Source organism: Mustela erminea, chromosome 3 (genome assembly GCF_009829155.1).
Source record: "Mustela erminea isolate mMusErm1 chromosome 3, mMusErm1.Pri, whole genome shotgun sequence".
In the NCBI taxonomy this organism is placed as follows: Eukaryota; Metazoa; Chordata; class Mammalia; order Carnivora; family Mustelidae; genus Mustela; species Mustela erminea.
In genome coordinates, this window is record NC_045616.1 from 120,982,331 (window position 1) to 121,126,509 (window position 144,179).

The 144,179-nt window shown below is 41.5% G+C and overlaps 1 long non-coding RNA gene across 1 annotated transcript; it reads left to right on the plus strand.

Annotated features, from left to right (window-relative positions):
• The first annotated feature begins 78,005 nt into the window (after nt 1-78,005).
• LOC116586814 lies at nt 78,006-81,932 on the plus strand. The gene is made up of 3 exons (XR_004284158.1): nt 78,006-78,047; nt 80,751-80,923; nt 81,845-81,932. It is a non-coding gene; the product is annotated as an uncharacterized LOC116586814 (long non-coding RNA).
• The last annotated feature ends 62,247 nt before the right edge of the window (nt 81,933-144,179 follow it).

Genomic DNA, 144,179 nt, shown 5'->3' on the forward strand with positions numbered 1-144,179 from the left:
GAAGTCAACAGTCGGAGCTACCCAGCAGCCCCCTGCCCCGGCTGCAAGAATATTTTTAAATTAGACACTTTCTTGAGGAACTATTAGACACATTCCTGCCTGAAACTGAAAGTGAAGTGGAGACCTTCTCAAGGTCAAGAAATAATGAGTGACAGCTAAACTCAGGGAATTCCTAGGGACCGGGCTACGTGCCTCAGTCAGTCCAGGCTGATCTTCTAAAATACCACAGACTGGGACTCTTCAGTGATAAATGTTCATTTTTCATAGTTCTGGAAGCTGGAAAGTTCAACATAAAGGCACCAAAGATTCAAGATCTTGTGAGAATCCATCTCTTAGTTCACAGATAAGAGTCTCCTTACTGTAAGCTCAAGTGGCTAAATGAGTGAAGAAGTGTTCAAGATCACTCTTTTAAGGGCACTAAGTCCATTTGGGCCCCACCTTTGTCACCCAATCAGCTCACAAAGGTCCTATCCCTCCAAATACCATCATATCAAGGGTTAAGAGCACAATAAATTAATTTGGGGCGGGAGGGGGATACAAAACTTCAGTCCATTGCAATGTATCATAGTCAAGGACCACTGCCCACGTCTAAACATCGGAGAGGTCCAATCCTCCCTTAAGAAAAGAAAATGAGGGGCGCCTGGGTGGCTAGTGGGTTAAGCCTCTGCCTTCAGCTCAGGTCATGATCTCAGGATCCTGGGATCAAGCCCCATATCAGGTTCTCTGCTCAGTGGGGAGCCTGCTTCCTCCTCTCTCTCTCTCTCTGCCTGCCTCTCTGCTTACTTGTGATCTCTCTCTGTCAAATAGATAAATAAAATCTTAAAAAAAAAAAAAAAGAAAAGAAAATGATCTCAAGTGTACAAGTCAAAAGAAATCAACTGACAAACCAGCAGATTTCTCATAGTTCTGCAAATGCTTTGAGAGACACAGGCTATGACAAATCAAGTCAAGCAAATAAGAATTAGAGCCTATGTAACTGATTCAAACTGTGCTTCTGCCACACATAAGCTAGGTGACACTGAGGAAGTTAGCTACCCCCTGTCAGACTTAATTTCCTCATTATGGGATAATCATAATAACTTTCTCAAAAAGTCATCATGAGATTTAAGCAAGATAATACAAGCTAGTACAATGGAAATCATAGTAATAATCACAATATAAATTACACTATTACACGCTTTTTGTGTGGTGTCAGGTATTGTTCTAAGCAATTTAGAACATCCCAACCAATAAAAACAAATCGAGAATATTCTTGAAAAACAATTTCTCACCGTCTTCTTGGACCTTCAGTCATAGGTAACTCATTAACTTCCAGGCTCTCTCTCTGGAATGTAATATTGGCAGAGGTAGAAATCATCCCACGGCAACCCAGTGAGATATGTACTATTTTATTATCACTCCTGTTTTACAGGAATATACACTGTGGCACAAAAAAGCTAAGAAACCTGCCCAAATCTCCAAACATCGTACCCAGTGGAGCAGGAATTTCAACCAGACAGTCTGACTCTGGCATTCATGCTCTCACAATACCTTGTTATCTCTGTGGGGTGTGACACCAGAGGGACCCCCACAGTCAGCATCCCTCACTTTGCAATAATCTGCTTTTCATCAAATCTTTTCACTTGATCCAGAATGAAGTAGGCACAGCCTGAACTTCAAGGACCTTGAAATTCTGGTGCTCCGTCATATATTTCCACCGAGCTCTCCGGATTCCAGCTTAAACAATGGATGATGCCCCCGCGGTTTAGTTTCTGCAGAAAGTTGCAGATGATGGGTTGCTGGTTAGCATGTCAGCTGAAGGACAATATATTTTAATGCAAATGCAATGAGCCAGAACGACAGTATTTTCTCCAAGAGCCTTAACTAGGTTAGCATGACCTCTGAGAGGGGCCAGAATTCTAACAGCAGAATTAGAATAGAAAGGCTTATGGAGATTTCTATGCTAATCAGCCATGTTTTACTGGAACGATTATGTTCAACACAATGGCCATTTGCCAGCTTCAGCCAGGGCATCGTTTGGTCAGGTGACCAGCAGAAAAGGATGACTCAGAAAGTGCTGGGAGGCCCCATGCCGGCAACAGCACCCTAAAAAGGGGATCCAAGTGCTAGGACCCCAAAGAAAGAAGATTTTCTTATAGGAATGCTCGCACACACCTTGCCTGCTTTGCAGTTTGTGCTGCAGTAAAAATGCTCTGTTTGAGAGTTGATAGGAGCAATATACCTGTGGGACCTGAAAACAGGAATAAGAAGGAGAGAAAAATAAGGAAATGGCTCTGCTGAGATGAGGGATTTTCACTCCCACCTCATCTTTGCTTTTGGCTTAGAGATGCAGTGTCCTGCTCAAGTAAAGAGAAGATGCCATTTTCTTTGATCTGACCCCGACTCTCCATCAAAAAAACCAACCAACCAACCAAACAAACAAACAAACAAATGAAAACACTCATCATCTCTCTCATCTGCTTTGTTTTGAAATTTGGGGAATTTACATAACTGGATAGGCACAGAACTTTATTTTAGACAGAAACTTAAAAAACAAACAAACTAAAAAAAAAACAATCAAACCTGACTTTCTCTAGTCTACCCACACATGTGTAAGAGTCAACAGCAAAGAAAGAAGAAATAACCAAAGATGTACCGTAGCACCTCTTGGCATTAACATTGCCATCTGAACAGATTTTAAATGGTTTACCAAAGATGACTTGGCACCTCCCCAGGAATACTGAATCATAATCACAAGGAGAAACAGAGGAGAAATAATCTATATTTTTAAATAGGCTGTCCAGATGATTCTGATGCAGGACCATGTTTAGGAACCGCTGTTCTGGACCATACTTCCTTACATCATCACACAGAGGAAAAGCACCAATGCTCTGCTGGGTCCCTTTTGCTCCACATCCAGGCTCTAAATGCAGAACCAAGAGCTGTGATCCAAAGAACATGCTTGTTATGTTTCCTGATATTGACCCCAAGCAACACTAAAATAATTAATATTCACGAGCACTTAATATGTGCCAGGCACTTTTACATATATTATCTTGTTCCAGGCAAAGGTTAAGGCCACTTAAATATTTAAAAACACAATATGCAGACATGCTACTCTCGTCAGAAATGTTTAACAACAATAACATTGAACGTAATTGGATCACAAAATTTGGCTCACACTTCAGCCTAGATAAAGACAGAAAATGAATTTATTTTGCCTGTAACTGAGCTTTCAATGGTCTATAACTCCCATCTGACAGTTGGTAGAAAAATGAACTAAATGATCAATCTAGTTTAAATTCTGTCTTTTCTTATTATCTAAACAGTCATTTCAGGTAATGTCTGTCTCCCTAGAATAAAAATTTTTTCATCTCTCAAATAACCTCTCCCTGCTTCTCCATCAAGATAAATCCTGGGTGTAAGGCGGGTGTGGAGACAGAGAGGGATATGTGACTTAGAAGTATTTGTGGTGATTTGCTGGGTAGGGAGATGGCCTCCTGCTCCTTCTTGTCCAGGGATCCCATGCCATGTCCACATGGTTTCCGCCTGCCCCCCTGGCTTGCACAGCAGAAATGGAAGCTGCCATGACATTTACTCTCATTGGCTCTCTTGCCTCCACCAGGACTCAGATTGGGGGACCCTGCCTACCCGGGCCTCCTCTTGCCTATGGCTAGCAGCAGATTTTTCTACGGTTTGGCTGGAACTCCACTCTCCCCACCTGGTAGGTCTGACCTGAGGTCTTCATGGCTGGGCCAGCTGGCCCCAACCACCATAACCCACTGGAGCAAGACCCTGACACTGCCAGGCACTTTGGGAAACAGACCATACCGTGAAGGATGAGCAGGTCCATCTTGTGTCCCAGGCTGGTGACAAAGCAAACTTATACTCAGTGTTGCCCCAGTTTATCTACTGAGCCTCCTGTCTCCTGTGCCAAAGCCAGCACCGAGATGAGAGGCTTAGGACCCTGTCTCCTCACTCTCCTGTATCCCCCTCACTTTTGAAGCCAGAAAGGAGCAGTCTCCTCCACAGTGGCCCTCCTGACATAGAGCTTGCCCCTGATATGCTAAACAGGAGCTGAAGGAATTTCAGCAATCTGCTTTAAAGACTGACAACCTGATTTGGTGGGGATGCTCCTTTTGGTCAGTATCCCTCCTCTGGCAGCCCTCCCCTCCCCCCTTTCCTTCTCTGGGCAACTAGGGCAAAGCTCATATCGTTGGGAAGGCAAAAGATAAAACTATGAATAATTTGTTTAAAATATTATCCCACTGTATATGTATGTATACATGCTGATTTCCAACATGCGTTTACTTTGTAAGGAAGGCCAAACAGGAATTCCTAGCCGTATCTCACAAAGGAAGACACTGAGGCACAAATTTGCCACATGATTAAGGAAGTGGTCTGGCATAGTGTCCTTTGTTTATTCCTAGAGCTGTCTTCTTTAATACATATCTCTCTTCTGTTTTAGTGATGTTTTCTAACCAATGCTTTCTCGAGTAAAAAGTCCTATTAGAGCCGAGGACCCCGGGGATGGTCCCTGCCATTTCACCTACCTATTCAGATCTGACTGCCCTAAAAGGCCCAGGTCACACATCCCCTCTCCCATAACATTTCCACTACCTTGCTCTATTTTGTATCTTTTTTTTTTATTAACCTGTAGTCCAGACAGCATCCTTTGACACATAATTTAGTACAGCAACATCTTGTATTTTGCTTTCTAATTTCTCCATGCCTCTCCGCTAGTCTGTGAGCCATTCTGCAAGCTGTGTGAAAGCAGGGACTATGTTTCTAAAGTCCTGTTGTGGTGAAGAACACAGATTGTGATCTAGACCACTGGGGTTCAGATTTTGTGGTTCTTCTGCTCATGAGAGCCTGAGAATGTCACTTAACCTCCCCAAGCTTCTGTTCCCCTGCCTCTGCCTCTAAAATGTAGAGAGAAACATTCCTACTCACAGTTTGCTGTGAACATTAAATATACTAATATATTAATATATTTAAAGCATTTAAAATAGTACTAGATACATGGTAAGCGCCGCATGGGTTTGGCATTTTAACTTTATGCCCCTTAGCACGTAAGACTGAGTACAAAGCTGGTATTTGTTATTGCTTCCAAGTGGAATTATTTGAACTAGCTGAAGATTTTTTTTTTTGAGTATTTTATTTTCAAGGCTAAATTTCTGAGCTGCAAAGCTAAATGTATCCATATTTAAATTCTTTAGACAAATGGGTCTATGAGAAACTAGGAAACAATTTTATCACAAAAATAAAACTGCCCACAACACCACATCACACAAAGTAACAGCCCTCACCATTCTTCTGCATTTCTACATTACACAAAGAAAGCACTTTCTTTGCACTACCCTCCTTTAAGCACCACAACACCTGAGAGGTTAGTAAGTGGAGGACTAGGGCTCTCATTTTACAGATGACAAAACTGAGGAACCCGAAGTCAAGTGGTTGGACCACATCCCTGAGGACACTCTTATGGAAGGCAGGAATGAACTCAGCTATCCTGCACCCTGATGACATTTGTGCTCTGGGCTGGCCGGTCACAACATCCTTTAATGCCCATGATCTCACCCGACCCTCATAGGGACTTGCTTTGCTCCTCAGAAGAGGCCCCACTATTCCTATTTTGCAGGTGAAAACACCACAGCTGTGGAGGCTAAAAAGTGGCAGAGCCTGGGCCAGAACCCAAATCTCCTGATCAAAAATGCTGGGCTCCTCCATCTCCTCACAGCAGTAATGGGAAGGAAACACTGTGGCATGATGCTGGCAAGGTAGGCTCCAGCCTCATCCCAACCTCCGTCTGGATTCCATCTCACCACATACTGGCTGCGTCACCTGAGGAGAGCCCCTGACCTTTTTCTCATCTGTAAGATGAAGATAGTCCTAGGTACTTTCCCCATAAGGTTGAAAGACAGTTAAACTAAATAGGCTCTGCAGACCCTTGGCACAGTACCTAGCAAATATTAAGGATTCAGCCAATATGGATGGGAGAAACACTGCCATCACAATTCCATGGACAAGGACGTCAACTAGACCAATGCTCTTGGCCCCTCTTCCCACTCTCACACTTCCCAAGGGAGAGATTGATCAGACTGCACTTGGAATAGTCCTTTGGGGTCTGTTTTCAGCCACGCATGAGGCTCTACAAAGAAGATTCCCACTCTCTTTAGAGGAGGCCCGTGGTCGTCCAACCACACCAGTCTCAGAATGTTCTTTTCTAGGGTGTAGTATTAAGATATCCATTGTTGTCTCATTCCTAAGCCAAATCCCCCAAACTAAACTTTCTTCAATAATAGCTACGACATTTTCAGATCCGTTTTTTCTGATTCTTACACCTATATCTTAGTTGGTTCAGCCTTAGGGAAGAACGTAGGTACTATCTACTGACCTCCAGAAATCCCAACAAATACTAGCTCCTGCCACAATTATCAGTATTACGTAAAAACTATTTCTAACCAGAAGTGCCAGAGGTCTACAGCTCCTTTGCATTCCATCAAATGGCTGGCCTGATTCTACAGGGTTTGGCTGCTCCATTCAGCAGTGACAACCAACAGCCCACGGCACCAAGAAGCCAGAGATGAAACTGACCATAGTCTCCAACTTCCCAACATCAGATCTCAGGAATGCATGGAGGACAAAGCTGACTCAAGACATTTTCTCAGGGTTTTCGTAGGGGAATGGGCCACTATGACTAGGAACAAAAGCCCAGCTAAATGTCTGTCATATTCTCAACATTCTGCTGGACAAGTTTCACCTTGGGTGTCTCCAGAACTTCGTCAAAGCAGATGGGGAATTCTAGGAGGGTGACTGGACATCCAGTCTATTTTGGTTCTCCCATTCTCCAGCAGCCTGGTATCTGAGCTAAAAGAAATGTGACTGTGTCAGAGTACAAGAGAGCGCCAGTGGCAAGGGCTTCTACATGTCTATTTCTGGCTGTCCCCTGATGCTGTGTCATTGGAGGAGCTGTGACATCACAGCCTCTGCCTTTTTACAAGGGTCTGGCACTCCAAGTGACTCATAGAGAATGTCAAGCATGGCTGCTAGCCCGGCTCAACGCGTACAGACTTGGGGCGTCACGCAGAGTGACTTGTGCCAGGGTTGGGTAGGGTCATGAAGACAATCACAGACTATTTGCCGTGAAAGGGACCTTAATTGTCCTCTGGTAAAAACCTCATCTAAAGCCTGAGGCCCTGCTACAATATCCGTGATAAGTGGGCCTCCAGATTCTGCTTGCAGATCTCTAAGGACATGTTGCTCATTATCTTCCAAGCTAGCTATATCAGGGTGATGTGAGCCACAAGTAACAGCATACTTAAGCACCACGAATTTTAACATCTCACTTAACGAGAAACCTGAGTGAGGTGGCACCAGGGTTGGTTAATGGCTCAGAAGAGTCACCAAGGGCCAAGGCTTTTTCCATCTTGCAGGAAATTGGTGATGGTTTTTTTCATGGCTCAATTACCTTTTTTTCATCTGATACTATCAAAGTAAACAGAAAAGTGGTATATACCAGAGGTTTTCTCCTCAAGTGTCTCTCCCTTTTAATCAAGGTGGAAAACTTTCTCCAGGCCCCAGAAGACTTCTCTAAGTATCTCATAGGTCAGAAAAGGATCGCATGCCCATCCTTAAACCAATCACTGATGGAGGGGTATAGGATTGTCAAACTGGCCTTGACCAATTGTGAGCCACGCCTTAGAGTTGGACCACTGTCTCTGAACAAAGGATAGTTTTATTATTTTTTTTAATTTTTTAATTTTAATGTTTTTTTTTTTAAAGATTTATTTATTTATTTATTTATTTATTTGTTTATTTAGCAGAGAGCTATCACGAGCAGCTGAGCGGCAGGCAGGGGCAGGGGGAAGCAGGCTCCTGACTGAGCAGAGGGCCCCATGCGGGGCTCGATCCCAGGACCCTGGAATCATGACCTGAGCCAAAGGCAGAGGCTTAGCCCACTGAGCCACCCAGGTGCCCCCAAACGATAGTTTTATAAGCAAAGAAAAAGGGAACATGGCTATTAGGTATAGGCAATCAACTCTGGCTGCTATGGTAGCCTGATCTTTGTTGAATTATTTCAAAGTATCTCATAATACTAGGTTTGTAACGGCTTAACACCACATCTACTCAGCCATTCTGTCTAGATCTACTTGGATGCATCATGCAGAAGGAGCACATATCCAAATGGCAACTTAAGGCATAGCTGAAAATTGATGTTTCTAGAAAAGTCTCTAGTTTCCTGAACACTTCCCTTAGTGCAGAGCTCTAAAGTCAGACTGCCTGGCGTCAATTCCCAGCTGTACTACTGAATTAGCTGGATGATCTCAGTGAAGTGACTTCAACCTCTTTGTACCAACTTCCTCTTTGGACGATGAGTATAACAACAGTGTGTACCACACAGGTTGCTGTACCACGTGAAGCACTTAGAACAGTGCCTGGTACATAGTTGGTACATTTAAGTGTCTATTACTGTTTTATCAGTTTTAATTTTTTGGTCGCTCTCCTCTGTCGGCATTCGGTGTATCCACATCACAGTAAAAAAGCAGAAGCAAGGACTTCAGTCTAGATTTCTTGGTGTACACCACTATTCTGTTCATGGCTGCCTCAGAGAAAGTTAAACAACAATGATCTTCCATTATGTCTTCAATATGTATCTGTTCAGTTGATTTTTTTTGACCTTGCATGAAAGGCTTCCATTCAATACTATCTCATTTCAGGGAAACACAGGAGGACTCAAAGTGTGCCCATCATCCAAGAAGGGGAAAGAAGAGTACAGAATCCTTAAATTCTGCAAGCGAGATTGCTTTCCCATTCCTAGGACCACCCTCCTCATCCTATCTACTTCTACCACTCAGATTTACCCATTACAGGGCCTGATCTCTCTCTTCTCAACCCCACAGGCCTAGAACAGTGCTTTGGGGTGAATTATGTCCCCTCAAAACTCACATGTTCTAATCCCCAATACTTCAGAATGTAAGTCTTTGGAGATAAGATCTTTCAGAAGGTGATTAAGTCAAAATGAGGCCTTTAGGGTGAGCACTAACCCAACATGATTTTATGAAGTATAGAAAAAAATCTTTGGGAGCAGCCAGCTTTCCTGAGTCAGTCAGCTGTGCTGTCAGACCCTGTCACCAGCTTTGGACCAATCCTTGGTCTTGTTCCAGTCCTGAATATACTATATAATCTTAAATCATTTTGTATTTGTCATCCTAAAAGCAAGGGGACCTTTTGCTTTTGCACACAAAATGAATGAAAAATGCATTTGTGCCATCATTAAATATAAAATATCTTACAAGATATAAAATATGGAGGGACAGCTTGCTCTAAGGGGAGGCTACTACTCTGAAATCTCCAAACTCAGGCTCCATTCCTAGCTGGTTTATTAATTTATCATTAATATAGTCATCGATTTGTTAACCCAGTCAACGAGTATTTAGTAAGAGGTCCCTGTATGTTAGGTATCTTATGTTAAACACTAAGTATGCTACAGTAAACAAGACCAATGCAGTTCATCCCCTCAAGGAGCTCCTCATCCAGTAGAAGAGAAAAACAATAAACCAAATGGGAATGAATATGCAGTTTCAGTTTTTGTAAGTGCTCTCAAGGAGACACACAAGCTGCTTGGAAGATGTCTGGTAGGTGTACATTTTCTATGCAGAATCAACCAAGGTTTCCCTGAGGTCTGACCTGGCTCTGCCCCTGGGTTAAAGGTATGACTATTCTACTGGGCAAGTCCCTTCAGACTTATGAGGCCTCAGTTTGCCTATGTGTGAAATGGTAAGAATGCACTCATGCATGTGACTGTTTTTTCATTTCATTATGATCCTTATACGCTACTACACTGACTTTTGTACCTGTGAGTATATATAAATACTGTGTGTGTATAAAATCCATTATCAAATGGATTTAAGGAAACCGTCATAGAAAAGAAGGTGACCTTTCTCAGTACAGAGACAATGAAGGCAATGGTTCTCCCCAGAGAACAATTTCTCCCCCTCTGAAATCTGGTCCAATGCCTGCTCCAGCCCCCAAATGGACCATCTCTGGGTTGGCGGCTTGCAAATTTTCTTCCCCCAGCCAAAAGCATATTTCACCAGCATGCAGGCAGGAGTGACAGAATGGGGTTAGGACATGGAGAAGAGTGACATGGTTTTTTTTCATCTGAGGCACTGCAGAGGAAGAGGTGGCAAGGAGCCAGTGTTGGTAGCTCTCTGGCATGAGGTAAACAAGGATGCCTTGTGACGGGGGATGCTGGGGTTCATCAGCAGTAGAGGGGTTCAGAGTCCGGAGGGGGACAGCATCAGGAGACTCAGACATGAGTTCCAGCCTTGCAGTGAAATTTCTATGTAATTTTAGTCAAGTCATGGATTTTCTGTGGGCCTTGGGTACCTCCTAAGTAATTTACCACTTCCTCTAAATACCTAGATGATATTAACATGAGGATACAAGTTAGATGATAAATGTGTTAGAGAGAGATAAATAATTACTTAAGACAGCCATTTCTGCTTCTCATTAGCAAAGATACAGCTCAAACGTTGGCTATGGGGGCCACCTTCAGTAAACAGCCGTATCATAGGGAAAAACAGCTGTCTCTCGAGACTGCTTTGATAATGCAGACTACAGTGCTTTGTAAACTGTAAAGCACCATGTCCATGTAAATCATTATTACAATTATAATAATTATTTAAAATTCCATTGTGATTATTTTGACGATAATAACTATGGTAAGTTAAATATCCTTAACTGGGTGGTTGGATGCATAGATAAATAATTGGAGATGAACGATAGGGCATTGCAAAAGTCACACACAGCACACCCCCTACTGTCTAATAGAGAATGTGAAAATATCTTCTCTGTAACTCTTGTTATGGCAAACTTAAGATAAACTAGCTTTCTATCAATTCTACTACATGAGTGGAAATGTGATAAGGGTAAATAAAATGCCAATAATTTAAGTGAATGGTGCAGAGTATTTTAGTAAATATTAAGTCATGTGGCACTCACAAGATAACAAAACAGCTCAGAATGGTGTTATTATTCCTTTTGGCAGATATGAAGACTGAGGCAACAAAGGTTAAGGGTTTGACTATTAACCATAAGGTTTTAGAGAAAGAAGGAAGACAAGATTAAGTATTCTTGTTTCAAAACCAGGACTCCCTCAAAGGCAACCTATAGGACAGGAGGAAATATTTGCAAATCACATCTCTAGTAAGGGGTTAATACTCAAAATGTATAAGGAACCCCTACAACAAAATAGTGAAAAAACAGTGACCTCGTGGCGCAATGGTAGCGCGTCTGACTCCAAAAATAGTGAAAAAACAACCCAATTTAAAAATAAGCAAAGGACTTAAATAAACATTTGTCCAATGGCCAGTAGGTCTATGAAAAATTTCAACACTGATCATCAAGGAAATGCAAGGCAAAACCACAATAATGTATCACTCCAGATGTGTTATAATGGCCATTAAAAAAAAACCAAACAAACAAAAACAAAAATAACCCGTGTTGGTGGGGATGTAGAGAAAAGGACAATCCTTGTGCATCGTCAGTAGGAATGTAAAATGGTGCAGCTACTATGAAAAACAGTACAGAGATTCCTCAGAAAATTAAAAATACATCTACCATAAGATCCAGCAATCCGACCTCTGGGTGTTTATCCCATAGAACTGCACACAAGTTCCTGAGATCTATGTACTCTCATGTTTGGAACAGGATGATTCACGATTGCCAAGAGCTAGAAATAACCCAAATGTCCGTCCACAGATGAATGGATGAAAAAAATGTGGCAAACACATACAATGAAACACTATTCAGCCATAAAAGGAAAGAAATCTCATCACGTGCTACAAAATGGATAAACCTTGAGGACATTATGCTAAGTAAAACCAGCCAGTCTCCAGAAGGACAAATACCGTATGATTTCACTTCTACGAGATATGTGAAGTAGTCAGACTCATTGAGGCAGAAAGTAGAATAATGGTTGTCAGGGTCTGGGAGGAAGGAGAAAAGTGGCGATGATGTTCAATAGATACAAAGTTTCAATCAATAGATACAAAGTTTCAATCATAGAAGACAGAAAGTTACAGAGATCTGTATAACATTATATTTGTAGTTAACAACACTGTTCCCTCTAAAATTCAAGAGAGTAGATGTCATGTGCTTTTTACCACAGTTAAAAAAGAACAGCAATAAAAACCCACAAAATAAAACAAAGCAAGGCCCTCTCCACTGCTCTTCCCATTGTTGGGATCAATTATCCACAGTTTGTTATGTCCTATGTTAAAGTACAATGCCTATCTTGGCAAATAATAACAAAAGTAATCTTTCAAAGAAGTCTAGAGTCATATATTATAATTGCTATGTTTCCAGGAATAAAATCATAAACCACCAACACTAGAATAAACTTAAGAGACAGGCTAACTAATCTCCCACTTGACAAATGAGAAACTTAAGAACTAAAGCTGGCAAGACCTGAATAAGGCCCAATAACAAATTAATAACTTAAATACTAACTCTGGTTGTCCCTGCTAATACCAGGAGAGTATAAGAGAAGGCAATCCCAAAGCCGGTTAGGTTCACTCAACCATCAAAAATTCATTAAGAAGAAAAATTTCCATTTGTTTAATTTTTGCTCTGTCTACATTTTAAATCCATCATTCCCTCAGCTCCTACAGTGCTGTCTTCACCGTGTTTTATGGTCGGGGACATGGCCCCAGACACAAAGTGGACAGTAAGTGGTAAGGCCGCCATTGAACCACAGGTTCCTGTGACCACGAAGCCTGGTTTTCCCTAACCACTGTGCCATGGTGGGTCCCAGAAGGAAATGTCTGCATCTCCATTACTGCCTTGCTCCCCAAAGAGCGAAGAATTCAGGTGGGAGACAGACAAGACATGAACACAGAAAGAGTACCCCTTTGAGAGCTTGCTGAAATATGAAAAATAATTTTATCACCTGTATATTAGTCCATTCACTGCTCTTCCTTGACTTTTGGTTTTCTTATATTTTACAGGGAAGGGTTAAAAAGATAATGTCCCTGTTATGAATCCAGACTCTAGTATCTAGTAGATTTGAAATGGCTCTTTTACCACTAACTAGAGATCTAAATTCTTTCTGCAAAATCCTTCAGGGGCAAAAAGCAACATTAGCTGAACAATAGCCAGAACTCCAGGATCCCTTAAGTCTTTTTAACATACGAAAATCCTTTTTAGAAACTTCCTTTATCTCTACCCACCCACCCCCCAACTTAAAACTATGTAATCAATCCTTCCTCATAATCCCTGTGCAGCTCTTTCTGCCCACAGGTCCTGTTCCCATGCTTTAATAAAAACACCATTGTGCACAGAAAAAAAAAAAAAAAAAGGCTTTAGGGGCAGATGTGTTTCCAAATATCAGATAAGCATGGCTGTGAGGGAAGAGTTAGGAAAGTAATATACAAATATAACACACACGTCCCCCAACCCTAGCAAAGTCTGGAGCAGTATTCAAAAATGAAACACAAATATTGCTGCAGCAAAATATATGAATATTAACCTTAAGTAAAATATAATAATTATAGCCTGATCTCAGGTCAGACCAAGCTTTGCCACAAAATCGGTACATGTTAGATGAGGTTTTGCTGACAAATTTAAGAAAAAAGTAACTTTTTATTTCAAGACTGTTTCAACTGAACTGAATCCATAGCTGTTAATCATGAGAAATTTAACTAATATCTTTGTATTTCTCTTTCCATTTGTTAGATGAAAATAATATATGTGCATACATCACAAGGCTTTGTTTGGATTAAATGAATTAATGCAAGTAAGTTACTTAGAGTAATCTTGCATAGTAATTATTCACGAATACCAACTATTGTCGTTTTTATTATCCCTTATGTCTCTTCTGCTTCTGGTGTTCCATGAGTCTAAATAATCAAACAATATTTAAATAAAGTTTAAGTTCGTTGTAGAAGAGATTCCATGATGCAGGATCTTATGAATAACTGCCGTAAGAATTTTATAGAACTAAATTGCTGAGGTGTCTCATAATAGAAAATTGACCACAAGATGGGGTAGTCAAAAGAAGGTTTCATAGAAAAATCAAGATTTAAGGTAAACTTAAAAGTAAGTGGGGTTATGATAGCTAAAGAGGAAGGGAATGCTATCAGTTAGAGTGACAAGTGGTGTATTGTTGGTAAGGATGCACACTGGTGCACCCATTCTGGAAAAAGTATGGAGGTTCCTCAAAATGTTAAAAATAGAACCACCTACCATCCACCAATGACACTGCTAGGTATTTACCCAAAGGACACAAAAAAACATATTTGAAGTGGTACATGCACCCTGATGTTTATAGCAGCAATATCTAGAATAGTCAAACAATGGAGAGAGCCCAAATGTCCACTGACCGATGAATAGATAAGAAGATGTGATACATATATAATGGAACATGACCAGCCATCAAAAGGAATGAAATCTTGCCATTCGTGACACTGTGGAATGAACTAGAGCTCACTATGCTAAGCAAAACAAGTCAGAGAAAGACAAATACCATGTGATTTCATTCATATGTAAGATTTAAAGAACAAAACAGGTTAAGAAAAAGGAAACAAAACAGATGAACATATGGGGGTGGGGAGAAAGGAGGGAAATAAACCATAAGAGACCCAAAGATAGAGAACAAACTGAGGGTTGATGGAGGGAAGGGGGTGGGGAATAGGCAAGATGGGTGATGGGCATCAAGGAGGGCCCCGGCTATGATGAGCTCTGGGTATTCATGTAAGTGATGAATCACTAAATTCTACTCCTGAAACTAATATTGCACTGTATGTTAACTAACTAGAATTTGAATAAAAATCTGAAGAGGAAAAAAGTGGCAAGATAATACAGAATTATAGACTTGTCTTTGACTATAGCTCTAATACTTACAAACTGTGAGATTAGACAAGCCATTTAGCCTCCTTGAACCTTCTTTTCTTCTGTGTAAAGAAAGGGTAAAGAGATCTATCTTTCAAAACTAGTCGGGGGCTTGGAAATCAGGTATGAAAACACACAGAACAGGGCGAGGAAGTGTTCCCTAACACTAGCCGTTACAAGAAAACAAACAGATTTGAAGTACAAAATAAGGAAGATCTTCCTTACAGCCAGAGCCTCTTAACCGGGATTAAGAGCCACAGGTGTTTAAGAACCAACTGGCACACTTATCAGAGAAGCCATTGTTGTTTGGGGCGGTGACAAGACTGTTGCCACCCACTCTCATCCTTTCCAGGGCCCATACTTTATAATTAAGATTATGATGACTTATTCAGGAGTTCATTTTAATTCAAGTTTTCCTTGCAAGACGAGGAATTCTATGTCCTGGAGTTGGTCTAATTCAAACAAGGTTGAAGACAAAAGAGAGAACGTTATATAGGTTGGATGAAACTTAAATGCCAGGATGAGGATTTGGATCCCAGAGGAAATAAGGGTGACATATTTTGGAGGTATCTCTAACTTTGCAGGTTCCCTGTAACATCAGTCAAAGATAGATGCTGCCTTCCTGCAGCAGTGAAAATAGAATTCTTTCCCTGTTTGTCTGTTCCCTGCTCCTCTGGTCTACTCTCTTCTTCCTTTCTCTTCTTCCATTCTTCATCTGCATTCCCACTGTCCTTTTCTCCAATGTACATCTCCACATTATCAGCACCCTGAAGTGGTCTGTAGGAAGCCAAGGGCTATAAGTTAGGAGAAAATATGGCAGTTTCTCTGTGCATCTGAACGTCCTCTCAACTCCTTGGAGAGAAGTTACCAAATAAAACCAAGCTATTATTATCACCAAGTGCGTATAGTGCAGAGCATATAATTGGTGCCAAGTAAATAATTCCCCTTGGCAAGTCAATAGGGCGAGAGTGTGACCGGCCTGCAGGCTGGCGGGGACACAGGTTACACTGAGACAGAGCTTTGGAAAGAGCCGTATATCAAAATAATGGCCTAAGATGTCAACGAAGGACTCATGCCCTTTCAGGTAGGTGGTTTTAAATAATTCAAATTTCATAGAAGCTTTGTTGGGAATGAAAACCCAGTCTCTCATTTAAAGAGTTGGATTTGTATCTGCTAAGATATATTTGTGTTTAATTAGTGAGTACTGCTCCAGACCTGGCTAGGGATAGGGGGTGGTATATAACATCTGTATGTCACTTTCCTAACAAGACTCGCCATTATCAGTATCTACTGTGGTGGTATCCTTTACCTACTTTGCTCTTGTCACCTTCTGCTACTAGGAAATTTGTGATAGTGTGAGAGAGGGCAGTCAATATTTGAAATGTCTGATATTAGTGTTAATAAGTATAATAATAATATTGGTTTTCATTGAGCACTATTTCACACCTATGTGAGAGGCAGTGCACTAAGCACTTACTATGTATCGCCTAATTAAAATCTTATAAAAATCCTACAAAGTTGGCAAAATATCTAAAATACTAAAGTTGGTATTATTATGCCAATTTTACTATGGAAAAAACAGAGACTCCACAATATTGATGAAATTTCCTAGGGGTAAATAGCTGGTAAGTGTTGGAACAGGATCATTCTGATTTCAATTTAACTTAAGTCATAAGCTAAAATGCCTCCTGTATAAAAGCCAAGTTTTTAAAACAAAATAGCATTTTAAGGTTTTCAGAGGAAATGCTTAAGAAACCATAAAGAAAATTATTTTTCACACATTTTCATACAAATTAGGTGCACATGCACTTATATTTTTAATTATGTGTTCATTCCATAACATTCTCATCTGTTACTTCAATGAAATCAACCAGGGATATCCACTTATTTAGACTGGTTTTAGTAGGTAATAGAAAACTGCAAGTCTCTGTGTTTCCTAATTTGGGTTAGTCTTCTCATTTAGTGTGTAACTGCTCTAAAAAATCTTTAGAGGAGGGAAAGTCCTGGAATTAAAGTATGATGTTCCCTACCTTAGCAAACTCTTTCTTCACACGTCCATGGAAGGTACGAATTTGAATTAGCTAGCTCCAGATTCCTGAGTCTCCACTGCTTCTTACTCTGATGTTCCTAAACCCACCAGATGTAAACAAAAGTGATTTACTGTTAATTCTCCAAGCTTCTACAAAGCCAATGATGGGGGACCGACTATAAAATGGCTTTTCCTCATTAAAGTAGTGCTGGTACATCCTTGTTCTGTGATTAGGAAGATGGTTACATCATGATGAAAATGTGCATTTAAAAAAAGGGGGCAATTTTTGCTAGTGTAAGAATTGGTAAAAGAAAACAGAATTAAAATATCTAGTTTCTAGCTCATCTTAGATCTGCGGCAAATGGCTAACTTTAGGCAAGTCTCCTTCCCTTCTCTAGGCCTGGATTTTTGCATACAAACAGCTGAGATGTTTGATAGGCACTTTGTGAATGAATGCTGAAATGAATGCACACACAGAGAATGTTTTATAGCTACCCTAAGGCACTATCAGCTCCACATCTCAGGAAGCCCAGGTTTCTTCCTTTGGCTGAACAGTTGTTTTAGGACCATGACTGTGGAAGAACCATGGCTGGTGTTGGAAGAACTTGGAATGGATTTATTGACCTGTGCCTCTCTTTAACTGGGAGAAGGATCTACACAATTCCAAGGACTTCTATTCAGAGATTAAAAATTGTAATATTCTGAAATATCAGCATTGACACTAATCGAATCTGATCATAATATTAGCATCTCCAGGGGAATCTCTGGTGCTTTAAGTCAAGGAAGAAATGGGCATTTCAAGGTTCCTGGCAGGGCCACAGGCAGTCAGTAGGATCTCTGTACTCTCAATGAGATGATACAACCTGCAAACCAGTTTATTTCTATGTGATAGGCCAAATTCTCATTCCTCTTCTAGGCCAAATGCCTGAGAAAGTTGCTTCAGCTTTGCTTTTGATCTGGCCCAGTTTAGAAGATGAATCAGCAGCTTTCCAAAGGCTATGGAAAAGCAGCTCCATTTAAATCTTCCTCTACACCAGGCCCTGTTGGATGAGTGCGCTCCCTAGGCTAAGTCGTCTTTGCAGAAGGTCTGACTTGATGGAACTTGCAGCTCGAATTTCCAGTCTTGATTACTTAGCTGTCATTTTTCAATGAGCAATCAATTTTAGCCAATTACAACTGGTCTGTGCCCAGAAGCTAGGCTTCTAGGAGGAACAGGCCTCAACAGGATAAAAGACAAATGGAAAATGAAGTTCACGGAATCTACCTTGGTGAAGTGACGTTGTCACTGGTTGAGACTTTTAAATCCCTACTGAACAGTCATGGGTTCATTGACTTTAATATAAATATCATCCTGCTGCTTTGGTATTATTAAAATTCAGTTACAAAGAGGAAAAACAAAACAAAAGACATAACAAATACAAATATAGGACTTTTAAAATTTAAGTAGGAAATGGATAACTTTTAAGATAGTTCCTACTTACATTCTTGTATCCATGCATGGGTGCTTTTACTCCTTTGTTCAACATATATTCATTATAGCCAACATTGTGCTAAGAACAAGGGATATCAAAAGAGCCAGTTTCTAGCCTCAAGAAGCTTACAGTCTACAGAGATGGATGAGCAAACAAATTGAAATACAATGACAGAAATTCCCCCTTTTCCCTTTAACTCCAACATCCAATTTTCCATTAAATATGACATACATACTGTTACTTCTTCCTCTTCTCTCTATCGTCACTACTCATTCCCCAAAGCAAAACTCTATCACCTTTTATCTGGGTTACTGAAATACCTCCTACCCTAGCTCCCTAAGTTTGCTATCACTTCTATCCTATAATCTATTGTCTATAAACAACCCCTCTTTTTAAAACATCTATGAAAGCATATCACTTTAACTGCTTAAAATGAGTAGATTTCTGTTGATACACTTAGAATCAAGAGCCTCCAATAGTCTAGACAATTTTAACCTTATGAGTTTCATCCTCCTACCCTTTTATTTGCCCATTGGGCACCAGCTACACTGAACTTCTGTTTTTTCATTGTCCTAAATCTTTGCATGACTTGCTCCTTCTTGTAATGCAAGCTTGGACTTAAATGGCGCATGCTCAGAGGTGGCCTTTCTTGACCAAACTATCTATAGTTGCCTTCTAGGTACTCTATGCTTCATCACCAGATTTGATTCTCTTTATGAAACTCACCTGATATATTTTTATTTATGGATTATCTATCTCCATGAGAACAGGAACCTTGTCTATCTGGTTTACCACTCCATTCACAGTGATTAGAACCACACCTAGTCAGTAGTCAGAATGGCAAAGTTAAGTATCATGAGGGTAGAGGTGAGTCTGTCTTGCTCTAGTTGATCCCCAGTGGCAATATTGTTGGTGCTCCAAGAGTATCAGCTGAATGAAATTTCTGAAAAAGATTCCTCATCCAAGTTGATGGGTCATAAGCATGAAAGACTTTCTGTGTGGCATGGGCCCTTCATCCAAGATAGTGGATCGATAAGCATGGGTAAAACATCTTGCTTATAATAGATTCAAAGAGAGGGCACCTGGGTGGCTCAATGGGTTAAAGCCTCTGCTTTCGGCTCAGGTCATGATCCCAGGGTCCTGGGATCAAGCCCCACATCAGGCTCTCTGCTCCTCAGAGAACCTACTTCCTCCTCCTCTCTCCCCGCCTGCCTCTCTTGCCTACTTGTGGTCTCTTTCTGTCAAATAAATAAAGAAAATCTTTAAAAAAAAATAGATTAAAAGAGAATAATGACAGAGCAGAATCAAATAGGTCTTTATTTTCTTCTATCAATTTCTAGCAAAAAAAATTGTCTCATTAAGAATCATGGTACTCTCAAGGAAAGATCAAAGATTCTATCCACAAATTTCTCCTTCCAACATGTGTAAGGCTGCATTGTGTTTGTGTATATATAGACCCATATGAATGAATGTGTTTGTGTCCAACCAAAAGAAAGGGAATATCTACACATGTAGGCAAAAATCAGTTTCTGATAAAAATATATGAAAAGTGCCCATTATCCCAGCCAAATATATATATAGATTATAGATATACATATCTATCTATCTATCTATCTATCTATCTCCTGGACCCTTCTTGCTGCCTGTAATATCCCATTTTCTTCATGACTCCAAGTTAACATTAAAATCTCTCTTCTAAGATAAAAAAAAAAAATCATACAGGAGGATAATCTATAAGACTGATTCTTATATTTGCACAGAAGTTTTAAATTTCTGAAGCACTGACAAATGTATCCCTCCTTTTTATCCTTACACAGACTATCATTTTCATTTCACAAATAAGGAAACTGAGGTCTAGAGAGATGAAATGGTTTTTGTAAAGTATAACAGCTGATTTATGGAAAACCCAAGATCAAAACATGGGTATTTTGGCTCAAAGGAAAGATCAAAGCATAGGACCCTAAACTGGAAAGTTTTGATCATGAAATAGTGATAGGACCTGGCAGCGGAGGTGCTATAGGAAGATACAGGAGTGAGAGAGAAGTTTCTGTATATCCAAGCAATAGCCTCTGTTGGGGAGAAGATCTGCCCAGATCTGGGTAAAAAGTTTCCAGTGGTCATTTCCTTTCCAGGGCATCTGGCCTCCCAGCTATTCCTTCTCCACTGGGATTAATCCATCACCAGACTCAGAGCCATTTTCCAAGTTATTAATCATTTGGGAGCAGTGCTGCTTCAGCAAGAACCTAGCAAGGTGACTGCTAAAAACCAAGAGAGGACAAAAGAAAACTGGAGATGGGCAGTGAGACAGCCAGCCAGAAGAACTCCAGACAGACACAGCAGCAGAGTCAGAGAGACACCTCAATAGGGGTGCCAGGGACTGACATTTAAATAGAACAGTAAGCAAGTGAGCACGTAGGACCACTAAACAATTTAAAATTATAATTCATCAACTCTTTCCCTACCCAACCATCCCTGTAGGATAATCCCTATTCTACATCTTGAAATCAGGCCATCATTCTAAACTGTGAAGAAAAACTTTCAGTAGATGATGACGCCAGAAATCTCATGTAAAACTGAGTTGAAAAGTCTCTGAAGTCCAGGCAGAAGGTGGTATAAATGTTGTTGAGTCCATCTCCTGCCCTAGGTTGTGATCACATAGTGTGTTCTGGCAGATTTGTCTGGTGTTAAAACTTCCCATTCCCAATGGACAGCTAATGCTGGGGTTCAGCTCTCAGTGACAATGAGCCTGACATCAAGAATTTGATCCCATTTGAGCCAATATGCTTACCATTTCCCTTGATGGGACATTGCCTCCCAACACTAGCCTCCCACTCAGCCTCTGAGTGTGACCACAAGCTATGTCCTACTCCCACTAACAGAATGAAACCAGATCTCAGGTACAAATGACCCAGACTTACTCCTGAAAGTAGCCACAGATTGCCATCCAAACCCTGGGCACAGAATCAGCCTTAACCCCTACCAATACTGGACCCACATTGGCCACAGAGTGAGGCTATTCATTAATTCCTAGCCAACAATTATTGAAGTGCCTACAATGCGCCAGGTTCTCTGCTGAGCCTTAGAGATATAGAAAGTAATAAAATATTCATGCAAGACTGACAAAAAGTTGATTAATTACAATTTTTTTTTTACGTATTTATTGTGATGATTTAACTCCAACATAAATAGACTCAAGACCTAGTCACAGATTGACTCATAACCGCCAGGCACAAACTGAGTCTTAATTCTAGCCACAAACTGAGCCAGAGCCAAGACTGAGTATCCATGCCAACTAAAAATTTGGAGGAATTATAGAAAGAGCTTCTTAGAACCACTTCAGGCAATACTCGGATTAGGTGCCCAGTAAAGACCTGACAAGCTACAAAAGCAATCATTCACTGTGTGGTGATGTGCAGAAAAGCCAACAAAATTTCCCAATGATATTGAAACAGCCAGAGACAGACACACGTGGAAACATACTCTAGTTTAGTAGCATTGGCCAGGACTGGATAATAAAATATGCTATGTGCACACTAATTATTAACAGGACACAGAGAACGACAGGGAAGAAGAGGACAGAGAGAACTAGAGGAGGCAGAGTTACGTTTGAAAAACTGTCTAGGAATGTGATGGGATTTGAAACATCAAAGTAGGGATCAAGAAGAGGAATTCCACACAGAGAGATCAGCAATCAGTCAAGCTGATGTGGAATGGTATAGAATGGTCACACTGCGTTTAAAAGGTGAGATTGATATGTTTGGATTAGAAGACATTATGGGAGCAGGTACCTATGGAAGAGTGAGTAGGGTTATTTTACAGCCAGACTTAAATGCCAGGCAGTGGTTCCAAATAGCAAGAGAATATGCTTATACATTCAGTTCAATTTGGAAAACATTTATTAAGGATCAGCTATGAACTTTTAATTTATTTTTATATACCCAGAACTTAATCTTTCAGCAATACTCAATTAATATGGAAGGAACATCAACAAGGGGAGTCGAGGAAGAGAAAAAGGCAAAAGAAGAAAACAATTTTCTGATGACAATTCTCCATCAATGAAGCCATGACAGTACCAACCAAAATTAGGAAAACTCTGGGGTGCCTGGGTGGCTCAGTGGGTTAAAGCCTCTGCCTTTGGCTCAGGTCATGATCCCAGGATCCTGGGATCAAGCCCCACATCAGGCTCTCTGACCAGCAGGGAGCCTGCTTCCTTTCCTCTCTCTTTGCCTACCTCTTTGCCTACTTGTGATCTCTGTCAAATAAACAAATAAAATCTTTAAAAAAAAAAAAAACTAGGAAAACTCTAAAAATAGATTTCATTGATTAAATAATCTTGAACTGTTTCATAAAAATCAATTTTACAGCAACCACATTGAACCATCTGGAGTTGTTGTTTTTACCTCCATCCCTACCCCAAATATTTAGGGTTACTAAAGCAGTAGTTAAGCCTACGAGGTTGGGGGGTAGAGAAACTCATGATGAAATTTTGAGAGGTACATCTGCCTCACCACTGAACTGAACCCAGCAGGGTGTAAAACCAGGGAAATGTCACTTCCTAAGCTCCTTTCCCAGATTCCTTTAACTTCAGAAACTCACCTTGAGTATTGTATCCACTGTCCCACTTGGCTTTGCCAAAAGAGGCAAGTTAGAGAGAAAAGCAGGAAAAGGATAAAAAAAGAGAAACTAATTCACTGCAATTGGGATTAATCCCACTCAAAGCTTCAATCCGTGTTAGCAGCTAATCCAGTTAGTACAGCTTTCATGGGGAGCTTTGATAAATCCTTTAGCCTCTTGCTGGGACCACAGTTCCCTGAACAGCTCAACATTCATGAGGATATCCATCAATAATGCAGGAGATCTGACACTTCTCAGGCTTGTCAACACATTAGTCAAATCGAAGACCCCACTCAGGGTCCAGACATCACTAGCCCTTGTTGAATCTCATCCTCACAGTTTTACATTACCCAACCCCGCTCTTATATTTTTAACCTTGCATTTCTCAAAAGTCATTTCACAAGTAATTAAACTATGATTCCCAACCAGATTGCAAACCCCTTGAAATTAGGAATTATGCTTTAGATTTCTATAAACAATCCCCAGAAATAACCAGAACAGAGCTTAGCACAGAGTAGGAGCTCAAAAAAATATCTGCTAAAATGGGTTGTTAATAACACTACCTAGTAGATTGTAAAACTCCATGCATATACTAGTGACATGGAGTTTGAGTACTGACCTCATCCTTCTCTCTAGATTACCCCAATATGCTGTGTTGCTTTCCTGGGCCTCTTTATCATTTCACTTTATAAATGGGAATTCAAATTTCTGAATAATCTATAGCACTTCCAGGCCAAATTATGCAGATAAAATTTAACTCTAAGATTTCCAATTTATGTTTAAAGAATATTTTACTTTGGTAAATATAAATAACATAAAATTTAGCATTTTAACTATCTTTTAAGTGTACAATCTAGTACATCACCATTAACCATTTTCAGAATTTTTCATGATCTCAAACAGAAACTCTATAACCATTAAGCAAGAATCCCTCATTTTTCTCTCCCTGCAAGCCCTGGTACTTTCTCACTGATTTTCTGTCCCTATGAATTTGCCTATTCTACGTACTCATATAAGTGGAATCTTATAATATCTGTTCTTTGTATCTGGCCTCTTTCAATTACCATAATGTTTCAAAGTTCATGAGGTTGGGAGAAATAAACCCCATGTTGTAGCATATATCTGAATTTCATTCTTATTTATGGCTATATTACAGTCTGTTGTATGTACACATGTACACACATGTACACTTTGTTTATCTGTTGATAGAAATTTGGGTAGTTTCTACATTTTGGCTACTGTGAATCATGCTACTATGAACATGGGTATCTAAGTGTTCAAGTCCCTGATTTTAATTATTTTGCGTATATAACTAGGAGTGAAACTATTGGACCATATGATAAAATCTATGTTTGACTTTTTGAGGAACCACTAAATTGCCTTCTGCAGCAGCTGAACCATTTTACGCTCTTACCAGCAATGCACAAGGGTTCCAATTACTCCATATCCCTCCAACACTTGCTAATTTCTGGGTCTTTCATTGCTTTTGTTTTGTTTATATTAAGAGCTATCCTAATTGGTGTGGTATGCTATCTCATTACAGTTTTCATTTTTATTTCCCTAATGATTAGTGATGTTGAACATCTTTTTCTTCCCTTATTGATCATTCATATATCTTCTTTGGAGATGTTTATTTAAATCTGTTGCCCATTTTTAAATTGAGTTATTTTGGTTTTGTTGTCAAGTTGTAGAAGTCCTTTGTATATTCTGGATGTTAAGCTTTAATAGATATATGATTAGCAAATATTTTCTTCCATTCTGATTGTCTTTCTGAACTATTTTTAATGCCCCATCTTCTTCTTTTCCTCTCACACATCACATATTCTCGATGCATTTACAGTGGTTCCTGAATACCCAACCAGCCTACAAAATAAAAAAATTAAAATTAAAATTTTTTTAAAATTTTTTTAAAAATTATCATCTTTAGTCATATTCCATCCCTTCATCGTGTTTACCCTTATTTGTGTGTGTGTGTGTATATATATATATATTTTTTTTTCTTTCTTTCTTTAAAATTTTCAGAGACCAAAATATACCCAAAATAAACTGTCTTTGTAATAACATCAGTGTCCCCTAGTTCAGCTACTTTCTCTTTCATCCTCTTCTTCCTCATCTTCAGCATGATTATTAGCAGCTATCTCTTATTGTAAACTTACAATGGGTCTGATATTCTAGAATGAAGTTTAGGTACATTCTCTCAATTTTTTATAGCAACTAAGAAATTCATGCTATCATTATTCCCACTGACAAATGAGGAAACAGATTCAGTTAATGGCATGATGAAGAAAACACACATGATGGAAGGTTTCTAATTAATATTTATCCATAGAGGGAGAGGGGAGTCAAGATGGCAGAGGAGTAGCAGACTGAGATGACATCAGGTCGCAGGAATTCAGTCAGATAGTTATCAAACCATTCCAAACACCTACAAATCCAACAGGAGATTGAAGAGAAGAAGAGCAGCAATTCTAGGAACAGAAAATCGACCACTTTCTGAAAGGTAGGGCATGTGGAGAAGTGAATCCGAAGCAACGGGAAGATAGACCGCGGGGGGAGGGGCTAGCTCCTGGCAAGTGGTGGAGCAATGGAGCACAAAATCAGAACTTTTAGAAGTCTGCTCCACTGAGGGACATTGCTCCAGAGGCTAAGCAGGAGTGGAGCCCTCGTGGAGACAGTGTGGTCTCAGGTCCCACGGGGTCACAGAAGGATCGGGGGTGTCTGAGTGTAGTAGAGCTCGCAGGTATCAGAGACAGCCGAGGAGTGAGCTCTCACCTTGGGGTTACCTTAAACTGTGATCTGTGGCACAGTAAGGCCTCTGCTCTTTGAGTGGGGACCCCACAAGTGGCAGATCTGGGGACACCAAACTTCATCCTCCAGAAGAGCACAGCAAAAGGATCTGCTGGGTTTGGAGACTCCAAACGGGGCTGTGAACCAGAGACAGAAATGCTTGGTCACAGGCCGGGTGAGCTCGGAGTGCGGCCAGAAACTAGGGAGACTAGAGTGATTGACTGCTGTTCTCAGAGGGTGCACTGAGGAGTAGGGCCCTGAGCTCTGGGCTCCTCCCGGCCAGAGATTGGGAGGCCGCCATTTTCATTACCATCCTCCAGAGCTCTACGGAAAGCATTCAGGGAATAAAAGCTCCCAAGAGCAAACCCAAGCAGATTACTTAGCCTGGCCCCTGGCAAGGGCGGCACAATTCCACCTCGGGCAAAGACACTTGAGGATCACGGCAAAAGGCCCCTCTGGCAGAAGATCAGTGAGAACGTCTGGTCAAGACCAAGCTCTCTGATCAAGGAAAACAGCGGAATTCCAGAGGAGATGAAAGCAAAGCCTGGAATTCATGGCTTTCTCCCCATGATTCATCAGTCTGGCAAAGTTAATTAAATTTTTTTAACTTTTTTTTCTTATTCTAATTTTTTTTAACTTTTACTCTTTCCTCTTTTAACATTTTTTAACTAGTTTATCCTAACAATACCTTTCTAAAAAAAATTTTTTTAAACCTTCATTATTATAGTCATATTTTATCCTTCATTGTATCTAACTTTATTTTTTATATACACACAGGGTTTTTTCTTCTAAGAATTTTTGGTATACAACTTCTTCTTTTTTTTAAGATTTTATTTATTTATTTGACAGACAGATATCACAAGTAGGCAGAGAGGCAGGCAGAGAGAGAGGAGGAAGCAGGCTCCCCACGGAGCAGAGAGCCCAATGCGGGGCTTGATCCCAGGACCCTGGAATCATGACCTGAGCTGAAAGCAGAGGCTTTAACCCACTGAGCCACCCACGCGTCCCTACAACTTCTTCTAATAGATTAAAATATACCCTAAATCTAGCACAGTGTTTTTGTTTGTTTGTTTGTTTTTTGTTTTTAAGATTTTATTTATTTATTTGACAGAGAGAGACCAAGCAGGCAGAGAGGCAGGCAGAGAGAGAGAGAGGAGGAAGCAGGCTCCCTGCTGAGCAGAGAGCCCGATGCAGGACTCGATTCCAGGATCATGGAATCGAGTTGACACTGAGGTCAGGATCACTTGACCCTGAGATCATGACCTGAGCTGAAGGCAGAGGCTTAACTCACTGAGCCACCCAGGCGCCCCTAGCACAGGGTTTTGTTCTAGTCTCCAGCCTGAGAAAATTCTCTCCACTTTGTTTTTCTTTCTTTTCCCAACCAATTTATCAACTACTTTTTAAGAATTTTTTTAAAATTATCATCTTTAGTCATATTCCATCCCTTCATCGTGTTTACCCTTATTTGTGTGTGTGTATATATATATACATATATATATACATATATATATATATGTTTTTCTTTCTTTAAAATTTTTGGAGACCAAAATATACCCAAAATCAAGTAGGTTGCTCTGTTCTATTCACTATTCTAATATATATATATATATATTTTAAAATTTTTTTGGAACTTCTTTTTACCCCTTATCTTCTCCCCCTGATTTGGGGTCTCTTCTGATTTAGTTAACGCACATTTTTCTGGGGTCTTTGCCACCCTCTCTGTATTTTATTCTTTCATTCACATATTCATATCTGGATAAAATGACAAGGTAGAAAAACTCACCACAAAAAAAAAAAAGAACTAGAGTCAGTATCAAAGACTAGGGGTCTAATCAATACAGACATTGGCAATATGTCAGAGCTAGAGTTCAGAATGATGATTCTCAAGATGCTAGCTGGGCTCGAAAAAGGCATGGAAGATATTAGAGAAACCTGTCTGGAGAAATAAAAGCCCTTTCTGGAGAAATAAAAGAACTAAAATCTAACCAACCTGAAATCAAAAAAGCTATTGATGAGGTGCAATAAAAAATGGAAGCTCCTACTGCTAGGATAAATGAGGCAGAAGAGAGAATTAGTGATATAGAAGACCAAATGACAGAGAATAAAGAAGCTGAGCAAAAGAGAGACAAACAACTACTGGACCACGAGGGGAGAACTCAAGAGATAAGTGATATCATAAGATGAAACAATATTAGAATAATTGGGATTCCAGAAGAAGAAGAAAGAGAGAGGAGGGCAGAAGGTATATTGGAATGAATTATTGTAGAGAATTTCCCTAATATGGCAAAGGCAACAATCATCAAAATCGCAGGAGGCACAGAGAACCCCCCTCAAAATCAATAATAATAGGTCCACACTCCGTCATCTAATAGTAAAACTTACAAATCTTAGTGACAAAGAGAAAATCCGGAAAGCAGCCCGGGACAAGAAGTCTGTAACATACAATGGAAAAAATATTAGATTGCCAGCATACTTATCCACGTCATCAAGGCAGTATGGTACTGGCACAAAAACAGACACATAGATCAATGAAACAGAATAGAGAGCCCAGAAATAGACCCTCAACTCTATGGTCAACTAATCTTTGACAAAGCAGGAAAGAATATCCAATGGAATAAAGACAGTCTCTTCAACAAATGCCGTTGGGAAAATTGGACAGCCACATTCAGGAGAATGAAACTGGACCATTTCCTTACAGCACACACAAAAATACACTCAAAATGAATGAAAGACCTCCATGTGAGACAGGAATCCATCAAAATCCTTGACAAGAACACAGGCAGTAACCTCTTTGACCTCAGCCACAGCAATTTCTTCCTAGAAACATCGCCAAAGGCAAGGGAAACAAGGGCAAAAATGAAATATTGGGACTTCATCAAGATCAAAAGCTTTTGCACAGCAAAGGAAACAGTCAACAAAACCAAAAGACTACTGATGGACTCGGAAAAGATATTTGCAAACGACATAGCAGATAAAGGGCTAGTATCCAAAATCTGTAAAGAACTTAGCAAACTCAACACCCAAAGAACAAATAATCCAATCAAGAAATGGGCAGAGAACATGAACAGACATTTCTGCAAGGAAGACATCCAGATGGCCAACAGACACATTAAAAAATTCTCCATATCACTTGGCATCAGGGAAATACAAATCAAAACCACAATGAAATACTATTAATGGCTAACATTAACAAGTCAGGAAATGACAGATATTGGAGAGGATATGGAGAAAGGGGAACACTCCTACACTGTTAATGAAAATGCAAGCTGGTGCAGTCACTCTGGAAAATAGCATGGAGGTTCCTCAAAAAGTTGAAAATAGAGCTACCCTGTAACCCAGCAATGTCACTACTGGGTATTTACCCTAAAGATATAAATGTAGTGATCCGAAGGGGCACTAAACCTGAATGTTTATAGCAGGAATGTCCACAATAGCAAAACTATGGAAAGAGCCTAGATGCCCATCAACAGATGAATGGATAAAGAAGATGTGGTATATATCTACAATGGAATACTATATAGCCATCAAAAGAAATGAAATCTTGCCATATGCTATGATGTAGAAGGAACTAGAGGGTATAATACTGAGCAAAATAAGTCAATCAGAGAAAGACAATTATCATATGATCTTGAGAGGCAATATGGGGGTTTTGGAGGGTAGGAAAGGAAAAAATGAAACAAGATGGGATCAGGAGGGAGACAAACCATAAGAGACCCTTAATTGCACAAAACAAACTGAGGGTTGCTGGGGGTAGAGGGGTAGGGAGACAGGTGGTGGGGTTATGGACATTGGGGAGAGTATGTACTATGGTGGGTGCTGTGAAGTGCATAAGCCTGATGATTTACAGCCTGTACCCCTGGGGCTAATAATACATTATATGTTAATAAAAAATAAAAATAAAAAATTTAAAAATAAAATAAAAATTAAAAGAATATTTATCCATAGAATCTCTCATATCAGAAAAGATTATAGCAACTAATTTATACTAAAACGTTAAATGACTTACCTCTAACAGTCTATCTATGCTATTAAAGGACATGCATTTATCCAGTGAAATTTCTTTCATTATGGAAGTTTCAGGGACAAAGTTAGGGATATTTTTGAGTAGTTGGGGCATGCCAAAATATTCTGGAAAGGGAATATCTTGTTCTACTCATAGGCAAGGACAATTCTTATACAAGTCACCTCACTAGTTAAAGCTAAGGAAAAGTCTTCCTCATTGACAAACTCAGTCAGTGAACTACCCCCTGGTGGAAAAGCACTGAGCAAGGTTGAGAAGCTCTCCCAGATCTGCTTCTTGTGGCTTCAGTCATTACAGGTATTACATGGAGACCAGTGTTTAGGTGAACTGTCTCCCCCAACATTCGTATGTTGAAGTCCTAACCCCCAGTGTGATGGCTTTTGGAGATAGGGTCTTTGAAAGTAAATTAGGGTTAGATGAGGTCATGAGGGTAGGACCCTGGTTTGATGGCATTGGTGTCTCTCTTTTAAGAGGGAGAGATGCCAGAACTCTTTCTCTCCACAGGCACTATCAGTGAAAGGTCAAATGAGGACATAGCAAGAAGTCCATCATCTGCAAGCCAGAAAGAGGTCTTACCAGAAACCAAATTGACCAGAACCTTGATCTTGGACTTCTGGTCTCCAGAACTATGAGAAAATAAATTTCTCTTGTATAAGACAATTAGTCTATGGTATTTTGTTATGGCAGCCCATGCTGATGAATACATTAACAACAAAATCTTCAAGGTCTTTTTCCTTCCTTCCAGGACTTTGTTTTTCTGTTCGATGACTATAAAATGCCGTTCTACCTCTGGGTCACCTATTGCTAGCTCATCTGCCTAGTAAGCAGTCCTATTTCTGAGAGAGGAATCAGTAGTTTTACACTTTCAGGTAAGTGAAGTCAGGAAGACACCAGGTCTTCAAGCTGTGCATATGTTTTATTAATACTGACATGAGTAAAACACGTGGGTCATTAAAATAACTTCCTTCTTTGGATACTGTATGGACTAAATAAGCACAGAATGTGCCTACCACTAACATACTGAGTTTTCCCCTGAGGTCATATGATTTTTGTTTTCCTTCTCTACCCTAAATTCCTATAAATTTGCATTACCATAGATTTGTAACTAAAACCAAAGGGCTTAAAGTCAGACTCTACCACTTGTAAGCTGTGTAACTTTGAGAAAGTCATTTAATCTCTTAGCCTTATTTTGCTCAACAGGAAAATGGTGGCAACAATAATAGCTAATTATTATTCTATTATGAGGAAAAATATAACAATTCATAGAGTAAAGAGAAGTTCTAATCCCAGTAATAATTGAGTGATTGTATTGGACTATCCCAGCTACAGATAATAATAATAAAGGGAGTGAAGTATTTCTTTAAAAACATAACTATCTTAAGATACTAAGTGATCAAAAGCAGGCAGTAACTGGAGTGTATTCAATCCATGAAAGAAGGAAACTACAGGGGTAAGATCCATGTTTATTTAGCTTTTTTCCTGAGGGCATCTCTGGTTCACACAGTGCAGATTCTAGTAGTCTAGCAGAAAGCTGGAGTCTTATTGGCTAAATGTGCTAGAGGATTTCAGTGGAAACTGATGGAAAAGATTCAGGAGAGAAGAAACCTATAGAGTGGGAAGCACTGAAACCTTAGTACAAACCCTCTCCAATCTTTGGCCAACTCCAGAATAAAACATGTGAGGCTGTTCACAATGTTCACTGAACATAAGCGGCTCAGTGAACCCAGCTGAAATCAACAGTGAAAGGCAACAGGCCAAAAGTGATATTTCAGCTAGTGCTCACGTCATATGGAGAGAGTGCTTGAGGGTTTAACCATGTCAGAAATGCTTAATAAGTACCTTGGGGAGATGCCTGGGTGGCTTGACAGTTAAGCATCTGTCTTCGGCTCAGATCATGATCCCAGGGTTCTGGGATCAAGTTCCACATTGGGGTCCTTGCTGAGCGAGGAGCCTGCTTTTCCCTCTGTCTGCTGCTCCCCTGCTTGTGTGTGCGCTCGCTCTCTCTCTCTCTAAGTAAATAAAATATTTAACCAAAAATAAATACATAAAATTAAAAAAATGCCTTGGTCTTTCCATTAATGCTCCAAAAGAGCTCTAATATATGGTAAAAACTCAGAATTAAGGGATTCTTACAAGGATTAAAACCAAAGAAATATACATACTCTAAAGATATATAAAACCAATCCTTCTCAAGTTCACCATGATCACTCAGTAACTTCCTAGTAGGGGAAAATCTTTTCAATATTAACTATCTACAATGCATCATGCACAATATCCAATATTATCTAATGTAAGTAGAGAAAATCATGATCTAAAATCAAGGGAAAAGGCAAGTAATAGAAGTAGACCCCGAGAGTGCCCTTGATGTAATTAATAGACAAGAACTTTAATGCAAATATTAGAAATATGTTCAAAAACTCATATGAAAATATATAGTCATAATGAATAAAGAGAGGGAATTATCAAAAAGTAAATTTAAGTTAAAGAAAAGAACCAAGTGATAATTCTAACAACAACACATGTGATATTAAATATGAAATATTCACTAAATGAAATTATCAGCAGAATGAAAACTACAAGCAAAGGGGTTTACAAACTTGGAAGGAGATCAATAGAAATTATTTATTTTAAAAACAGGGAGAAGAGTATTGGAAAAAGTATGAACAAAGTCTCAGGGATCTAAGCAGCCTGCTTAATGTGTATAATTAGAGACTCAGAAGGAGATGAAAGAGAAATATGAGGAAAATGTAATTAAAGTAATATGGTTGAAAACTTCCCAGATACTGTGAAAAAAAGATCAGGGATAAAAAGAAAAACAAAACCCACAGTAAACTCCAAGTATAATCAATATAAAAAAACCCACATATCAGAGTTAAACTCCTAAAAGTAAAAGATAAAGAGAAAAATCTTAAAAGCAAACAAAGACAAAAGACCCATTACATATGAAGATAAAAATATTATGATGGTGGATTTCTCATCAGAGAGAATAGAAGCACTATAAGCCAATGGGATGGCATCTTTAAAGTTGAGAAAAATAAAATTGCTAATGTATAAATCTATATCCTATGAAAACATCATTCAAAACTAAAGGTAAAATAAAATACATTATTCAGATAAATAAATGTTGAAAGAATTAATTGCTAGTACATCTTCACATACGAGTGGTAAAAAAATTTTTTCAGGCTGAAGATAGAGGAAATGAAGACTGAAAGAAACCTTAGATTTACAGAAATATGGAATACCAGACTGGTAAATATGTGGGTCAAAATAAAATTCAAGAGCTTATCTTCTAATTTTTTAAAAAAGAAAATTGATGAATTGACGATTTATATTTGAAACTACAATACTGGATGGGGCGCCTGGGTGGCTCAGTGGGTTAAGCCTCTGCCTTCAGCTCAGGTTATGATCTCAGGGTCCTGGGATCGAGCCCCGCATCGGGCTCTCTGCTCAGCAGGGAGCCTGCTTCCTCCCTCTCTCTGCCTGTCTCTCTGCCTACTTGTGATTTCTGTCTGTCAAATAAATGAATAAAATATTTAAAAAAAAAAAAAAAAAAAAAAAAAAAGAAACTACAATACTGGAAAAAGTCTTTGCGACTTGAGCTAGGAAAAGACTTCTTAGCTACAACAAGAAAAATATGATCTGTAAAAGAAAAAAATATATAAATTGGACTTCATCAAAATTCAAAATGTCTCCTCTGTTAAAGACACTGGCAAGAGAATGAAAGAAGGCAGACAGTGAAATTTTGTAAAATACATGCCTGACAGGAGACTTTGTCCCGAGTATACAAAGAACCTTCAAACTTCAAAAAAAGTAAACAAGACAAATTTTTTTAATTGAGCAAAAGATTTGAGTAGATATTTCAACCAAGAAGACATATGGATGACAACTAAGCAGATGAAAACAGGCTCAACATCATTAGCCACTAAGGAAATGTTAAGTTAAAACTACAGGAAGATTCTACTACACATCTGTTAGAATGATACCTTTCCCCAGGGGTGGCACGGGGCGGAGGGCGGGGGAGGCAAGTGCTGGAGAGGATGCAGAGTATATTAATTCTCTTGGACTGCCAAAACAGATTACTACAAACTTGGTGGTTTAAAACACAGGAATCTGTTCCCTCACAGTCTGGAGGCTAGAAGTCCCAAATCAAGGTGTTAACAGAGATATGACCCTTCTGAGGATTCTCAGGAAGAATTCTGCCTTGCCTCTTCCTAATTTCTGATCATTGCTGACAATTCTTGGTGTTCTTGGCTTGTCACTGCATGACTCCAAGCTCTACCTCCATCTTCACATGAGTGTCTTCCTTCTATTTGTGTGTCTCCAAATCATTCCTTATAAGGATACCGATCATTGGATTTACGGCTCACTCTATTCCAATCTGACCTCATCTGAAATTCATTGCATCTGCAAAGACCTTATTTCCAAATAAGGTCATGTTCATCAGTACCAGGAGTTAGGATGTTAACATATCTTTTGGGGGACACAATTTGGCAGTTTCTTATAAAGCTAGGTATACACTTACCATATGGCCCTAGCAACCCCACTCTTAGTCACCCAAGAGAATGAATATTTATGTAGATACAACACCTCTATGGAAATGCTTACAGTAACTTTATTCATAATAAGCAAAACTCTTGATGCAGTAATATGGATGGATGTCAAAGGTATTTTGTACAAGGAGAAAAGCTGGTCTCAAAAATCAAATATATGATTGCATTTATATAACATTCTGGAAAAGGCAAAGCTATAAGGAGAGAGAACACATCAGTGGCTGCCGGGGTTAGAGTGAGAGGGGGATTTAGCTCTAAGACTGCAAGAGGAAGTTTTTTCAGGTGATGGGACTGTTCTATACCCTGATAAGGGGCTGGTTACACAAATCTATAGTAGTTAAAAATTCATAGAAACTATATACTAGAAAAAAGTCAACTTTACTACAGGTGGCTTTAAAACCCAATTTTAAAAAAAGAAAAAAACACAGATACCAGTACATACCTACTAGCATGGCTAAAATTAAAAATCTCATCACCAACCAATATTGGCAATGATGTAAACCAGTGAAACTCTCGTGTACTGCTGCTGGGAGTATAAGATGGTCCAAACACTCTGGAAAATTATTCAACACTTTCTTAAAAAGTTAAACATAGTCTCACCTCCAGACTCAGCAGAAAAGAAACCCCATAAGAACCAAAAGATAGATAGATATAGATATAGATATAGCTATAGACATAGATATAGATAAATAGATATAATCTTCAAAGCAACTTTATTTCTAATACCTCAAAACTGCAAACAACTATCTATCAACAGGTGAACAGTTAAAAAAAATGTAGCATATTCATACAATGGAATAATACTCAGCAAGATAAAGATATTAAAATTTACAATAATATGGATGAATCTTTAAAAACATGTTGATTTAAGAGGTGCCTGGGTGGCTCAGTTGGTTAAGCATCCAACTCTTGATTTTGGCTCAGGTCATGATCTCAGGGTCATGGGATGGAGCCCCACATTGGACTCCAAGCTCAGGGGGCAACATGTTCCTTTCCCTCTCCTCTGCCCCTCCTCCTGTTTGCACTCTCTAAAATAAATCTTTAAAATAGATGCTAATTTAATAAAGCCAGACTCAAATTCTAAAACACTCTATGATTTCACATTGATTTAGTTTTTGAACAGGCAAAACTATCATACGGTATTAGAGAGTGAAGTAGAGGCTGAATCTGAGAACACTGAGACTATCTGGCATGTGGCACACAGGAACCTACTGGGGTGATGGAAATGTTTTCTATTTCTTGACTGGGATCATGTTATATCGGTATATATGGGTATATATACATATATATTTAGCAAATCATCAAACTGTACACATATGATGTGGGGGTTTCACTATATGTACGTTGTATTTCCATAACAAATATATAATATGCAGCCAGTAGAAAACCCAGCAACTGTGCTTTGGACATAGTTATCATTCAGTTTACTCTAGCTGCTTTACTGGAGTTGTCTATCCCTGCCCCATTCACAGCGGAGAAATGGGACCTCCTGGGATAGTGACATGATCTCTTTTCATTTGTTTTGTGTTGCTTTTTGTTTTGTTTTTTAAGATTTTATTTATTTGTTTGAGAGCCAGAGAGAGCATGAGCCGTGGGAGAGGCAGATAGAGAGGGAGGCAGACTCCCCGCTGAGCAGAGAGCCCTGTGGGACTCATCCCAGGACCCTGAATGAAAGCAGATGCTTAAGGGACTGAGCCACCTAGGCACCCTGGTCTCTTTACATTTGTATTCACATTCAGTGTCTAGCATGGTGCTGACACTCCAGGTTATATTTGTTGAATGAAAGAATAAATGGATTCAATTCAGGCACTATCAGGATTACAAGTGAAGGTCTTCCATTCTAACTGCCCATTCAATGCATAAAAAACCGTCCACTCTTAGCTTTCTTGTATGAAGTCGCCTGATCTGGGTGGTACTTTCCCTACATTAGGACAATCATCATTTCATCAGGCACACTATTTCATTGTTGTCCAGCTTGTGTTGAACAACAAAAAAAATCCCTTTCTCTAATACTTACGTTTAAGCCTACCAGGGGACCTCACAGTGTCATGCTACACTCTCTTCCTCATGGCAGGGGGGCCGTTGGCAGTGGTGGAACAGGAAACAGGGCTAGGACCAGGCCGAAGTAGGTGAGGCACTTGCCTTAGGGGCCATATCTGAGGAAGAGGCGGAAACCCAGTAAGCAAGACAAACAATATCTTCACGTGGTATTTTCAGAAATCAAATTAGTAAACTGCAGCCCACACAGGAAACCAGAGTCCACCAGGGCAAACCTCAAAAAGCTTAATGAAGATTTTCTCTTAGGGCTGAAGCACGGGATTACATTTCAAGCTTCACCAAACCATAGCCTATTTTTTTAAGGGATATTTTTGTTTGTTCTTTAACAACCCAGAAGCTAAGGCCTCCTACGCGGGACTAACAAATGAATCCACCTCCCAGCACACCCTGAAGGCTGCTTTTCCATCAAGCAAACTTGCCGTCAGTCTTCCAGTGATAAAGCAGCCTCGGGGATTAGAGTTTGCCTTTTCAGAAAGTGACAAAACAGACCTCCTGGAGCAAAGATGTCCTTAACCAGCTGTGATGTTTCCTGGCCTCTTGAGAAGCAAAAGAGGAGGTGGGAGGTTCAAATCAAGACAGGATTTGCTGCTTTATCCCCTCCCCCATCCTTCCCCTCTCTCCTCTTTCATTCACTATGACCTAAATTAGCACAGGGCTCCTCAGAGCTCTCTTTCCTTTAGCACCTACCAAGTGTTGGGCACTGTGCTTGGTACTTGTCATATGCATTTCTTCACCTTCGTGACAGCCTTGCTAAGCAAGCACTGTTGTTTACTTTGACCCGCTAAGACTCAGAGATACGAAGTGTCTAACCCGAGGTCACACAGCTTGCTTTGGTGGTAGGACTAGGAGTCAATCTGTGTTCCTCTAAGGTCGAGACGGCTCACTCTTCAACAGGCCCTGGACAGCAGCGGTATTTCTCCAACTTCATTTACTTAATGTCATCTTGATTTTGCTGGGTCTGTGTACCATTACCATAGTCTGCACTATTACATATGTAAGATTCCTTTTATAAATCAACTCATTTTTTAATAGAACTGAAATAAAATTTTGAAGAAACTTTAGATCAATTCATGAATTGAAAATGAATATCATTTGTCATATGGGCAAAATATAGACAAGGAAAGTAACACAGTGTCATTAAAGTCCTGGCCAGGGACTCTTGCCTACCAAAAAACTCTGACACTGAGACCCGTACATTCTACTAAAAAAGGGACCCAAGCCAGTGTTAGAGAGGTGTTAAGGTCAAATCAGAATCCAACAGATACTTTTCCTTTAATGGAATCAGAAGAATGAAAGAAAACTAAAGAGAATTACTTTTTTGGAGCTCAAATCAATGTTACCTAATTCCATGTCTGGGTGACACCAAAATTCACCTTGAGTGTCACCAGTGGTTGGTGCTCCTCACACATTCAAATGCTACAGAATCTTGTAGATAGTCGTACAGTGTCCTACAAATGATACATTCCCTCTGCGTCACCGTGACCAAAGTCCTCGGGGTGACAGGAAGTTGGGAGACCCATATTGTTGTCTCGTCTCTACCATGCACCAGAAATAGACTCTAAGGCAAATTATATCAACTTTCTGAACCTCAGTTTCTTTCCTTTTTTTTTTTTTTTTAAACATTATCTCTATGCCCAACATGGGGTTTGAACTCACCACCCTGAGATCAAGAGTCACCTGCTTACCAACTAAACCAGCCAGGTGCCTCTAAGCCACAGTCTCTTTATCTATAGAGAAGAGAATTATTCTTTCTTTTATTCTATAAGCCCTTCCAGATCTAAAATTCTCTAAATTTAATCTCATCTTGTAATTTATATTATTTTTCCCAAATTCTTTTATTTAAATTTTATTCTTATGAATTAAAGCTCTCTGGCCCTCATATTTGTCTTTGGTTTAGGACAAATATAACTTATAGTAGTAAGATTTGAAAACCTTAACAGTGATCAGTCTGTCCAATTGCTTTAGATTAAATCATAAGTAGAAGGTCCTTGAGTATAAATTCTCTATTCGGTTCACGTGTCACAAAGAAAAAGTACCTAGAGCCAGACAAATGAATTCTAGAACTGGGTCTTCCCCTTACATGTCTGTAGGACCTTGGGCTAGTACCTTCTATGACTTTGTGCCTGATGTGAACATAGGTGAATAATTTTTATCCTCTCCAACTTTACAGGATTGTTGTGGAGATAAAATGATCTCATTGATGAGAAAATACTTGAAAAAAAGAAAACCACGTTCAACATGTCATAGGATCATTCTTACTGTCAAATGAGATAAGAGATGTGAGAACACTTTGATAGTCTTATATAAATTGTCAGTTGACCTTGTATAGGTCAGTTAGTCTCTCTGGGCCTGTTTTCTTATTTAAGAAATAAACCCACTCAGGCCCCTTTTATCACTGAAATTCTATAGTTCAAGGATTGATTTATTGTCAAATATGATTACCACACAACATATCACAGTCAGGATCACAGAAAAATAGGTAAGAAAGACCAGTGCCTAAAACAAAAGGAGCACTAGGATTAGAGGCAAAAGTTCTGGGTTTGCCTCTCAGCTCTGCCACCCCATAGGCCTTGTGGCTTTCCAGGTCTCCACATCCTCATGAGTATAAAGAAAAGTTGGGCTAAATCATTGTGGAATAGACTTTTGATGTTTATGCCTCTCTAGCATCTTTCTGTGATGACACTCCACTACTCTTTCGAGAATTAGCTCTACCCTAGTACTCATCCATGTGGCTCACGTGACACTAACCCCAGTCCCTGAACCTCCATGATCCCAGGAACATGTCATCAAGGCCTGACCAGAACTGGTTCCATTTTTCTGGCCTAGCAATTGACTCACCCAAAATGGCTCATTGAAACCATATCCCAGATTCTGCTGTAACTCTTAGAAAGAAGCTTTTTTCCTAACAGGATTGTAAAACATATCGATAATACAAATCTTGAGTCTTCCTGGTAGCCCTCTGTCTCCCATATGTGAAGAGGCTTCCTGAGAATGGCACCAATTCAGAGGAAAGCAAAGAATAATGAGGGATCCCTGATTAACACCATCTGGGCTTCTGGACCCAGCCCTGTCTGAGGACAAACACCCAAATTTGTCTAAGCCCATAAATTATCTTTTCAGCTAAATCTAGTTCAAGTTTGTGTCAGATGCAACTGAAGGAATTCTGACTAATACAAAGAAGTTCTCAAACTCACTCTGTAGAGTCCTGGACGCTCCCAAGTGGTGCCTTGGGAACCCGTGACATAAGGCTGGGAAAGGCCAAACTAACTGACAGAAGATAGGGCCCACCTGCCCCATTTAAACAGACCACCCTCTCCTTTATTGGTTTTATACACTGGGTGGAATTTCTTCTGAGGGCAGGTTCCAAGAATACTTGACTTCATGGTTTCCTGAAGAGCTCTCTTTCTGGAAGCCAAAAGATGAACCTGTAAGAGACAGGTGTTCTGACCTTAACCCCTCCTAGAGTAGGGAACAAAACTCAAAGGGCTAAAAAGGGAAGAAGAAAGAACTGTCAATAACTAGAAAGTCTTTTTCCCTGTTTAAAAAACAAAAACAAAAGCACCCCATCCCAGCTCAGCCCAGCTGATAGCTACCACACCAGCCCAAGAATGACAGACATTTTGGCTTTTTAAGAGAAGACAGACACAGACAGACACCTGGATTTTTATGTGGCAATCTGATTTTAGCTGTTGGCAACTAATTCAGTACAATTTTAAGTCACCTTTAAGCCAACAAGATACATCTGTAAACTAAATTAAAAATGTCTTTACTGAGTTTAGAAAAACTCTCCAGTGGGTCTAAGAGTTCCATGACATCATATGACAAACTTAATACATATGTGTACTTATGTGTTTTCCTGGAGAGAGCTCCAGAGTTTCCAATTAGACTCTTCTAAGAATCTCCATAGTCCAGAAAAGGTTAAAAACCCTTGATCGAGTAAGTGAAGTTTACCCCAGAAATGTTGCCAACTGTATGAGTGCGCATGTGCGATGGACCACCATTTCCCCATTATTCTTTTCTTTCAGAGCTAAAAGGTCTATCCTTCCTCTCTTGTTTCTCTCACTCTCTCCTCAATGAGAAAGAACATGATATTATCATCAATTGTTACTGTGCTCAGCCAGCAGAGAAATAAAACGTTCATGGGCTGTTAACCTAGCTTTAACCGTCAGGAGATTTTGCCTCTGCCCACCCTGGGACAAACAGGTCACAGAGATGCACACTTGTTTTTGGTTGGGAGGCAGGGCCATGGCGAGACTGGCGCCTGACAGCTGGGATTAGGGAGCAGGTCATGTCCGCTCCCTTCCCACGAGCAGCTCACACCAGAGGAGACTCATGTGTTGGCTCACACCTATGCTCGCTCACTCATTCATTCATTTACCAAGTAAGCACAATGAGGACCTCCTGTAGACAGGGCCGTGCTGGCGCCCAGGAATACAGAGCCTCTGTCCTGGTCCTCAAATTCACAGCTAAATAATTCTTTATTTTTATAATATGCTTTTCAATTTACTCTGCAGACTCACTCCTATGATCTCATTAGATTTTCACTAGTGCCCTTGCAACCTGCAAAGACAGGGATCTTAGTCTCATTTTACAGATGAAACCAAAGCTACAGAGGCTTAAATTAGAGCCAAAGGAAAGGTTGAGATGGGTCTAATGTTGCTGTTAGCCTAAATCAAAAAGCTGTAAACGCTATCGTAACAAGAGACATGATTTCTGCTCAATATGTCAGTATTATGAAGGTATCAGAACTCATTTACCAGCTCTGGAACAGAAATTTTAAAAGAAACATGCCCCAAATGAGTATGAGAGCACTGGCCATCCGTGGGAGGTGAGGAAACAGAGAACAAGGGCCTCATAGATTTTAGCCCCATTACTAGGAGAGAAATTATTACTGTGGTTGCTATTAATAACTACCACTTCTGGAAAACTTGCTTGCTCTAGGATAACCCATTGTTCCAGATTGCCCAGTACTAGGGAAGTTTCTGAGATGTCTTACTACCAAAACCAAGATAGTCCTGAACAAACTGGGAAGGTTGGTCACCCTTCCTCTGTCAGACATAGCACAAGACTGTTCAGTGTGTCCTCTCACTCATTTCTTCCTGGAACCCAAAGCAGAGGTCAAATTAGCCTCATTTAACAGACACTGAAACTGATTTCCTAGAAGGTGAAGTGCCTGACTTAAGCAGTAGACCCAGGTTTAAACCAGGTATCTAACTCAAAGCCCTGACCCTCCCAATCCCTTAAATGAAATGCTAGCTCCTCAGAGGAGCACTCCCTTCAGCTGAGAAAGAGAGAGAGAGAATCTCAAATCATCTGATGACATTTAAAATAAAACAAAAGAACTGCATGGAATCCTGGCCACGAGTCTAACCTTGCAGCACTGATGATGGAATTTTGCACTGTACTGCAGAGACCAGACTCGCAGCAGAAGGAGGGCTTGGGGGGGGGCACGGAAAATGCCACATTCTATGCTGCAGGCTACTCTGCTCCCACCATGCAGTGTAGCGCCCATTACATGGTCCTCACTCATTAAAAACATCTCACCCACAGCCTGCTGAAATCCTAAATGAATGTCATGATTCTCTGGACTATGGAGAAATGTTATGGCCACCTTCAATTCAGTGCGCAAGCTCTACCCATCCAAGGCCTAGCTGGAATAAAATATATATATAACATTTATCTATTTTCCCTGCTAGCATCTAAATTGTTCTTTGAAATGAATAAACTTCTCTTCTTAGGCCCATATCATCAACTACCTGTGCATGCATGGGTTCTATTCATCTAAAACTGTCCTTCCTTCCCCGACACACGTAGACACCAGCTCCGGTTTTATTTTCATCATGGCAATTAGGGAAGGGGGGAGGGAAAGAGGGAGGGAAGTGCGGGCAAGGTTGCAAGGTTGGAAGGGCACTAATGAAAATTGAATGGGAGGGAAGGGGGAGAGGGGGAGGAGGGGGAGAGGGGAAGGGGGAAAGGAAGGGGAGGAGAGAGTTGAGAGGAAGGGAGAAAGTGAGGCAGGAGAAGAGAGAGAGGAAGGAAGGAAACAGACCTACAGATACATAATGCCTTTTACCTTATCATCCCACCACTTCACAGCAGAAATAATCAGATTCGAATGAAATCACAGCTGAGATGTTTTTCATGGAACTAGTAATAATAATAAGCTTTATACCTGTGAAGAGACGCTTCATAGGAGACCCTAATTAACTGAAAAACGAAACATGCTGCAATTCCTGATGCTCTCTCTCCTTCATTAGCACAGGTAACCCAGTGACAAAGAAAAGACTTGTACTTTACAGATGAATAAACCTGAACTCCACTTCACACCTTTCTTTTTGCTAAAAGATGAAGACTAGAGTGGTGCTCTTGCTCAGACCCCTAAGGGCCACTCTTACTAAATATTCATTGTGTTTCTTAATGGTTGGGGGTATTGTCCTTCTGGATGGAACTTGTTATTGTTGTTGTCAGGGCAGGATTATTCCATAGATCACAGGAAAATGGCATCACTGACCGCTTGTCTACTAAATGTCAACAGCGTCCCCATCTGTTGTGACCAACCAAATGGCCCCAACAGCTCCAGAAGCCCCCTGTGGGGCGGGGCAGTAATGCGCTGGAAGAACCCTGCCAGGACAGCAGGCGTATGAGCTGTTCAAGATCTTCCTCACAGGGCCCCTGTGCATGGGAATAGCCTTATTGCATCATACCCATCCTACTCTACCTTCCCCACTCCACAGACACTCACCGAGAAATCACCCTGTGCCAGCCACTATTCTAAGTGCTAAAGACACACCAGTGAGCAGGAAAGACAATCCTCCCACCCTTGTGGACATTCTAACGAAGTCAGGAAAGGCAGGCAAAGATAAAGTGAACTCATAAATAGATTATTTCAGGTAATATTATGTTAGCAGGAAAAGCTGCCAGCCAAGGGAAGGGAAGTAACTGTAATCGGCAGAGTGGTCAGGGGAGGCCCTCCAAGGAGATGACATCTGCATCGGGAGAACAGCCATGCAAGGAAGGGGAAGAGAGTCCTAGCAAAGAAGAGCAAACAGAAGGACATGGAACAAGAAAAGTCTGGCAGAGCAGGACCAGCCGGGACAGTGTGGCTACAGCAGAATCGATAGGGCAGAAATAAGGAGATCAGAAAGACTGGTAGGAGACAAACCACAGAGGGTCCTGTGGCTTCTCAGGTTATTTCACAGCTCCGTGGCTTTGCTTTAGCTGTTCCATCTGCCTGGAATGCCCTTCCCATTCCTGCCACTTAGAAAACTTGGTTTCGTAATTTCCTCTGTAAAGCTTCCCCTGATTCTCTAGCTTTCAACTAACGTCCCTCTTCTTTTTTGCTTCTACTATACTTGGTACATTTTGTGCTTGATGGGTAAGGACACCAGCTCTAGAGGCAGAGCACCTGAGTCACAGTAGTTCTGTATCCTTGGGCAAGATACCCATCTTCTCTAGGCATTAGTTTTCTCCTCTTCAAACCTGGGGAAACTCTTAGGACCTTTAAGTATTACTGAGCCAGTGTGAGGATTAGATTTATTGGAAGTGCTTCCAGCAGTGCCTTACACATAGTAATTGTTCATTCCGTGTTGTTACAAAACACTCTATTATGCTCCTGTATGTCCATATCTCTCTAAATAAATTCAAATATCCCTGGAAGGCATGATATGAGTCATGCATCTTACACACGTGTCCTCCGTAACTAATACTGTGCCTGAAACACAGCAGACGTCCAGTAAAGATGGTAGCAGGGAGAGAGAAAAGGAAGGAATGCAAAGGATTAGAAAGCAAGAGAAGAATGGCTTTACACTTCTCAGAGTGTACACATTTTGCTTATTTCATTTTCGTAGCAACTCAGTGAATCTGCAGAGAAAGATTTGTTCGTCCCATTTCACAGAGGGGAAAGCTGAGTTTCAGAAAAGTGAATGAATTGTTTGTTCTTTCACTGTGAAAGACTAAGCCAAGAGGCTTCACAGCATACATGGCTCCATCTAACGTGTAGGATAGCCTCAAGGGCAACAAAAACAATCACTGGAATCCTTCTGTTTGTAGAGGACTTTGTGTTTATGAAATAAATTAACACAAACACTTGAAACTTTGCAGCATTCCACTAAGGTGATTAAAGCGGACTCTTTCCACTTTGCAGGAAAGGAGGATAGGGCCCAGATAGCTTAGGCCTCACATGTCCTCAGCATTAGGACTGGAACAAAAACGCAGGCTTTCTGGCCCCCATTCCAGGGCTCCCTTCATTCTCGCATGGTTCACCCGACAGAGGGACTAGAGACCCAGCAAGACGCTCTTAGGTTTTGTTGGATTCTTATTCCCCAATGGTTTTGGTCCTCTTTCCTCAGTGCCAGTAGTCCATATCCATTTTTTTAAAAATAATAAAATGGGAAAAAATATTTATCGTCTAGCAAATATCTGGGTGATATTCAAAAATGATCAGAACTGTGTTCCTGAGCCAGTTGCTATTCTGGGTACAGTCAGTGACTCACTGACGACCTTGGACAAAAGAGAGGTAAACTTTATTCCCCTGACAAGTTTCTATTTCTCAGAACCCAGAGTCACAAGCAACACGGTTTCTGACAAGATTTCCCCATTGTCCAAAGTCTGTATGAGCCCTCCAGAGAGAACAGATCCGGGCCCTCCACTTCTGACAGATTCTGACAAACCTATTTCAGGCTGAAGCCACCAAATGGAAATATAACCTGGAACTGATGAGTCTACTGAGTTGAAATTGAAGTGGCTTTCCCATGATTTCAGAGCTAATGAGTGGTGCAGATGTGACCAGGACACACCATGTTTGATTCCTAGTGTTAGGATAAAGGGCAGAACTCACCTGACAGCTTCTTTGTTAGATATGCCCAGAAGAAAGTACATAGAATCTTCTAGAGCTTCCAAATACCAAAGGTTCACAACCCTGAGAGGCCAGGACTGGCCTAGTAGGAGCTGTCCAGGTAATGTTCCTTTCACAGTAAGTGAAATGACTACCCCCAAATTAAATGCTACATGGAGAACATTCCTACACTTCTTCGACCAGTATTTATTTATTATTTATTGAATCGAGTATGGAGTTAGGTGCCAAACAAACTTCTCTGAACAAAAGCTTCCCTTGGACCTTATAGTCTGGTCAAGAGGCAGACATCACGTAGACAATCACAAATAATTACTGAAATATAATTGGGCTAGATGCTGAAAAGTATAGGAGCTAAGAAAGTTTGTAACCGGAGACCTGCCCAAGTCTGGAGGATAAAAGTGGGCTTCCCTGAGGAAATAACACTGAAGATGAGCCCAGAGAGATCAGCTGGGAGGAAAGGGCTTTCTAGGCAGAGGGAACAATGTGTATAAAGACCTTGAGACATGAAGAAGCATGGAAACTTAACAAATTGAAAGCAGACCTTCATGGATAGAGAACAGGGGTAGAGGTTGTGGAGAGGTGAGATGACAGTGAGGAAGAACACAGCGGTTTGCACGACTGAGAAGCTAACAGGAAAGAACTGAGGCTTTAATCATGACTATGCCTTCCCAAGGCATCAGTCCTCTCATCCCATATGGAAATACCTGGGTGAGGCCAGGCCCTGAGCCCACATCAGGTGCATTCCCCCAGGGAGTGATCAGAAGGCACCAGAGTTCATGGGCTCAAGGATAAAATATAGAAGAGATCATTTCTCTAAAGAAAGAAAGGAAGGAAAGAAGGAAGGAGGGACTGAGGGAGGGAAGGTAGAGAGAGAAAGAGAGAGAGAGAAAGTAAAGAAAGAAAGAAAGAAAGAAAGAGAGAATTTCTCAGTACCCCTTCATTATCATCCCTAGAGCCAGAGAAAACCAGTGTCCAGCGTGATGGCTTGACCTAGTAAGAGCCTTTAAATTCAGTGCTGTAAAGTCCAAATGCTCGACAATTGAAAAAACCAAAGCCAAGTAGATCTTTCTTGGTACTTTTGCTTTCAGTTCCTAGTCTGCAAAGACACAGACATTTTACCTGTACCTGGCTTTTTAAAAAAATTATTTATTTGAGAGAGAGATGGAATGATCAGGAGGGGCAGAAGGAGGGGGAGAGAGGGGCTCAATATTAAGACCCTGAGATCACAACCTGAGCCACAACCAAGAGTTGGATGCCTAACCGACTGCGTCACCCATGAGCCCCTACCTCTACCTGATTATTAATGACAATTATAGAAGACCAGAGTGGAAAAAGCCTTAAAGGCTTAATGATGATAATTTCATAGACCATCAAGTTATACATACACATATGTAGACATAGGTATGTGTGTGTGTGTATATATATATATACACACACACGTGCATATATGTATATTTTCTCTTAATATATGTATATATTTTCTTAACTGGTCTAGCATTTCTGGCTATGATTTTGTCAAATAAGGGCATTTTAAAAACAAACACAAAAAAACTTCCATCTGTGTATTGCCATCATTTCATTAAACAAGGGAGGAGACATTTTGACCAAAAATTTCAAGAGAGAAAGAACATAAATTTAAGAATGAATAATCTTTCCTCAAAAAGCAGGAATGATACATTCACACTAACATTTTCACCATAGATGGGCCAACAAGCACTGGAAACCAGTGACCTAGAGCCCCGCTCTCCAATCAGCACTGGAAACCAGTGTCCTGGAGCCCCGCTCTCCAGTACCGTAGCCACTGGCTATGTGGCCATTGAGCACTTGAAACATGGCCAGCTGATATTAAGAAGTGCCATAAGGTACATGAGATTACAAAGAGTCAGTAAAACAAAAGTGTGAAATGTATCATTAATTATCATACAGTAATTGTGGATTAAAATAATATTTTGGATATACTGTTGGTTAAACAACTTATTAAACTTAAGTTCTCCTGTTTTACTTTTTTAATGTAATCACTAGAAAATTTAAAATCACTTATGAGGCTCACTTTGTATCTCTGTTAGACGGGGCTGGCCTAGAGCAACTCTCCCATTGCGCAGATGGAGAAATTCAGAGTTTTCGTACAAAGTAAACCACTCAATAAAAAGACAGTACTAACAGTGGGGTATGGATTTGTTGAAAGAGCATGGAGTGGAAATTAGGAGACGGGGCTCTGGTCTTGGCGAGGGTCTCTTTCCGGGGGTTGGGGTGTGGGGGAAGGAGGGGCTGCTGGTTCCTCATCATTCAAGTGAGGGGGTTGGGTCCGCTGGATCGGAGGTCTCAGGCAGTTCTGACATTCTGAGCCTCTCACCCTCCTGCCTCTGAGTGGGCCATCACTCACACTGCCCAAGACTGGAGGCTAAGTTTCCATCTCTGTAAGAATCCCCTGAGAAGGAGACCTGGAGAACCCCGTGGCTGACACATGTCACAGTGTCACAATATTGATAATGTTCCCTGGGAACACAGGGGCCGCCCGCCTCCAGAGCTGGATGTGTAATTGTGTAATGCGGGCAGGTGCTGAGCCAAAGCTGTCAGTCCTGTTCCTCAGCACAGAGTGCTCCTCTGACAGAAGAGGCTCCTTGGCGAGAAGGGGGGTGGGGGAACCATCTATTGAGGATTTACTCTGTATCCAAGACTGGTTAACGTATTGTTATGGGCTGAACTGTGTCCCCCTAAAAAAGATAGGTTGAAGTCCTAAATTTCAGTACCTCAGAATGTGATCTCATTTGAAGTAGGGTCTTTACAGAGGAGATCAAGTAAAAATGAGATAATTAGGGTGGATCCGAATTCGGGAAGACTGGTAAACTTTATAAAAAATAGAATTTGGACCCAGGGACAGACGCAAACGAAGGGATGATGACATACAGATACAGAGGGAGAGGACAGTTATGTGACATCCATAAGCCAAGGAACGACAAGGATTGCTGGCAATGACAAGAGTTATAAGAGGCAAAAACGGATTCTCCCTGAGAGCCATTGGAAGGAGCATAGTTCTGCTAACACCTTGTTCTGTACTTCAAGCCTCCAGGATTGTGACATAATAAATGTCTCTTGTTTTGAGCCACCTCGCTTACAGTGCTTTCTTACAGTAGCCTTGGGAAGCTAATGCATACTACAAATCCATTACCATATTTAACCCTCCTAACGACCCTTCATGGTAGGTGTTCCTATCATTGCCTACTTTGCTGATGGGTAGAAAGGGTAAGTAACTTGCCCAGATAATAGAACCCACAATTAAAACCCAGTCATCCTGGGGAAGAGTATGAAAGAAGACCTTAGACCAACCCTGGATCTTCACTGTGTGACCCTGCGAAAGTCATTTCACCGTTGGGCCAAAAGAAGCTGATGGCATGGCTTCCAACTAGGATGATGACTATGAGGCCTAAAATAAATTCATAAAATAATATTTATAGATGTTGATGGGTTAAATGTGATAAACAAGAGGGAGGAGTAAAAAATCTGACAGTTCCATATTCTAACCAGTAGATGATTATCACCCACCACAAGGACCATCACTGTTGCACTGTGACCACCATCTCACCTACAATACCCTGACTACAACCATACCTGCCCCTCTTGCTATCAGTGCCCCAATGTCTCATTCCCACTCTGTCACACCACCACATATCCCATTTACTGATGGTTTACTATGCACCAAGTGGGGTCACTATCCCCATCTTACAGATGAAGAAATAGGCTTGGGGAAATTAAAAAACAACAACAACAAAAAAAAACAGGTTGCAGAACTAATAAAAAAAAAAAGATTTCTAAAAGAAGGAATTCAAAGTCTCTTACAATTCCTCACATAAACCTCCACCTTACTTCTATAGGGTTGAGATCAGGAATGAGCTAGTCCCTCCCCAAAGAGGAGGCATGTTGGTCTGCACTGCTGAATTCCAGGACATCCTATGGTTCTCTAGTGTTAGCTTGCAAAATGATAGGATAGGCTGCTATATAAGCAAAATGATAGGATAGGCTGCTATATAAGCAAATGGACTCTTTCTCCTTCTATCTCCTTCCACACAGCCAGAGTCTGGATAATCCGTTTTTGCCCAAAAGCCTACAGAAAGGAATATCTTTTGAAGACTATTCTAGAAGAAAATCCAGATTAGTATTTTTTTTTTCTTCCTCTGTATCTAGAGCATCTGGGACTTAGTCTATAAGAGCACTGGGCAAGTAACCACACATTTTTACACATGCTCTCTAGCTTTCTGTGCTACCATATATATGGGTTGTCATATGAGAACAGGGCTAGAAATTGAACAAACTTTTCAAACTACCTTGTTTCAAGACCACTCAAATTCATCAGATGGAGAAAACAAATCCTCCATGAGTCCAGCTTGATTCACCTTCAGTTCTAGGCCAGGTATGGGGTCCAAAACAACAGGTAATAATCAGATTATTCCTTTTGCTTTGCATAAATCTCCTTTGAGGATCTTATAAGGAGGCTTAATTAAGTGGCCCACTGAAGGTAGGATTCTTCTTTACCCACATAATCAAACACCATCACATTATTTTCCAAATCTCACCATGACCTCTAATAGTGGTATTATCCATGAAGATAGGAAATGTAGTAAAATGAATAATTCCAGTGATGGGTAGTAATGGCAATGGAAGTAAATGTCCTTTTGAGATGCCAGTGGACATCTCTGGAGCAGCTCAGTAAATAGGAACTCAAGGAGAATTCTAGACTGGAAATGTAGATTTGGCCATGAGTATATAGATGGTGACCGACATCATAGAAAAAGATGTAGTTTTGTTGGGACAATATATACAACAAGAAGACAAAAGCTACAAGAACGTAATCCTGAGGAACGTTGACCTAACCTTTCTGAGCCTCATCATTCTTGTCTGTAAAATGAAGATTCAAACTGTTTGGCGATGAGGACTGAATGACCTAATACATGCAGACATTCAGTAGTATCTAATTTATAAAATATGCTAAATAAATGTCAATGGCTAATTTTTATTCCTCAGAGATGGCAGGGAATGAGCTAGGGGTAGAAGCTGGTCAGAAGTACCCATACCTAGGGTCACCTGGGTGGCTCAGTGGGTTAAAGCCTCTGCCTTCAGTTCAAGTCATGATCCCAGAGTTCTGGGATCAAGCCCCACATCAGATTCTCTGCTCAGCAGGGAGCCTGCTTCCTACCCCACCCCCCACTGCCTGCCTCTCTGCCTGCTTGTGATCTCTGTCTGTCAAAAAAATAAGTAAAATCTTAAAAAAAAAAAAAAATAGAAGTACCCATACCTAGAAACAGCACCATATGATGGCTTCTATTTTTCTCTGAGCAGTGAGGGACAAGGGACACGTAGAAGGATCATTGTGTAGTATGAGGTAGGCATCTGAGATGGGCACCCATAAACGGGTAGAACTAGAAAATCACAGTGTTATGTAATTTTTCTCCTCTATCATCATCAGCCCCAGTGGCGTGACCCAGACCTAAGAGTTAGCACTGTTGATGGGTTAAGTAACAAACAGGCATGGGAGTTGAGGAAGTAAGTGCATAAATGGATGTGATAGTTGCCCTGCATCAACAATTCTAGGTTAGGATGTGAAACTGTGAATATACTGGGCCAGAGTTTTGACCTGGTCCTGTGAGTAACTTCTTCCACTTCCACTTATACTCAGCTCTTCCTTTGACACCACCCATCCTGATTAATCTCCTCGTTTCCTCCACATCAGACTCTGAGCTCCGTGGAAGTAGGACAATATCCACACCACACTCTGCACGTTGTCCGTTGTGAGTGAGTGACACTCACTGGTAAGAACATGAGCTCTGGTGTCATTCAAACCCCAGCTCCATCATTCACAATCTGTGGAACTTTGGCAAAATTATTTAAGACTGCTAACTAAGCCTTCATTTCCTCATTGATAGAAGGGGGATCCTACTTACTTAATAGAGAAGTTTTAAGATTTAAATAAAATAATCCGTGCAAAATGTTGAGCACAGACCCTGGTCATAACAAAAATCTCAACAAGTGTTATTTGTTATAATAAATGCAATGATTTGAAACCAGCATGCGGCATGTTTGGGGGTGTTGGATCTGATCAATTGTAACCCAGAAGGGAATGTCATAATACAAAGTTACTGGTGGAATTGAGAAAAAACATGAAAAAAACATGAGGGCCACTACAAGTTGGAGGCGGCTCTCCCCACTGAGCCTGCAAAAAGGCTGTTTGCCAGGGCCTCTGAGCTCAGACATCTTCTCCGACATAATTGAGAAATATGTTCCTCATGCATTCCTAATTGGAATATAGCAGATGGCAAAGACATTTGTTTAATGAAATATGTCCATTCGATTAAGCTGGGCCATTGGGGATTTAGGACTTCAATACAATCTCATTGCTATCCTTCCCCTTTGGAGACCAGGGAAGTTTCAGGGATGTTTCAGAGATTTTTACAAACTTGGATTAAAGGTCGGAGGGGGAACAATGCCAGTGGAGGAGTCTAGAAACCGAAAGCTAATCTTTTGAGTTTCTGGCTCTCTGCCTGTTTTCATCTGTGGGAAAGAAACATGGCACGTCTCCCATGTGAGCCCTAGGCATGGGTGGAGCACAGAATCAATCAACCAACCTATTTCTGAGCCAAACAAACTGAACTGACTGGGATCCTTGACACATAGGCTACAAGTTTCTTCCTCTGTGGCCTACTTACGCTAGTCCCTCTGGCTAAGACACCTTTTCCACAGATTTCCATATGCTTGAGACCCTACTTCTATAGGTCTATGTACACACAAGCATAACCTCCTTCATGAAGATTTCCTTAACTTCCCTTTCAGAAAGACAATACAGAACCCCACTGTGCTTCATCTGAAGCTCTTTGACGATACATTACTTTCCACTTTGAATTATTTCTGTGTATGTCTACATAAGATATTCTTGATATATGTTGATCTTCTTCCTAAAGGTGAGGGCTATGGCTTACTCTTAACAGCCTTGGCTATTAAGCCGAACAGGTTCACAGAGAATGCGGAAAAGGATATAAGGGGAGAAAGCCCCAAATCCCTGATTTTCTGCATAACCTGTACCTCCACTCCCAACCAGAAAGGAGAAACAATTAACCTCATTTGTAGAGTTTTGAAACATTTTCTTCACTTGGCTTCTGGGATACTGCATGTTCCTTGGTTTCTTCCAGACTCACTTGCTGTTCTAGGTCTCCTTTGATGATCTTCCTTCTCTTCTAATTTCTAAATGTACTACTTTAAGATTCAGTCATTAGAAATTCTTTATTTCTCCCTATTCTCACTCCCTATGTGAAACTATCCAGTATGATGACCTTATTTTTTTTTAAGATATGTGTTTTGAATTTATTTTTTATTTTTTAAGTTGATTTTTAAATTCCTGTTAGTTAACATAGTGTTATATTAGTTTCAGGTGTACAATCTAGTGATTCAACATTTCCATACATTACCCAGTGCCATGACTTTAAAAACTATCTAATGTTCCAAGATACTCAAATCTACAGCTCTAGTTTTTGTAACTATTTCCTTTTGATCCATACTTAAATATTTAACTACTTACTCCACAGGCACATGAGGAGATTATGGACATCTCACATTTAACATGGCTAAAACAGAATTACGGATTTTGCCCCCCATCTTTCTATCCATTCATTTCTCAGGTCAACAACTGAGGAGTCATCCTTCATTGCTCTGATCCCATTCATTAGCAAACTTCATCAGTGACTTCTCCAGAATCTATCCTGAACCTCACCCTATCTCACCACCTCCCAAGTTATCAACCTGGCCCAGGTCACCATCATCTCTTGCCTCAGAAACTGCAATCTTCTCTTTATCGGTCTCTATCTCTCCTCTCTGGGCACCCTATAGTTTATCCTTCTCACAGGAGCATAAACCGGCACAGCCCCCATTAGAACCTGACTGTGGCTTCCTATAGGACATAGAACAAAATGTAAATCCCTGGAATGGCTATTAAAACACCTGCATGACCCAATCAATCAGTCTCTGACATCAAGACCCAACACTCTCCCTGCCATTTACTACAGCTCAACCATGCTGGTCTTCCTGTCACTGAAACAAACTGAACTCAGCCCTGCAGTAGAGAATGTGCACTTACTATTCTTTCCCTTGGCACACATTTCCCCAGTTCCTGACATGGCTGCCATGTTGTTCAATATCATCTTCTCTGAGGAGAGGCCTTCCCTTATCACCTTAACTCAAGTAGCTCCTCTCCATGTTATTTATTGATGGTACTTTCTTCAAAGCCCACAACAGTACCAGACATGTCTCACGCATTTATAGGTTTATATTTTTAAATTTCTGCTCACTGGAATGTAAACTCCTTGAGGACAGTGCCTCTATCTTCTGCAATGCTGCACCCACAGTGCTTGCACAGAGTGGACAAAAAGTCATACATGTTGATTGACTGCCTTGGTTTAGATAATATGGAAAGGGTCAGAGCTTGGACTATAATACCTTCTTAATGTGTTTTTCTCCTTCACTACAATGACTTTCATCTCCCCCCCCTTCACCCACATAATCCTAGCCATGCCAGCATTGTGTCCTATAACTACTTCAACAATGATATTAAATTCAATCATTCCTCACTATGCCTAGATCTCCCAAGTTCCCCCTCCATCCATACCTGTTTTTCCTCCTCCTAAAATGTCTGGCCCTTGGAATCCCCTCTGCCAGTCTCTTCTTATATCCTCCTCTATGTATACCCAATGAAGACTTTGATTCTTCACTTAAACCTTGACTTTCAATCAAGATTCTGAATTATCTTTGCTTATCCCACATCCTCAACCTTGAACAATCCAACAGTTGGCCTGCCTTCCTCCTACATCCAGGAAGCTCTATTAGAAAAAAATTCCAGTTTAGAATCACTAATAAATCCACCATCCCTAGAGCTGTCAGGCAATTCTTCTATGTTTCCTTGTTCAATATTCTTTATTTATTTCTTTATTTATTTAATTTCTTTTCAGTGTTCCAAAATTCATTGTTTATGCACCACACCCAGTGCTCCATGCAATACGTGCCCTCCTTAATACCCACCACCAGGCTCACCCAACCTCCCATCCCCCTCCTCTCCAAAGCCCTCAGTTTGTTTCTCAGAGTCCACAGTCTCTCATGGTTCGTCTCCTCCTCCAATTTCCCCCAACTCACTTGTTCAATATTCTTTCCTATTTAATGCAGATGATGTTTCAAACCTCCTTTGACCTCTCAAACCACCTACCCCATCATTCTTCCTGACATTCACTCAAAGTAGACAATTGTATCACCTATCACAGAGACAATGGAGGCCTCTGGATTCCATGCTCTCCTATCTTTCTATTGAGTAACGCCTCCCTCTTTTTGGTATTATCACCTCCAGTCTCCTAGATCCATTCTAGCTGTATTTAGACATAAAAATCTCTCCAGTCTTATTTTTAAAAATAAACAAAAATCTATCCTCCCATATCAAACATTTTATTTCTCCCTTCTCTTTTGGAGGCAAGGACTCATCTACACTATCTATCTTTATTCTTTAACTTCCTATTCTCCCACCCACTCCTCATCATCTTGTAACATGGTCTTCTCCCCCCACTACTCCATTGAAACTACCTGTCCATGGTACAAATGGTCTTCGCTACTAAATCCAAAGGACAAATTTTAGAGCATTTCTAAGATCAATCCTTAATATCTCTGCAATATTGAACATTTGTTCATCCTTGAGTGGCTTTTTTTAAGATCTATGACATTATAATTCCCTTGTTATCCATATATTTCCTCTAAATCTCCCTCTAAGTTTCCTCTTCCTCTGCCCACACAGTGAATTTTCATGTCCATTTGTGTTTTATCCTCGGCCTCTTCTCTTCTTGCTATATTGTATTGTTTATATTTTTCTAAGAAACCTCATTCAACCACCTGACTTCGGTTATCACATACGTGCTGGTAACCACAAAAATCTGTGTCCTGAAACTCACTCTCTGTAGATAGATAGATGGTAGGTAGGTAGATATCTTACAAACACCTAAATTTTAAAGTGCCCAAAGCTGAATTCATTACCTTCTACTTTTTCCAAGTTTGATCTACACCCAGCACTCAACCTTTCAGTGAACAGCAGTTTCAACTCTGCAGCCACCCAAATACAAATCAGAATCTTCCTCAACATCTTCAGCCACCCAAATACAAACCAGAATCTTCCTCAACATCTTCAGCCACCCAAATACAAACCAGAATCTTCCTCAACATCTAGTTAGCTCAATTCCACTCACGAAGTTTATGAAATTATCTGCATTGCTGATCTTATCTCTATACTTTCTCCGCCTAAGCAAGTGTCCTCACTACAGCTAGACTGATTGTCCAAAGCACAAATTTATTCATGACATTTCCATGCCTTGAAAATTTTATGGCTCCAAACTGCTTTTAAAATAGACTTCAAGGGCGCCTGGGTGGCTCAGTTGGTTAAGCGACTGCCTTTGGCTCAGGTCATGATCCTGGAGTCCCGGGACCCAGTCTTGCATCAGGCTCCCTGCTCCTTGGGAAGTCTGCTTCTCCCTCTGACCTTCTCCCTTCTCATGTTCTCTCTCTCTCTCTCAAATAAATAAATAAAATACCAAATTCTTCTTCATGGTATAGAAGATCATAATGCTTAACTCCTGCTCATCCTTCCAACCTCAGTTCTCATTAGTCCCCCTCATAAGCTGAGCTTTAGCAAAGCTAAACCACTCTATGTCTTGCAGTATATACACCCTGAATGCTCTTAGTTACCCCCAGATGTTTATGCATGTTCTTCTTGTTGCTCAGATCAATCTTTCCCTATTCCTTGCCTAGGTATCCCTTTTTCATTCCTAGGTCTCTGTTTAGATATCACTTCTTCTAGAGGCCTTTTGTCTCTTTGAATTAGTGTGCCTCTTAAGAGTTCCCATAGCACCCTGAATTTATGTCTCTGGTGGCACGAATCACTCTGTGCCTCAGTTTGGCTCTTTTTATTTTCTTTAAAAAATGTACTTAGGGGCACCTGGGTGGCTCAGTGGGTTAAGCCGCTGCCTTCGGCTCAGGTCATGATCTCAGGGTCCTGGGATCGAGTCCCGCATCGGGCTCTCTGCTCAGCGGGGAGCCTGCTTCCCTCTCTCACTCTCTGCCTGCCTCTCTGCCTACTTGTGATCTCTCTCTGTCAAATAAATAAATAAAATCTTTAAAAAAAAATGTACTTAAATTCCAGTTTGTTAATATACAGTGTAATTTTGGTTTCAGGTGTGCGATATAGTGTTTCAACAGTTTCATATACCACCTAGTGCTCATCACAACAAGCGTACTCCTTAATCCCCATCACCCATTTAACCCACTCCCCCACCCACCTCCCCTCTGATAAACATCAGTTTGTTCTCTACAATGAAGGGTCTTTTTTTGTTGTTGTTTGCAATTTGGCTCTTTTTAAGGAGATTTATTGAGATATAATTCACACATGATCAAATTCACCCATTCTAAGTGTACATTTAAATGAATTGTAGATATATTATTATCTAATTTGAGGACATTCCTATCACCCTTCTTCCTAGGGTGTGAGCTACTTGAGGGAGAAGCCCTGTTTTGTTGGTCTTTAGACCCTCATGGCATAGCATAGCATCTGCTACCAAGTAGGTATTTGTTGAACAAATAAAAAATAAGTGAAAGGAAAAAATTAATGTCAAAACTATGACATGTTGCATTTCTCTTTATCAGATATGGCAACCTAATTTTGAAGCTCTCACTTTCATACACATTCTTCATCCTGTCTTTGACATTTCACCAACTTCCCCACATGGTAGTCACTTGATGAATTTGCTCTGACAGAGAAAATAAGACTTTAAAATATCCAAGGGGCCAAAGAGCCAGTGCTGTGCACTTATGGGTGATTCAAGCATGTCTAGAAACTCATATTTGCCCAAAATGATGTTAGGTTTGTTCCCCAAACACTTGAGATTTCATACAGTAAAATTCACTAGTATGGGGTTAACGTAAAATGTTTGCTTCTTAAGCCCTATTCTCTTTATTTTTCCTGCCCTTCTAAAACCTTCGATAAAGAGTCAAGAGACCTACAGCCGGGACATAGTCAACAATTCACCAAGCAACTGGAGATAAATCACTTCACTCTCTGTACCTGAGCTTCTTTATAGTATTCACCTTATCTCTCCCCATCCTGATTTAGTGAGGATAAAGTTAAGGCAAAACACAGCACGTTAAAAAGTGAAAAGCACTGGGTAAATATAACAGATTTTAATTGGCTACCATTCTCTCTGGTTTACATAAATCACTTCATTTGTTTAAAGATACTTTTGTGGTGAGCTGAATTATTAAAACTCTAGAACTGACAACCAAACATACAACATCCTTGAGGTGTAATGCTGCTGCACTGTGCTAAAAAAGAGGACTTTTCCGAGCCTGTTCTTGTTTCACAAACAATTCTAATGAATGTGGTTACATTGTTTCCCCAACCATAACAGATTGGAAATAGAAATGGAAAGGGGTAGGGGCACCTGGGTGGCTCAGTGGACTAAAGCCTATGCCTTCCGCACAGGTCATGATCCCAGGGTCCTGGGCTCTCTGCTCAGCGGGGAGTCTGCTTCCCTCCCTTTCTCTCTGCCTGCCTCTCTGCTTACTTGTGATCTCTGTCTGTCAGATAAATAAATAAAAATCTTAAAAAAAAAAAAAAAGAAATGGAATCAGGTAGAAGAGTTATTAAAAGCAAATACACTGAGAACAGGAAGGTTGAGATGTGACAATAATGGGAAAAATTTTTTTAAAAACCATAAAAGTGGGTATTAGAAGTCAGAAAATTATAACCAGGGGACATTCAAAGAAGAGGCATATTAGTCCTTCCCACTGAATGAGTCCTACAGAGCAAAAGATCAACCCTCATGATTCTGAGTCATCAGAAGATTCCACTACTTGAGAATCAATTCTAGAGAGAACATGCAATTTTTTTAAACACAAATTAACTCCTTCTCTTTAAATCATAATACAAACATATAAGCAGAAATTATGTTTGTTCTCTAACAATGTTAAATTATTGTTTTTGGTGACAAGATGGCATGGACTTTCCATCAAAGACAGTTCACTGAAACTACTTTATTTTCTGACTCTTTTAACTAGATGAAAACATTCTTCACTTCTAAGTGAGAAAGACCTCTTCCCTAGGGACCACAGAATTATTTTAAAAGCGATAACCCGTAAAATTTATAACGTATATGTCAGAGGATCTGGGGATTTATTTCAGCATAGTCAATTTATCATATAGCTTCTTAGGATGTAACACAGCTTGTAATTTGTACAGTTTACATTTGTGATTCCCTACTTTAGTCTCACCCTCCCCATTAAACCACAAGCTCCATATAGGCAAGGATTATATTTGTCTTGAACTTATCATTCTATGTCCAGACCTAGTAGAGTGCCTAGCATATAGAAATCACTCATCCTATTTCCTACGTGCTGTTTTGCGTCAATTCACATCACGGGAAGTATCCCATCCGACTTATCTGCAGTATGATACTGTAGAAAGAGTCATCATCTTCATTCCTTCACTGTCCAATGAAGAAAACCCTATTAGGTAGTAAACCCTGGAAGGCTGGCAAACCATTTTATTTTTACAGACGAGAGGATCATGGTAAAGAGAAACAAAATCATGCATCATATGTTTTGCCTACAGAGAGACGGACCATAGATTCATCCCCATGTGCTTTCTACTATTTCATACAAATTAAGAAATTGATGTGACATAGGCCTGGAAATTTCAAGTAGGTTTTCTAAATTATCTGTGGGAAAGTTTTGTTCATAGATATTCAAAGAGACAAAGGAGACAATGTTTCGCTAATAAGAGAGAAAAAGTGAGATGATTAAACAATTTCTTCCTAGAGATCTCTCTGCCTCTGGGCAGTTGGTCCACTAGCAAAATTGTTTACAAGACATTTTCAAAGTCTCTGGAGATGCTTTTGGCTCAATTAAAACCTGATTATTTTGTCTCGAAGCTTGAAGTAAGCTATGAAATGAAGAGAACTGACTCTGTTAGGTTTCATGTTTCCTTCCTTCTCAGACCCAAGAAACTAACTCCTCATCAGACTGACCAATAGACATTGCATCTTGCTCATCATCATTCTAAGTGTGTGCTCTCCATAACTGATCTTCTTAATGAGCCTGGGTTGTTTGGGATAATGGTCAATAACACTGACTACTCTTTACCTAGTACAGTGACTGTTACCTGGCTCTCACTCATTTGGTGGTGGAAGGGTGATAGCTGGACAGACAAACAATCATAATTGCCATCATAATCATGTAACAGAAGTTATCAGTATTTCTAAGATACTGAGGAGTGAGAGACCATTCACAGGAACGGCCTTACTGTCTCCATGCAGTTAGCATTATGAATTTAATAAGTAGATACCCACGTGCAAAACAAACCTCTCAACCCACACTTCTCATATAAAAGTTTACTCAAAAGGAATCACAAATCTAAATGTTAGACTTAAAACTATAAAATTTCCAGAAGGAAACAAAGGAAGAAAATCTCTGTAATTTTAGACCAGCCGAAGATTTCTTAGGCACTTCTAAAGTGTGATCTATATAAGAAAAATTAATGGAATTCGATTTCATCAAAGTTTTTACTTCATCATTTTGAATTTTAAAAACTTGTTTTTTAAAAAATTTATTTAATTATTTGAGAGAGAGAGTGGGAAAGGAGGGGAGAGGCAGAGGGAGAGAATCTTTTTTTTTTTTTTTTTTTTTTTTTTTTAAAGATTTTGTTTATTTATTTGACAGAGAGAAATCACAAGTAGACGGAGAGGCAGGCAGAGAGAGAGAGAGGGAAGCAGGCTCCCTGCTGAGCAGAGAGCCCGATGCGGGACTCGATCCCAGGACCCTGAGATCATGACCTGAGCCGAAGGCAGCGGCTTAACCCACTGAGCCACCCAGGCGCCCAGAGGGAGAGAATCTTAAGCAGACTCCACACTGAGCACGGAGCCCAACATGGGGCTCAAACTCACGACCCATGAGATCATGACCTGAGCTGAAACCAGGAGTCAGACATTCAACCAACTGAGGCACCTAGGCACCTCCAAAATTCAAAACTTCTACTTCACAAAAGATGCTGTTCAGATAATGAAAGGATAAACTGTGACCGGGATAAATATTAGTAAAACATCTAGCTGATAGAATGTTAGAATATATAAAGAATTCTCAAAACTCAAAACTAAGTAACCAGATTACCCAATTTAAAAAAATGAATGAAAGATCTGAGAAGAAAGACATACTAATGGAAATAAAGCACACAAAAAGATGCTCAAGAACATTAGCCATTAGAAACATTCACATTACAACTACAATGAGATAACATGACACACCTATTTGAATGACTACAACTAAAAAGACTGGAGAGGAAGTGGAGAAGCTGCAATCCTCCTACATCACAGAAGGGAACCCTAAATGTTAACAGTTGCTTTGGAAAACAGTTTGACATTCTCTTAGAAAGATACTTTTGTCATATGACCCAGCAATCACACTTCTAAGTATTTGCCCAAAAGAAATGCCATCTTCTATTTACCTAGAACCTTGTACACCAATGTTTACGGTGTCCCTATACATAATTGTTCCGTACGCACTGCAAACAACACACACATCCTTCAACTGGTGAGTTCATGAACAAACTGTGGTATTACACGTACATTGGAATGCTCTTCAGCAGTAAAAAGGAAAGAAACACTGAGATATGGCTAAATCTAGATATTGACCCCTCATGTATCCATATAGACATGTATCACCCCATGATACATGAATCCCATGAATTAAGCTAGGAAAAAGAAGACAGTCTCAAAAACTATATCCTACATGATTCCATTTAAATGACATTCTGAAAAAGACAAAATTACAGGAGCAGAAAACATCCATTTTTGCCAGGTCAGGAGAAGGTACAGGGGTTGACCAGAAAGGGAAGAAGTTGAGACTTTCTTGAATGATGGGATTCTTTTGTACCTTGACTGAGTATGAATTTCCCGAAACTCAAAGAACTATATGCAAAAAAAAAAAAAAGGAAAATGGATTGCATGTAGAATTTAAAAGTAGAGGGGCACCTAGTGACCCAGTCAGTGAAGCGTCTGACTCTGGGTTTCCACTCAGGTGGTGATCTCAGGGTCGTGAGATCGAGCCTGACAGTGCTTCTCCCTCTCCCCCTGTCCCCTGCTCGCTCTCACTCTCTTGATCTGTAAAATAAATAAATAAATCTAAAAAAAAAAAAAAAGAATTTAAAAGTGGACATATGTTGCATTCTAAGAAAAGCCACAAAAACACATAGCTAGAAATCCCTTTAAAATCATTAAAAATAAAAATAATTGCTAGCACTTGTTGAGACCTTACTACATGCTAAGGGCTTGATGCACTTTATCTCATTTAATCCTCAGAACCACCTTTTGGGGGGGGAATCACCGTGATTCCCATTTGCAGATAAGGAAAAGGAGAGTCACAGAAGTTCAGTATCTTCACTCTGAGCTCAGTTCTCGGTTCAGGTAACATGTCTCCAGATGCTGCATTCTGGTCCATCAACCTGCACAGCATCCCACTAAAACTGGACTGGAAGCCGGAGCCCAGTCTCAACCCTGGTTTGCTCCTCACACCTGTGTGATCAGAGACAAGAACCTGACCTTCCTGTGCCTTCTTTTTTCAAACTCCAAGGCACTGGAAAGATGAGCTTTGTTTCTACTTATCCCTACTTAATAAACCTAGGAATAGGTTTTAGTCCCTTGCTGCCTGGGAAGACTGACATGTTCTGATTTATTTGGGTTCTGGCCTTCCTGCCATGCTGTTGGCTCCTAGTGTGTAAAATTCTTCTATTAGCTATCTATTCCTTAAGATGGAGGTATAGGGGCACCTGGGTGGCTCAGTTCATTGGGCCACTGCCTTCGGCTCAGGTCGTGATCCCAGAGTCCCAGGATTGAGTCCCGAATCTAGCTCCCAGCTCCGCAGGGAGTCTGCTTCTCCCTCTGACCTTCTCCTCTCTCATGCTCTCTCTCACTCTCCCTCTCAAATAAATAAATAAAATCTTTAAAAAAAAATTCCTTAAAAAAAAAAAAAGATGGAGGTATAGTGGCCTGAGAACACAGTGTCAATGACAGAGGCCTTGGAGTCCAAGAGTAGGTGCAGGGATTGTTCAGAATGCTCACAAGTTGTTTCAGGTTGTTTACAGTCTGGAAGATGAGACAGAAATGAGTAACAGTGACCCAGAATATTATGATGTGTGTTGAGTTGTTTGCTGTGAAGCAAGTGTAGGCAGAAGTGTGAGCGATGGAGACAGGAAGAATGGGGTTTAAAGTTCTCTTCATCTTTAGTTTTGTCATCTACAAAATGGGATGATAATGTACAGGGTTACCATGTGCCTAAGTGAGGCACTGTATTTAAAGTGCAGTGAACCCCATACAATATAATGATTAGTCTTGTTCACAACTGTTATTATGGTAGTCAGAGACTGGACAGATTGAACATTCTTCTGGAGCCAAAGAAGAAAGGAGGAAACAAACCCTCAGAGAAGACAAATTAAGTAATTCAAGGTCAAATAGCTGCAGAATTAAGAATATTACACAGAGCAGTGTAGCACTTGAATGGGAGATGTGGCTAAATGCTTTACTATCCACAAAAACCTGCACATCTCTGGCAGGTGAAGAAGCCGTAGCCTTCATTTTTCTTTCAGATCCCCCTTCTATCACCATCTATAACTAGAAGTTGGCAAGATCTATAAACCCCTACTTTCCCGTGCCACGGTAGAAGGGTTCCTCAACAAGATTGATCTGTCCATCCTTCTTTAGGGTACAGATTGTTCCCACAGGAAATATGACTGCCCAGAAATGATGCTGTATTTGGCACTATTTTCACTCGTGTATTATCTTCTGTTCCTCACTGGAGACTTCTCTGGCACTCTCTGGAATTCCACTTATGTGACTCTCCTTTTTATTTGCTCCTTCTCCAAGTGGTTATATAACTACCAATGGTTGATGTCAATATATGACTCTATGTCAGTGGTTCTCAAACCATGGTTGATTTGCCTCCCAGGGGACTTGTGACAATAGCTGGAAACAGTTTTAAATTTCACAGTTGGGGAGGAGAGATTGCTAGCTTCTAGTAAGCAGGGCTAAGGATACTGCTGAATATCCTATAACACACAGGACACCCTCCTACAAAGAATTATCTGGCCCAAAACGCCAGTAGTGGCTAGGTTGAGAAACCCTGCTCTACAACTTTAAAAGCACCTGCACATCTGTTTACCCATTTGATTCTTATCATGCCCTTGGGAGGAAAGTCAGGTCAATATCCACATTCATCTCCAATATTTCCTTATAATGAGGAGGATGCCGACAGACACACCCACTGTTAAGCTTAGAAAACTGGGACCCAAGGAAAGAAAGCAAATGGCCCAAGGCCACAAAATAAAGTGGTGGCAAAGCCACGACTTGGCACTTTTTTTTTTTTTTTTTAAATCTCCAATGCTGCCTCATTGTCAGCACATTTTAAAGAAATGTGATAAAATTTCTCTCCTCTAGCAGGTAAGAGTGGCACAAAGTCAGGAAACCCTAAAGTAGAAGGTAAATATATTTTAAGTGATCATAAAATATCATCTTGGAAAAGATCCTTAGAGATTATTTAATATAATTTAATTATTTTGAACAGATAAGCAAAAAAAATAGTGGCGCAGACCACAAACTAGATGTATGCCAGACTATTTCCTTCTTATTCACCCATAAAATGGCCTGTCGCCCCCTGGGCTGGAGAAAATACTGGAAGCCTCAGTGGTCTGAAGGTACAAAAGCTCCAATCTTTCCTGATGGAGAAGCAAGCTCAGGCATCAGCTGAAGGCAGATGGGCTCTCCACTGGGGGCTTGAGAGGGCTGGAGGGACAGAGAAGGTCCAAGAGAGAAAGTAGGTTAGTTAGGAATGAGTGCTCTAGAAGGGGAGGTGTGGACCAAAGGAAGTACCTGCTGAGCAGAGAGCCCAATGCAGTACTCGATCCCAGGAACCTGAGATCATGAACTGAGCCTAAGGCAGAGGCTTAACCCACTGCACCACCCAGGCCCCCTGATGTGATTATTTTTAAAATGAGTATTACAGAAAAATGTAATGTAGAGCACGAGATGTTTCCCAGTTTCCCACCTCCCTGAGATAAACGCAGCTAGCAGCTTAATTCATATTCTGTCTCTATGGATTTTAGTCTGTATTTTGTATTATAAGCTATTAACTGTTTTATACAAAAATGATATGCACAAAATGTGCAGTGTCTTGATTTTTCATTTGGAATATATAATGGATGTATTTTCACATAGAGATATTTCATTTTTCTTCCTGTCTACACAAGATTCTAGTAGGGTGATGTATCATCATTCACTACTTATAAATATGAATTTTTGTTCTTATGTGAGCACTTCTATATAATAATTCCTACCAGTGGCATTGTTATGGAGCTCTATAAAATCACACAGTAGGATATATACAAACTTAAAATTTGATAGTCAAATTGCCCTCAAAACTTCAATCAATACTAACTTCTCCTAAATGGGCCTTTTAAATTAGTGGCCACCTTCTCCCTGAAGCAGCCCCTGATTTCTGCAGCTGGAAATAAGCCTTTGTCCTCAGAACATTGCGACTTCCTGTCAGTACCCTCCTCCTGATCTTCTTTCTCCTCAGTGGCAGCCTCACATTTGAGTTAACTTCTGTTATTCTCCTGGGGTCAGCACCAGAACCAGGAAGGTTGGGTGAGAGGAAAATGAGTATGAACTGAGGATCCCAGCATTTCAGCTCTTTTCTTTTATCTGCTGATCTCACCTGAACAGATTCTGCCAAACATGCATCTTGGATGACTATGCCAATCAGTGAAAAGTGAATTAAGAAGGACAGTTAATTAGAAGGCCAAGCAACCCATAGAACTGAGCAACTTGGACCTTCTGGAGATGTCCCACTGCTCTGGATGTCCCATATAAAGCCTGGGCCTTCTAGATTGGTCCTTTACACTTTGTCCTTAAAATCAAAGCAAAATGTCAATATTCCTTCTTAAGATGAAAGCTCTGAACTGAAACCCCAATAAAGAATCAAGCCTGGAATAGGAAGGTCATCTGTCTCCAAGTGTTTAACCTGGACAGAAAGTTCCTAGGTCAAATCTGCCTGAAAACTATTCTCTGAAACCCCAAGACCATAAAGTGCTTTAGGTAATCGAAGTCTGATTCAAATAAGTTGGCAAACACCATGCATTCTACTCCCTTCTTAGATATTCACAAAGCATATTTACAACCTAGAGTCTCTGAAGAGGCTTTATCAAACCCCTGCTGCTAAGAAATCTGTCTAACGTATTAATAACGCACAGTACCCACTTTGGGAAACATGACCATGTCCAAGGTTTTCCTCTATCCTTCCTACCCAACCTTCTTGATATTCTGCTCAAGAAAAGGGTACCTTTTGGGAATCATAGAAAGCCACTCAATGGGTTATAAAGCATGATACCGATAATCGGGGCTTGTAGGGAAGATGTGTCAATAACCTAAATGTTGAGTCAATACTCAAGAACTATTCACAGAGTGCCTACTAAGAAGCTCCATAGTAGGAATCTAACAGCAAGCTACAAGGTTCCTTTTCTCTGGTCTAATTTTTGAAATTGTCTAATCTTCATCCTATACCCACTCCCACCCCCACCAACCAAAACATCCTCAGTGGTGAAAGATGCTGGGAAGGTGCTCTTTGCTGAGGAAAGAACTACGAATCATCCCAAAAAACAAAAATGCCACAAAGAAGAGGGCTCTCCTGTGCTCTCTTGACTTAGGATTCAAGAAAAAATCCAATAGAATAATAAGTTTAGCTCTATTGACATTTCAGTGTAAACAAGACACAGAAGCTGTGAGTACTTTGCCAGATTCTTCTTATCTAGGAAATTCTGCGAGCATACAAAACTTGAGAGCCTAGCTACTTTAGTTGTTTTGTTAAAACCAACATCACTACATGTTTGTTGTTTCTGAAATGTGTCCAGGAGCCCTGATAAATGCATGGAGGTTGAATCTATTGTGCCTACCTCTGGGAGTTGGGGGTATAAAACTAAGAGCTGAGAAAATCTCTTAATGGGATGTGTACAAAAAGAAATGAGCTCTCATGTATCAAGAGTGGGACTGTAACTCTCATATATTATTAGTATAAGCTCTTTATAGAGCAACTTGACAATATCTATCAAATTTCCAATGCACATACCATTTGACCCAGCAGTTCATTCATTAACTCATTCAACAAATATTTATTGCATACCGTTGGTGGTGCTGAAGATATAGCATTGAAGAAAATAAGGTTTTATCCCTCATGGTACTTACATTCTTTTTTTTTTTTTTTTTTAAAGATTTTATTTATTTATTTGTCTCAGAGAGAGAGAGTGAGAGCGAGCACAGGCAGACAGAGTGGAAGGCAGAGGCAGAGGGAGAAGCAGGCTCCCTGCGGAGCAAGGAGCCCGATGTGGGACTCGATCCCAGGACGCTGGGATCATGACCTGAGCCGAAGGCAGCTGCTTAACCAACTGAGCCACCCAGGCGTCCCTGTACTTACATTCTATTAGTAGAAAGATATACAGTAAGCAAACAAGGGAGCATATACCATTTCAGATGATAAAAAATGAGATGATGAAATATAAATCTGGTTAAAAGGAAGGGAGAGTGCCAAGATGAGATGAGGGTACTCAAGGAAGGCCATTATGATCAAGTGAAAACAAAGCAGAAGCCTAAAGGGAATGAGGGAGTGAGCTATGTAGATACCTGGGGAAAGAATGTTCCAGGCTTGAGAACAATCTGTGCTCTGAGGTCAGAGAGCACTTGGCAAGTAAAGGAGCAAAAATGAGGCTAGTGTGGCCAGAGCAGAGTAAGAGATATCACAGAAGGGTGCCTGGGTGGCTCAGTGGGTTAAAGCCTCTGCTTCGGCTCAGGTCATGATCTCAGGGTCCTGGGATCAAGGCCCACATCGGGGGGTCTCTGCTCAGCAGGGAGCCTGATTCCTCTTCTCTCTCTGCCTGCTGGTCTGCCTACTTGTGATCTCTGTCAAATAAATAAATAAAATCTTAAAAAAAAAGAAAGAAAGAAACATCACAGCAGTGACAGGACCCAAAGCATGCAGGAGTTAGTAATCAGATTGTATCATTTCTCCAGGCCAGAGTAAGGACCTTGATTTTACTCTGAGGGAGATGGAAGGTCACTAGGAAGTTCTGAGTATACAATGTAATGTTTTAGACAACCTTCCTTTTTTTTTTTATTTTTCTTTTTTTACTGTGACTTCTGTGTAGAGAGTAAGTTGTAGGGAAGCAATGAAGAAGGAGAAAGGCCAGTTAGGAAGACATAACCCAGGAAAGATAGGATGGAGGTTTGGACCAAAGTAGTAGCCATGGAGCAAAAAGAACTGACCATAGTTGGGACAGAATTTGCTGATCAGATTCGCTGACAGTTTGGATGACAGAGAAAGAGAAGCAGCAAGGATGAATACAAGACTTTGGTCTGTTGGGTTGGAATGCCATTTACTAAAATAGAGAAAGCATCAAAGGAACGGGTTTTGAGAGAAAGATATAGGCTAGTTAGTAGTTCAGTTTTACACTCGTTGATGTTGAGAAGCATTTTGACATCCAAATGGAGATAATTAAGTTGGGAAAGGAATATACAAATCTGTATTCAGAGCAGACATCAGGTTGGGAACATATATTAAGGAGTCGTTATTGTAATGTCACTTAAAAATCACACCACCAAGCAATATTCTAGGGAGGAGGCCTTGGTAGAACAGAAAAGGGGGCCATACATTCATGGATATGTTAAAGGGTATCTATATATAAGAATATTCATAGGAACGTTATTAAGCAAAAGACTGAAAGCCATAAAAATCTACTGATAAAGAGCTGTAGAAGTAATTATAGTACAACCTTCCAATGCAAAAATATTCAGTAATCTCTTTAAAAAATAAAGTCACCTTTTGCTAATCAGCTACCATCATACTTAAAAGTGAAAACTGAATACTTTCCCTCTAAGATCAGAAATAAGTCATTCTACTCTTATCACTCTTACTCAATACAGTGCTAGAAGTTGTAGCTACTGCAATAAGTCAAGAAAAAGGAAAAAAGCCGTACAGACAAGAAGAAATAAAATTATCCTTATTTGCAGATGACCTGATTGTTAATGTAGAAAATTCCAGGGAATATATTAAAAATAAATTCTAGAAATTTTAAGCAATAGTAAGTTCATCCATCTTGCAGAATATAAGACCCTCAATAAAGCTGGGGAAAAAAACCCATAGTACCATCTACAATCACTCAAAAAAAAAAAAAAAAAAAAACCTTAGCTACAAACGTACAGAGTATCTGTCTGCTGAAAATTACACAATGTTGATGAGATAAATCAATGAACAGAGAGCATAGCAAATACTCAACACAGTGAAGATATCACTTCTGCCTAAATTAATCTACAGGTATAAAGCAATTATAGTTGATCTTTGAACAACACATACTTGAGCTACATAGGTCTACTTAAACAAAGATTTTTTTTTATATAAATACTACTACTTAATTATAGTACTATAAATGTATTTTCTCTTCCTTATGATTTTCTTAATAACATGCTATTTTCTCTAGCTCACTTTATTGTAAGAATGTAATATATAATACATACAATATACAAAATGTGTGTTAGTCAGCTATGTTGGTAAGGGTTCTGGCCAATAGTAGGCTATCACTAGATAAGTTCTGGGGGAGTCAAAAGTAATAAACAGATTTTCACAGTGTTTAAGGACCGACTGTACTATCAAAACCCCAGCAATGATTTTGTATACATAGACAATCTTATTCTAAAATTAATCTGGAAAGTTATAGTCCCTAGGACTGCTAAAATAATCTTGACAAGGAAGAATAAAGTAGAAAAAAATCAGTCTGTCTGAGTTCATGATTCATTATATATTACAGTCATCAAGACAATGAGTTATTGGTGGATAGATAAACACATAGATCAATGGAACAGAAAACACATTATTAGACCCACAAAAATATGTACAACTGATTTCTGATAACGTGGCAAAGGCAATTTGCTGGAAGAAGGATAGCATCTTCAAGCAATTGACGCTGGAGTAAATGGATACCAATAGGTGGTGGGGGGGACAACAACCCTCAACCTAAACCTCACATCTTATACAAGAATTTTCTTGAAATGGGTCATGGACTTTAAGGTAAAATGTAAAACAATAAAACTTTTAGAAAAAGCATAGGAGAAAATCCCTGGGTATCTAGAGCTAGACAAAGAGTTCTTGGCTCCAAAGGAACAGTTCATAAAAAGAAAGAATGATATATATAGGTCCATTCTATAGAAGTCCATGGGAAGAAGATGAAAAGATAAGCTACAGACCGCAAGAAAATATTATCAAGCCACACAGCCAACAAAGGACTGGTATCTAAAAATGTATTTTGGAACTCTCAAAACTCAACAATAAAATATAAAGCAATCCAATTAGAAAATGGGCAATGAACAGACGTTTCAACGTAGAGGATATGAAGATGACAAAGGCTCATGAAAGATGCTCAACATCACTAGCCATCAGGGAAATGCAAATTAAGGTCATAATGAGGTATCATTACACACCACACAAAACGGCTAAAATAAATAATGGTGACATCACCAAATGCTGGCCTGGATCCAGAGACCCTGGATCACTTACATACTGCTGATAGAAATGCAAAGTTGTACAGCCACTGTGGAAAAGTTTGGCAGTTTCTTATAAAACTAAACATGCAATTACCATACAAACCAGCAATCATTCACTTGGGCATTTATCACAGAAAATTGAAAACATATGTTTACATGAAAATCTGTATATAAATATTCATAGAAGCTTTATTCATAATAATAAAAAAAAAAACTGGAAACAGCCCAGATGTCCTTCAATAGATAAGCAGGGAAACAAACCAAAGTGCATATACACACACCCAATAACATTCAGCACAAAAAAGCCAATCCCAAAAGGTAACATACTGTATGATTGCATTTACATAACACTCTTTTTAAATGACAATTATTTAGAAATGGAGAAATGATTAGTGAATGACAGGAACTAGGGACAGAGGTGTGGAAGGGAGATGGGTAGGACTATAATGGATCCTGTGGTGGTGGAAATGTTCCATTTCTTGACTGCGGTAGGGGATACACAAAACGACACATGATAAAATTGGATGGAACTGAATACTCATACTCTCTCTCTCACACACAGATGAATACAAGTAAAATGGAAAATCTGAATAAGATCAATAGACCGAATCAATGGCAATATTCTGTTTGTGGTATTATCCTAAAAGTTGTGCAAAAATGTTACCATTAGTGGAAAGTGAATGAAGAGTACCCGAGATCTCTCCAAATTATTTCTCACAAATATATGCAATTCTACAATGATCTCATTAACACTTCTAATTTTAAAAAATAATTGCTTAAATAAACCAAAAAATTAAAAAAAGAGAGGTTGTTGTTTTTATACTAGTAAGATACCAGATATTTATCTGATTTCATTTACACATGATATAGTAAATAAAAATACAATGTATACAAGAGAGACTACCATTTTAAGGAGAAGGGGGATATGTAGACCAGCTTTGGATAGGACAATCAAGGAACTAGTAATAGTGGTTGTCTCTAGGGAGGAAGCCAGGGAGCAGACATGGGAGGGAGACCCATTTTTCATTTCACCCTTTGAATTGTAAGCCAGGTACATTTTTGTATAAGATGTGAGGTTTAGGTTGAGGGTTGTTGTCCCCCCCACCACCACCTATTGGTATCCATTTACTCCATGCCCCCATGCCCCCCAAAATCATTAACTTAACTTAAAATAAAAATAAGTTGCTCTAGGATGAAAATGGGAAAGCCTGAACAATAAAATAATAACACAGAGAAGAATCAAGTGCCACATATTTTTTAACTGTCCCCTAAGACAGATGCACAATAAAGGCTATGAGTCAGAATGATATGTGCAAAAGCATTAGCAATATCAAGTCAGGGGGAAATGAACTACAAACAGGGAGAAATCATTAATAATATACGGCAACTATTCTAAGTGCCGACAGAGTGGCCCAAGCAGAGAGGGCCATGGAAAGTTAATGATGGGGGAGATTTTGGAGAGGTAGAGCAGAAGTAAGTTTTCGTAGCAACAACAGGCAGCATGACTTTGACCTTGAAGTTCAGAAAGAATTGTACAGGTAAAGAGGGACCGGTTTGAAGATATGTAGGTGAATTAATAACAGAAGTGATAGCTTATATTTTTCTAATGCTCTAGAGATTACCAAGCATTTTCAAATTATTAGAGGGCTAATAAAAGCCCTCTGAAATGGGTATTAACATTTTGCACATGTGTGAACTGAAGACTGGAAAAATTAAATGAAGTTCCCAGCATCCCAGGTCTCCTACACTAACGGGAACAGAATAAAATCAGGGGTTCTGACTGTTCAATATTTCCACCTCTTATGAAACAATCCATATTCAGAGGGATGATATAGTAAAGATGCATAGGCTGTATGTCCTGTCTAGTCTGAAGTGACTCTACCACTAGAGAGAAAAATTTATACCCAGAAAATAGACACTTACCAAATTGTGTTTGTTTCTAAATCCATCCGTAAGAAGAAAGAACGAAGAGTAATACCTGTTGAACCCTTTCCATGTGCCAGCCATTGTGCTGAGTGTTGTTCATATGACTGTTTATTTTATCCTCACCATAAACTTGTATTTTAAATCTTTAATACTGATTTTGCAGATAAGGAACTTGGGGACCATGGAAATAGGTAACATGACTCAAGTCAAAAAGCTATTATGTGACAGCGTTAGAATGTAAACCCAGAATGGTCTGCCCCTATATCCAATGCTCTTTCTACATCACCAATAATCACATCTTGCCAAGATTACCAATATGCCCTAATAGGCTATTTTTAGGAAAATGAGAAAAGTCTGGCCTGAAATTTTAAGAATGATTACAAAAATAGTAATTATTTTATGTATTTATGTAATATCTTCTATTTCCTCTTCTGATCTTTATAACCACTTTATAGATAAAGATATAAAACTAATATGGTCTGTTCATAAATCAGAAACTGATTTGTCCTTATCCACTCACGGATAATAAATAAATATCAAAGCTGGGGGGATCCTAATATATAAACCATGTTGTCTAATTTGGTCATTTTATAAATAAGGAAAAGAGTTACAGAGGTACAGGGACTTCCTCAGGGTCCCAGAGCTGATCATTTAAAACTACGAGACCAGCACTTGCATCCCCCTCTGGTTCTGAATTCTATGGGAGAAAATTATTGCTAGCAAGATGTAATAGTAAATCAAACCAGACCCTGAGGGGCACCTGGGTGGGTCAATCAATTGAGCAACCAACTCTTGATTTTAGCTCAGGTCATGATCTCAGTGTCTGGAGACTGAGCCCTGAAATGGACTCCATGATGGGCATGGAGCCTGCTTAAGAGTCTCTCTCTCCCTCTCTCCCTTTGCCCCTCCCCATGCTGTGCTTTTTAATAAACAAATAAATAAATAAATAAATAGAATCAAACCTTGAAACATATAGATTACACAGACTGGGCTGCTAAGGAAAGTTAAAAATGAACGGATAGAGGAAGAACTATTTAAATAGGAATTTCAACAATAATTGGGCTTTATAGATCACAAGAGACAAAAATCAATCTTTATTCACCATCTAAAACCAAAGCAGATATCTCAAAGGGACACACATAAACACACACATCAATATCTACGAAAACAAACACCAAAAAAATCAATTTGATTTTATGAATTTAAATCTTGGAAAATACATTACTCCACTGACATGGTGACTTTGATTTTGATTTGGTTTTGAATAAGACTGTTAAAGGTGGCTAGCAGCCAGACTGAGATACGAAAGCATGCAACCACATAAACAGCAGAATGCACAGACTTCACTGAGCCATTCCTCCAATTTACAGATAAAGAAACTAGGACTCAGAACAGAACAAGGACTCAGAATAGAACCAGATGTCCCACGCTGATCATTCTCCTATTGAGATCAGGAGTAAAAGTCAAACTAGTTAATGCCTGGTCAGTAAGAACATGGAGTTTATAGGCAAATCTGTGTTTCAGTTCTGATTTCACCACTACTATCTGCCTGACGATAGTAGAGATATTTGTACCTAACATATGTTTATTGCTAATCCCTACCCCCTTACTTACCTCCTCTGTAAGGCCAGAGAAAGACAATTACTCATTTTCCCAGCATTCCTTGCAGCTAAGGGTAGTCATATAACATAACTCAGGCCAATGAGATGTAAGTGAAAATAACCCGTGCTTTTAAGACTTTTTCTTTTTATGATGAAAGAAACACACGTGGCTGGTGCTGCCTCATCCACTTGCTTCCTTCTTTAACACAGACTTGCTGCCTGAAGCAAGCACTTCAGATCATAACCATCTTGTGGCCAGGAATGTACAAGTGGAGAGAAGAAAAGCCAACAGCGAAGATGGCAGAGGCAGAGCAGAAGGTTAAAAGAACCTGGGTTCTTAATGTTGTCATGGAAGTGGAATCAGTATCAACAGCTTCTCCAGAATTCTTGTTTGAGGAAGAAAACCACAAAACTCCCATTCATTTAAATAAGAATTAGTTCTTATATTAATTGTGGCCAAGGAAAACTGATATAGTTACCTTGGACAAATTAGTTTCTCTAAGCCCCATCTGTCACATCTATAAAATGAAAAAAGGGCATACCTACTTCATTGGTCTGTCACTTTATTAATTCAGTATACATTAGCTGAGACCCTGCTCTATGATAGACACTCTTCCAGGAGTTGAGATTATATAGCAGTAAATTTAAGAGTCTGTCAACTGTGGATCAGACTTTCTAGTTTTGAGAGAGAGACATAAAAAAATAAGTATAAGAAATGGCATGTATTGGGAAGACTCAAGTTCAAAATGAATGTGAAGGATGCCTCACAGTCCTAGACACAGAGTAGGACTGAGTAAATGACAACTGCTACTATTCCTTTCGTGGTCATTCACTCAATACTGTTGAAATTCTGACAACTTCCCCAAACCTGCATATATGAGTTATCAGAAATGTGGAGATCTCAAGCCATTTTATATTGTTGCAAGGAATTCCTGCACTCTTACCTGATTAACTTTTTCTCCTCAAGCTGGAAGCATTCAGTTGTAAAGCTTGAGGCTCCAATGGGGCACCTGGGTGGCTCAGTGGGTTAAGCCTCTGCCTTCAGCTCAGGTCAGGGTCTCAGAGTCCTGGGATAGAGCCCGCATCAGGTTCTCTGCTCAGCGGGGAGCCTGCTTCCCCCTCTCTCTCTGCCTGCCTCTCTACCTACTTGTGATCTCTCTCTGTGTCAAATAAATAAATAAAATCTTAAAAAAAAAAAAAAAAAGCTTGAGGCCCCATGGTTCCCATGCCTTTAGATCTTTCCAATACCAGGACTTGTTCTGAATGATCAACCCAGAAAGGCTGGAAAGGAATAGGATGGAGAAGAGTGGGGATTTGCTACAGGACGCTGCCTGTCTGTGCCTAGAAACCTGGCAGGACTTTACCTGGAGCAGTTAACCCATGCAAATATATGTCAATGAGCACTTCTCTCCAGAAAGAGCCAGGAGACGCCTAACTGGGATTGGACAATAGAGTCTTAAAAACCTTTGTTTTTCAGATGTCATTTTAAAAAATTACTGATTTCATAAGTGAGAATTGTAAGCCACTGGTACGTGGAGTTAGACTTCAAAAAGCCTTGAAAATACCATTGGATAAACCCAGGCATGCTCTCCTCTGGATCTCTCAGTGGTTTTCTATGTGATCCTAGGCAATTCCTTCCCTCCTCTGGGCCTCTTTTCCCTTCACTACAGTGATGGAGCCACACTAGACCAAGTCTAAGAGACCTTTCAGCTCTGACATCCTGTCATTCTACTTTTCTCAAATCATCTGCTCTGATGACACTCCGTGCTCCCAACAGCCATGGACCAGGGGTGCCTCTCTCAGCATATTTGCTAATGCCCAGGCGCCAGGGGGGGAAAATGCTGACGGACGCTCTGGCTGCCTCTGTGTTGTTCAACACCTACTTACAGCTCTAATCGGCTGGTTTTCATGCCCAGGAGATGAGGATTGATTGCTGACATTGACCTGGCAAGGAGACGATCCTGCAATCACCAGCCAAAGTGACTTAGGCATGCAGGCTGGAATTTGGCAAGTGGTCCTGTGGAGGAGAGAGTGAATGTGGGAAACCAGAATGGGAGGCGTTTTTGTGTAGTGGCACTGAACAATGGTTGTAGCTCCGGATACATCTACACTGGATTCCTTTTTCTGCCACTTTCTAGCTGTGTGAAGTTGGTCATGTCACTTCACCTCTCCTTGAACACGTCTCTCAGTGGCAGCGGACCCTGCCCCATGGTCCCAGGGAGCATATCTAGAAGGGGCTCCGTGGCGTGGCCTTTTCTGCTTGCCAGGGACTGCATGCGTAAATGGCATGTGACCCACTCATGGCCATGGGGACCTGAGAAGAATTTTTCTGGGTCACTTCTTGGAAGTTTTCCTTACAAAAAAAAAAAATACACAAAAGAGGTACCTGCAAGCCTCTTGCTTATTGACGCTCTTATGCTAATTTAAGCCATCTTGTGCCCATGAGGGAGACCTGCTGATAGACCAAGTATGGTAGAGCAGAGACAGAAGAAACCTGGGTTTTAACGATGATGTCATCAAGACACCAAATTCTTCACAACCCTGGGTCTGCCTTATTCCCAGACTGCTTGCTCCAGCTAGATGAGAAAATAAGTCACTGTTAGTTAAATGACTTCCAGTACAGTTTCTGTTCCTTGTAGCTAACAGCCTTCTAAGAGCAACAGTCATAATAACTGCTGTTATCATTGCTAAAATCCTACGGTCCCGAGTAGTATAAAATGCAAAAATTCCGTTAAAATGAGCTTCAAATCCTAGTGACTCCCTCGAACACCTTACACCTGTTTCCTTACCATTAAAAGAGACATAGCTCTGAAAATTTGAAAATTCATAAGGGTGTCCATGAACTTAAAGGAATATTGTTAAGACCACTCTGCCATTGGTGATCCCTGAGACAGAAGGAAAAGCATATTAGCTGAGAGTCAGCAGAATGGGCTCTTCACTGTGGCCCTGACACTAATTTCTCTGGTGACATTAGACAAGCCCCTTCCCTTCTCGAGATCTGAGCTTCTTTCTCTGCAAAATTAGGGTCATGGACTGGTTTAATGTAAGGTCAACCAATTCTTGGAATTGATATTCTGTGAATCAAAGATTTCATACACAGAAAAAATCATTAACAGAGATGACACAAAATGAAGTGGAAGAGCCATGTGGACCTCCTGTGAGCCCCCGAGGTGCTGTACCATCTGTCACTCACAGGTAGTCCCTGCCACCTCACTCTCCTCTCAGCAGGAGACTACCACCCGCTCCCCGCCTTCTGCCCATGGCTCTCCCATTGGATGATTTCCCCATCATCTCAATCAACAAAGAAAACCCTACCTACAAGTTCTCAGGTTGGTTGGTTTTCATGAAGAACCAGCTATTTTAAAACCTAAAAGCAAAGACTCTTGAAATGATTTTGGCTTGATGCAGGAATCATTTAAGGAAACAAACCAAAATCACATACAAATCAATCTAGGTGGCACTTTACCCATTTTTGGAGGAAATAAAGCAAGTTTGCTGTGTGCTTTATGCATTGAGACTGACAGAGAACCTCCCCAGCTGTATAGTGCATGGTCCTTTGAAAGCCCTCTAATGTGACTCCTCCAACAGAACTCTAAGGGGGCAAAGGGAGTGGCTATAAGACATAATAGTTCAGATCTGGGCTCTCAAATAAAAGGTATATGAAGCCAAAATCTGGCTCTGGTGAGCTTATTCTCCCTCCCCCTCTCCCAAAATGTATATACTATACATTTTCTATGTACAATTTCTATTCTATTCTTTTCTATTTCTGATCTTTAACATCACTCTCCAACATACATATATATTCTCCTCCACCAAAACGATCCCAGAATTTCAAATATGTGTTCACGTGTGAGGTTTGGGGTAGAGGGCAGTAGGTCCCTTCCTAGACCAAAACAGTAAATTATGCCACCTACACTAGCCATTGTCATCCTACACAAGTCATTGTCATCCTTCCTTGGATTGTTATGGGCATTGCTGTGAGTATGTGTTCTGGGGCTCTCAAAGACCATGCACACATTTGATGGTCTGCTAGAAGCTCTCATGGCTAAACCTTATTAAAGCAAAAAGATACATAATAGGATCAGCAAGGGGAAAAGACACAAAGGTGGGATCTGGAAAAATCCAGACACAGGCTATGTTCTTCTGAGGTGACCCAGGGCTCCAAGAGAGTTTAAGGGGCTTGGAAGAGTCAAAAATCAAGTAGATGAACAGTACTGGAACCCAAGCCTCTTAGTTCCCTGGTCAATGTTTTTCCTTCCTCCCCACTCCCAAGTACAAAGTCTTAGGGACTGGGGGAGGGGCTAAGATGAGGGCTGGTGAGGGAAGAGGACTCAAAACCTGAGCAGCGCCCCCATAAATTGACACTTCCTATATTTCTAGATGATGTCTGCTTGAAGCAGATGTGGATTTGAAGAATTCCATCAGCAAACTGAGGTCATCCTTGCTGCACGCTGAAGGACCAGAGTCTTGTGCACATGTAAGCAACAAAGGAAATGACCTAACAAAAGGCTAGCTTGTTGACTTTGCCACCAAAGAGAATCCCCCCCTCAACATTTACTGGCTCTGTAACCTCAAGTAAGTCACTAAACCCCATTTAGCCTTAGTTACTCCTTCTCTACAGTGGGAATAACGCTTATCTCATTGGGATATTTTAAGAATAAAGGAGAAAAGGTATGGGAAACACTTAGGGCCCCAGCAGTACCAAATAAATATCTTCTATATCACTCAGAATTCAACCCTGAAAACACTGAAATAACGCTGATTCGTTCAACCAAATGTTATCATTGTCAATGAAAATACAAAGATGAATCAAACATTGACTGGTCTCTGTGCTGGTCTATCAATCCACCTAGCAGGTTCCAGATTCAGAATCTTTCCCTTTTGCTGTTTCTCTGCCTAGAACCTCTCTCTTCAGATTCTTGCATAGATGATTCTTCAGTTGATTCAGATTTCTGCTCAAAGAGGGGATGAGAAAATGTATCAGGAGTTAGGATCTCAGGTGGGATTTGATAATACAGAGATCAGGGCAGAGTGGGCACATCAGGTGAAAAAAAACAACATGAATTAAACCACACAGTAGAAGTGGAGATCCTATTTGGGATGATGGTGAACATTCGACATGGGAAGATAAAACGGGAATGATACGCTAACACCAGTGAGACTTGAAAGTTGTCCTAAATGTTGATGAGTCCTAATACAACAGACCCCAAGAACTTGACCTAAATTATTATTAATTCAACAACTGATCAACCGACTGATATATCTACATATTAATATCCCACATCTCCTTCTTTCACTCTCCTCAGCCCCTATCACCTGTGTGCTGTGCTCTCTCCTTCAAACACACACACACACACACACACACACACACACACACACACTTACAAAGGACCATCTTTTGTTCTCTTATAAACTCAGGGACTCCATTGCCAACCAGGAGCTAAGGGAGAAGCCCATCCCTGACGGCAATCAGAGCTGACAGACAAGTTATGGAAACATAACTTAGGGAAGGCTACAGGGTTGAGTAGATGAGATGCCCATTCATTGACTCAGAGACAAAGGAATAAGAGGAAAAGAAAGGGAGGAGAGGAGTGAGAAGGAAGGGAGAGGGAAGGCAGGACAGAGGAAAAGGAAACTGGAAAAAAAAACAACTCTATAATTTCCCTGAGGGAAGAACGTGGCTGCCAAAACCATTCTTCCTGAGTCACCCTAGTGGGTAGGTAGAGCAGAGAACACCATGTAAGGTAATACTCAGGGATCCATCCTGTGCTGTCTATAAATATCTCTCCCAACCCTGGTTCTGTCTAAGTGCCTAAAATTTCTCCAGTTAGGAATGCAGGCATCTTTGGAGTCCAGTGCTAAAATGTAAATAGCTCTAGGAGGAATCCAACATTAAGCTATTACCAACAATTAGCATTTCAGCAGGAATAAGAATCACAGAACCAAAGATTCTCAAGGCAGAAAGGGATTTTTAAAGGTTAGTTTATGAGACAATGTACTAACATCTGGGACAAGAGAACAATACCCTCAAGAGAGAAAAGTACAGCCCATGCTCTAGATCTGTCTTATCCATCTACCTTCATTTCTTCTTCTTCCCTAAAATTCATTCATTCATTCATTCATTCATTCACTCTATAACTATTTATTGAGTTCTGCCTTAGGCATTGGTGATACAGTACAACCATTAGGTACCAACCACAGTAGGTAAGCTTTTGACAGTCTAGTGGAAAAGTGAGACAGTTATAAAAAATTCTTTAATCTTTGATTTCCCATCCTTAATCTTCTTCTACACATTCCTGTGGTGCATGCTAACCCCTACCTCACATTGTTATCTCCCTTTCGGGAGAGCCTACTACCTTATCCAAAGTCTTCTACAGTTTAATTCCTACCTGTGCTCTAATTTTGTGTGTGTGCTCGTTCTGCTTTCTCATCTAGACTGTAAGTTCCTGAAGGGCACAGGCATTGTTTTGCCTCTTTGTATCTCTTACAAAGCCATGCTCAGGACAAAGCACACAATAGAAATTCAAGAACTTGATGATCCCCATGAATCACGACTATTTTTTCTCACCACTAAACTCCTAGCATTTAGTAGGTACTCCATAGACATTTTCAGAAATAAATAAATACTAGCTGACTGACAATGCAGAGACGATATTTCAGGTAGGGTATCTGAGGAAATGGGCAGGGCACAAGATGGACAGCATTAGTATTCTAGATATTTGAGGCTGGTACCAGGACAAGGAAGAGTAGATGCTAAAAGGGAACAGGAGGGTAGAGAGAAACTTTGACCTCATAATTTTTGTAATATTTATTTCCCAGGTATGAGATAGATTAAAATTCCCTTTAACTTGGCACTTAGAGACTGAAGGGTAGATTATTCAATTGATTTGACATATTGGCTGATTTATTGCAACTCTCAACACACACGGAAAACCTATGAAATCCCAGACACTCTGCTAGACTCTTGAGAGGACAGAATCCACTCACATGCTAACTTATAACACTACTCTGTTATGATTCTGAAGGTCTCTTCTTTGGGTGTCCAGAGGGCAGGCTACAGATGAATATCTGCAGTTATGAATATCAATGACCTTCAATCCTTTTGTCACAGACAGGAAATATCCAGTGCTGCTGGGTAAGACAGAACTACCTTGGGTGAAGCTGTCAGATGGGGCTTCTTTACCTCCTGGCTGCCCTGGGCCTGCCTGGTCAGTTCAATCACACCTTTGTGTGCACATTTATTCTACAACCGCATCTGAAATACCCTTTGCCTGGCAGGTTCTGGAAGCAGACAGCCTTGATTCCATTCCTGACTCCTCCTCTACTTACTGGTGAGGAGAACATGGCCAACCTATGGAATGACAAACAGCACCTTATTTTCTCATCTATAAAGTGGGGATGGTAATAGTGCCTACGTCTGAGAATTAACACTCAGCCATTTCCAGCCTATAGTACATATCTAATAATGTTTTGCTGCATATATAGTTTGCACTGGAAGATATACCTGTCTTTCCAAAACTCACCATTCAAAGAGGGAGACCAGCATTTCCAGTGCAGTGACAGAAGTACTTTGGTAGAATAAAGTAGAGGGGAAAGGAGAAGAAGGAAAGAGGCTGTGCACCCATAATCATGGGGTCAAAGGAGTTTCTAGGAAAATATGAAGGTTGCAATGAGATGTAACATATGAGCCCACCAAGGAGATGAGGAAGGAAGGCTCCAGGTGGAGGGCATCTAACATCTCAGCTGTCAGAGAGGGTGTGGTCTGTTCAGGGGAACAGAAACTTCAGTCTGGCAGAAATCAGACATGGAGGGAGCAATAATAAAAACTGAGGAAAGCAGAAAGAAAAGTGAAAACTGCACTAGCAAAACTAAGCCAGCAGAATTCTAAGGTGGTTGTGCAGAGAAACAAAATACAGAAAGCAACGCGGGTTGTATTAAAGAAATTCCCGGAAGTTCAGGGACTGGTAGTACCAGGACTTCTAGAAGATGGGGAAGGCAGGACTCAACGTAGGAGGGTGGGCTATAACTATATCTTAAGTATCTAAATTGGAAAAATATTGACAAGTATTGAAGCTGGATACTTGAAAGATGGGAGGTTGTTATACTCTTCCCTCCATTTTGGTTTATGTTGGAAACTTTCCATTATAGAGGGTTTAAAAAACAGTTAGGCTTCCAGATGTTCTCCCAAATCTGCATAGCAAGGAAACTACCCCTAACAGATCTTGATGGAAAACTAGAAATTTATCGTTAGGAATGAATAAACTCAAGATTTCCAAATATGCAGGCATCGGGAAGAAATGTGGAAGAGGGTATTATACTCAAAGCAAGGGTACTAAGCAAATAGTTACAGCCTAAATGTTGTTGACTTCCAGCTTTTACTCTCCAGTTGGACTACCAAATCAATGACAGTCATATTCTCCAGGCAAGATACTGGAAGACTTCTACATGAGTAATCTAAGCAGCTCAAGAATAAAGACTTGAGGAGTGCCTGGGTGGTTCAGTGGGTTAAAGCCTCTGCCTTCGGCTCAGGTCATGATCCCAGCGTCCTGGGATCGAGCCCCACATCAGGCTCTCTGCTCAGCAGGGAGCCTGCTTCCTTTCTTCTCTCTGCCTGCCTCTCTGCCTACTTGTGATCTCTGTCTCTCAAACAAGTAAGTAAAATCTTAAAAAAAAAAAAAAAAGAATAAAAGACTTGAAAAACCAAGAGCAGGATTTTTCATAAAGTAGCCCAGCTATAACCTTAAAATGCAAGCATACACACACAAGACTTTCAATTCACTTTTTGGTTTTCATCCTTAAGTATGAGCAGATAGCCAGCAATGACTAAGTATTTAAATAAAGCCTTTAAAATGAATGACACACAACAGGACAGCAAACAAGGAAAAAAAGGAACTTGGTGACACAGAAGCTATTCAGGAAAATGAAGAGCTTAAACCACCACCTGCCATTAGTATCATGAAAGAGAGGAGGGAAGATAATGTATCCATAAAAGGAAAATACAATGTTATTCAACATAGAATTAGAAAACATGGAAGAACTGTTAGAAATTCAAACTGTGGTAAGAGAAATGAAAAGCTAAAGAAAAGACTCAAAGATGAAGTGGAAGATACCTCCCAAACAGAAGCACAAAAAGACAAAGAGAAAAACAAGGAAGACAATATAAGAAAAAACAGGGAATCCCCCCAGAAGATGCAACATATACATAATAGGGGTTCCAGAAACAGAGAAAAGAAAAAACAGTAGAGAGAAAATCATCCAAGAATAAATTCAGTATAATTTCCCATGACCAAAAAACCTGAGTTTCCAAATGGTAAGTCTCACTAAAAAACAGAGCACAAAAGGTGAAAATATGGCTAAGCTAAGGAACATCAATAGAATGCTGGGAATAAAGATCTGAGAGATCCACAGAGGAAAAAGAAAATAAACAGCTTACCTACTAGGAATCAACAAGCAGATAGGTTTCAGATTTGTCAAGAGCAATCCTAAAAGCTTAAAGAAAGTGAAACAATGCCTTCAAAATCATAAGGAAAAATAATTTCCAATCCAGAATTCCATACCAAACCAAAATGTCAAACTATAGAGATGAATTAGAGGTATTTTTCAGACATGGAAATTACTTTAACTTTCATCCTGTGCATCCTTTATAAGAAACTGACTGAATGAAGTGCTTCACCAAAATATGGGAGTAGAACCAGAAAGAGGAGGACACAGGATTCAACGCAAGAAAGAAGGGAAGGAAAAACTCAGGAGGAAAACCCCAGAGTCAAAATGGTATAGCAAACTCAGAGAACACCATCCAGGCTAAAGCAAGTCAAAACTTTCTAAGTGTGATGTCTCCAAGAATATTTAATTAGGAAGAATAAGGGGCTCCTGGTGGCTCAGTCAGTTAAGCGTCTGCCTTCGGCTGAGGTCCTGGAATCAAGTCCTGCGTTGGGCTCCCTGCTCAGTGAGGAGACCTGCATCTCCCTCTGCCTCTCCCTCCTTCTCTGCTCTCTCTTCATATCTCTCTCTCAAATAGATAAATAAATTCTTTTTAAAAAAGGAAGAATACTAATATGGGTAAACATAATGAGAAGAGATTGTGACAAAAGAAGAGACCGTATGGCACCTGGGTACAAATTTTAGAAAATTTCATCTTAAAAAACTAAACTAATAAAAGAGAAACATTCATTAGCTCTGTAGAAAAGTGAAAATTAGAGAGAAAAGGAAAAGTCATCATAGTATTCTACGTGGCTCAGCAACAAATATTTATATAATGTTAACTTGGCACATTCAAGAAAATATCTATGCCATAACCACAGTTGGGAGTAGAGGGATGAGAAATGTGTTTGTGTGCATCAAAAGTGGTACTTAAAAAGTTACATGTAAATTTTTATCTTCTGTAGTGGGATATTAAAAGATTATTCTAAACTGGAAAAAAAGGCTTTTTTCGCCTGTTACTTTGAGATACATTTTTTAATAGTTAAAAATATGTAAAATTATTGGGCATCATCGTATATCTTTTGTAATAACCTTGATAGAATTATTTGAATCTAGATTTTGATTTAAAAATAAAAACTACAGGGGGCGCCTGGGTGGCTCAGTGAGTTAAAGCCTCTGCCTTTGGCTCAGGTCATGATCCCAGCATCCTGGGATCGAGCCCCACATCAGGCTCTCTGCTCAGCAGGGAGCCTGCTTCCTCCTCTCTCTCTGTCTGCCTGCCTCTCTGCCTACTTGTGATCTCTGTCTGTCAGATAAATAAATAAAATCTTTAAAAAATATAAAAATAATTAAAAACTACATTAAAATAAAAGTAAACAGAAAAATCATGTTATTGTCCATCAGTGGATCACACTTCAATAATGCAGCTGATCTCGTCGAATCCTTAAGTCTGCTTTGCAGGTAATATTATCTGAGACCCATAGGAGTGAAGTGATGTGCCCAGAATCACCCTGGCACATGGGGGCAGTGGGTGGGGGGAATGACAGGGAGGGTGTAGCGGTTAGTGGCAGTGACAGAAATAAGAATAAGATCTTTTTATAGTTTCTAAACTTACCGAGTTTTTGTTTATTGTGCCCTGCTAATATGCATGACTGGGCTTTGATCATTCATTCTGAGTGAACTCTGTAAGGACAAGCACCCCAAGAGGCTTGAACATTGCTTTTAGGAGCTTACAGAGGATGAGGACCTGGTAGCATCATTAAATGCCCTAGGAACCTGCTCTTGACAAGTACCTTTGACACTCTGCCCCACACTCTGCCCCACTCTCCCTTTTGTCCTCACACATTTGGGTTACTGCCATTTGGGCTAATAGAGAAGTTCACGTATGTGGACTCACCTTTTCTTCTTACCATGTTAGATAAATTAAAAAAAATAAATAAACCTTTGCTATTACACATATGAACAATTGTGTTTTCTCTGGCCCCATATGTAGTTAAAAAAAAAAAAAAGTCAAACATCAATAGAACACATGTAACACCTCAGAAGGTAATCACAACAAATATATCGATTGAAAGGGGGATTTCAGAGGTAATAGGGTTCTACTTTTCTATTCTAAAATAGGTATTATAAGGATGGCCAAAAAAAAAAAAAAAAAAAGAAGAAGACCAAGAGAAAGGGAAGATGTAGAAAATAGACCTGGAACACTGTTGGTTAGAATATTAATTAAGGCAAACTTTGGAAGACAATGTAGCAACAGCTCTCAAAAATTAAAATTCACTTACCTTTTGACTCAGCTGTTTCTTTGCTAGGAATTTACTCAAAAGTATGCCAAGAGATATGTATGAGGACATTCACTGCAGCATTGTTTATGGAGCAGCTAGAAAAGAAAAAAACAAAACAAGTATCTATAAATAGCAAACTGGTCAAATCATTAATTGCATATCCCTGCAAATGTAATAATAAATAACCTTTAAAAACAATGAGTTCAATCTATCTTGCTGACATGGAAAGATTTACAAGATACAACGTTTAGTTAAAACAGCAAGGCTCAGCACCCTCTATTCCCATTTGTTTTACACACACACACACACACACACACACACACACACACACTTTCACACAAATTATTTTCCAGAAAAAGAGTTGTCATCTTGAGAGAGAAGAGCTAGAGCTCAAGAAGAAAGATGAGGAAGAGCTTTGTTCGGTTTTATACCCTTTAGAAAGTTCAAATTCCAACTATATGCAAGTATAACTTAAAAAAAAAAAACAAAACAGTGAATGTTAAAGACAGATAATTCATGAAAAGCAGTGGATGAATAACTGAAGGAATTTTCCTAATTTCCCCCAGATTATTTTTTTTTAAGATTTTATTTATTTATTTGACAGAGAAAGAGATCACAAGTAGGCAGAGAGGCAGGCAGAGAGAGAGTGGGAAGCAGGCTCCCTGATGAGCAGAAAGCCTGACAAGGGGCTCAATCCCAGGTCCCTGAGATCATGACCTGAGCCAAAGGCAGAGACTTCAACCCACTGAGCCACTCAGGTGCTAATTTCCCCCAAATTATAACAGTAGTCCCGGAAATGAAAAGTGAGGTTCTTGCCTACTGCGCTAGGGTACTTTCTGCAGCTTCCCCTCTCCATTCCCTAATCTGTAAAATGGACTTTTCTTCCCTCTCCTTTAGCAGAAGTCAGAAAAAAAAAAAAAAAATGCCTGGTGCCTGGTGGTTGCATCATAGTCTATTCAAAGAATAAGTGAATACACACCAAGGGACTTAGTATCTGTGAAATGCTCTGCTGGGATAAAGGATTACTCCTTTGAAAGGGTTAATGCACTCTGCCCACCTGAGACTTGACTGTCTGACCCCTGAATCCCCAGCTGGAAAGAAGGTGACTGTTCCAGTCACTACTGTGTCTGGCCTGATGGATGAAAGGACCATGAGGGAAGCAGTCACCGAAGGCTTGGCCATGGCTCCTGTTGGCTTTCCAATCACATCGCTCTGGCTGTCAAGTCCATGGCCCAGCGATTTACGGCGTCCCTGGGCAGGAGCAGTCTGTGGGAGGCTGCTGCTGCTGCAGCCCAAGGACAGGAGCCAAGCTCTTGTTCTCCTTGAGGCTGGAACCTTCTCTCCTGTGGGCCAGGAGCACTCCCAGCATCAAAGCAGAAAGAACGTACTCTGGTGCTGCCCCCAGGCCCCGCCTGTGGCTTTCTTACCAGGACACAACAGCAGCCAGCGCAGTTGACTCCATGGACAGCCCGGGCCAGGGCAAGGCAGACGTCTTTGCCAGACCCAGCTTCCTAAACCAGTGACGGTGAGAAAAAGGCGCTCACTAGGTCTATCTTTGCCTCAGACGCGGATGCCTGACCGCTGCAGCATCTGGGGAAGAGTTAAGCAGAGAGCGTCCTAGAATTCCTTTAGCCAACTCCAAGGCAGAATGCGACAGAGAGCAAGGGTGGTCAGGAGGGAATACTGGGAAGGAGCGTGAGCTCTGGACGCCAACAGGCCCATGTCTAAGCTCTGACTTGGCTGCTTCTCAGCAGTGTGACCTTGGACAAGTTACTTAACCTCCTTGTACCTTAATTTCCTCGGCTATAAAATGACAATCTTAATGATACTAGGATGGCTTATAGCTCATTGATCTCTCGCGGCAATTAAATGAGGTAATCCATTTAAAGGGACTTCTCGAACTACGCTTGGGTAGGCTCCTCAGCAAAGAATGGATCCCGCTTCCAGTAGAGGGCAAAGAAATCACACCCACTCCATTACAACCTTCTTAAATGTCAGACGAAGGAAGGGCCTTCCAAAAATAGAGAACACTAGAAAGGAATGCACAGGGGAGGGATAACAGGGAACATCCTCAGGGTTGACGCGCAGCTCGGCAAGGCTAGGATGTGGGACAGTTGGACGGTTTGGGGAATGACAGAAGAAGACAGTGCGAGAAGGCAGACTTAGTGTGAGGACTCTGAGGGCCAGGCTGAGGAAGCAGAACACACCTGGGAAGCACTTCAGTGGGGAGCACTGAGCTGAGTGAGCTGGGAAAGAGCAGAGCTGCACCTTAATGGAAGCACTTGGCCTCATCTCCCTTGGCACTGATGAGCAAAGCTGCCACGGCAGCTCACCCAGACACAGCAGTGTCAAGGTGCACGCCGCTCCCAGAAAGACATCCATTCTGGAGACAAGCTGCCTACAGAGGCTCTGAGAAAGGACGTTTATTCAGTGGGTGCGCTTCTAAAATGCCTCCAGGTCATGCTTTAACTCTCTTACTGGAAAATCAGCTCTCTTTCCCTCTCACAGGAATGGGTGCCTCAACCAGACCTATACATAAGGAGCACTGTACAGAGAGCCCTCGCAGCCAGTTCCCGGGGCCATTCAAGGCTCTTCTACCTGGGCTCTCATTCTTCTCTGGTCAAGAACAGGTTTGAGTCAGAAGAACGTCAATCATTCTTTGGTCAATCCCCGAGAACGTTCATGGATTTTTGCTGTATCCATATATGTCATTTACTATTGTTTATTTACCTTTCTCTTCAGGGAACCCACTTGTTTTTGTTTTATGTATATATTTGGGGGCGCCTGGGTGGCTCAGTGGGTTAAGCCTCTGCCTTTGGCTCGGGTCATGATCCCAGGGTCCTGGGATCAAGGCCCACATCGGGCTCTCTGCTCAGCAGGGAGCCTGCTTCCCCCTCTCTCTCTCTGCCTGCTGCTCTGCTTACTTGTGATCTCTGTCTGTCAAATAAATAAATAAAATCTTTTTTAAAAAATGCATATATTTGAAAAGAAGGAACCTTTCTACCACAGCCATGAAAAGGAAAGTTCGAATGGAAGGAAACCTCTGTAGAAGGTAAAGAAAAAGTGCTAAAAAAAACAAAGCATCATGGTGAGATACTTTGTATCTCTATTTGTATTTGTTATACATTTGAGAATCATGTTGTACACCAGAATTAATATGCTATATTTCAATTACAACTCTTTAAAAAAAAAAAAAGTCATGAAAATCTAGCTAGAGCCTCTCGCTCACTTTGTTTTGGGAAGGAGATTGGCAAGTGTTAATGAGGGACATACAGCACCGAACTGAAATTCTCATCCTCAAACTACTCCAGTGATTCAAAGAGGATGGAAGAGGAAAACCCTTCTCACAACAGAGTCACTCATCTTTAACAGGGTGCCACCTAGAATCTTCTTTGGGCTCCAGGCTTATAGGGTCTCACAATCTGGCGAACACCAAACTCAGCGATCTCTAAGAATCCTTCCATTTCATTTTTCCTTTTTTTGGACAAAGATTCTTTAAGTACTTTCATGTAGCCAGTCCTTCAGTAAGCTTGGGAGATCAAAAGGATGAATAAGGAATATCCCCTGCTGCTATCAAAGAGCTTATAATGATGCTTTGTCATCCCAGGTCAGCTGAGACCTCTTCGGTATCACCGGATGACTTCCTCACCCAGCCACAATCAAGCTTCACTTTGTCTGCCTCCGAAACCCTGACATTGATCCCCATGGTTGCTAACCCTACAATTCTAATTTATATATTTTAGCATGAGAAATTATACTTCAACAAGAAAGTAAATTAAAAACATAATCGAGGATTTCAAAGGTTGATGAAGATATTGGGCTGACCCAAAGACAGAAGAGGAAAAATTTCTCCAGAAGAGTTACAGCCACTTCTCTGCAGCTACAGACTCTCACAATCTTAGACTGACCTTGTCTTCAGGTAGATCAAATAATGTAATGATACCAGGTGTTAGGAGGTTAAATAATAGATCTGAGTTCCAGTGTAGGGTAAAACCCTCAAAGGAGTGGGGTGAGAGAGGAGATGTGGTCAGGTATCACAGACCAATGATACCAATGCACTGTATTTCTGGAGCCACCCGTGTCCTTAAACCTCCACCAAACATACCACTCAAGTTCTAAACCTAAAGCCAGGACAAAAAGAAAATGAAGTGGGAGTAGGAAATTTACAGGATGCAGTGTTTTGGAGATACTGGTCCAAATTCTGACCCTCCACTAAGTTATACTCTGACCTTGGACATCTTGTGAACCCTTCCTCAGCCTTAATTTCTGCATTTGTAAAGAATGGTAAGTAGAGGGGCGCCTGGGTGGCTCAGTGGGTTAAGCCTCTGCCTTCAAAGCCCAGGTCATGGTCTCAGGGTCCTGGATCAAGGCCCACATAGGACTCTGTGCTCAGCGGAGAGCCAGCTTCCCCCTCTCTCTCTGCCTGCCTCTCTAAGTACCTGTGATCAATCAATCTCTCTATCTCTCTCTCTCTGCCAAATAAATAAATAAAATCTTTTTTAAAAAATTTTTTTAAAGATTTTATTTATTTGGCAGAGAGAGAGGAGCGAGAGTGAGTACAGGCAGACAGAATGGCAGGCAGAGGCAGAGGGAGAAGCAGGCTCCCTGCCAAGCAAGGAGTCCGATGTGGGACTCGATCCCAGGACACTGGGAATCATGACCTGAGCTAAAGGCAGCTGCTCAACCAACTGAGCCACCCAGGCGTCCCTTTTTAAAAAATTTAAAAAAAATTTTTTTTTAAAGAATGATAAGTAGATTAAATTGCTGGCCTTGAACTTTGGGGGATCATGAAGCATTTTTGGGACTCAAATGAGACCCATGGAAAATGCTCACACACAGAGAGTTTTGCATATGATTTCAAGGGGCTGGTAGATTCCTTGAAGCCCCTTAATGGACTGAAAATTAAGAGCCCATTGATTATGGAATGTCTAAAGTTCAATCTAAGGGTGATTTTGCTACCTTTTATTTTTTTAGTGTTGCTGCCACTCATTCTCTTCCTTCATTCTCTCCCCACTTCCAACCCCAGTAGCTGCCAAGACTACTAACTCTGAGCTACCACTTTCAAATTAGGTTGAGGACCAAAGGGGATTATGATGGACACACACAGCTGGTCCCAGCCAAGCATTCCCCCTGCCCATCAGACTCATCCAAGTCTTAGGGGATGTGTGCTTGCTGGAGAGGCAGAAAATTAATTGCTGGGTAGCTGGAAAGCCCTCCTTCCAGGTGTAACTTTTCAGTCATAATTAAAATGAGAGAGGGAGGGAGAATAACAGAATATTCTTCTCTTTCCACCTTCCTATCCTTCCCCTGGCATGTAGCTGGCACAGGCGCCCCAACACCTAGGGAGGTCGAGACTTTCCTTGTTGAACCGAATCGCTTTGGGGCTGCATTTTGTCAAAGAGAGAACCACAAGTCTAATTCCCTAACAGGTTTTTCTTATCAAATTCAGGCTACTAGATATCCAGAGAAAACGTGGGAAGTTACAGAGCAGAGAGAGTAGTGTGCATGATTTCTTATCTTAGTGAATTAGTCAAACCGATGAAACGGGTTTGAAAGATAGTTGGACAGAATGCCTGTCCTCATTTTTGCCAGGGTTCCCCTAAAGACCCAAGTGGTTCCTTCTCGCAACTACACATCTGCTCCAAGTCACTTCCCATTAGAATCCAATTCTGCTGAAAAATTGATAGATTTTGGGTTTCTTACCCAAGGAACAATAACTTGGGAAAAAAAGACACCCCAAAATCCAAAGCAGTAATTCACAGTGAGAATTTCAGGTAGTGTGGACGATGAGAGTGTGGGTGGAAGGCATTGCTAGGCACTGGTCTTGCTATTACATCACCATAGCCACTGCCTCCTGCCAATGGAAATCTACTTTGCAAATTCAAGGCCAGACCTTCCCCTTCACTGGCTGTGAGATCTTAGACAAGTTAGTCTCTTACCTAAGCATTAAGTTCCTTACCTCCAAAATCTGGATAATACCAACTACTTCAAAAGGCCATTGGAAAGAGCAAAGGAGAGCACAGATGGAGACTTGCCTAGAGGATGGCCGGTACACACGAGTTCCTCCTCTGCCCTTCCCTGACCATTCCTGATCCCTGAAGGGCTGAGTTGTGACAACTGCATTCTTCTGAGCTCCCAGGGGAGAAGAGAACACAGTCACACAGCTGGGGCAGTTTGAGGGAGAGTATGACCCCTAAACAGACCCCCAGAACAAAAGATGCCAGGCTGGGCGGTGAGCTCTAAGCAAAGGCTGACCCTCAGAATATGTCTTAGTATATGGGATGCTGAGATTAAATGTGCTCATGGCTCATACTCCAACAACATAATGCATTTCTTTAAGAAGAAGTCATTGCTGTTTCCCCTAACCCTAGGGCTGACTGAAACATTCATTCATTCACTCAGCATCTAACCATAACGCACCTAAACCATATTGTAGCAACTTTGATACCAGACTGCTGGCTATGAATCCCCATTCTACCTCTTTACAGCTGAGTCATGCACAATGAGCAAAGTAACTTCTCTGAGTCTCAATCTCCACACATGTAAAATGAAGTAAAAACAGTTTCTACTTCAAAGGACTGACTTCTCATTGAGGTCATAGGTATGAAATCCTTGGCAAATAGCACAGAAAGCGATCTTTAAATATTAGTTATAATTATTGTGGTGTTAGCACTGGGAACATAAAAGTGAGCAAGACTTGATCTCCACTTCAAGAACCTCTCTGTGTAATAAGGGACACAGACAGGAAAAGGACTGATTACAAAAAGTGCAAGTGATACAAAGTGAATGCCCAAACATAGGCAATGAAGGACCACAGAGGAGACCCTAGCCCAAACTTAGGGGTAAGGTAACGTTTCCAAGCCAAGTGTCATTTAGGCTTAGAAAATCTGAAAAGAATTAATAAGAAACAGTGCAAAGCCCTAAGGATGAGAAGAAAGACACTGGCTTCTTGGGGAGCTGAGAATCTGAATGGAACAGAGAGCCTGCAGAGTGAAGTCAATGGACATGAGGTTGGAGAGGACCTCAGAGGCCAACCAAGCTCTTAACACCATGCCTTGAATTTGGTCAAGGCTCATGTAAGTACCTATTCATGCAACACATGGCTCTGCCCATTCTATGAACAAGACAAATGAAGCTAGAAAAATGTGACAGCTTGCTGAGCCAGAACAGAGCTGAGAACTTTTTGGGAAAGTAGGCATTTTGGAAAGGCTAAAGTCTAAATTCCTTGAGTTGTGCTACTAATCTCCCTCATCATGCTGGACAACAAGGAACTGTGACATGCAATCACCTCCCTCCCAACTTTGCTGTGTAACATTCTCAGAACTTAGACAGTGGGACAGAACAAATCAAGGAAATCATTCCTCCACTTGAAGTACCAGTACCAGAAATTAGGAAGGGACGGAGAAGGGAGAGAAAAGAGAAGTCACACCAAGGGACTATCCCTGGAGTCCTTATTCATTTTGACTTGCAGGAGCCTTGGCTTCCTGAGGGAAGAAAATAGATACAACAAAACAAACAAACAAAATCCCACCTTTGGGGAGTCATTTAGTGGGGAATAGTGACTCTCAGGAAGCATTAGAAGGGAAAAATGAAAGTAGCCATTGAAATAGCACAGTTCGGTGGGGTCAAGGGGAAAGAAAAGACTGGGGAGAAAAGAAACGAGTTGTGTCTGTTTCCAAGATCTTGCAAGCAATGGCCAAAATCAGGAACCTAATGCTGAAGCAAAGGCAAACCAAAGAAGGAAGAAATTGAGGCCAATTTGACTTTGAAATGAGAGAGGAAAGAGAAATTATACTCTTTAAATCTGTGGGGAAATGTGCCAATAGAATCAAAACCCTTTGTTCCTTGACATGGATGCCCATTTACCTCAAAGGGAAGACAGTGGAATAAAGGATCTTCATGACATTTGAGATTTCAAGACTTGAAGGTTCTTCTGTGCAATGGTAAGTAGGCGCCCCTTTCAAAACCCTTTACGTTGATGGAACAGACACTCAAGAATACCCAGGCTATTATGGGAATGAGAGGCATGGGTGGGTCAAGGGCTGGGATATTTTCAGAGAAGAATGTGTTATGTTGTAGATGAAAGAAGGGTGTGCTTCAGAGACAGCTCAGAGATGGGGCATCAAAAAAAAATGTATTTCAAGAAGAAATTCCAAATTCTCCCTTCGTCGACATCAAAGAGCAACACGGTCTCTGCTGCATGCTCCGCCACTTCATCACAGACTGTCTTGGCTTCCCAATAATTTTACATCATCTTCACTAGTAAATGCTGGTTGAGGATATCCACTATCATTAACTAACTCTACTTGACACTGGGTGAAAAATCAACGAGGTAGAGGACAGAGACCAACCCCAGAGGAATCTGAGTCTAGTTGGGAGGCAAAAATTCATGTGGAAAAAGTCAATGACAGGACAGGAAAATGAAGTGTCAATAATAATAATATATGCATTTCATTAGTTTAGTTAACACCTAGTAATATTATTATTATTATCACTGTAGAGGCAACAAGCACTATAGAACTGCAGAGGGCAAAATTTCTGCTGGTCTTATCACCCCAGCAAGGCTGGGTGCTACACATAGATAATACTCCCTTTTCTGCTTCTCTGTACATACTCGGACCAATAGGCTGAGGGAAAAAAGAAGCTCACTACAGACTTGTCTTTAAAAGGAAGGAGTCATGGTCGAATGCAATCTACGCCTAGAGTCATGGATTTCCAGACTGGTTGCTGGGAGTGTTGTTGTGGCTATTGTTGATATGCTACTTAGTCAGTAGACAGAATAGTACTGTTAAGAATATGGTACCTGCCACGGAACACGAAAATGCCTAGATTTGGAACTTGGGTTGTTTTTTGTTTTGTTTTGTTTTGTTTTGTTTATAAACTTACTAATGTGCAACCTTGGATTACTTGCACAAGTTCTGTATGCCTCAGTTTTCTCATTTTTTAAAAATATTTTATTTATTTATTTAACAGAGAGAGATCACAAGCAGGCAGAGAGGCAGGTAGAGAGAAAGGGGGAAGCAGGCTCCCCGCTGAGCAGAGAGCCCAATGTGGGGCTCGATCTCAGGACCCCAGGATCACAACCTGAGCTGAAGGTAGAGGCTTAACCCACTGAGCCACCCAGGCACCCCAGTATTCTCATTTTGAAGGGGAGTGGATGATAACAATATCCACCTATAGAAACCATCCTCCATGATATTTCTCTAATACCTGTACTCTGGACTGAATGTCTGTGTCCTCCTAAAATTCACACATTGAGGCTTAATCCCCAATATAATGGCCTTAGGAGATAAGCCTTTGGATGGTGTTTAGATCATGAGGGGTGGAGCTTTCATGAATGGGATTATTGCCCTTACCAAAGAGACCCCAGAGAGTTCCCTTGCCCTTCCACCATGTGAGGACATAGCAAGAAGACAGCTGTCTAGGATCAGAAAGCATGTCCTCACTAAACACCAAATCTGCCAGCACCTTGATCTTGGACTTCCCAGCCTCCAGAACCAAGAAATAAATGGATTTAAACCACCCAATCTATGGCATTTTTATTATAGCGGTCCACACAGACTAAGACAACCTGTTCCACTATTCACACTCTTTTCAAGTCCCCTTACATGTTGTACCAGTGTTGGTTGGCGTTACCACTAACATACAGCAGAAAGGAAGGGATGTCAGGTCAGAGATTTGGTTATAAAAGACTGGCTTCTATCTTGGACACACTATCTTGTCTGCTTTCTTTCAGGTCTCTTGCTCTGGAAGAAAGCAACTTCCATGTTGTGAGCAGACATATGGAAAGGCTTACCTGGCAAGAAACCAAAGTTTCCTGCTAACAGCCTGTAAAGATTGACACCTGCCAAAAACCACCCGAGCAACTTTGGAAGTAAATTCCCCAGCCCCAGCTAAGCCTGGAGATGACTATGGGTCCCATCAGCATTGTCTACAACCTTACAAAAGATCCTAAGCCAGGAGCACCCAGCTAAGCCCCCCTGATTTCCCAAACTTTAGAAACTGTGAGAACTAATGAAAGTTTGTCATCTAAGGATTCTCAGTTTGGGGGTAATTTGTTACCCAGTAATAAATAACTAGTTCTCCCATCTCATTAGGTTGTTGTGCAAAGTATAGGAGACAATATACCTGAACCATTTAGGGTCTGGTACCTAACAGTCAAGAGTGGTTGCTAATATTATGGGTAAGACACCATGCAGAGTAGTGCATATGTACAATTTCATTTATCTCTCAAACCATAAGTTCAGTATAGGACAGTCCCATTTTATATATATTTGAAATACTGTGATAAAAAGGTAAAATCTCACTTTATGCACAAATGTAATAGAACGCCAGTCTCCACTCCTCCCCAAGTTGGTCAAATATGACATAATTTTAAAGTTTATGAACTGAGGGATATATAAATTATGTGTATGCCCTTTCTTAAGTCTTAACAATGGTGCCAGTTTAGCTCAAACACTGTCTTTTGGTGTCTGAGTATCCATTCCAATGTGTGTGTTGGGGGACCTTCCCACTCAACATCAAGCAATTCTCAGACACCAGCAAGACCTCCAAGAATTCAACTCAATTCAGATACTATCTACCAGGAAAGCATCAGATTCCACAGGTGGAGGAATCAGTCCTACAAGGTTCCCACCCTCTTCAGGCACCAGTTGCAAGCCCAGGCTACTAATACCTGAGCTTCTGACCTAGGGGTATCAATGGAAGTTCCAACTCAAGGCCCCGATTTCAAGTTCAGATTGTTACCTGTACTTATGACCAACAGTCTATAAATCAGAGATTCCCAAGAACCCCTGCTAGATTAACTGGCTAGAGCAGTTCACAGAACTCAAAGAAACATTTGTTCCCTAGATCACTGGTTTATTATGAAGGGATATAACACAGGAACAGCTGGATGGAAGGAATGCTTAAGGAAAGGTATGGGAAAGGGGCACAGAGCTTGTATGCCCTCTCAGAGCACCCCACTGCCACCTGTTCACCACCCTAGAAGCTCTGTGAACCCAGTCCTTTTGGGGTTTTATGAAGACCCCATTACATAGGCATGGGTGATTAAATCATTGGCCATTAGCGATTGTCTCATCCTCCAACCCCCTCTCTCCTCTCTAGAGGTTGGGAGTGGAATTGGAGGTTCCAACACTCTAATCACATAGTTCGCTTCTCTGGCAACCAGCTACCACCCCTCTGGTGGGTCCACAAGTCATCTCATTAACATAACAAAGGATACCTTTATAACACTCATCACTTAGGAATCCAAGGGTTTTAGGAGCTTTGTGCCAGGAACAAGACCAAATGTAGATTTCTTGTTCTAAATCACAGGATCACAGACAGGAACACCTTCTTTCTTTGTCAGTCTTAGGGAGAAAGGGGTTTTGAAATATGTGTGTTTTGGAGCACAGATGATCTTCAGGAACGCATCCCTAAGATAAAAATGATCTTCCACATTCTGCAGTTAAGGAAACCGAGACCTGGGACGCCTGGGTGGCTCAGTTGGTTAAGCAGCTGCCTTCGGCTCAGGTCATGATCCCAGCCTCCTGGGATGGAGTCCCGCATCGGGCTCCCTGCTCAGCGGGGAGCCTACTTCTCCCTCTGCCTCTGCCTGCCTCTCTATCTGCCTGTGCTCACTCTCTCTGTCAAATACATAAATAAAAAAAATCTTTAAAAAAAAAAAAAAAGGAAACTGAGACCTTGAGAAAAGTGGGGTCACTTATACAAAGTCCCAGTAGCAAGCGGCAGAAGATGGCTTTTGACCCCAGACTCCAGGGCCATACTCTGAACTGGTCCATGGCTTCTGGAGAAAAGTAAGGCCAGCCATACCGTGTCCTCTGAGCTGCACTGGGGTGAGTCCAAGATTAAAATCTTTCAGCTATTGATCACAGAAAGCCATCTCACTTCCTCTATTATTGGTGCATTTTAATTAATGTCAAGGTTAATCAGCAACCTCAACATTATCCTCTTTGGGACTTTAGCCACACCACAAATCCTTATATGTATACAATATATGCCTGTGGTGTTTAATTCAAATTTATACACCAGTAATCTTTTCTTCACTTCTTAATTACACTATGCTTCCATTTACAGTTATCAAGTCAAATACAATTTATTCAGAAACACATGGCCAGAGAAATGAGCAGTGGCATTGATGTCACCATGAGGCATTTGCTGCAGCTTTGAAATGAACCCAATCTTCCCAATCTATTTGGACCAAATTTTCCTGTTATGTCAAGTAGAGTTTTTCCTTCAAGGAATGGGTGACCCTTTGGACACAGATCATGTGAGTCATGGAAAGGAGAAAGGATGTGAACATTGTGTGTGCCACACTATACACACAATGCTTCACAGAGCTAACTCCTTTGATCCTCACAACAATCTTCAAGGTAAATATGTCTGTCATATATGACTTACATGTACATACACCTTCTCTTCACAAAGAAGGTGGTTGAGGAGAATTCAAAACCTATTCCAACTCCAGACCCGGCAGTAAAAACATGATTCAGACTTCTTCCCAGGAGAATTTTGCTCCTGGAAGCACTGCCTGGCTTGGTTGAGCTACGGCGCCAGTGTCTTTGGCCATCTTAGAAGCAGAGAATGGCGTGGCTTCCCTGTCAGAGGTAGGAGACCTTCTCCATCCCAGCTTAGAGCAATGATTCAGAATCAATAGATGTAAGAGGTCAGAGCCTCTCAAAAATCACCTGGTGTCTTGTGACCAAGCAGATTCTGATTCAGGAGGGCTAGAGTGAGGTCTGAGACTCCTGATCTCTAGCCAGCTCTCGGAATATCCCACACTGCTCAGATGACGCCCATACTGCTGGTTGGTAGCCTACTCTTTAAGTCTTAGGGGACAATATCAAGATTGCAATACCAACGGCATTCAGAGTGATGTACTGGTAAAGGAAGGCTAGAAAAACAGGTAGAGGTGAAAAGTTTTGCATTTAGATTAAAATGTCCAATTGTAGGGGTGCCTGGGTGGCTCAGTGGGTTAAAACCTCTGCCTGCAGCTTGGGTCATGATCCCAGGGTCCTGGGATCGAGCCCCACGCCAGGCTCTGTTCATCAGGGAGCCTGCTTCCCCCTCTCTCTGCCTGCCTTTCTGCCTACTTGTGATCTGTCAAATAAATAAATAAAATCTTTTAAAAAAAATGTCCAATTTTACATGTAAGAGAGGATTATCTTGATAATGAAAGTAACATTCCATGCATCAGGTACTGTTCTAAGTGCTTTGTGTGTATTAAATCACTTAATCCTCATAATTCTTTGGAGATGAAAACTATTGTCATCCCATTTTTCAAAGGAGAAGTTGAGGAACAGAGAAGAAAGTAACTTGCTCATATACAATATTTAATATAGAGTCAGGATGTGAAGCCAGATAACCTGGTTCCAAAGATGGGCTTGACACCTGATCCCATAAAAAGGATCTAACAATTTTAGTTAAACCCAGGGTGAGCTGACCGTGTGTGCCAGTGGCTAACAGCATATGTAATAAATCTGGCCACTGTGCCAGGCCTGATCATTTGAGACATCAACAAGAAGAACAGCAAATATAGAGCACACATGAATAAACTTAGCAGTAGGAGACAAGAGAGGTCAGGGTCACAGCAAGAAACAGAATCCACAACAATGGAAACTTGAATGAGGGGAAGCCATCAGGATAGAAGCAGAGGCAGGGTTAAGTGTCAAGGAAGAAGGCTGAGGCACTTGGACACTAGCAACAGGGGAAAGCCATGAATTCCTTAGAGCTGAAAGGGCAAGGGTAGGGAGTAGTGTTTTCAGATTCCAGTGAGAGCCAGATCCCTGCAGGAGGGACCATCAAGAGATGCAAAGATGGAAAGATGTAATCACAACCTGGGAGTCAGGCTGAACCAAGGAAAGGGTGCGGGAAAATACCGTGTCCCCTCTCCCCTCTCCTTCTCACTGGTTAACCCCAACACAACCCAAGACAGCAAAGGAGCCTGGGGGGAGTAGCCCAGACAGGCCTAACTCCCAAGGCAGGGAACAAGACAGAAAATAGCAGACATGGGTACAGAGAGGAGGAACAAATGGAGAATAACAAAACAATGAAAAATAGATAAAACACGTATGTGGCCTTGAACCTGACATAAAGAAATGGTTAACAAATATGGGAAGGACTGTTTTTTATAGGGTACTAAGATTGCCATCACTAGAAATCTTCCAGCATCAGATAGAAGCTGTCTGTTGGGGGGTGCTTTATAGAAAAAATGTCAGCATAAAGATGGGTCCAGATGACCTCTATAGTGTCTTCCAACCTCAGATCCTATAAATGTGCGAAGTTATGACAAGCCAGACCAGTCCCATCTCTGGGAGATCGCTGAGTCAAACTGTGCCAGGAGCACAGCCTCAGGACTCTGCAAATGATGCCCAGCCTCGTTCTTCCTTCACCTCTCCCTGACATTGGGAGTGATGTTACTACACGGCCACATCCGGCCTGACAGCTAGAAGCTCCTTTCTCATCACAATGAGACCCTCTGACCTCTCTGCAGGGTTCTTCTTCCTCCTCGGTGAGTGTATTGCTAAGAGCGCCAAACTTGATGATTTGTGTATTCAGAGGGTCTCATGCTTAAAGCAAGCAAAAGGAGCAGCCATTTGGGTGAAGTATTAATCGCTCTAAAACTTGCAGATCAGTGGTGCTTAACGAGACAAGTCTTTGGCCCCATCTTTGCAGCTGTGTGACTCTCAAGGTTAAGGATGGGGGGTTGGCGTGAGACAGCCTTGAGCTCAAATCTTGGCTTCACTACTTAGTAAACGTCGAGCCACAGACAAATTACTTGGCTTCCTTCAATCTCTGTCTCCCCTTTCTACGAAATGGGGATATTAATACCAATAGCTCAAAATCATTGATAGAAGGTAACATACAAAATAAAGACATACAAAATCCTCCCTGAACAAGAGCTATTACTAACATTATCATCATGAGAAAAGAGAATACATCACCTTGAGTCCAGAAGAAAGTGTAATGTACCTAACTTGGAAGAGGAAATGCAACCTAAACAGGGAGTTGAGACCTGTTTTCAAGTCCCATCAAGGCTCCCTATCTCTTTGTGTATTCAAATAGCATTCTCTCTGACTCACTCCTCTTCAGTGGAAAGGATATAGTAACTTTGGTCCTACTGAGGAAACTCATGGCAGAACAAAAGATGCTAAGGAGACCACTTGTTCAAGGGGTCACAAACTCCAGTGCTGACAAGATCCAAGCCACAAACTTGGGTGGGTGGGTGGAAACCAAGTTGAGTGGGTGGCTTGGAAGATGCCTGCCTCAGCTGAAGGTGGGAGGCTCGTGCTCACCTCCATCTGCCTATTGCCAGCTTTTCTGTTTTCTAAAATTACTGGCTGTCTGGAGTTTTCTATGAAATCTCTGAGGTTTTAGTGTTGATAACTAATTCTGAATTTTAAAACCTCTGTAAGCCAAACAAAACCCATCCGTGGTACCAATTTGGAATCTCTATTAAAGTATGATTCTCTCTCTCTCTCTGAACACATGAAGAAGCAGGGGCACAGAGAAGTCCAGCAAGTTGCCCAAAGTCAGATGACCAGTTAATAGTGCTAACAATGAAATGGTATCATGGATTTCTTTCCCTTCTCAGAAGCCCTTTGCTACCCTCTTTTGGGCAGTTCCAAGGTGCCTTTTACTGCTGTTGATAGTCATGTGTGCTTGTCTTCTCTCTCTTTGAGAGCCATTTCCCTTGTCTTTCTCTGCCCAGCACTGACCGCGTGTGTCTGCCTGCACCCATCACACTCGGGGGCAGGTGTAATTACAACATGCCCAATGAAGGACAAGCCCAGAGCGGCAGCCCATCTGTGATGGTAGAAAACAGGGCTTTAAAAGACCCAGTTATGAGTGATAACCTTCTATGGGTCTCCTCTTCTACACAGCAAAATAAAGAGATGCCATTATAATGCCTTACCAGTTATAAAGAGAGTCCTATCTGGGAGGGAAAACACTTTCAGATAGACATTATAGCAACCTTTGCTGGGCCCTGCTACATGTCAGGCCTGGACCAAAGACTTTACAGGATGACCTAATCCTTACAACAATCCAATGAGGTGGAAATGATCACTGTTCCCATTTTGCAGATCAGGAAACCAAGGCACAGGGAGATAAACTAAATTGCATGGGTCACAATGCTAGAGGAATAGAGCCAGGATGTGAACGAGGCAGCCTGACCCCAGAACCTATGCCCTCACCTGGGCAATGCAGATCCTCCCTTAGAAGATCTGACTTAATCTTCACAGGGACCTAATGAGCTAGTCCTGCTGTTTGCATTCGGCGGAGGGACGTGTCTTACTCAGGGTTTCCCAGCTAGCAGGTGGTAGAGTTAGGATTGCTGCCTTTCCCATGAAAGAGGAGTACTGGGATACCACCCTGTCCCAAAGACTGGGACAACAGGCACACCCAGGTCCCTAAGAAAGGTGGTGAGTGCTAGGTCAGGAGCAAGAGGAATGACCTTCCATTCACTGACTTTACTAGAACGTGAGCTCCACATGTTCAGAACAATGTCTGTTTGCTCTCTCTTATATGCTTAAATCCTGGCACAGATCATCGACAAATATTTGCTGAACGAAGGAATGGGGCAATGAATGAATGAGATGAATGCACAGGGAAATCGTCTGACCTCTCCAGTTATGTTCCAAATACAATTCAAACATTCAAAATAGAAGGAAACTTTTAAACACACACACACACACACACACACACACACACACACACACACACAGAAAATAAGGTCAAAAGAAGTTCAAAAACATATATCTTTTTCATGTTAACAAGGCGATCATTACAAAGGGAGGACAAGGGAGCAATCTGCTGGGAACCAGCAAACTAGTCCTTAAAAAGGGCACTCAGGTGTCCAAGCAGAGTAAAGGGACATGGGAAGGAGAGAAGGCAAAGCAATATGGCAGGAGCAGCTCTGCAGGGAGAGGGAATCAGGGAAGCCTCACCTTGTGACTCCATCTCTGCTTCAGTGTCTCTGCCAGGGCTGTCTAGTTTGTCCCCCTTGAGTCTACTACTGTGCCATAGCCTTGGATTAGAAGGACACAGAGCCAAGAGAGAAAGAGCCCTCCCTTCTGCCTCTCAGAGACACCATAGAACCAGCCAGGATCCCTCCCTTAGGTTATCATGTATCTGAAGGCTCCATGACTTTGGTTTCATCATGTCCTCATTGATCGTCACAAGGCACGTAGAAGATAGGCCACCTAGGCATGACTATCCCCCATGGGAAGACTCAAGTGCAGAAACAGTGAGTCAAGCCCAGTGGGTAACAGAGCCAGGATATTCATCCATGAAGTCTGGCTTGAATTCTAGTGCTCCTCCACTTTTTAGGTCACTTCCTGAGACTTGAGATCTCCTGAAGGTTGTAGGGGACACCATAAGGATGCATTTCTTTGGAGGAAGCACATTTTCCTCATGCTCCCTCCATTCTCAAAACTTATACCATTCTTACACCAAATCAGTTGATCAAGGAGTAACTACCTCATCCAAGCTTAGCAATGATAATTCCCCATCTTATTGGCCATAGGGATTGGTCTGAGAAGTGGACAATATGAGCCAAGACAAGTCAACACAAATCCTTTTCTGTGATTTTCCATAGCTGATTTGAGGAATAAGCCCTCTGTCATAGATAGGATGATAGATGTCCCAACAGTCATTGAACCTCAGATAATTTTTATAAGCCAATCATAGTAACCACATGCCTCCTAACAGTAACTGAGTCAATAACTGATATGGGACCCAATTCTGGTCAATGAGGGGAAATGTGTTTGGGGTGTGCCTAGGAAAGTTTCCTCTCTCTTGAGGAGAAGATGCAGACTGTTCTTGGGTCTGCATGTGACACTGGGAACTTGTTCAACCAACCTACAACAGTTTGAAGATGAAGCCAACACAGAGAATGAAAACATGAAATAGAAAGACCCAGGGTCCATGAGGACTCATCAACCCACTAACCATGTTGATTAGAGCCTGCCCAAACTCTTGGACTTCCAGTTATATGACATAATAAATACCCTTTTTTGTTTAAATTACTTTGTGCTTGGATCTTCCATGAATTGCGGCCAAAGCCTCCTTTGTGATTCATGGTTCTTTCCTTTCCACCAAGCAGCTCCTGGAGATGCTGGTGATCATCATGAAGAGCCCTTCATCTTGGAAACGAGTTGGTCTACAACAGGAGCAAGAATGTCCACAGCAGCAGATACAGGAGGCAGATCTGAGAGCAGTAAGGAGATCTGAGAGCATCCAAGTTCCCAGATTCTGCAACCATGCTCTGTGGTTCAAGGACATTTGAGTCTTTCCTACTCCACATCGCAAAACAAGTTCCATGCAAGGCCTCAGCCAAAGACAAAGCCTGCACTACAGCGGAAGGAGCCCTAGTCAAGTGCGGGAAAAGTAAATTCTATTCCTCCTCCTGCCACCGGCTTGCTCAGAGACACTGGAGTCTTCTTTTCACTGGATCTCTTGAACTACCTATAGAATGAGGGGGTTGAGGCAATATCTACCATAACTTAAAATATGACCCAGAAACTTCATGGCCATGTATTCATCCTCCAGATAAACCTACCGAACACTAGACGACATAGCATAGAGATGCTCCTTACAGCACTGTTTATAGGAGCAACCTAACTGTCCCTGCAAGAGACTGGGTAGGTAAGCTACCGCCACAGACCACATCTGGCCTGTTTTGGGGATGGTTTATGAGCTAAGAATGGTGTCTATATTTTTAAAGCATTGTTAAAAGAACAAGAAGTAGGAAGAGATGGTACAGACCCTATGACCCACAAAACTTAAAATATTGGCTCTTGAGAGAACCCACTGACCCACAAGCTATACTCTTTTCCTATGAAATAGGAGCCACTGAAAATGGGGGAAAAAGAGAACCATATGTGCTGCCATGAAAAGGGACCTACTACATATTGTCAAACAGAATTGTGAGTACCAGAACAGAGTGAGTAGTCTGATTACATTTGTGTCAAAAGAGAGGATATGAGTTATTTATGATGCAGATGCAAATACAATTTATGGAAGGATACACGAGAAACTTAACAGCAGTTGCCTCTGGGGAGATGAGACTATCTGGAGGTGGTGATAGGGAGAAAGCCTCTTACATGTTCCTTGATTTCCTTCTCAACCCTTTGTTTTTTATCACAAGCACGGGTTATTGCTTAGTCCTCAAAACAAGCCAGCTGGACGAGATGATCTCTTCAGACCCCTGCCACTCTGAGTCTCTCTAGGATAATAACCTTTAGACTCCAGTGGTTATTTCTTGTCACTATGGCTACTATTATGCTAAGCACATTTTACACTTCTTTCCTGTTAATTTTAACAACCACCTCCTGAGGCTGTGTAAGGAGACCAGGGCTCAGACCCTGTGAGCCTGAACTATGGCGGAGGATTCTAGAACTTTTGCTCAACCACTTACCTCCCAACCGTGACCCTGTCCAGTGTACCCGAGCCTGGTGAGGGCAGAGCCAGGCTGCCTGGAGGAGGAAGAACAAGCAGCAAAGATGTATATGGGAAATGATCCAAAGGAGTCCAGAAAGGCAACTTGGCCAAAGACATCTCTTTCTTGGACCCGCTGCAGACTGTTACAGACAGGTGACAGGAGTGGGAGGTTGACTTTCCACTTGGAAGTGGAGAAAAAGTAAGTCTTTTCTACCACCTCTCAAATCCCACCATGTAAATGGCTCCTACTCTGTCGCTGGGTGATGAGACAGTATGTAGGCCCTCTCTGAAGGTTCACTCGGTGCTCTAACTCCCAAGAGGAAAAGGTAAACTCAGATCAGGGGTTACAAACTCATGTTGACAGGGCCAGGCTGGTCATGTGAATGGATCAGGAACCAGGTGGGAACAGTGGGGAACTTGAGAACGCTTGCCCTGTTTCAAGCAGGGCTGAGTCTTCTTTTTCCTTAGAAGTTGCTGCCAAGAGGGAATGCAGACTGGTGCCATTAAATGGTCTGGTTTTCAAGAGAAGCCAGCATTCATATCTTTATATTTTAAAAGATCCAATTTTAAAATCTTGCCATCTCATTCTAATACTGGAGGGAAGAAAAAAAAAGAGAAGGAGAAAAGAAAACCATTCCGGTGCCAAATCGAATCCCCCGGCAAGTAGCATACAATCCTGCCAGTTTGCCACCTCTAACTGAGAGGGTCACAGAAACGTCCGCGCGGTTCCATGCAGTTGAGACCCTGATGGGGGCTCCAGGGGCTGAGTCAGCCAAAGCCCAAACCCCACTGAGCTTCCATTCGCAACATCCATCAGAATTGTCCCTGTTCCCTCTCTCCCAGCCCCATCACCTGCTCAGCCCAGCAAATAAGAATGGGCAACATGCAGGAAAGAAAGTGCCAAGCCAAGAAGAGGGGAGGCATGGCCTTTAGGGTTCCCGCAGTCAGCCACGGGAGGTGAGGCGCGCCTGACAAAGCAGAGGCAGCATTTGCTAAAAGGACCGACCATGCTCTTCGGGGGTGCAGGAGGGGGGACAACCCCGAAAGCAGTTGCAGGAAGGGCTTCCTCTCTGCTCTCCCTGCATGCCAGCAGCCTCTCTCCCAGCACCTTCCGTGTCTTTGTACCCACGGCCAGAGACTCCCATGCACTCAATCTAGAAGCGACAAGCCCCCACCACCGGCCGACCGTGACGGCCCAGCTCGTTCCTCATTCTGACGTGGTTGCGAGAGACACGAGGCTCCTTGGCGACAACCTCAAGGTGATTGGAATACTGAAAGCCACACAGCGGGTGTGTTGGTGTGCGCGTATGTGCGCGTGCACACGTGATGGGGGCAGCAATCAGTCAGGTTCCTGACCACCCTCACATCACAGGAGCAGAAGGAACGAGTCACACGAGAGAACTGGAAAACTGCCCTGCCCGAGAATCTCCCATCACCCCCTATGGAACGCTGAACAGAGCCGAGCTCCTGGCATTTGAGGCCACCCATCTTTCCGCACCAACGTATTTCCAGTCTCCTCCCCAACTACGCTGTTCCTTCAAGGAACACAAGTCACGTATTTTCCCTAAACTCTTGCCGCTCCCGGTTTGCTCACTCTGCTCAGAACAGCCTTCCATTTGGAGGGAGGCATGTTTTCATGTTTAATGCAAAACACAATTTGGGCAAAATCCCCTGATAATAGTTCTAGCAGTTCTATTCTATAACCACTGATAATATCGTCCAATCAATGCTACCACTGAATCATAGAAGTGATGATAAATGTCATTTATTGAACACTAGTTATATACCAAGCACTGAATGCTTTACCTGCTCTCAGCTATTCAAACCTCACAACCTCCACTGAGCAACAGAGGTCATATAGCCTGTCCAATGCCATACAGCCAAAACAGGTACAGGAATTCGAACCCAGAACCCGTCTCCAGAACCTGCACCCTCCCCACCAGGATACGCTCTCCTCCTCTGAGGTTCCACGCAATTAAAAATCTCAGTTGCCCACCAACCTTGGGGTCCAGTGTGGGAGACGGCATACCAAGGGAAAGGAGACAGGATGGCAGTCAGGCAGTCTTATCACTGATGTGTGGGGACACTTTGGACAGGTCATATCACTCTCCAAGCCTGTTTCTTCCTCCTCTAAAATGAGTGTTTAAATGAGATGACCCAGCTTGATGCAGTTCACAACACCATACATAAGTTATTTTATCCAGATTTCTTACCAAAGAGACAAAAGAAAACAGAAACGCATGCCAGAGTCAACGTGATACGAATGTCTTAATGGAAGTAATAGAAATGGGCGGGGGGAAGGAGGGAGATGTGCATAAACCAAGGCACAGAATGATCTGGAAATCAGTTTTCTTTGGGACAGATTTGTGGGATATATTGTGAATAACGGGTCCTGGGAATTCTACTCCGAATGTTTGGCTCCAGAGGGAAAGGCGCTTGCCCCCGGGGGGAATACCCAGATAAGCATCGTAGATTCTCCAGCGTCCAGCAGAGGGCACCCACGTCCACATACTCGGCTGCTCCGAGGGACCTGGGCAGTCTGGCTTCAGACAGCCCCCTGTGAGGTCCTTGTTTGCCCCGCTTTGTTTTCCCGAGTCCGTTTGTCCTTGGTAACCGAAATGAACCAAGACATGGAATAGGCAGTTTAGGCACTTAGGTTTGTTCTTACATGCCTCTGGATTTCCAACAAACATTTTTAAAAGATGAAGAGGCCACTCGGGGCCCCCATCCCTCGCTGCCTAACGTCCTTCTTTGTTCTCACTGTGCTCCTCTGGCTACTCTCTGGGGATCTCTGATTTTGTTGAGAAGGGTTTCTCCTTATCAAATCACAGGCCTCCTTAGAAGTGGCCCAAGAGACCATCACCGCCTGCCGGGTGCTGAAATATGTTATCATTAGGCTCAACATGTGATTTAGTTAATTAAATGTCATGCTTTTGATGGCATTAATTAGACCCACTGCAGACTCCCCAGAAAACAGAACTAAACAAAAATGAAAACATTGCTCCTAACCCGAGGAGGCTCCAAGGAGCCAAAGTGAGATCTTTCTAAATCCTTCTCTCGTAGGACAAAACGAGTCCAAATGGATCTATGAACAGTTCAGTGAGCTTCATGATGTCATTTTTCCTTTGAGAGATGATGTTACTAATGTCCCTGGTATTTTAGAGCATTTAATGTTTTCATGAATAATGACGTAATTGTTCCTTACATGAATATATTTTAGAGGTTATAACCTTACTTTCACATTCATCACCTCCTTTATGTTTCAAAATAACCTGAATGGGTTGGTGGGGGGTGAGGAAAGAGGCTCCTTTGCAGGAGGGAGGTCACTCAGCAGGCCAGTCAGGGTGCTAGCGCTCAAACCCGGACAGCTCCATGGACCCACAGCCTCACATTTGTAAAACACTTTTGTGTGGGTGCCTGGGTGGCTCAGTGGGTTAAAGCCTCTGCCTTCAGCTCAGGTCATGATCCCATGGTCCTGGGGTCGAGCCCCACATCAGGCTCTCTGCCCCGCAGGGAGTCTGTTTCCCTCTCTCTCTGCCTGCCTCTCTGCCTACTTGTGATCTCTCTGTCAAATAAATAAATAAAATCTTTAAAAAAAAAAAAAAAACACTTTTGTGGATGTTTTCTCATATGTCAACTTCCTAACAAAAATCCCAGCAGGTAGGAAAATGAAGAATTATCAGCACTGCTTGACAACTGTTGAAACAGAGGCCCCAAGAAGTCTACTAAGTTTATCAAACTCATTAGTGAGGTTTCAGTTAATACTAGTAAGAGGTGACCAAATGAAGACTGGAACCCCTAAATCTCAGAGTTCTAGTCCAAATGCTTAAAATTATGAGAGACCACAGTTCTTCCAGCACAGTCGGCAGCCATAATGGGAGTGTCCACCAGTGACTGATAACGGCCATATACCCACCACGGCCCCTGCGGATCCTGAAGTGTCTAAGCTCTCACAAAACTTTCGAACAAGGTGTTGTTATCTCCTCTGATACTCAGCTGAGGAGACAAAATCTTGGAGAGGTCATCGTGGTTAGACAAGGGGAAAGATTAGATCTGCACCCAGGGCTTCCCAACAGAGCCCACCATCCTTTGGCTTGAGGACAGCGCCTTCAAGAAGCCTATCGCGAGCGGTGCCTGGGTGGCTCGGTGGGTTAATGTCTCTGCCTTCAGCTCAGTTCATAATCCCAGGGTCCTCGGATCGAGCCCTGCATCGGGCTCTCTGCTCCTTGGGGAGCCTGCTTCCTTCTCTCTCCCTCTGCCTGCCTCTCTGCCTGCTTGTGATCTCTGCCTGTCAAATAAATGAATAAAATCTTTAAAAAAAAAAAGAAGAAGAAGAAGAAGCCTATCACAATATTTATGGATATGCTCTGTGTGTTCATCTTATGACACCCGTGTGGGGGTGAGAGGGACACTCTGGACACAATTTCAGGCCTGTCGGGCTTACAGTACACTGAGAAAAAGAAGCTTTTCTTCCAGTCACAGGAATGAAAAGAAAGAGCACAGAGAGCAAGCGTGATCTACAGGGCACTCTGGGAGAATTCCTTGAGGTAGTGGCTGTTTTCTCAGCCTTTAGCTCAGCTGTCCAAAGTATTATGGGCCCCAAGTGGCTTAGCTGTTTCTTAATACCTATCTTACAGAGTAGACGGATGCTGGATCCATATTTAATATGCACTAATTCATTGGCATACATTTGCCAGAGGAAGAGAAATAATTTAAAGAGTTGAGAGGTGCCCCGCGTGAGGTGAGAGACACTAGCTTGCTGGTCCCTGGGGCAGTGTCTGTCCCCGCATCCCTCTCCGAGAATGGGCATCTTGATAAGATGATCATGACCGCTCCGTTTAAAGACGTGGCATTATTTTTTGAGATTAATTGGTTTCTAAACACAAGGCAACCATTTCATGTGGGGCTCAACCCAATAGCCATCTGTTCCAGCGCTCAAGGACAAACCAGCAGTGTCAAACACGGGACAAGACGGAATGACTTCAGACTTTATAGGCAATTTAAAGTATTTTCTCAGGTAACTTTGATGATGTGAATTTTCTGCTTCAACGTTGACTTTAGAACTGAACCACACATATGGTATGGCTGTGCTGAGGTCAACTGTGTACCCCTCGGTGGCACTACATTACCTACCTACCAAAATGTCTAAATCTATTGGTATCGCTTCCAGAATAGCAGCCCTGTATGAACAGGCAGCTACAGCTCTAGAAATTTAAGAATTACGATGATGACCCAAGGTCTCAGTGCATGTGGTCAGATGGTCCTTTCCAGAATATAGAACAACATGAGGCAAGCTCCAGATTAGACAGAAGAAGTTTTCTGGATCAAGGTCCAGGGTACAAACATATGGAACAGGATCTAGTGGGAAAAGGACTGAATACATGATTGAAGGCCTATCCCTTACCACTGGTGATCTTGAGCAAGTAGCTTAGCATCTGCCTTGTTTCCTCCTTTCTAATTAAAAAGAACAGACAAGGTGACCCCTCAAAGGTCAGTCTCCAAATTCTGATGCCAGGAGTCAAAAAGAACAGACAAACTTCTGGGAGTCTGCACTACTAAGAGTTTTGCAAAGTGGAACCTGGGCCCAGATAGACAGAGTTGTAGTTGATGGGCTCGGAGTAAGGGTACCAGTTAATGGGGGACACTTTTGAGAGTGTAAGCAGGAGGAATAAGGCTTAAGGCAGCACAATATGCATTCGCCAGAACCATCTCAGCAAACCAGTTCACAGGGCCTCAGGGGAAGAGAAGTTAAGAACGCGGAGAGTGCCCTGTGCCCCGCAGCTCTCCCGTCTGTCCTGTCAGCACTGCTGTTCTAGGCCCGCTGCTCTTGTCTTAGGGCAGGGGTCCACTTGGAGCCAGGCTAGAAGTGTTTTAGAGGAACCTAAATCCTTAGCAGATACATTTTGGTTAAATAAGAGGAAAAGCCAGATTCAGCAGCCAGAGGCTAAGCCCTCCAGAATTATAGCAAAGTGTAGGGGGAGGAAGTATATTTCACTGGAACCCAGGAAATCTGAGTTGTAACACTGGATAGGTCTCTGAATTTCTGTGTAATTATGGGAAAGTCACTTAACTTCTCTAGGGCTACATTTTATCTCCTATAAAATCACAGCGAAGGTTTGGCTCTCTCTGGCACTGTCAGGCCTAATGTCGTAGTATTTTGTAGTTCTTATAAACATGGGACTGTACCTTGGCACCCTGATTTTGGATTTTCACCTTCTTCTTCACAGTGTAAACTATCTAAAATTTCTAACCATGACCATTTCACTCACTCTTGACATGGTGAGCTAGTCAATGTCATCAACTAGGAATAATGATGGCCACACAGTGGATATTCAAAGAACATTTGCCAACACCCTAATACCACACATCTAACTGCAGCATTTCTTATTCCACCTGGACAACCAAGCGTAAGATGATATTTGCATTCCTCATCAGTACTGGTAATATCATTAAGCAGCTAGATCTAGCCATGCCTGAAGCCAAAAATCCCTAGATTTCCCAGTTAGATAAATCAGTCACTTTCTTTTTCTTTTTCTTTTTCTTTCTTTTTTTTTTTTTTAGCTTTCAAGGGTTGAAATGTTCTCTGTCTCAATTAATCCTACTGCATTTCATTTCTATCACTTATAACTGGAAGACACCCGAGAATACACAACCTCGTGAGACTGCTACACATAGTACATAATAGGAGGCTAGATTTAGATGTCTCCACAGGTTTTCTTTTCTATAGGTCAAGAGTCAGAATTGAGGAAATTGTAGAGGCAAGATCAAGCCAAAGTCAAGAATCTGCCAGACTGGGTTGCAGAAATGTTGGTTGAAATGCCTTTTTGTCTGATCGTGCTGAGCATTTTTAATAGACTGCAGTTTGCTCCTAAGAAATTTAGCTGCCTAAAGAGAAGTTTCTACCTCTTGTGATATCACAGCATTAATGTAGACAAATACTCCAAAGAGATATGCTGATAGGTTCTACATGATATGTGCCTGAGAATAGGGGATAGCCATTACTAAAGACATACTGCGTGCCCAGAACATTCTGGTGTACTGATGTCCATTCTCACAATAGGCCTAGAGAGTCACTATACTCATGTCTATTTTATTAATATTGATATTAAAGGTTAGAGAGATTAATAACTTTTCCAAGACATCACTAGTTAGTAAATGGTAGATCCTACATTCAAAGTTTGGTCTCCTGCTCCAATGTTCCTTCCACCATGTCACAGTAGCTCTCCCTGCACAGAATGGAGGGAGCTCACTGGAGCACTAATAGCAAAAACGAGGTAGAAATAAAAACAGAGCAGACCTGAAGGTGTGGCAGACCAGTGGTTATGGGGAAGCACCTGATTCTACAGGGCAGGGTTGACAGTAAGGACAGGCATAAAGCAGGCAATGTTCACTTCATGAAAATCCTGCAGGTGCTTTGCTGGAGGCATCATTATCCTTCTTCATTCTTCCTCCATGTAACCCTGAAGATCAGGTTCAAGGTCAAAGCACTGGTAAACAGCAGAGACAGGCTTTGAAGGTGAGACCTGTCTTCCCCCAGGAAACCCGGCTCTTTACAAGCATTTCGAGGTTTCCCAAATGTCATCACAAACCCATATCACATTCCGGATTTTTCTAGACCCTACTACTATCTGCACTGTTTCTTACTTAGTATACTAATTTTAAATGGCATATTTCCATTTAAAATTATTTTAAAAGGAAACTTTATATTACCACATAAATGGAAAAAGTGTATTAATTGCCACAAATAGAAGGAAACTTAAAAATAAATACAAGAACAGATGAAATTATTAAATTTAAGAGATGTTATTACTTGATGATGTTTCTGAGGTTAAGACTTGCTCTTCCTTTGATTAAAATAAAAAAGGCGGGAGGGAGTTATCAAGGAGCTTAAAAACACAGGAGTATCTGGGTGGTTCAGTTAAGTGGCCAACTCTTGATTTTGGCTCAGGTCATGATCTCAGGGTCATGGGATACAGCTCTGTGTCAGGCTCCATGCTCAGTGGGGAGTCTGCCTGAGATTCTCTCTCTCCCTCTGCCCATGCCCCCCCACCCCCCTGCTCACAGGCATGCACGCTCTAATGCTCTCTCTCTCTCAAATAAATAAGTAAACTTTTAAAAAGAAACATATTAGAGCAAATACAAGTCTTTCTCCCTGGCATGATCAAATGGATCAAAATGGATCAAAAGGAAAAATGAAAGGGAAATAATTTTCTCACAGTGCATGTCCACATTACTCAATACTGAGACCACGTGCCCCCTAGAATCATGGCGGAAGTCCAAGCAGGGGAACACAGCATGGCCTGCACTGTGGGACTGCTGCCTTGGCATACATCTTGGTCCAGACAGTACTGCCACATCCCTATCTCTGTACCCTTGATGATGCCACCATCCTTCCCTTTCTTTCAACCAGGCCCATTCCTCCTCATGGAACTTTCTGGGAAGGTTTAACCCTAAAGTGCTGTTTTGTTTCTGGACCAAATATTTGGACAATAAGGTGTTTACGGAGTAGCAATGTAACCATCTTATGTATAGATTTCTTCTCACTTTGATAAGCTTGACACCCAAGCAGGCAAACTGACTGTTCCAATCAATCTGTTTCCCTATCTGCAGAGGAAACGGGAGAACATGTAACATCCAGGCCAGCTCCAGCAGTGGCTTCCTATATTTTAGAACAGGAAAATATCTTAAGGTCATCTGATCTGTCACCTTATTTTATAGCCAAGAAAGCTTAGGCTCCGGTTTTAAAATGACTTCTTCAAGGTTAAACCCCCCAGAAGATGACGGTAGAGCTGGGGTCTGAACCCGCAGCTTCTTGGTGGCCAGAGACCTTCCACTTTTCCTATATTGCTCCCTATGATAAGAAACAAAAGTACTTAATAAATACAACTCTGAGTTGAAATACTCGAGAACAAACAGCCGTGCCCCTGGCTCCATGGATAGAAAATTCCAGCAGACACAGAATCTTCCAAAATTCCAGGGCGGATTTTCCTCTTGCAAACCAGGCTTCGCTAATTTTGTAAGGATCTATAAATGAGGACAGGTAGGGTGGAAGGGGCAGGCCAAAGGGAGCAGGGAGGCGTGACTCTGCCTGTGCGACACTGTAGAAATAATAAATGTCTCCTAAGGGAAGGGGCTTTTTTTTAACTGTTATTATTAAGCCTCTCAAACATAACCATGTGAAGAGTTCCTGCCAACCTGCACCTAGCTCTGCTGCTCAGATGATTCCGATAAGCTTTAGATAAACACTCCCCCTTCTATGGCACGGATCCAAGGGGAGCTGCAACTTCCAACACTCTGAGGTTTGCCCAGCGCTAAGTAATTATCCCTGGAAATATTTACTGTTTATCTACCTTCAAATTTTAATGACAGAGATTCCACTGCGCCATTGTGATTCAAGGCACGAACAAAAGCTCCCCCAGCCTCTCCCTAATAAACCTAATACAGCACAGAGTAGTGTTTAAATTTTTTAAGTCTGCAAAGTCAGTTCCTCATGTTCAACCTATCACCCCTTTTCAGCTTTTTGTGCGGATGGCAGGAAGTGCATCTTAATTTGTTTTTAAAAAATAACAATAATGTCCTATCTAGGTTACATGTTTTCTGAATCACTTTTGTTTTAAGACTTATTTCTTTATCTTTGCTCTGCTGGGAATACACTGTTTCTCTTAACAGAGGTGTGTCCACCAGCAACATACACTCCCTAGAATTCAGGAGTATTTTTGTAGCGTTTCTCTATCCATGATTGCCTAAATGAATGTACCTTCTCTTTTCAAGGTCACCCCAATGCCCGTGACCTTGGGGTGGGAGAAGAAAAGGTGTGAAAATCGAGAGACGTCTCTGGACCTCAGTTTCCTCGTTGGGGAGGCTGGGAGTCAGGCTAGACAGCCCCACAGGTTTCCTGCCTCTCTAACAGACTGTGGATCTGCTTGTGACAAATATCCAGTGACTGTTACGATCAGAGAAGTAGGTCTTTGCTCAACCAACTGCAAAGGATGCTGATGGCCAGGAATGTCACACTTCAGGAGAACTCTCTGTTCACCTCGCCATTAGGGACATCCAGCAATGAAAGACTCACTCCGAGCCGGGCAGTATTCATTCCAGGGAAGATGCAGACCAAGGAAAGGCCTTACCCCTCTCTTCCTGAGGGCCAGTGTAATGACTCCTCCTTGCCGTGCTCCTAAACAGCCCAGGATGTCAGCAGATCTGGCCCCCAGGATTTGTCAGCTGCTTCATCGTCACCTCCAAGAGGCACAGAGGACAGAGAAAAGGTTTGACTTTCTCAAGAGTCTGGCTGTCCCCACGGGCAGGGTGGAAGCAGCCACACATGTCCACACTGACGGTCACACCACTGGATTCCTTTTGTTAATTTACAGATAGAAACAAAATCAATATTTGATAGCTTTGGTATAAACTAAAATTCTTGATTAGAGTTTGGTGTCTGGTCTTTGCAATAAACAATTCCCCTCTGGTACACAATTGCTACCCCTCGAGGCATAAAATGCCAAAATCAGGCTCCTGAAGAAGTGAACTATTCCTAGCATAACATCCTTGCCCTAAAATCAAAAGACTGAGATTCTGGTCCGAGCATTTCCTCACTAACTTGCTGTGAAACCTTGAGCATATCTCTCCACCTCTCTGAATTCCAGTAGAACCATCTATCAAATCCATATAACTCAACTTTTATTGAATGTCTATTTAAAAAACACTAATCAGCAAGATAAAGTTATGCAAAGAGGAGCACAATGGGATCTTTGCTCTCAAATACAGGTAAGACAAATATGGATGATTGTGGCACAAAATCAAATAAGAAAATTGCCATGGGAAAATCATAGTTTGGATCAGGGTAGAAATTGAAAAGCCATCTTGGAAAAGTTAATATTGAAGCATGGAGAAAAAGGTGATGAAATTTTAGGGGCAGACATGAAGAGGGAAATGAAAATTTCAGGAAAAGGACACATGAACATGAAGGAGATATAAAGCAGAAAATGGCTGACCATGAGTGCCAGGGGATGGCTTGGCTTGGCTGGAGGACAGAGTGCTGAAACAGGAGTCATAAAAGTTGAGGACTGGAGACAGAGAGTGAAGCCTGACTTTCAGCAAGCATTTATTTTGTCTAAGGGATTTATCATTCATGCTGGCAATAGGGAGCCATTAGATACTTTGGAGCAAGGGAGTCCCATGATCAAAGCTGGGCTTTAGGGACTTGAGCCTGGCAACTGTGCAGGATAGGAACGCAGGGTGGAGAAAGACTAGAGGCGAGAAAGCAGTCAGGAGGCTACTGCATTTCCTCTCCCAGGGTGCTGTAACAAGGCAGTGATTTAAGGCAGTGTCTAGATCCCGTGGTTGTGAGAAGAAAGAAAAGAGAGAAGGTAGATGTGAGAGCATTTTAAATTCTTTACTTTTACAAGAAATAGGTCATCAAGGACGGGGAAGGGTATGAGGTCCCGTCAGATAATAATTCAGCCCGCCACAATTTCCAGATGCTGACAGAAGATGTGAGACCCCTGAGTCTGAAACGATGGAGTTTATTACTCGAAGAACAGCAGGCAGCATGAGTTCCATGTTTGCTTCCATTTCTCTTGCCCTACGAGTCTCATGGGACAGTACAGAGATGTCCCCAGGGGGCTGGAGCCAACACAGTGTGTTTAGTGATGTAGCTGAGGAACCCACGCCCCAGGAAACCTCCACTCTCCTTAAGGGGGGGAGGGGCGGGGACTCAGCAAACCTGTCCAGTCTTTGTCCCAGCGTGAGATGTTCCCTTCATTTCTCTGATCGGGAAAGAAATCTTCCCTCTGCCCTAAAGAGGGAGACTACCTCAAACTTCCAGGTCTGTTTGTCGCAGATGCCTCCTTGAAAAGACAGTCAGTCCTGAACAAAACTGTCAATGTCTCTCCCTCAAAGAAAGGCAGAACTACACGAGACCCACGGAGAGCTGTATCCTCATGGTCCTCCCTGACGGAAATGAGGGCTTCATGCTTCTGCCCACGCCTGGAGATCTTCGTATGAGAATTACCAGGCAGGAAGACATTAGCTGGGCCACACAGGTACCACATACAAAAGAAGGCTGTGTCTCCTGAGGTTTACTGTGAACCACCAAGAAACAAACATTTCTGCGGATGAAGATTAAAGTAAGGTTTACCAGTCACCTGCCCCCGGGGAACCATCTGGTGGGCAGACCCTTTATCTCAATGCTTCAAACCCAGCTTGATGGTTATTACTGTGCCTATTTTTATCCTCCCGAAAGGTTAGAGTGCTGAAGACGATGGTTTTGTGTAGCTGTGTAAACATCGTTTCTACTTCCCTGGATGACCCCGAAGGGGGAAACTCATAACAACATTAGCGTTTTTACTTACGGAGCACCTTTTACCTCAAGAACCCAATTAATGCTTTGCCCAGGACATATTCATTTATATTCCATGACACTCCTGAGAGGCAAGGTAAGTGTTATTACATTCACCCAGCAGTCCCACAATGGGGTTATGAAACTCAATGGCGGGTCAGACCAGAAGTGATCAGAACCACACGAATAAGAGTAGCAATGCAAATACTTGGTTCCCCTCTTGGGTGTTACCTGGTCTCTCACTCCCTTAATGAGGAAAATTCCAACAATGGACAGCCACAAGACCACACCCTCTATGCACCTGTTTTGCACCAGTCTAAGTCTCCAACATCCCACTTAGTGTTCTTATTTGTTTTCCATGTGCCTCTCTGACAACCTTCACCTGAATCAATCCGACATGCTCCTGAAACTCTGCAAGTGTAGCTGATACCATTTGAGGGAATTCTATCCCATTGCCCAGTGTCTGATTCCTCATAGTTTATCAGTAAAGATTAATGGGACGAATGAACTAATTTATTCTACAGGAATAGATGCCACCTTTTCCTCTGCTGAGGTTTCTGGAGAACAACAGAAAATATAGATGATATTTTCTAGCAGGACACTTAGCTAGATTATTCTTGTATTTCTAGAACACTGAAGTCATACATGCATGGCTTTGAATAGTACCAAGGTATAGAAAACTTGAACCGAGAGGTGTTACCTTTGCTCACAACTACTTTTTCTTTTTTAACCTGCACAGATGACAGATAACCTCCAAGCCTTCAAATGGATAAAACCTTTAATATGGAAAAATAATAATTTTTAACCCCACTTTACGGATAAGGAAAGTGAGGCTAAAATAAGAAATGAACTGCCCAAGGATAGATCACTAATGGGTGACATACCAGAAAGGGATCACAGGTATCGGATTGTAAATCTAGGACTCCCCTCTTCTCTGTGGATTCAAACAAATAACCCACCACTCTGTCTTTGGAAATTATACTTTAGACTTACTGCTCATGAAATAAGCATGTATTCAGTGCCAAGTATGGAATTGAATAAGCATTACCTCTGTTACCATTGAATTCACAGTATGATTTTTGTGCCATAATCATAGTGTGCACAGGGGTAGGTTGTGCACTTAGAGGAGATTGATCTCAATTAACTGTGGGAGCAAAGAACTTAAGGTAGCAAGAGGAGTGGACAGGTAGAGAGTGACACCAGCAAAGTGGGCAGTGGGAAACCTGTCTTTCCCCATCCCCCACAAATATACCAATTCAGCAACAATTCCTGGACAAATTTCCTTTGTGAGAAATCAGAAACTAACTAAAAGGCTCCCACACCCGAGGACAATGTGAAAAAAGACACACCAAAGCCAGCAGAGAGAGTCAGGACAACCTCGTAGTGTGGACCCTGCCTCTAGCACAGCACCATATAATCAGAAAGAGATCCCCTAGCTCCCACTTTAAATCAGGAGAGGGAAGTAGTTTGTTCATGGATCCAGCAACCTAACTTTTCTTAAAGCTTAAAGAGTATTAAAAGCTTTTTAAGTTTTAAAGATTTAAAGAGTCTTAAAACTCTGATGAGTCTAGCACAGCCTAGTGTCCTTGGGAGAGAATAGAAGCTGTCATTTAGGCTGGTAGATTACATTAATTCCCTTTTCCCATCTCCAAACTCAGCATAGTGAGTAGATTTAAAAAAAAAAAAAAATCCCAGCTTCTAGCTTCCTTCCAGAGAAAGGAGTTGATCCATGAACCAGCACCCTAACTTCTTCAAGACTTCCCAGAGAACTAGCATCTGTCTCGCCAGTCTGATGGGTCCACCAGGGTCTAACCTCCTACAAGGTAACAAAGGCAACAACTTGGGCTGGTGGATGCCATAGCTCACTGGTCTCACTCGCAGTAGAGTAAGCATATTAAAAACACCAAGGGGCGCCTGGGTGGCTCAGCTGGTTAAGCATCCACCTTAGGCTCAAGTCATGATCCCAGGATCCTGGGATCAAGACCCGTGTCAGGCTCCCTGCTCAGTGAAGAGCTTGCTTCTCCCTCTCCCTCTGCCATTCCCTCCACTTGTGCTCTCTGGCTCTATCTCTCTGTCAAATAAATAAATAAAATCTTAAAAAAAAAAAAAACACACCCATTTGCTTCTCCTTTGTCCAACATAGGGTGTAAAAAAAAAAAAAAAAAAAAAAGAAAGAAAGAAAGAAAGAAAGAAAGAAAAGAAAAAGAATCAGACAAAGAAGTTTCAAATAAAGAAGATATATCTTCAGAAACTCATCCTAATTAAATGAAGTTATACAACTTATCTGACAGAGAATTAAAAAATAACTTTCATGAAGTTCTCAACACACACACACAAATTATAATTATGTTAGGGTATAGATGCATTAACTAGCTTTGGGTATAACCTTGGGGTAATCATTTCATTAAATCATAAATACATTAAATCATAATGTTGTATACCTTAAACGTATATAATGTTATATGTCAGTTTTATCTCAACAAAGCTAGGGGGTGGTTAGGAAGCATGTCTCTGATGAATATAGATGCAAAAATACTCAACAAATTACTAACAAACTGAGTCCAATAGGATATTAAAAGGATCTTACACCATGAACAAATGGGATTTACCCTTGGGATGCGAGGAGTGTTTGTAATGTAACATCAATTAATGTCATATACCACATTAAGAAAATAAAGAATAAAAATCACCCAATTATCTCAGACTAGAAAAAGCATTTGACATAATTTTACACCCATTCCTGATAGAAAGTTCTCAACAAACTAGATATAAAAGAGAGTCCATTATCATACAGTTTCACTTATTTGTGGAGTGTAAGGAAGAACACGGAGGACTTTGGGAGATAGAAGTGAGTTGGGGGAAATCAGAGGGGGAGACATACAATGAGAGACTGTAGACTCTGAGAAACAAACTGAGGGTTTTGGAGGGGAGGGGGTGAGAGGGGTTGGGTGAGCCTGGTGGTGGGTATTAAGGAGAGCACATATTGGATGGATCACTGGGTGTGGTGCATTAACAATGAATTTTGGAACACACACAAAAATTAACTTAAATTAACTTAAATTAAAAATAAATAAAAATACAGTTCAATAAAATAAGCAGGGTAAAATAATTAAAGCTTACCTTTTTATAATATGGAGGGAAAAAAAAGATACATAACCAAGGATATATATATATTGTAGCAGTTTATAAAAATAAAAATTAGAAACAAAACAAAAGAAAAAAAAGGAAACATACCTCAACATTATAAAGGCTATATGTGACAAGCGCAGAGTTAACATCATGGTCAATAGTGTAAAAATCCTCTAAGATCAGGAGCAAAGCAAAGAGGCCCATTCTTTCCATATCTATTTATAGAGTACTAGAAGTTCTAGCCAGAGCAGTTAGGCAAGATAAATAAAAGGCATCAAAATTAGAAAGGAAGATGAGAAATCTGTCCTGCTTGCAAATGATATAATCTTATATATGAAAAACTATAAAGACTCGATTACAAAAAACTCTTAGAATAAACATATTCAGTAAAGTTGCAAGATACAAATCAACATACAATCTTGGTTGTATTTCTACATACTAACAAATGATCTTGGGTGCCAAGAATACACAGTGGGGAAAAGACAGTCTTTTCAACAAATGCTGCTAGGAATACTGGCTAGCCACAGGAAGGAAGGGAGGGAGGAGGGAGAAGGAAAGGAGGAATTGATCTTAATTTTCTACCACACGCAAAAATCAACTCAAAATGGATTAAAGACTTAAACTAAGACATGAAACTGGAAAGCTCTAGAAGGAAACATTGAGGAAACTCTTCCTAATATAAGTCTTGGCAATAATTTCATAAATATTATAGCAAAAGCATAGGCAATAAAAACAAAAATAAACTGGTAGGACTACATCAAATTAAAAAGCTTCTGCATACCAAAGGAAACAATCCCCTGGTTAGGTAACCTACAGGTTGGGAGAAAATGTTTGCAAACAGTTTATCTGGTAAGATGTTAACCTCCAAAATACATAAGGAACTTTAAGTTTATATACTTTTATATGTCAATTATCTCAATAAAGCTAAAAATCTTTGTAAATAAAAATAGAGGGGCACCTGGGTGGCTCAGTCCTTAAGCGTCTGCCTTGGGCTCAGGTCATGATCCCAGGGTCCTGGAATTGAGCCCGCCTCAGGCTCTCTGCTCAGTGGGGAGCCTGCTTCTCCCTCTCTCACTCTCCCTGCTGTGTTCCTCTCTTGCTGTGTCTCTCTGTGTCAAATAAATAAATTAAATATTTTTTTTAAAAAATAGAGAGTGAGGGGCATCTCAGTGACGTAATCGCTTAAGTGGCCAGCTCTTGATTTTAGCTGGGATCCTGATCTCAGGGTGGTGAGATTGAGCCCCCCGTCAGGCTCTGCACTCAGCACAGTCTGTTTCAGATTCCTCTCCCTCTGCCCCTACTGCTTGTGCGCTCTCTCTCTCTCTCTCTCTCTCTCATTCTCTTGCTCTCTCTCTAAAATTAATAAATAAATCTTTAAAAAATGTAATAGAGTGAACAGGCACCCCAGGGAAAGAGTAGGCTGCAGATAAGTAGAAAAAGTGGTTGGAATAAATGCTATGTGGGGAGACCATAAGGCCAGAAACCAATCGTAGATGACATTGCCTAACAAATAAGAAATTCAAAATGCATTCTGACAGATTAAAGCCACGATGGGGAAGAGGAAGAAAAGGGGAATCTTGAAAATCTCTAAACAGGGAGAAGCATAGGCATATTTGAATCTTACATTAATCGTTCTGTGGTTTTAGACAGGAAGAAGGCAGTATACTTTGAAATAGGGAGACCCCTGGGAAGCTTCTACCTGATTGAAATCTAGGAATTAAGGACCTGAATTAAATTTAGAATAAGATATTAAATCATAAAATATTAAAGAGAAGCAAGAACTAAGGAATTTCTTGAATAACTACCTTGGGATCGGACATATGAGACAGAGAATCTAAAACGACTCCCAGATATGGCTGGGTACCTGGGTGAATGAGGATACCATTCAGGGGCTCAGGAAAATCCAGAGAAGAGAGGGTGAATTTATTCTGGATACCACACTTGCATTTAAGTTTGCATTTAAGTTTGCTGTGTGAGGTGTGACTTCCAGTTTTGTTTTCAGAGCCATCAGATTATAATTGATAGTTCCTACCACAGGCTTAGAGCAGGTCATGCCCAAAGAGAACATTTAGGGTTAGAAAAATAAAGGGATCAGAGTAAGGAGGGAAGAAAAAAGTAGCTGGAAAAAGGAGAGATGATGCCACTCTTTTCTCAGGCACGAAAAAAAAACAGATGCCCTACGGCTTCCGTTTTATCTAATGATTTCACTTCTCTCCTATGCACCTGGAATGGTACTGGATATGTACTTTCCTTGGGAGAATGGAACAAACAGTCCCTAAAATGCTATTTTGCATTTTGTGTCTCAGGTGAGGATCCCTGATTAAGAAAGACTCTTAGGCAGAGAGGAGGAAAATCAGGAGACAGTCAGGCCGCGGAAACCAAGGAAGATGGCCAATGGCAAATGCCACAAAGCAGTCAAGAAGGAAAAAGGCAGGAAGCACCCATAGGACTTGAAAATAAAAAGGTTATTACCAGTTATCGGAGGCAATTTTGATGTGTAGGAGAAGACAGGCACTACATCGGTAGAGGAGCAAATGGGTTCTGATACACTGGCTGAAAACTAGTGTTTGCTTTTGAGGAAAAGTGACCATTAAGAATAGAAAAGAAATGAAATGATAGCTCCTGGGGAATGTGGGATTGATCATGTTCACATGTCGAAGGGAAAAAGCAAGTATTACTACGGAGGTGGCAATCGAAGGTAAGACCGCAAAGTGGCAGACTGGTAGGCCAAGGCTCACAAGGGAGTGACAGAGGAGGGGCTTGAAAGACAAAGATTCGACCCTTGACCAGGAGAAAGAATTTGTCTTTCTCTGGGTAGGGAGGAAGGAGGAAGGTTATATGGAAGGAGATAAGCTGGGAGATAGCTAGAGAGGCAATTGATAGAACTAGAATGATGGAATCCATCCTCTCACTGAAGGTTTTAACATCATCCTCGGAGTATAAAAAGAACCATGATGTAACTGGGCACTTTCAGGAAGGGTTAACATGGGGCAAGAACCATGGAGGGAAACCAGAGAAGGGATGTGATTTAGAACCCGTGGAGGGATCACCAAGCCGCACGGAGGATCTAACTGAGACTGAAAACCCCTAGGGACGCCGGAGTGCCTCAGTGGGTTGAGCCTGTGACTCTTGATGTCAGTCCCGGTCCTGAGATTGAGCCACACTGAGGCTCAGAGTCTGCTTCAGATTCTCTCTTTCCCTCCCCCGCAGTCCCCTCCACCCCACTCTCTTCTCACACACATTTCTCTCTCCAAAATAAATAAAATTTTGGAAAAAACCTAGAAACAGGTAATGCCTCTATCTATTCTAGATTGTCACCAATAGAGCATTTGCTATCATTGCCAGTCTCTGAGCCCATCCTTTTGGAACCAAAGATATGCATTTCCAAGAGAGAGGGATGGGTTCAAGGCAACCATACCTGGCTATGAAAGAAGGGATTCTAAGAAGTTTTTAGTGAAGACTAGACCCTCTAATGATTCTTTATCCTCTCGAGCTAACAAGCTCAGGTCAAGATAACTGGTTCCTCTTGAGGACAGATTCTCAAATGCACATTATTGGGCAGATAGCCTTTTACCAGTCAGACACACAAACAAACCCAAGTTAACTGATACATTGCATTTGCTACAAATGCAAGAGGGCCCACGTTCAGGAGATCCAGCAACAATTCAAGCACATACCTACATCTCTCTTTAACCTGGCCCTTCATTAGTCTTAAGGCCCTTCTAGGTCAAAGGCTAAAACGCAGTGGCAAGTATTTCTCCTCCCTCTGGTAGTGGTCCGTGGCCTTCTGCCCTTGAACTCAGGACAGCCAGCACATTGTGACTTAAATAAAGAGGTTTGGTATTCAATCAACCAATATATTGATTCAGTAAATTTTTATCTACCTAATACATGCCAAAAAACTATACTAGGAGCTCAGGATGCACCCATATATTAAACAGATACAGTCCCTGCTACTGTGAACTTTACATACTGTACAGTGTGAAGAAAGTCCATCTTACCAATGATAGGATCACAAACGAAGGGGTCAATAGGAGAAAAAAGAGAGTATCCATTGGAAAGCTGATGTGGAAAAAAAAAAAAAAGTAGACTTGAACTGGAGTTATGAGCTAGAGTTAATAATCCAAAATCCCTTAACCCCATTTTTTGAGAGTATTAGTGATGGTATTAGATGGTTTGCTGGCCATGCAGATTTCCTTCATCCTTCCCATCTCTGTTATCAAGCTTAAAGAGGAAGTCTAATCCATGGGTTTGGATGATTATCTCCTTAACATGCGTATAGTGAGAATAGGATATAAAAAACTAAGAAACATAGACTCCCACCTTTAAAAAGGACTTTAGAGGTCAGTTGAACTCCCTTTTGTGCCTGAATCTCCAATATAATATTCTCACCAAAGACCCAAGCAGTCTCCTATTGAATACTTCTAGTAATGGGGAACTCGCCATGCCCAACGACCCCCTACATTTTCTTAAAAATTGATTTTTTTTCATATTTGAATAGAATTCTGTCTTCCTGTCATCTCAGCCCATGTAATGCCCTAATTTTAAGAGATAGAAGCTTTAGCTATATAAAACAAGCTAATGGGGTTTGCATGGAGATAACGTCATGTACTTAAAATCATTAGCACAGCTCTTAATCTTGGCCTAACTTACACACATTTCCAGAAGCTAAGGACACACATTTCCACTGCTACCACTGGCGAAGGAAGGGACATGTCATGTGTGTATATGTTGAGAAATCAGTCACTTATAAAGACAAGTCTGGAATGAGAGACAGTCCAAGAGAAAAGAATCAGAGGTTCGCGTCAGTCTGACCAGACGACAGACTTGGTCCATCCTGAGTGCTCTCCATCTCCAGCTCTCTCTCCTCCCCTTTATACAGTCCCCCATTCAGCCTCCACTACGTACTCACTGTCTGTCTCCTGCATGTCCAGTACTCTGCTCGGTGCTCAGGGAAATGTCTGTCATCTCACTCTCCTGACCTGTGCACGTAGTCAGATCTCAAGGTTTGGGTTTGGAATAGGAGGAAGAAAGAGGGTGCTTGGCTCTCAGGCTCATGCCGAGCACTGCCAGCTCAGTCTGCTAACATCCTGCAGTGCTTTCCATCTGCCACAGTCCCTAGATCCCTAAGTCCCTTGGGAGCCATGCGGGCTGAAAGATACAATTACAGTGTAGACATTCTTGTGTCCCCCTAAGCAAACTTCATATGAGAACATTCCAAATTCAATGTTCTCCCTTAACCAAATCCTTGATTATTGGAAGGCAGAGTAATGTTGAGTCCAGTACAGTATCTCAGACTCCAAGTTTCCTTAGCTCAGCTTCTCCTAGGTTATGTGTAGAAGATAAACAAATAGAAAGAACTCAAAACTCCAGAAGCTGTTGGGAGGACAGCTGTATACACCCCAGCAGGGAGCAATAGAAAATGCGGTACTTTCTTCCCCACCGTGCTCCGGATCCTCACACAGAAATGGCCCTTTGGACCCTAGCACATTCACAGCACTGGCCGAAAAATCAGTATGTAACAGAATGAGAACGGATTCCCACAGTGGCCCTGGGTCTGGTTGGGTGTAGTAGGGGCAGCGCGACCACAGAACTCCCTTGGAGTCCCTCAGGGTCTGGGGGAATATTAGAGCCTGGCAGCAGGTGGCTTGCCTCTGGGCACTGGGAGAACTGGGGGAGCTATGTCCCATGGCCAGTGAACACTGCAGAACATGAGCTATGAGCATCATAGCGGGCGTCTGGAAGGGGAAAATGGCAGATGCCAGGTAATAGCTGACCAGATTTATTTGTTAGCACATATGGGACTCTCCCTGGGGACCCCCTGAAATAGCTTGAAGGCCTTGCTAGGGGCTGGAGACGCTATATTAGCAGGTGCAGATGAAAGGCACAGCAAGATGGGCTTTTACCAATAATGCTGCACTCTAAAGGAGGGGAGGGGGGTTGGGGAAACCAAAATGACAAATTCTGCAGAATCACAGAATGTCAGGGCTCAATGGAACAGAGAGATCACTGAGCAGGAAATATTTTTTGTTTAAATGGGCAGACTACAACCCAGCAAGGGACAGGGACAGAGGCAAGGTCACATAGCTGCAGAAGTAGCCATGCAAGGACTAAGGTCCCTGTCCAGCACATCCCCCTCCCCTGTCCCACTGCAGATCCCACAGCTCTAAATTGACTATCACCTGCATTGCTCTTGTGATAAGCATGCTGGGCCTGGAATTTATAGATTCAGTGTGTGTGGATTAATGATTTAGACAGCAAAGCTATTTCCATGTCTGTATTATTTTTTTTTTTAAGATTTATTGATTTATTTATTTATTTGACAGAGGACGTAGGGGAGAAGGGGGCGGAGGCAGAGGAGAGAGAATCCCAAACAGATTCCCCACTGAGCACAAAGCCAGACACAGGGATGAATCCCATGACCCTGAGATCACGACCTGAGCCAAAACCAAGAGTCAGATGCTTACCCAACTGTGCCATCCAAGCACCCCCCCTCTCACCCCCGGCCATGTCTGCATTTTTTATTAGATCTTTGGAGGAAAAAGAAAAGGGTCAGAGAGAAGTCAGAAAAGGTCAGAGAGAGGCTGAGCTATGGGGAGCGTGCTAAACAGCAAGCCTTCTTTTCTGCCCTACCCCAGGGCCCACTCCCTTGTTCTCTGCTGGGGGGAAGGAGGGGGTCAGTGCTAGAGGTGCAGAAGCAGGTGCGTCACGGGGGTTATAGGAGTGCATGTGATATAACGTGTGTCATATGTTTTCTGTGCTTCTACCCATGTCTGTATGTTTCTGAGAGCGCAGGGAAGGAGGGAGGGAGACTTTGGGCTGAGGACGCAAGCTCTAAAGACAGAATGTCTGGGATGCAGGTAATAAAAAGGCAAGTGATAATGCCTTCCCCAAACAGTAGCGAGCAAGCCTGTGCCGCCGCAACCATAAAATACCAGCGCCTGCCACAACCCAGAACCAGCTGGCCCAGCCCGCCTCCTGGGCCAAGCTGCGGCAGAGAGGCGTCCCGGGCTCCCTAGAGACTCCGGCCCGGTCCCAAGCCAGCACCTGATTACCTTCCTCCTCATCATTATCACCCAGGGTGGAAACACCTGCCAAGATGAAGGCAGGAAGGGTAAGCTGCAGAGATGTCACCTTTACAAGGTTTCCAAGACAACGCCATGGAGATGGTGACAACAGAGTTCCCCACATTCATCTCCCAGCACTGTGCCCTTTCTCACGCTCCCCGGGCCTCCCCCATCACGCCCTGTCCTAGACCTGGGCCTCTGCTTTACTAGGTCTGACCCCCAGCAGGCCTGTACCCGGGTCCTATTCCACTCTCCTCCAACAGTGAACCACAGCAACTGAGAATTACTCACAAAAGCAAGTTCTATTTAACACCTACGACAGGCCACACGCTTTGCTAAGGGCTTCACCTGTGCTGTCTTACTTAATTTGCACAACAAACTTATGGCACAGGTACTGTTGTTAAGGTACTTGCTTTGCGTATCAGAAAAACACAGCCTACACACCACAAAGCTAGAAAGAGTGTGATCCAAAGGTAAAGCCATGGGCCAGAGCCCATGCTTTTAAGCACTTTGCTGTAAGTTTTCATTTTAACCAGGACAACTGTGTTCAAACTAGCAGGGACAAATTGCCAAAGGGCTCTTCTAACCCATGGAATCAACACTTGAATCATCTCAGCCACCTGAATCATCTACTCCACTTCAAGTCAAGGCCATACTCTCCATCACCCTACAAAGGTGCTTGGCCAGGACCCACTTCCTTCCAGGGTGACAACTCTTTTCCCCTAATAGTAGCCTCGCTAGAGTATGTGTAACACTTGGCACTCTTGTCCTTTTTTTTTTTTTTAAGATTTTATTTTATTTTTCAGAGAGAGAAAAAGCGCAAGCAGGGGGAATGGCAGGCAGAGAGAGATGCAGGCTCCCCGCTGAGCAAGGACGCCCCACTCCCACCCCCGCCAACGCAGGGCTCCATGCCAGAACCCTGGGATCGTAACCTGAGCGGAAGGCAGACATTCTTAACCGACTGAGCCAACCAGGTACCTCAGCACTCTTCTCGTATCCGCTGCCACTTACTCCTCAAACCACCCCTGTGATGAGGACCGGGTGGAGGGTTAATCTAATCTTCCAGATGAGAAAAAGAGGACTCACCAGGGTGATGGTGAACAAGGTCACAGAGCCCACAAACAACACAGCCAGGGCGAGAAGTCAAGTTTTGAGATTCCTTACCAGCATTTCTCTCCATGACATCCAGGTTATATCCAAGGACCTGAGCTAGGAACAAGCAAAGACTTCCCACAAGCCAATTGCCACACAAATCGATTTCAACCAGGAACCACGTGCAACAGCTAATGAAGGCCTTCCTTCTCCTCTGCGAATCCTGGTGAGTCAATCAGACACTGAGGCAGTGATATCCTCCGGGTTTATTTGCCCCGATCTCCATGCGGGGACCCGGAGCCCAGAAAGAAGCACAGGCTGCTCTTCTCACAGAAAGCGAGCAATTTACAAGATGCCCTCAGAGGAAGGGAAGAACCACAACGACTTCATTAAAAAGAAGATGTAAACAGCTGTCTGGCTTTTGAAAACACTCCCCACTGGGAGCAGAGATGGGCAAAGAGAAAAATGTAGCAAGAGTAATGAACAATTTAAGAACAGGAGGCAGCTGACCCAGGACAGGACATAAGGATGTCAGTTAAGAATTCTAGATTCCCCCCCCCAAAAAAAAAAAAAAAATTCTAGATCCCTCAGTGGCTTCCTAATGCCTCGAAAATAAAGACCAGGTGCTTCCCCTGGTTTTAATACTCTCCCTCTGGGGTGCCTGGGTGGCTCAGTCGGTTAAGCTGCTGCCTTCGGTTTAGGTCATGATCTCAGGGTCTTGAAATTGAGTCCCACATCAGGCTCCTTGCTCAGGGGGAACCTACTTCTCCCTCTGCCTCTGCCTGCCACTCTGCCTGCTTGTGCTCTCTCTCCCCCCTCCCCCAACAAATAAATTTAAAAAAACAAAAACAAAAACAAAAAACCTCTCCCTCTCTTGACCATCAGCTGCCTTTCCAGTTTTCTCTCCCACTACTCTCTTGCAACGTCTCTGGGCCCTAACTGAGAAGGGCTATGTCCTGCACATACTCTAAAACAAGGGCTTCATACTCAGATGCCAGCAAAGGGAGGGAGTAAAACCAGCTGGATGTCTAGGAAAACAATATGACACGTATATTTTTAATCACTACTGACCCTCAGAAAAACAACAGGGAATGGTATAGACTAAGAAAAAGCAAAACATTTGTGCCCCCATTTGAATGAGTCAAAAACCTGAAACAAACTAGAATATTTATGCCCCATCCAAAGGGGGTAGAAATTACCCATCCCCAGCCAGTAATGGCCCAGCTTAGATGACCTCACTTTACTCCTCAAGGAACTAGAAACAAAAGAACTAAACTAAGCCCAAAGGTAGCAAAAGGAAGGAAATAACAAAGATCAGAGCAGAAATAAGTAAAGACTAAAAAATAATGATACTGTTATGCTGAAAATAAATAAATGAAAAAAAAAAGATCAATGAAACAAACAGCACTTTTTAAAAAAGATAAACAAAATAAACAAATACTTAAGCCATACTCACCAAGTGAAAAAAATACTTAAGCTGTACTCACCAAGAGAAAAAAAAGGGGGGGTTCCAATAAACAGAATTGGAAAGAAGAGACATAGCTGATACAACACAAATACAAAAGATCAAAGACTACTATGAACACCAACAAGTTGGACAACCCAGAAAAAATTAATAAATTCCTAGAAACAGACAACCTACCAAGACTGTATCATACAAAATCTGAATGCAATAATTACCAGGAAGGGGACTGAAGTCGTAATCAAAAACCTCCCAGCAAATGAAATTCTATGACCAAATGGTTCACTGGTAAATTATGTCCAATGTTTAAAAGAGAATGATTACCAATTCTCTCAAAAAAAAAAAAAAAAAAAACCTGAAGAGGAGGGAATGCTTCCAAGCTCATTTTACAAGGCTGACATTACCCTGATACCCAAACAAGACAAAGACACTACAAGAAAATAAGATTATAGGTCAATGTTCCTGATGAACATAGATGCAGAAATTCTCAAGAAAATACTAGCAAGCTGAATTTAACAATACATTAAAAATATCATACAAGATGATCAAATGAGAGCCACTCCTGAGATGCAAAAATGCTTCAACATCTGCAAAGCAATCAATGTGATACATCACCTTAATAAAATAAAGGATAAAAATTACACAATCGTCTTAATAGAAACAGAAAAAGCATTTGACAAAAGTCAACTTCCTTTTGATGATAAAAACTCTCAACAAAGTGGATACTGAGGGAACATAACTCAACATCCATATATGAAAAGCCCACAGCTAACATCATACCCCATGGTAAAAAGATGGAAGTTTCCTCTAAGACCAGGAATAAGGCAAGGTGCCCACTCTCACCACTTCTACTCAATATATTATTGAAAGTCCCACTCAGAGAAATTAGGCAAGAAAAAAGAAATAAAAATCATCCAAAGCAGAAAGGAGAAAGTAAAATTGTCTCTATTTGCAGATGACATGGTACTATCTATAGAAAATCCTAAAATGTTTACATTAAAACCCTTAGAACAAATTGAGTAAAGTTACCAGATACAAAATCAATATTAAAAAAAAAATCAGTTGTGTTTCTATAGACTTACAACAAACTATTAGAAGAGAAATTAAGAAAACAATGCCACATACAATAGCATCAAAAAGAATAAAATACTTGGGAATAACTTAACCAAAGAGGTGAAAGATACATATATTGAAAACTGTAAGACATTGATAAAAGAAATCAAAGAATACACAAATAAAAGGAAAAGTATTTTGTGCTCAGAAGAATTGCTATTGTTAAAATGTCTGTGTTGCCCAAAGAAATCCACAGATTCAAATGTAATCCTACCAAAATTCCAATGGCTATTGTACGTAATGTACTATAAACATCAGGGTGCATGTATTCCTTAGATTTCATATTTTTGTAGTCTTTGGGTAAATACCTGGTAGTGGAATTTCTGGATCACAGGGTAGTTTTATTTTTAACTTCTTGAGGAACCTCCATACTGTTTTCCAGTGTGCATTCCCACCAGCAGTGCATGAGGGTTCCCCTTTCTCCACAGCCTCGCCAACACCTGTTGTTTCTTGTGTTGGTCATATTAGCCATTGCATGTGAGGTGACGTCTCATTGTAGTTTTGATTCGTATTTCCCTGATGTTCAGTGATATTGAGCATCTTTTCATGCATCTGCTGGCCACATGTATGTCTTCTTTGGGAAAATGTCTATCTGTGTCTTCTGCAGCATTATCTACAAATGCCAAATTATAGAAACAACTCAAGTGTCAATTGATGAATGGATAAAGATGTGGGGTGTGTGTGTGTGTATACATATGTGTGTGCATATATATACACATGTGTATACATCCATGTGTATGTATCTATAATGGAATATTACTCAACCATAAAAAAGAATGAAACTGCCATTTCCAACGACATCTATGAAGCTAGTATTATGCTAAGTGAAGTCACTCAGTCATAGAAAGACAAAAAAGACCATATGACTTCACTCATAAGTGGAATTTAAGAAACAAAACAAAGGGAGAAAAAAGACAGTGGCAAACCAGGAGACAGACTCTTTTTTTCTTCCATTTTTTTAAATTTTATAATTTTTTTAATTAACATATAATGTATTATTAGCCCCAGGGGTTCAGGTCTGTGAATCGCCAGGTTTACACAATTCACAGCACTCACCTCCCCAATGTCCATAACCCACCCCCCTCTCCCTACCCCCCTCCCCCCAGCAACCCTCAGTTTGTTTTATGACATTAAGAGTCTCTTATGTGCTGTGAAGTGTGTAAACCTGGTGATTCACAGACCTGTACCCCTGGGGATAAAAATATATGTTTATAAAAAATAAAAAATTAAAAAAAAAAAGAGTCTCTTATGGTTTGTCTCCCTCCCAATCCCATCTTGTTTCATTTATTCCTTTCCTACCCCCCAAACCTTCCACATTGCCTCTCAACTTCCTCATATCTGGGAGATCATATGATAATTGTCTTTCTCTGATTGACTTATTTCACTAAGCATAATACCCTCCAGTTCCATCCACGTCGTAGCAAATGGCAAGATTCAAGAAACAGACTCTTAACAAGAACAAATTGATAGCTACCAGAAGGAAGGTGGGTGGCAAGGTAAGTTAAGTAGGTTAAGTAGGTGATGGGGATTAAGGAGGGCACTTGCTGTGATGAGCACTGGGTGACATATGGAAGTGCTGAATCACTCGTTAGACTATACACCTGAAATTAATATCACACTGTATGTTAACTACCTAGAACTTAAATTGAACCTTTAAAAAAACAGACCATAGAATAACAGCAACAGGGGCACCTGTGTGGCTCAGTGGGTTAAAGCTTCTGCCTTCAGCTCAGGTCATGATCCCAGGGTTCTGGGATTGAGCCCTGCATCAGGCTCTCTGCTCAGCAGGGAGCCTGCTTCCCTCTCTCTCTCTCTCTCTCTCTCTCTCTCTGCCTGCCTCTCTGTCTACTTGTGATCTCTATCTGATAAATAAATAAAATCTTAAAAAAAAACTCTAATTACATTTTTCACAGAAATATAACTATCCTACTATAAGTATGGAACTACAAAAGACCCCAAATAGCCAAAGCAACTTAAGAAGGAGGGCGCCTGGGTGGTTCAGTGGGTTAAAGCCTCTGCCTTCCGCTCAGGTCATGATCTCAGGGTCCTGGGATTGAGTCCCGCATCGGGCTCTCTGCCCAACAGGGAGCCTGCTTCTCCCTCTCTCTCTGCCTGCCTCTCTGCCTACTTGTGATCTCTCTCTGTCAAATAAATAAATAAAATCTTTAAAAATAAAAAAAAAAGAAGGAAGGACAAGCTAAAGGTATCACATTCTTCATTTCAAAGGATATTAAAAATCTACAGTCATCAAAACAGTATGGTATTTGCATAAAAGCATATGCATTGATCAATGGAACAGAATACAGGTCTCAGAAATAAACCCATGCATACATAGTCAATTAATTTACAACAAAGAAGCCAAGAACATATAATGGGGAAAGGACAGACTCTTCAACAGATGGTGGTGGGGAAACTGGAAAGCTGGATAGCCACATGCAAAAGAATGAAAGTAGGCCCTTATCTTATATGATACACAAAAAACAACTCAAAATTGATTAAAGACTTGAATGTAAGCCCTAAAATTGTAAAACTCTTAGAAGAGAACACGAAGGTAAGCTCCTGGACATAGATCTTGGCAATTATTTTTTGGATGACACCAAAAGCATAGACAACAAAAGCAAAAATAAACAAGTGGGACTACATCAAACTAAAAAAATTCTGTATAGCCCAGGAAAGCATCAACAAATTGAAAAAGCAACCTACCAAATGAGAGAATATTTTCAAATCATCTCTCTGATAAGGGGTCAATATGCAAAATATGTAACAACTCATACAACGTAACGTTTTAAAATCCAATCTAAAGGGCGCATGGGAGGCTCAATTGGTTAAGCAACTGCCTTTCGCTCAGGTCATGATCCCAGAGTCCCAGTATTGAATCCTGCATTGGGCTCCCAGCTCCATGGGGAGTCTGCTTCTCCCTCTGAACTTCTCCCTTCTCATGCTCTCTTTCACTCTATCAAATAAATAAATAAAACCTTTTTTAAAAAATCCAATCTAGGGACGCCTGGGTGGCTCAGTTGGTTAAGCGGCTGCCTTCGGCTCAGGTCATGATCCCAGCGTCCTGGGATCGAGTCCCACATCGGGCTCCTTGCTTGGCAGGGAGCCTGCTTCTCCCTCTGCCTCTGCCTGCCATTCTGTCTGCCTGTGCTCGCTGGCTCTCCCTCTCTCTCTGACAAATAAATAAATAAAATTTAAAAAAAAAAAAACAATCTAAAAATTGGCAGAGGATCTGAATAGACATTCCAAAGAAGACACACAAATGGGCAACAGGTACATGAAAGTGCTCAAAATCAGTCATCAGGGAGATGCAAACCGAAACTATGATGAAGCATCACCTCACCCTTTCAAAAAGATATCATCAAAAAGAGAAAAGATAACAAGTGTTAGAAAGGACGTGGCAAAAAGTCACCCTTGTGTGCTGTTGGTGGGAATGTAAATTGGTGTAGCCACTATGGAAAACAGTATGGAGGTTCCTCAAAATATTAAAAATAGAATTATTTTTAAAAAATAGAACTACTATATGATCCAGCAATCCCACTTCTAGGAGTATATCCAAAGGAAATAAAAACAAGATCTGAAAGAGATATCTGCACTCCCTTGTTCACTGCAGCATTATTCACAACAGCCAGGATATGGAAAGGACCTAAGTGTCTGTCAGTGGACGAACAGATAAAGAAGATGTGGTTTATCTACACAATGGAATAGTATTCAGCCATCACAAAGATCATCCTGCAGTTTATGACGACATGGTTGGACCTGGAGGGCATTATCCTAAGTGAAAGACGTCAAAGATAAATACTGCATGATATCACTTGTATGTGCCACCTACAAAAGCCAAACACAAAAACCCAGAAACAGACTAGAACCATGATTCGCAGTGGGTGGAAGATAAGGAAAAAGGGAAGATGTTGGTCAAAGAGTACAAACCTCCAGTTATAAGATTAATTGGTTCTGGGGAGCTAATGTACAGCACAGTGATCATAGTTAATAATATTCTATTATATAGAGTTGACCTTGAACGACACTGGCTTGAACTGCATGGGTCCACTTATACGCGGATCTTTTTTTATAAATACAGCGCTTGGTGTATATATAACATACGAAATGCATTTTAAAAGACTATGTTATCATCTGGCTATTGTGGACATTGCTGCTATAAACATTCGGGTGCACGTGCCCCTTTGGATCACTACGTTTGTATCTTTAGGGTAAATACCCAATAGTGCAATTGCTGGTGATTCACAGACCTGTACCCCTGGGGATAAAAATATATGTTTATAAAAAAAAAAAAAAGACTATGTTATCCGTAAGACTTCTTGCCAATAGTAGGCTATTAGTAGTTAAGTTTTGGGGGAGTCAAATGTTACACATGGATTTTCCACCATGCAGGGGGTCAGTGCCTCTAATCCCCATGTTGCTCAAGGGTCAACCATACCTGAAAGTTGCTAAGAGAATAGACCTTAAATATTCTCACCACGGAAAAGAATTCTATGACATGTTACAGATGTTAGCTAATGCTACGGTGGTAATCATTTAGCAGTATATAACGGTAATCATTTAGCAGTATATAAGTGTATCAAATCAGCATTGGTACACCTGAAACATATACACTGTTATATGTCAATTATATACCAAAAAAGCTGGGGGAAAAAATCACAGCCCAGACTAAAGTCAGGCTAAGGGTTGCCAGAGCTCTTGAATGAAGAGAGCCCAGCCATGCACAGATGTCCGTGAAATATCCTGATGGAGGTAATAATTTTTTAAACATGGACCAGGCTATACCAGGTATTTCTGTTGTGTTAATGCTGGCCTGACATTGGCCCATTCGAAGCCCGTGTTTAAGTTCTTCCTACACAACATTACTCCTACTGCTTGACGTAAAGCCCCCTTCTTCACTGTCTCTTCAAAGCCTACCCATTCATAACCTGAGAAAGTAGCACAATACCAAAAACAATGTCTCACAGTTATATATTTGTAAATACTATGTTAGGGAAAAGCACCATAAAACTTGGAAAACCGAGTCCAGTGAGTATCACAGGCCTCAAAGTCTCTATCAGGTTAATACCATGCAGAGATGAGATGGTCATTAACACGCTGGGAGGAGGCAGAGCAGGCCTCAGGATTCCGTGTCAGAAGGCTCTGTCATAACCATAAGTGACTCTTAATCTCACAAAACAAACTGAGGGTTGCTGGGGGGAGGGGGGTTGGGAGAAGGGGGTTGGGGTTATGGACATTGGGGAGGGTATGTGCTTTGGTGAGTGCTGTGAAGTGTGTAAACCTGGCGATTCACAGACCTGTACTCCTGGGGATAAAAATATACGTTTATAAAAAATAAAAAATTAAATTAAAAAAAAAAAAGAAGTCTCTGTCATTTGCTAGCTGTGTTATCCTAAGCAGATCACTGAGCTGGCTGAGAGTTCCCTTCCTCTGAAAAATGAGGACTAGCAGTATCTACCTCTCTGCTTCCAGAGTTGCTATGACAATCCAATAATCAAACATATGTAAACACGCTTTCACAACTGTAAAAGGATACAAAAACGTAAGGAGTTACTACTAATGCAGTATCTCAGGTTAATAAAAATTTGAGTAACACAACTTTACAAAAGCTTTTTTCTATTTTTCTCTTTTTTTTTTTGTTTAAATTCAATTAGCCAACATATAGTACACCACCCGTTTTTTCTAAAACACTCAACGACATATCAGTTGTGTATAAAACTCGGTGTTTATCACATCACATGCCTTCCTTAATGCCCATCACCCAGTTACCCATGACCCCCACCCACCTCCCTTTCTGCAACCCTCAGTTTGTTTCCTGGAGTCAAGAACCTCTTATGGTTTGTCTCCTTTTCTGATCTTTTCCCATCCAGCCCTCTCTCCCCTCCCCTGCTGCCGTCTGCACTATTCTTTATGTTCCACATACGAGTGAAACCATATAATTCTCTTTCTCTGATTGACTTATTTCACTTAGCATAATTCCCTCCAGTTCTATCCATTCATCCTTTCTGATGGCTGAGTCATATTCTATTGCGTCATGAACCACATCTTCTTTATCCATTCATAAATGCCTTTTTAAAGTATACACCCACTATTCATTTTTAAAACTTAGAAGATAAAATTAAAAAAAAAAAACAACACCACAATTTTAAATGCAAAAATTCTTTGACCCAGAAATTCTGGTACTAAGAAACTAGCCTGAAGAAATCATCATGTGATGGCATTATTTAGCTACAGCCATGATTTTTGTAGTATTATTTTTAACAGGCAAAAAACAAACCAAACAGCAGCAAGGAAATACCTTATATATTTCCCAAGGATAGAAGCTTGGCTAAATGTACCATGGCATCTCCAAGAGGCCAACGCTAAGCAACCATCACAAAATCGAAGGCTGTGTACTGTAAGTTTTAAAATGCATTTCCTGGGGCGCCTGGTTGGCTCAGTGGGTTAAGCCTCTGCTTCCGGCTCAGGTCATGATCTCAGGGTCCTGGGATCGAGTCCCACATCAGACTCTCTGCTCAGCAGGAAGCCTGCTTCCCTCTCTCTCTCTCTGCCTGTCTCTCTGCCTACTTGTGATCTCTCTCTCTCTGTCAAATAAATAAATACTTAAAAAATAAATAAAATAAAATAAAATAAAATGTATTTCCCTGATGCCTCAACCTTTCCATGAAAAGACTGTGAGGACCCTGACCAGGCATGCAGGTGCAGCAGTGAGGGAGAGAGAAGACCAAGCCTTGCCACAGCTTCCTTCCTACCCTCCTCTGTGATCTAGTGACAGTCAAGGGCACCAGTGAAACCCCCTAATGCCTTTTGCTTGTATACTCCACCTTGACCTCCCCATAAAGGCCCTTGTCCACATGCGTCCTTGCTCTCTCAGCTCCTCACCTTCCTGAATGACACCGCCCTCCTGGCATTTCCTCCATGTGTTTCTCCCCACTGCCCCATGGTGTATATTGACACTCTCCATAGGACCAATGAGAATAATCAACTTTGTTTTCCTGCATTTCTCGTGTCACCTTTGGTGGAAGCACCTGACTCATAAAAGAACACAAAAGAGAACACTTAGTGGAATAAACAATATATTTTAAACTGTGTTTAAAGTTAAAAAGAAAAAACTGACTATAAAATAATACAATCCCATTTGTGTCATCATGTGTGTACATAGTGAAATGTTTTAAAATTATACAACCCAATGGTAACTTGTTATCTCAGCTGGTGAGATCACAGGGAATTTTGATTTTCTCTTTTGCTTACTGATTTTTTTTCTAAATTTTCTAAATAGATCAGATATAACTTTTGCAACAAAAGAGAAAATATCCAGAATGGTAACTACCCTATTTTATTCAAAAGAATAAAAATCTACCCATCCTCCAAACCACATTTCAGGGACCATCTTCTTCAAAAGACTTTCAAAATTCTGGAGCACCTAGGTAGGTCAGTAGGTTAAAGCCTCTGCCTTCGGCTCAGGCCGTGATCCCACAGTCCTGGGATCGAGCCCCATGTTGGGCTCCCTGCTCAGCGGAGAGCCTACTTCTCCCTCTCTCTGTCTACCTCTCTGCCTACATGTGCTCTATCTGTATTATGTATCTATTCTGTCAAATAAATAAATAAAATCTTAAAAAGAAAAGAAAAAAAGACTTTCAATATTCCAGCAGTTGGATGGTACAGCTCTGCCACTGAACCTCCATTTTACTTAGCATCTCTCCTAGGGGACGTAATTTCCACATAGTATTAGAATTATTTATAGACTTCTCTTATCCCTTTCTCTTAAACACTTTGGAGGCATGAATTATGCCTGGAACAGACCTTTACTTGTACTTAGTAGATACACAATAAATTATATTGAACTGATTAGTTAAAAGTGAAATTAAGTACTCTGAAAGGACTTATGTTTTGAAGTCTTCTGTCCCCTTAAGGACATATTCTCTTTGATTAAGTAGACCGAAGTCATCATCATCCCTGTCCTCATTCAAATAACCAACATTTATTGTACACTTACTATATGCCAGACATGTATCTGCTTTTAATGAAGAAATGCTATCTGAAGCTATCATACATCATAATTTATAATTAAAGAATTCCTAATGTGATTGTTTGCTTCAAGACTCCCACCACTAACATAGTCCCTGGATGGTGGGGTCTTACCTGTTTTGTCTACCATATGTCCCCAGCATGTATCTGCCTGACTTATAGCGGGAGCTCAATACTCAGGAAGCAGTTAATTAGTTAGAGTATAATAATGGTGTGGCAACTGTGATTTCCCAGAGCATATAGATGGGAATATGCCAGAAATGGGAAACTGAATATAGGACAGGTTAGTGGGCAGAGAAGAGGTGCTGGCAACTAGTGTCTTGGCTTAAGGACTGAGAATGACAAGAGCAAGACATGAACACAAAAAGGTCCAAGGGGATGCATCTGCAAAGCGGGGCCAGCACCCTGGACACAGCAGTTTGGCTGCACAGTGTGTGCAGATTAGGAGAGGAAGGTGGACATGGCTCTGTTCTGCTCCACCTGCTCCTGGCACCGCCTCCGTCTTGGATTGGCACGTACACCTCTGGAACGCAGTCGGCATTGGCAGGCAGCGTCTCCCCGTTGCATTGCAGTCCCGCCGGACTGCGCTGCAGCTGCTGCGGTCTGCTGCGCTGAGCCCTGGCAGAGCCGAGACAGCCCCCTCCAACTGTCTCTCCATTGTGCCAGCGTTCACCCTGAGATGGGACCCACCAGACAATAGCTGCTTGTTCTCGCTGTCACTAGAAGCTTCCTTGTGGTAACAACATTATTTTCAGTACAGCAAGCCATGTCTAGGAGGTACTGATCCATCCCTGGACAACCTATCCCACACACCCCCCAGGCACAAGGCAGCTGTAGGGAGAAACCATGGTCTCAGTCCTTTATTCTGACAGCAGGAGGCCAGTACCTAAAGGGAGGTCAACACGGGATATTTGCTCCAAATATTACCTTTTCTTGAAAAGTTATTTTTCTCGAGATTTTTATTGCAGCATATCAAATTTCCACTTAAATGTGCAACAGACGAATGGATATATACATGTTACTTACCAATTATTGTGTTGGCCCCGGGCTATGCCCCTGACCATTTATAGAGCACTGTTACATTTTCTCCTGTGAGCTCCAGGGCAACCTATGGAAGCCAGTGGGATATCAGATTCATTTCCCAGGACTGCGGCAGCAAATGACCACAGACTTAGTGACTTAAACCGATCTTCTCACAATTCTGGAAGCCAGCAGTCAGAAATCTGCCAGGGCCATGCTCTGCGTGGGGGCTCCAGGAAAGACCGTCCCCGCATCCTCGAGCTCCTGGGGCCTCTGCACCCCAGCCTCAACTCCACCTGCACACACTGCCTTCCTCCGAGTGTCCAACCTCCCTCGGCCTCTCTCTCACAAGGACACTTGTGGTTGCATTTAGGGCCCACTGGGATAATCCAGAATCAGCTCTTCTAGAGAATTTAATTACCTCTGCAAAGACCCTTTTCCTAAACAAAGGAACATTCATAGGTTCCTGGAATTCCACGTGGACATCCTCAGGGACAGGAGCATTTTTTCAGCCTATCCCAGACATGAATGTTGCCATTTTACAGATGGGAAAACTAAGGTTGGAGGACTTGCCCACAGTCACCCAGCTAATAGCAAAGATAACATGGAAACCAAATCTGAACACTAAATCCAGGACGCTTCAACTCAATCCCACATGGTCTCCCAAATGTCCCTCTGAAAGAGAGAGGGGGAAAGAACAAAGAAATGAAATCCTCTCCTCAGCTCTCAAGGAGAGCTCCATCTGTGTGGGGAAGTTCTGGAATATTCCAGAGAGACTCAAAGTCAAGTAACTTGCCCAAGGCTACTTAACAGCTGCGCTGTGGCCAGCATTGTGGGATAGGCTGTCTGAAGAACTGCTTCCATGGGAGCCAAGTCCTGGAAGCTGGAAGCAGACTGGCTGGAGAAGCTTCCTGTTCTGAGGTCCCAGATCCCATCAGTTCCTAGCCACCAACCTCCAGGTGGCTCTTGCACCCATTTAAGGAGAGTAGGATCAATCGGAGAAGACCCTAGAAGCAACAAATTCTAAGCCAAACCTGAAAGGAACAGAGGTCCATGTGTGAGGAGTGAGTCGGACAGTTAGAGTTCCCAACAAGAACACATGGAGTCAGGACAGCTAAGGTCACACAGCACTGATCCCCTGTTCTGCAGCTTAGACAGCTGCACTGACATTCTGCTTTGCAACCTTTGCAGAAGTGACTTCAGCAAAACATCCTAAAATAAGACAGTTAACCACAAAAGCATTTGTCAATATCAGGGGCAAGGGGCCGTTAAGACCTAAGCCCCCAGATGTCAGCCAGAAAAGATCATCAGCAACTGACCTGAACCTAATACGCAGACAGGTATGTGACCAAAGCCCCAACTGGCATGACTCAGCACACCCTGATTGCTTAAGAAAGCTCCCCCAAAGGGTTCGTAAAAACCCCTGAACTCAGAAATTCTGACGACAGTCCACTCAGGTCCCCCTCCCTCTCCATATTGTTGCTCAATAAACTTGCTTTGCTGCCCACCACTCTTTGTCTGGTCTACCTCTTTATTCTTCCAAGCGTCAGGACCAAGAACCACGGGCATTAAGAGGACACAGATCCTGTAACATATAAAGTAGCAGAGAGAAGAGGATAGTCATGTTTGAGGAAGGCAAAAACCTAAGGCCTGGGCAGGAAACAGGATTAGAGGGCCTGGACTAGAAACTTCCCTGAAGGTTTTATAGGGACAGTGTTTACGTCAGTGGGAAATTATGCATTGTCTATAGCACACCATTCCACCTTATCTGATTCTGACTCTGGGAAATATTTAACTGTGTAACTTACAGATAATTGATAGCAATGCAAAATAATTCTCATCTACAGACATGCAAATGAATTCTGTCCAATGGTTGGGGGAGCAACCCTCCCCACCCTGGGGGGAAAAAAAGAGTTTTGTCTCCATTTGCAAATTTATTTCAATGTCCCTGATTTCTAAATGCTCCTGTTCTTTGGATTCTCCTTGGAACTGGCTGAAACATCTCAGTGGTCTCCTCATTAAACAAGTGCAATAAAATCTTAAATATGAAGTGTGTTCATTTTTACATCTGCATGAGAATCATGATTTTATCTTCTATTTTTAATTTTCTTTCAACAATCCATAGGAGAGAGAGTTCTGCATTGTCAGAGCAGAAACTACCTTCAAGCACACCCGGTTCTGTGCACGAGGCTACCAGCTCCACAGATGTGGACTCCTATCCCAGCTTGTCCCTGACAAGCACAAGAGTCAGGCAAGTCCCTTACCTCAAAAAGCCTTTTTCGGGCGCCTGGGTGGCTCAGTGGGTTAAGCCGCTGCCTTCGGCTCAGGTCATGATCTCAAGGTCCTGGGATCGAGTCCCACATCGGGCTCTCTGCTCAGCAGGGAGCCTGCTTTCTCCTCTCTCTGCCTGCCTCTCTGCCTACTTGTGATCTCTCTCTGTCAAATAAATAAATAAAATCTTTAAAAAAAAAAAAAAAGCCTTTTTCATCAGCATCAATATGATTGCTCCTTGAAGACACTAAACTAAGTAAAATAAATCAAACAGAGAAATACAAATACCCATACGATCGCACTCGTGTGGAATTTAAAAACTACCACCACGGAACGGAGCTCAGAGATACAGAGAATACACTGGTGGTTTCTGGAGGTGGGGGAGGGTGGGGAGAGTGGGTAAAATGACTGAAGGGAATCCAAAGGCACAGACTTCCAGTTATAAAATAAACAAATCATGGAGCTGTAATGTACATCATGTTACACAGTTAATAATGCCATATCGCATATTTTTTTAATTTTTTATTTATTTATCATAGAGAGAGGGGGAGAGAGCCAGCACAGGCAGACAGAATGGCAGGCAGAGGCAGAGGGAGAAGCAGGCTCCCTGCTGAGCAAGGAGCCCGATGTGGGACTCGATCCCAGGACGCTGGGATCATGACCTGAGCCGAAGGCAGCTGCTTAACCAACTGAGCCACCCAGGCGTCCCAAAATGACTGAAGGGAATCCAAAGGCACAGACTTCCAGTTATAAAATAAACAAATCATGGAGCTGTAATGTACATCATGTTACACAGTTAATAATGCCATATCGCGTATTTGGAAGTTGCTAAGAGAGTAGATCTTGCAAATTCTCATCGCGAGAAAAAAAAATTCTGTAACTATGTGTGGTGACAGGTATTACCCAGGCTTATGATACTCATCATTTCACAATATATACAAACATCAAATCATTACATTGTACAACTAAAATTAAAATAAAACATCATTCCAATTGATGGATTCCAATTCCATTCCAACATTCCATCATGTTGTACAACTGAAACTAACAAAAACTAATATAATATGTCAAATATACCTAAATTTGGCGGGCGCCTGGGTAGCTCAGTGGGTTAAAGCCTCTGCCTTTGGCTCAGGTCATGATCTCAGGGTCCTAGGATTGAGCCCCGCATCAGTCTCTCTGCTCAGCAGGGAGCCTGCTTCTCCCTCTCTCTCTCTGCCTGCCTCTCTGTCTACTGTGATCTCCTGTCAAATAAATAAAATCTTTAAAAATATATATATACCTCATTTTTTTAAAAAAGCCTCCATCTCCCTACCAAAGTACCTTCATATCACCCACCTACACTGGGTTGCCTTGAGCGTCAAAAGAGATCATGCTTGAGTAGCAGTAAGAAAGAATCGACTAATGAGAAGTGCTCCGCAAAGGTGTGCTATTTTGATTTTCATTTCATGGTCCTGGGGTAGCAGGAGGAAAGGAGGGCTGTGGCAGCGCTGATGTTGTATAGAGACAGAATATACATTCATCTTGTAGTAGATCACTACTCCATTAGATATCCGCCCCCCTCCTCGGTACAGGGAGAAATTTCTTGAGGACAGGAATTATCACATTCTCTTGGATGGACTCTACGTGCTTGGACACTGAGCTAAGCACTTTACAAACATCATCTCATTCAGTCCTCCCCAAACCGAAGGGGATAGGCAATGTCATTTGCTTCCTATGGCAAAGACTGCTAGTTATCTAGTCAATAGCCATTATTCCTTTCTTCCTTCCTGGGTAAACCCCAGTTTTATTCAGGCTGCGGAGTAGACAATACAGTTTCTCTCTCGACATCTCTTGCAGGTAAGGAGGGTCACATGGCCAAATTCTGACCATAAGGTGTAAAAAGTTTATAAGCAGTGTAGCTGAGAAACAGTCTTTAAAAGAGGACTGACTCCAGATACGGGTGACTTTTTCCCTTCCCAATATCTCTGTGTCCCTACAAAAACTTGGATGTGGCGGTTGGCCGTGGAACAGCCATGTCTGAACATGCATTAACAATGAAGAAAG